The 140,775-nt window shown below is 47.3% G+C and overlaps 2 protein-coding genes across 2 annotated transcripts; both read right to left on the reverse strand.

Annotated features, from left to right (window-relative positions):
* Positions 1-67,890: 67,890 nt before the first annotated feature.
* LOC123097288 (LON peptidase N-terminal domain and RING finger protein 1) lies at positions 67,891-110,312 on the reverse strand. The gene is made up of 18 exons (XM_044518989.1): positions 109,983-110,312; positions 109,786-109,890; positions 107,279-107,361; positions 107,061-107,145; positions 106,865-106,951; positions 105,980-106,041; positions 105,677-105,867; positions 105,537-105,597; positions 105,242-105,419; positions 104,524-104,562; positions 104,394-104,455; positions 104,281-104,317; positions 72,411-72,460; positions 72,223-72,292; positions 71,568-71,643; positions 68,336-68,406; positions 68,191-68,259; positions 67,891-68,109 (listed from the first exon to the last, which is right to left on the reverse strand). Exons 1-18 carry the CDS (start codon positions 110,037-110,039, stop codon positions 68,050-68,052), a joined length of 1,443 nt encoding a protein of 480 aa, XP_044374924.1. The 5' UTR covers positions 110,040-110,312; the 3' UTR covers positions 67,891-68,049.
* LOC123097289 (uncharacterized) lies at positions 100,742-104,274 on the reverse strand. Its single transcript, XM_044518991.1, has one exon. The coding sequence runs from the start codon at positions 103,590-103,592 to the stop codon at positions 102,945-102,947; it is 648 nt and encodes a 215-aa protein (XP_044374926.1). The 5' UTR covers positions 103,593-104,274; the 3' UTR covers positions 100,742-102,944.
* Positions 110,313-140,775: the final 30,463 nt, after the last annotated feature.

The following is a 140,775-nucleotide window of genomic DNA, read 5'->3' on the forward strand; positions in this document are numbered from 1 at the left end:
TCTGGTATTCTCATCTATTCAGTACATGGTATGTTGTAATGATATCCACCTTACTATGCACTTGAAATGCGATTCTGCCCCAATCATGAATTCATCAAGTGATCAGGATACAACTACATCTTGGGCACTACAGCGGAACACCACCTCCGCCAGCTCATCTTGTGCGGGGGAGGAAGATGCTTGCACGCCCGTCCCACTCTTCGCCATTTAGGATGGAGGGAGCTCGTCTTCCGATGTCTTGTCACCGAGGATGGTGCGCTGCGGGCTGTAAAAGCAAGTGGTGCATCATAAGTCAAAAATGTGTTAATGAAAACATGCTACATAAAAGCATTGTAGTTAAGTTACCTCTTTGGCGGCGGCCTCCCACGGCGCCGCAGAGGCGCCACGTCTCCTCAGACTGGGAGGGCATGGCCTCGGCTGGGCTGACTTGCAGAGCCTTCCGAAGCCATCTGCGGACCCTAGGAGGGTCATCCTCCTCGATGTCCTCCCACCCCCTTTTCCTTTTAGGGGAAGGTGCTGCCCCCTCTACCGTGTCATCCTCCTCTTTCTCCTCTTCCAGATCATGGACAGAAAAGGCTTGAGTGTCCTTGGATTTAGCATCCGAAGGACCTCGGATCAGCAGGCCCTCCCTTTTCTTATTTGGCTCCTTCTCTTTAACCGGGACCAGAAATGGTTTCTCGACTAGTAAAGCTTCGAGCTGAGGAGTCCAAGCTTCTTTGGGCAATGGTGTTGGGCACTTCATTCTTTCTGCCTTGATACGCTAGGTCTGATTATGGGAGGGCAAACATAGTTTCTTTGTTAAGAGTCATGAGATATGGAAATAATAATGGACGGCTTGAAGAGCATCGTCCACATGCCGTCGAGGTCAACACGGAAGAAGTGGTGCATGGTTGCCTCATCCCGGGGCTTGTATAGCCACATCGGGCTGGCCCAAAGTTGAAGGGGAAGGTTGCGGCACTAGAACGTGACCTGGATCACGTCCACTAGCTTGATGTTGAGTGTGTCCACCGATTTGATCCTCTTCTAGAGCATCATCACTTCATCTGAGTTTCCCAGTCGAGGCACTTCTGGGTCCAGGAGACAAGCCTTGTCTGAGGCCCGACCGTGAAGGCGGGGATTGCTGTCTGGCTTCAGCGTGTAGCTCGATGATGTAGAACCACTCCCTCTTCCACACTTTGATTGTCTCCACAAAGGTGCCCTCTAGCCATGCCACCTTCTATAGTTTTCTTATCACGGCCCCGCCGCATTCCTCAAGTTGGGTGCCACTACTCTTCGGCTTAATGCCGAAGGTCTTCAGACATATGCCGAAGTGTGGCTTGATGCGAAGGAAAGCTTTGAAACGGTGATAAATGCCGCGATATGAAGAATGGAGTTCGGGGTTAGATGGTGAAAATCTAGCCCATAGAAGAACATCAGCCCCCTCACTAAGGGGTGGAGGTGATAGAGGCAAAGGTGTCCCGTCTTTCGATGAGATGATGAATATCGCTTTGATGGAAGTCGACTTTGACGATCCGACTACGAACGTGCGAGGACGTCGCGCCTTAGCAATCGCTAAACCAACTCCGAGAGGTTATCGACCACGCCGGAGCACGATCAACCTGACCACGAGGGTCTGTTTCCTGCGAGCAAACGAAGAACAGGCAAGAAACTGAGATTGCAATCTGGATATTGCGAATATAAGATGAAAGCTTTATTGATCAAGGTGGGGTTCTGTGACGCCTTTGTCTGGTCGCTGAACACAAACGAAGTACGCGAAGTTGCAGCTATGGCGAACTTTTAATCTAAACAAAACCCAAAGTCTAAACGATGCCCTAAGGGCTGTATATATGGAGGAAGAGGGGGGAATTTCGTGGCCCTTGAGGAAGGGGTCCGAAACCAACCCTATCTCTTGTTTCCCCACACATACGGACTCTAAAAACAGCCTATACTTATGTATTTCGAAATTACATGGGCCTGGCCCAATAATAAGGTGACGCAGCACCTAGAATAGCCTCTGGACGAAAGTTATGAAGTAGCATCTTGTATATTTCGTCCAAGGCTTCATGCACGCATTATGGTGGCTTCAACGTCCTGAAATCATCACTTTTAACTCCGTTCTTATTCCCCATGCGCATGCCATCATCTCCATGCTTGTTCTTGCTCCAATGTTCATCCTTCTCAAAGCTAGGCCCTTCATTTGTAAGCAAAACAAATGTATCCAATTTAGGCAGCATCATATTCTCATGAACATTAGAATCATTAGCAAGAAACGAAAGTACCTGGTAATTTAATTGGCGTGCGCGAGCTCTAGTAATTGGTCCAGTATGTATAGCAGCAGGGCCTGTGGGTGTAATAATTGTATTGATGTCCTCATCATCCTCCCCTTCTTGAAATGAAGTCGTCCTCGACGGAAGCTCATCTTCCTCACCCAAATAAGGCTTCAAATCTGCAATATTAAAAGTGGGACTAACCCCAAAATCTGCAGGCAGCTCAAGTTTATATGCATTATCATTTATTTTCTCTAACACCTTAAAAGGACCATCAGCACGTGGCATTAGCTTTGATTTGCGCAAATCAGGAAATCTATCCTTACGCAAATGTAACCAAACAAGATCTCCAGGTGCAAACACAACATGTTTTCTACCCTTATCTCCAGCAAGTTTATATTTAGCATTCATACGCTCAATGTTTTCCTTAGTTAACTCATGCATTTTTAAGATCAATTCAGCACGTTGTTTAGCATCAAAATTAACCTTCTCCGAAGATGGAAGAGGCAACAAATCAATAGGTGCACGAGGTAGGAAACCATACACAATTTCAAAAGGGCACATCTTAGTAGTAGAATGCAATGAACGATTATAAGCAAACTCAATATGAGGCAAGCAGTCTTCCCACATTTTCTTATTATTCTTCAAAACAGCCCTAAGCATAGTAGACAATGTTCTATTGACTACTTCAGTTTGTCCATCAGTTTGGGGGTGACAAGTAGTACTAAAAAGCAGTTTAGTCCCCAACTTAGCCCATAAACATCTCCAAAAGTGGCTAAGAAATTTAGTATCACGATCTGAAACAATAGTATTTGGCACACCATGCAAGCGAATAATTTCACGAAAGAACAAATCAGCAACATTAACAGCATCATCGCTTTTATGACATGGTATAAAGTGCGCCATTTTCGAGAATCTATCCACGACAACAAATATGCTATCCCTCCCCTTCTTTGTTCGAGGTAAACCTAAAACAAAGTCCATAGATATATCCTCCCAAGGAACACTAGGTACAGGCAAAGGCATATATAAACCATGAGGATTGAGTCGTGACTTAGCTTTTTGACATTTAGTGCAGCGAGCAACAAAACGCTCAACATCCCGTCTCATCTTTGGCCAAAAGAAATGTGTAGCAAGTACGTCCTCCGTCTTCTTCACGCCAAAGTGTCCCATTAATCCTCCTCCATGCGCCTCCTGCAACAACAAAATACGAAGAGAGCTAGCTGGAATGCATAGCTTGTTAGCACGGAACACAAATCCATCATTAACGACAAACTTGTTCCAGGTTCTTCCTTCTTTACAATTCTGCAATACATCTTTAAAATCAGCATCATGCACATATTGATCTTTGATGGTCTCCAAACCAAATATTTTGAAGTCAAGTTGTGAAAGCATAGTATAGCGACGAGACAATGCATCAGCAATAACATTTTCTTTACCCTTCTTGTGTTTAATGACATAAGGGAAAGTTTCAATGAATTCAACCCATTTAGCATGTCTACGATTCAGTTTAGCTTGACTTTTAATATGTTTCAAAGATTCATGATCAGAATGTATAACAAATTCTTTGGGCCATAAATAATGTTGCCATGTTTCTAAAGTCCGAACAAGAGCATATAGTTCTTTATCATAAGTAGAATAATTCAGACTAGGCCCACTCAATTTTTCAGAAAAGTATGCAACAGGTTTGCCATCTTGTAATAACACACCTCCTAATCCAATGCCACTAGCATCACATTCAAGCTCAAAAGTCTTATTAAAATCAGGAAGTTGGAGTAAAGGAGCATGTGTCAACTTATCTTTCAATACCGTGAAGGCTTCTTCCTGTGCGGTACCCCAAACAAAAGGCACATCCTTCTTTGTAAGCTCGTTGAGAGGTGCAGCAATGGTGCTAAAATCTCTCACAAAACGCCTATAGAAACCAGCGAGTCCAAGAAAACTCCGCACTTGTGTGACCGTTTTGGGCTGCGGCCAACTCTCAATAGCTTCAATCTTGGCTTTATCAACTTCAATTCCCTGTGGAGTAACAACATAGCCAAGAAAAGATACTCGGTCGGTGCAAAAGGTGCACTTCCCAAGGTTACCAAACAAACGTGCATCACGTAGAGCAATAAAAACAGCACGTAAATGTTCCAAATGTTCTTCCAAAGATTTGCTATAAATCAGTATATCATCAAAATAGACCACCACAAATCGTCCAATGAAAGCACGTAAAACTTCGTTCATTAGTCTCATGAAAGTACTAGGTGCATTAGTTAACCCAAAAGGCATGACTAACCACTCATATAAACCAAACTTAGTTTTAAATGCAGTTTTCCATTCATCTCCCAATTTCATACGAATTTGATGGTATCCACTACGCAAATCAACTTTGGAGAATATTGTAGAGCCACTCAATTCATCAAGCATATCATCGAGCCTAGGAATAGGATGACGATAACGAATAGTAATATTATTAATGCCTCTACAATCAACACACATACGCGACGTACCATCCTTTTTAGGCACGAGTATAATAGGAACAGCACAAGGACTAAGAGATTCGCGTATATAACCTTTGTCGAGCAGCTCCTGTACTTGACGCATAATCTCCTTCGTCTCCTCTGGATTGGTACGGTATGGTGCACGGTTGGGTAGCGATGCACCGGGAATTAAGTCAATTTGATGCTCAATCCCTCGAATAGGTGGTAATCCCGGTGGCACGTCTTGTGGGAAGACGTCAGCGAACTCCTGCAAAATGTGAGTGACAGCAGGGGGCAAAGAGGAAGGCACGTCCTCGAATGAAAATAATGCCTCTTTGCACACAAAAGCATAGCAAACAGATTTGCTGAAATCTAGTTCATCAATATCAGATTTTGTGGCAAGTAAACATGCACTTTTCAATTTAATTTCAGAAACAACACTAGATGGTTTATTATTAGGTTTCATTTGTTGCTCAAATTCCTTTGCCACAATCTGATTTTCACTCTTATTTTTCTCCTGTTTTGCTTTATTAGCTCTATTAATGTCATCTTTCAAAATGGAATCAGGAGTCATAGGAAGCAAAGTAATATTTTTATCCTTATGAACAAGAGTATACTGATTGTTTCTACCATGGTGTACAGAATTTTTATCAAATTGCCATGGTCTACCTAGTAATAAGGAACATGCTTGCATGGGTACCACATCACAATCAACATAATCAGCATATGTAGAGATACTAAAATGCACACGAACAGTACGTGTTACCTTAACCTTGCCGCTGTTGTTGAACCATTGGATGTAGTAAGGATGTGGATGTGGTCTTGTGGTGAGAGATAGCTTCTCCACCATCTCCATGCTAGCCAAGTTGTTACAGCTCCCTCCATCTATGATGACGCGAACAGAACGTTCCTTCACAACTCCCTTTGTATGGAACAAATTATGCCTCTGATTTTGCTCTGCTTGTGTGACCTGCACACTCAAAACACGTTGAGCAACTAAACATTCATACCTGTCAGCGTCTTCAGGAGCCATGTATTGCGTCTCATTTTCAGAATCATCTCCACCATGTTCTTCACGTGTAATAAGAGCCAAAGTCTCCTCATCATAGTCACTAGCGGACTCATACCCACCATCCTCAGTAGCAATCATGACACGCTGAGATTTGCATTCTCTCGCAAAATGTCCTCTTCCCTTACAACGTCGACAAATAATATCACTTGTGTGCCCTGTCGATGCCATGGAAGAAGAAGAGCTCTGTGCAGGCCCAGCAGGGGTGCTCTTGGCAGAGAGTGGTGGTTGTGCCTGCTTTCTTGTTTCACGGCTGGAGGTGGCACCTGATGGAGGTGATGGTGAAGTGGAAGTAGAAGATGCACGCGGTGTCCATGAGGAAGGTCGACCTGCAGAAAAGTTAGTTCGCGCCAATGGCTGTCGATCCTGCACTTCACGTTCAGCTTTACAAGCAAGATGGAATAAACGAGTGATATTATTATAATCCTTATACTCTAGAATGGTCTGAATCTCTTTATTTAATCCACCCATAAAACGTGCAAGCATAGCTTCATTCTCCTCAACAATACCACATCTAATCATGCCAGTTTGTAATTCCTGATAATATTCTTCTACAGAATTTTTCCCTTGTCTTAAACGCTGCAATTTTTGAAGTAATTCACGTTGATAATATGGTGGAACCCAACGAGTACGCATAGCAGTTTTCAAAGCAGCCCAAGTAGCTGGAACAGGATATAATCTACAATGTTCAGACCACCAAACACATGCAAAGCTAGTGAAAGCACAAACAGCAGCAGGAACACGTCTCTCCTCAGGATATTGTAAACATGTAAATCGTTGTTCAGTTTCTAACTCCCAAGTAAGATATATATCAGGAACATATCTACCCTCAAATGGTGGAATATTCAATTTCAGTTTAGGGAGATGGTCATGATCTCGTACCTGAGGTGGTGGTGCCGGCCTACCGTTGCGAATATATACCTGAGGTCGACCTGCTGGTGGTGGTGCTGGTGGCTGCACGTAGTTCTGATTTTGATCAACCTCATCCTCATAATCGCCCGCATAATCGTCATCCTCCTCAGCCGCCGCAGGAGCAGGAGCCAAAGAAGCATCAACAGTAGGGACAGCAGCACCCGAATTTTGACCAATCTCAATTGGAACGCGCTGTGCCCGTCCCACTTGATTTGGAAGGCGGCGTTGGAGATGTGGTTGTTGTTGTTGTAGAGGTGCGACATGTGCAGCCGGTGGTGGTTGGGGAAGACGCTTGAGTAATTCAGTAAACTTGTCATCCAGCTTTGTCTCAAACGACTTCTCCACGGCATCTATCTTCTCCATAGCCTCTTCAAATCTGTTTAGCACATCTCCCACCTGGCCACTCATCATTTGCTGAAATTTATCATGCAACTCCTTGTTCGTCATGTTCTCCCAATCAGTCTCATCGGCTTGTGAACCTGCCATGGTTAGCAGCAATAGAAACACAAAAGAATATGATCCTGCAGACTACTAGAAGTGGTGGGATGGTGGTGTGTCACAAAACCTTCAAGCGAATCTCAAATTCTTACCAGTTCTTACCCAGCAGCAGGTGGTGATCGGCAACCGTTGTAGTCAAAAACTCTTAAAGCTTGGATATAGCGATTACCAGGGAGAGTCAAACGCACGATGTAGACTTATGTGGAGCTGGGAAGGCTTATAATATGGTAGCAAAATGGTAAGCAATAATCAATTCAGAGATGCAAAGTTGAATAAACGCTCAACGACGGTACTGTGCTGGTCCTAGGCTAGACCGTGCTAGAGACGCGAGCCTAGAACACTAACAAAATCACGGCGCTGCACGTAAACAAGGGAAAAGCACACTCAGGGATTTTTTTTTTCGCTCTTTTTTTTTTTGCACTCTTTTTTTTTTTGCGCTCCTCTTTTCTTTTTTTTTTTGCGAAAAAAATCACTATAATGGCGAGTGTCTCAAAACTCTTCCCAGGTCAAACTGACAGGATGGGCACAAAATTTTTTGACTATTTTTTTTTCGGAAATCAGGGCAGCGACGACGAAAAAGTGCGACAAAAATCACTATGATGGCGAGTGTCTCAAAACACTACCCGGGGCCTTTTTTTTTCCGAGACCTACTCAGGCAAGGAAACACGAAACGGAAAATATATGGATCTCTAAAACAAACCGACTATGAAAAGAACTCGGATTGGTGGTGGATATATGGCGGTAGTATATGGCAGCGGTGGTGGTATATGGATACGGATTCAAAGCGGTGGCGGATAAGCAATGGTGGTAGATGGCAAGGCGATGATGATGGTGCGGCGGCGGCGTGACAACTTATGACCAGAACTCGAAACTCTAAAAGACTAGACTCTAAGACCAGCAACTTGACACGACGATGCAACCGCAAATTCAACAAAGCAAAAACCCTAAAAAGATTATGCAAAGGCTCAGATTGGTTCGGATATGAGGAACTAACCCTAATTTTTTTTGTGGCTTTTTCGTGGACTGTAGGTATGAAGAACAGACTCGATCTAAACTACGAAAAACTGTAAAATCTCACCGAGCAACCTGGAAATCTGATACCACTTGATAGAGGCAAAGGTGTCCCGTCTTTCGATGAGATGATGAATATCGCTTTGATGGAAGTCGACTTTGACGATCCGACTACGAATGTGCGAGGACGTCGCGCCTTAGCAATCGCTAAACCAACTCCGAGAGGTTATCGACCACGCCGGAGCACGATCAACCTGACCACGAGGGTCTGTTTCCTGCGAGCAAACGAAGAACAGGCAAGAAACTGAGATTGCAATCTGGATATTGCGAATATAAGATGAAAGCTTTATTGATCAAGGTGGGGTTCTGTGACGCCTTTTTCTGGTCGCTGAACACAAACGAAGTACGCGAAGTTGCAGCTATGGCAAACTTTTAATCTAAACAAAACCCAAAGTCTAAACGATGCCCTAAGGGCTGTATATATGGAGGAAGAGGGGGGAATTTCGTGGCCCTTGAGGAAGGGGTCCGAAACCAACCCTATCTCTTGTTTCCCCACACATACGGACTCTAAAAACAGCCTATACTTATGTATTTCGAAATTACATGGGCCTGGCCCAATAATAAGGTGACGCAGCACCTAGAATAGCCTCTGGACGAAAGTTATGAAGTAGCATCTTGCATATTTCGTCCAAGGCTTCATGCACGCATTATGGTGGCTTCAACGTCCTGAAATCATCACTTGTAACTCCGTTCTTATTCCCCATGCGCATGCCATCATCTCCATGCTTGTTCTTGCTCCAATGTTCATCCTTCTCAAAGCTAGGCCCTTCATTTGTAAGCAAAACAAATGTATCCAATTTAGGCAGCATCATATTCTCATGAACATTAGAATCATTAGCAAGAAACGAAAGTACCTGGTAATTTAATTGGCGTGCGCGAGCTCTAGTAATTGGTCCAGTATGTATAGCAGCAGGGCCTGTGGGTGTAATAATTGTATTGATGTCCTCATCAGGAGGGGAACCCTAGACCTCGGATGAGGTGGGGAACGAATACTACCCTCTCTGATAGAGGCGAGGGTGTCCCGATCTTTCGATGAGATGATAACTATCGATTTGGTGGAGACGACTTTGACGATCCGACTACAAACGTGCACGACGTTGCGCCTTATCAATCGCTAAACCAATCTCCTGAGGTTACTGACGATGCCGGAAGCACGATCAGCCTGACCACGAAGGTCTATTCCTGCAAGCAATCGAAGAACGAGCAAGAATATGATAATGCAATCTGAATATTGCGAATATATATGAAGTATTGATAGTGGTGGGGATCCGTAAGTGGTCTTGGTCTAGTCGTTGGACACAAACGAAGTACACGAAGTTGCAATGGCTAACTTTTAACTAAACAAATCCCAAGGAAAAAGCTACTAGATGGATCTACTTATATAGAGCAAGGGGTGGCGGCCAAGGAGGTGGGAGGACGTCCCAAGGCAGCCTAAAACCAACCCTAGGTCGTACAAGGCTCATGGGCCCAAGTGGAGGTGATGCAACACCTTTGGACTTGTAGTTTGACTCGGATTCTGGTGCAACGTCAGATTGTTTCGACCATAACTCAATGCTCCGGACGAATTTAAAGGTGAATCCAATTGTGTTGGAAAGATCACGAAATCTAGTTTCCAACAAAAAAAGAATCACCCAATTCGGAGTTCGTATGAAAAAGTTGTTGGCGTTTTGAGTCAGGTATGTCTGTGCAGTCCGAATCTGAATCCAGAACGTGAGAGACTTGGACTCTATCTTCTCTTGGGCCAAAAGTGACGTGAGAGAACTTTTTGAACAGCAAGTAAACATCTCTTTCTCCCTTATCTTCATATGTGGATTGCACAAATGTCTCATACACCTGCAATTAGACAAAACACAAAAGTGTGTGAAGTATTTTTGTTCTGTATAACATAAATAGATTATTGAATAGTTTGCACTAGAAATCACCTGACAAATATGCATATATGCAATATTTTTGGTCGTATCAAAGGTAGTCATGTCCTCATCATCCCCCCCTTCTTGAAAACAAAGCCGTCCTCGGCGTTGCTTAATCTGAAATGTGGCTAACAAAAGAGACAAGGTGTACATGTTGTATATGTATATGTCATCCATTTTTACTTTCCTTTGTGTTTGCACATATGGCACATGTATACATGAGTAACCTTCATAGTTGATAAAATCTAAAGCCAAAATATTATCACAAGAAGTAGAAGGCATGAAAATATTGCAACTCATTTTGCACATGTAAGCGAAGCTCTTATTCTTTTCAAAAGGTTGACAATGTTCATCATTAAACCATCCCAACATTGGTGAATAAACCTTACTTGCATCAAATTTACATGCTACAACATGCTTAAATAAGCAAACATGCAATAAGTCATTGGACACAGAATCATCACCAAGATTAGAGGTCATATCAAAATGATTAAACATTGGTTCTTTTGCATCAACAGTTAATTCATTGGGTTCACTCAAAATTGTTTGATCACATGGCAAAGTCAAATCATCAACGTAGTCCTCTAAAGTAGCTGGTGTGATCAAAGTAGTGGGTAGCTCACCGCATGGTGCACTTAAATTGACAAGACATTCATCATACTCATGTGGAGGTGGAAGATCAGTACATTTGTCATTACCTCTTATGATCAACTCAGATGATGTAGGCACTCTCGGTGATGATGTGTCACATGGTGGAGGTGATGTAGTCCTCACATCAATGGATGTGGTGGTCATAGTATGCCTAGTAGTTGAACGGACAACCGTATCAACTCTTGGAATATGCATCTCGCGCTTGTTCTCCTTGTGGGCAACACGTCGTTTTATTTCCTGTTCAGCTTTGCAAGCAAGATGAAACAAATGGTCCATAGGATAACACTCTTCATGAATTAGTATCTCCTGAATGCCACGATTTAATCCTCCCCAAAATCTATCCATAAAATCTTCTTCACTTTCTTCTAAAGAGGAATGCAGCAAGGTAGTTTGTAAAGTATCATAATATTTCGTTACGGTGTCACTACCTTGTTTTAAATGTTGCAACTTTGTAATCATGTCACGAGTATAATAAGCGGGAACGAATGTATGTCGCATGGCAAGTTTCAAATCATCCCAAGTAGTAGGTATATCATTAGGGTGTAACCGACAATATTCACTCCACCAAACTACAGCATAACCAGTGAAAGAACCAACCGCAACCTTAACTTTTTTACGTACATCAAAATTATTGGAAGCAAATATATTATTTAGGTCAAACTCCCATTCAATATATAAAGCAGGTCTAAAGCGGCCATTAAATGGTGGTATAGAAACATTAACCTGATCATGTGCATTTGGATGTTTGTGCACCTCTCGTGACGGTTGTGGTATTTGCATAGGTGATGGCACATCTCCCACGATCGACAAACCCCATGAATTGACTCTAGATCCTGTCATGATTAGTAGAAACAAGAAACAAAATTCAAGAATAATGTTCCTATGAACTACTAGGATGTGGTGGTAAAGCGCTCACAGTAAAGCAAATATCAATATCTTACAAGTTCTTACCAAGCAGCAGGTGGTGACAGGCAACCAGCGGTGTCAAATAACTCCAAAGATTGAGTAAAGCGATTGCCAGGGGAACGTACGTATACACGGTGTAGAAATATGTGGAGCTGGGTTGGCTATATATGGTAGCAAAATATTAGCAATAATCAATTCAGAGATGCAATGTTGAATAAACGCTCAACGACGGTACTGTGCTGGTCCTAGGCTAGACCGGAACAGAGACGCGAGCCTAGAACACTAATGAGGTCACGGCGTAGCACAACTAGCATCAATGAAGGATACTAAGTAGCTCTGGACAGCAAGATATAAGTGAAGATCACAACGGCAGTAAAGATAATGATGAAAAACAACTGCCAAGCAGGATATACAACAACTCTCTCCAACTTTCCTCTTGAAAAGTTTGTGCCAATTTTCTGATAATTTTTTTCAAAGAATTCTACTAACTCAAACTTTCCAATGCAAAAAGAATCACTCAATTCCGAGTTGATATGAGGAGTCAAAGAATTCTGAAACTGGCTTGAAAAACTGGAATAAGCTGTGTCCGCGAATTTCGGAGGGCAAAAAGACCTATTTAGAAGACGATTTTGAGGTATAAAATATTGAACTAGTCTCTGCAACTATTTAGATGCGGCTCGTCGCTAGCTCTCATTTGAGTACTCGCGGAGTCAAAACGGACTTCGTATGAGGAAGTTATGCCTGTTTTACTAAACAGTGCACAAAACAGATTCCAATCCGAATTCAACTACGAGATCGAGTCTAGATAGATCCGAATTTTGTTTTTTTCTTCTCTTTTTTTTCCTCACACTTTTTTTTCTTTCTCTTTTTTTTGACTTCTTTTTCTTTCTTTTTTCTCTCTTTTTTTTCTCTGTCTTTTTTTTCTCTCCCTCTTTCCAAGACAAACTAGATAAGATGCAGATTGGATCAAGCGAAGATGTGAACGACCTCAACTATGATTGTGACAATGAACTATGGGTAGCACGTGGTGGAATTTGATGGATGGTGTGGTGGACAGCAGAAGGGATAACGATGCAGCGGCGACGTGACTAATGTGAACAGAACTCGAAACTCTAAACGAACTAGACCCTAAGACCAGCAACTCGACACGACGATGCAACCGATAATTCAATAATGCAAGCAATGAATAGAAAATTGCAAAGGCTCAGACTGGCTTGGACAAAAGGATGAATAGATCTAACTTTTTTGTGGCTTTTTCTTGGACAATAGGTAAGAAAATAAATCTAATCTAGGAGAAACTGGAAATTCTCACCGAGCAACCTGAAAACTGATACCACTTGATAGAGGCGAGGGTGTCCCGATCTTTCGATGAGATGATAACTATCAATTTGGTGGAGACGACTTTGACGATCCGACTACAAACGTGCACGACGTTGCGCCTTATCAATCGCTAAACCAATCTCCTGAGGTTACTGACGATGCCGGAAGCACGATCAGCCTGACCACGAAGGTCTATTCCTGCAAGCAATCGAAGAACGAGCAAGAATATGATAATGCAATCTGAATATTGCGAATATATATGAAGTATTGATAGTGGTGGGGATCCGTAAGTGGTCTTGGTCTGGTCGTTGGACACAAACGAAGTACACGAAGTTGCAATGGCTAACTTTTAACTAAACAAATCCCAAGGAAAAAGCTACTAGATGGATCTACTTATATAGGAGCAAGGGGTGGCGGCCAAGGAGGTGGGAGGACGTCCCAAGGCAGCCTAAAACCAACCCTAGGTCGTACAAGGCTCATGGGCCCAAGTGGAGGTGATGCAACACCTTTGGACTTGTAGTTTGACTCGGATTCTGGTGCAACGTCAGATTGTTTCGACCATAACTCAATGCTCCGGACGAATTTAAAGGTGAATTCAATTGTGTTGGAAAGAGCACGAAATCTAGTTTCCAACAAAAAAAGAATCACCCAATTCGGAGTTCGTATGAAAAAGTTGTTGGCGTTTTGAGTCAGGTATGTCTGTGCAGTCCGAATCTGAATCCAGAACGTGAGAGACTTGGACTCTATCTTCTCTTGGGCCAAAAGTGACGTGAGAGAACTTTTTGAACAGCAAGTAAACATCTCTTTCTCCCTTATCTTCATATGTGGATTGCACAAATGTCTCATACACCTGCAATTAGACAAAACACAAAAGTGTGTGAAGTATTTTTGTTCTGTATAACATAAATAGATTATTGAATAGTTTGCACTAGAAATCACCTGACAAATATGCATATATGCAATATTTTTGGTCGTATCAAAGGTAGTCATGTCCTCATCACTCTCCCCTGGATTGAGAGTAGGGATGCACTAGCTGGGCTCCGGTGTCCGGCAGACAGCTCCGGCGGGTATGTAACCCACGGTCTGAAGCTCGTTGATGGTGCCCTCCATGACATTGGAGGCCACTCACTTGCCCTTCAACTCCGCGTCAGCCATCGCTAGAGAAAGGCAAGCACTTGGAGGAAATTGGAGGTTTGGGAACGGATCTGGGGCGCTAGAGATCTGGAGGCTATAAGCAATGGCGCAAGATGGAAGTGTGGGGGAAAGCAGGATTGCGACCCTTTGATTTTATAGGTCACTAAAATACCAAGAGTCTCCTTACTGCGTCGTATGAATCGCCACATTCCAAACTTCCGTGCCATTATGCGCGCATTGGGTGAAACAATTCACTGATGATATCTCCTAAAAAACGGAGCACGATCTCTACATTGATGAGACGTGCCAATGAGAAAGCTACCTCGGGCCGCAAGTCGAGTTACAATAACTGGCTCAGTTAGTGCTATAGGTTGTGTCGGTTCGGTAAAGTTGTTAGGCAAAAAACACTGTTCACACCTATGCGGTAAGCCATTGGGCTAAGCTATCTCAAGACTTCGGATGCCGAAGTATGACTTTTAAAACATGTGGTCGCTGGGCAATCCTGTTAAGGAGAACCCGAAAATTGCTTTGGATGGGAAAGATTTCGGATCTGAGTGAAAGCCAGCTAGAGAAAGAAATTGCTCGCCAAGCCAAAGACTTCAAGCCGAAAACATTGGTCCAAGGATGGAACTTTCGTCCTTGGCTCCAAAGACAAGTTCAGGGGCTACTGATGGTGTTCTGGACTAGGGGATACCAACCTATGTGACCCACAGTCCACGGGCCGAGCTTACGGCCCACCGATCTCCATAAGGCCGGCTGTTGGATCCAGACATGGTGGGTGCGGGCTGCGGGGGGCCTGGGCTGTGGGCGGTCGTCTTTGTGGTGGTGGTCCGCTGGCGGAGGTGGCGGCGCAGAGGTGTGGGTCTCGCCCTTCCTCTCCTCTGGTTTTGGTCGGGGGCTGGAAGCGGGCTGGGGCTGGTGGTGGTGGATGTGTGCCAGCCGGATGTGGCACTTTTTTCGACGGGCGGCGCGGGTCGGGCAGCAGCCTAGAGTGGCAGCTGCTCCGGCTGTGCATTGCGGCAGCGAGGTAGCTCAACCCTCTGGGCTTGGCGGCTTCCATTCGCTGAGCCGGCATCACGGCAGTTCGACGGGTCGGCTGCGGCCGGTTTTCTGGCGTCGGCTCATTTGTAGGCGGCCCGTTGCGACCTTCGGTACCTCTCCACGTCGTCTGTTCGCTACCGTCGTCGAAAGTGCGGCCCTTCCCCGGCTACGGTCTATCGCTCATTTCACACTCGGCAGCAGGACCGAGCCCGTCTCGCGCTCGGCAGCAGGACTGTCCTCGTCTCGTGCACGGCAGCAGGATCAACCTCGTCTCGCGCCTGGCAGCAGGACCGACCTCGTCTCGCACGCGGCAGCAGGATGAGTCGATGTAGGCGTTGGGGGCAGCCCAGGGGTGCGAAAGGCGGGTCCTTTCCGCCCACATCTTTGGTTGGGGTAGCGGTGGGTCTCGAGTGAGGTGGTGTCCATGTCTTGGATATTGGGGCGGCGGCCCTGGTGGTGGTTCTGTGGTGCTCTGGGGCAGAGCCCGTGGCTAGGTGATGCCCGGTGGCCATGGTCGTGTGGGCAGCGTGGTCGCCGGGGTGTGGCGTTTGGTGGCGGTGAGTGTTGGCCAGGGTGAAAACCTGTTCTATCTTCGTACAGACCGGCAGCAGTGAAGCTCGTTCCCTTCTTGAAGGCGCGTCGCGGCTTTCATTGCCCGTCGTGTTGCTCCAGGGAAAACTCTGATCCTCGGGTCGGGCGGTGGTGGCGCTCCGGTGTCGTTTCCTTCCTGAAGGCGCCGCCTTGGAGCCCATGATTCGTTCTATGTGGCTTCATCTCTTCGCGGTGGCGTGTTCACGGTTGAGGACCCCGGTTGCTGTTGTAGCACTAGGGTTGTTATTGTTGCGCTCAGCCCCTATGTATCCTACCTTGAGTGTGCGCGTGTGTAGTGTTGGTGGGTGTTTGTACCGGGTTGTTGAGGATCATTGCTTTATATATAAAGTGGGGTGAAAGCCTTTTTCGGTAAGGACTCCGGAAGCCACAAATCCTGGCGTGATCAAGATGGACACCGCTGAAGACTTGGCGTATACTTCAAGGACAACTCCAACTATCGGTGTGTTTATTCCTAGTTGGCAAACCGACCATATGTAACCCTAGATACCCCTAGTTAAGCCGGAGGGTTTAATCCGTAGGGACACAATGACAATTACCAGCCTTAGGGGTTAGAACACAACATACGATCTCGAGGTAGATCCACCTGTACTCGATACTCCATCATCAGTATATTCAAAGCAGTTCGTAGGGTTTTACCTCTTCGAGAGGGCTCGAACCTGGGTAAACATCGTCTTCCTTGTCTCCTACCACCCATCGTTCCTAAATCCACAGCTCGGGACCCCCTACCCGGGATCAGCCGGTTTTAGTACCGACAGAGTCTTGGACGTCATCTCCATATCGAAGGCATCGTCAGTTGCAATCATTGTCACCTCGTTCCGGCTGCTCCGGGGGAAGCCCTAAATCAGGATTCCCGAATCGGACGATGACGGAGCCTTCAGGATGATGTCTAGTATGCAACTTTATTCTTGTAGACTCATGTTGGGCCTCCAAGCGCAGAGTTTTGTAGGACAGTAGCAATTTTCCCTCAAGTGGATGACCTAAGGTTTACCAATCCGTGGGAGGCATAGGATGAAGATGGTCTCTCTCAAACAACCCTGCAACCAAATACAAGAAATCTCTTGTGTCCCCAACACACCCAATACAAGGGCAAATTGTATAGGTGCACTGGTTCGGCGAAGAGATGGTGATAAAAGTGTAATATGGATGGTAGAAATATATTTTTATAATCTGAATACATAAAAATAGCAAGGTAGCGAGCGATAAAAGTGAGCACAAACGATATTGCAATGCTTGAAAATGAGGCCTAGGGTCCATACTTTCGCTAGTGCAATCTCCCAACAATGCTAATATAATTGGATCATATAACTATCCCGCAACGTGCGATGAAGAATCACTCCAAAGTTCCTATCTAGCGGAGAACATAAGAAGAAATTGTTTGTAGGGTACGAAACCACCTCGAAGCTATTCTTTTTGATCGATCTATCCAAGAGTTCGTACTAAAATAACACCAAATAATTTCAGATTCATAATACACAATCCAACACAAAGAACCTCAAAGAGTGTCCCAAGATTTCTACCGAAGAAACAAAGACAAGAGCGTGCATCATCCCCTATGCGTAGATTACCCCAATGTCACCTCAGGAATCCGCGAGTTGAGTGCCAAAACATATATCAAGTGAATCAAAATAATACCCCATTGTCACCATGAGTATTCATATGCAAGACATATATCAAGTGCTCTCAAATCCATAAAAGTATTCAATCCGATAAAACGAAATCTCAAAGGTAAAACTCAATTCATCACAACAAGATAGAGAGGGGAAAACACCATATGATCCGACTATAATAACAAAGCCCGCGATACATCAAGATCATGACATCTCAAGAACATGAGAGAGAGAGAAAGAGAGATAGATAGAGAGAGAGATTAAACACATAGCTACTGGTACAAACCCTCAGCCCCAAGGGTGGACTACTCCCTCCTCTTCGTGGTGGCCGCCATGATGATGAAGATGGCCACCGGTGATGATTCCCCCCTCCGGCAGGGTGGCAGAACGGGGACTAGATTGGTTTCTCATGGCTACAGAGCCTTGCGGCGGCGGAACTTCTGATCTAGGGTAACCCCGAGGGTTTTGGAATATTTGGGAATTTATAGGGCGAAGAGGGGGTGCGGGAGGCCACCGAGGTGGGCACAACCCACCTGGGCACGCCTCGGCCCCCAGGCGTGTCCTGGTGGGCTGTGCCCCCCTTCGAGCACCCCCAGGTGCTTCTCTGGCCCACTGGATGTCTTCTGGTCCATAAAAAATGCACAAAAAGTTTCACGGTGTTTGGACTCCGTTTGATATTGATTTCCTGCGATGTAAAAAACAAGCAAAAAACAGCAACTGGCACTGGGCACTGGGTCAATAGGTTAGTCCAAAAGAATGATATAAAGTTGCTATAAAATGATTGTAAAACATCCAAGAATGATAATATAACAGCATGAATACTTCATAAATTATAGATACGTTGGAGACGTATCACAGGACCGTACTCCCTCTTGGGGGCATCATTTTGGAGAAGGTGTTGACTGGAGGGGAAAAAGGAGGAGTGGTGTTGCATCTACCGTAGTGACAACGACGAATCTCGGCAGCGTGGAGCAGTCGGGTCTCAGGGTTGGACACGGTTTGATGGACACACGCAAGTTGGTGGCGCTGTCTGGCATCGTGGTGACGTCGATGGCAGATGGGATTGGCAAGATCTATGCAATGATACTGATACGTCTCCATCGTATCTACTTTTCCAAACTCTTTGCCCTTGTTTTGGACTCTAATTTGCATGACTTGAATGGAACTAACCCAGACTGATGCTGCTTTCAGCAGAATTGTCATGGTGTTATTTTTGTGCAGAAATAGAAGTTCTCGGATTGACCTGAAAATTTACGGAGAATATTTTTGGAACATATAAAAAATACTGGGGCAAGAAATAACCAGAGGGGATCCACCCGGAGGCCACAAGCCTAGGGCGCCCCCTGGGGCGCGCCCAGAGGGCTTGTGGGCCCCCTGGACCACTTCCGACCTCAACTCCAACTCTATATAACCCTATTCGGGGAGAGAAAATCAGAGAGAAGGATTCATCATGTTTTACGATACGGAGCCACCGCTGCCTCCTGTTCTTCATCGGGAGGGCTGATCTGGAGTCCGTTCGGGGCTCCAGAGAGGGGATTCGTCGCCATCATCATCACCAACCTTCCTCCATCACCAATTTCATGATGCTCACCACCATGCATGAGTAATTCCATCCTAGGCTTGCTGGACAGTGATGGGTTGGATGAGATTTATCACGTAACCGAGTTATTTTTGTTAGGCTTTGATCCCTAGTATCCACTATGTTCTGAGATTGATGTTGTTATGACTTTGCTATGCTTAATGCTTGTCACTAGGGCCCGAGTGCCATGATTTCAGATCTAAACCTATTATGTTTTCATGAATATATGTGAGTTCTTGATCCTATCTTGCAAGTTGTGGACACCTATTATGAGTTATGATAAGCATACCCCAAGGTGACAATAATTGGGATTTTTTCTGGTGATTACCATAGTTTGAGGAGTTCATGTATTCACTAAGTGCTAATGCTTTGGTCAGGTTCTCCATTAAAAGGAGGCCTTAATATCCCTTAGTTTCCATTAGGACCCCACTGCCACGGGAGGGTAGGACAAAAGATGTCATGCAAGTTCTTTTCCATAAGCACGTATGACTATATACATAATACATGCCTACATTATATTGATGAATTGGACACAGAACTATAATGTAGGCATGTATTATGTATATAGTCATACATGCCTACATTATATTCATGCAAGTTCTGTGTCACCCTAGGTTATGACTGTTGCATGATGAATATCATCTGACACAATTATCATTGCTGATCCATTGCCTACGAGCTTTTCACATACTGATCTTTGCTAAGTTACTTTTGTTGCTACTGCTGTTACAATCACTACAAAACTGCTAATGTTACTTTTGCCACCGTCACCATTACTTCCATACTACTTTGCTGCTAAATACTTTGTTGCAGATATTAAGTCTTTCAGGTGTGGTTGAATTGACAACTCAGCCGCTAATACTCGTGAATATTCTTTGGCTCCCCTTGTGTCGAATCAATAAATTTGGGTTGAATCCTCTACCCTCGAAAACTGTTGCGATCCCCTATACTTGTGGATTATCAAGACCTTTTTCTGGCACCGTTGCCGGGGAGCATAGCTCTATTCTCTGAGTCACTTGGGATTTATATTTGTTGATCACTATGAGGAATTTGAAAGATACCAGAACCAAGATTTTTCCCTCTACTACGAGGGGAGGTAAGGAACGGCCATCTAGCTTTGCACTTGATTCACCTTCTGTTTTGCGTAAACTTGCAACGCCTACACCTGCTATTGATTCTGATATGTCACATGTCATTGATGATGCTACTTCTGCTATGCATGATGCTTATGATGCTACTACTACTTTGCTTGATAATAATGTGCCACTGGGTGAATTTCTTGATGAACAACTTGCTAGAGCTAAAAATATTGAGTATGTTGAAGATTATGATATTTCTGAAACTGTTGAAATTATTGAAACTGAACACTTTGAAACACTTGTTACTAGCTCTCCTAGATATGAATTGCCTTTTATGCCTGAGGGTTATGTTATGGATGGAAAGGTAGCTAGGGTCTTTCTTGCTTGTAAGGATAGAGATGATCTTAGGAGATTACTATGCAAATGGAAAGAAAAATCTTTGAATGCTAGAATGCAATATGATCCCAAGTTTTCTACTTCACCTATCTTTGTTACTGATAAGGATTATGAATTCTTTGTCGATCCTGAGTTAATTACTTTGGTTGAATCTGATCCTTTCCATGGTTATGAATCTGAAACTGTTGTGGCACATCTCACTAAATTGAATGATATAGCCACCCTATTTGCTCATGAGGAAAAAAATCACTATTACAATATTCTTAAGTTATTTCCTCTCTGATTAAAGGGTGATGATAAGTTATGGTTTAATTATCTTGCTCCTGGTTGTGTGCGTAGTCCCCAGGATATGATTTACAACTTCTCTGAAAAATATTTTCCTGCTCATAAGAAACAAGCTGCTTTACAGGAAATATTTAACTTTGTGCAAGTTGAAGAAGAGAGTCTCCCACAATCTTGGGAGAGGCTTCTCCAATTACTTAATGATTTGCCTAATCATCCTCTCAAGAAAAATGAAATACTTGATATCTTTTATAATGGACTAACTGATGCTTCTAGGGACCAGCTAGATAGTTGTGTTGGTTGTGTTTTCGGGGAACGAACTGTTGAACAAGCTGAAGTGCTATTGAATAATATATTGAGTAACGATAATGATTGGAATATTCTCGAACCACCTCCTAAGCCAACTCCGAAGAAGAGAGGTATTCTATTTCTCAGTCCTAAAGATATGCAAGAGGCAAAGAAATCCATGAAGGAAAAAGGTATTAAAGTTGAAGATGTTAAGAATTTACCACCTATTGAAGAAATACATGGTCTTGATAACCCGACACGGGTAGTAGAGGTAAATTCTCTCTATAGATTTGATGAAGGTGATATTGCTCGTAATAAGTCTGCTAGTCAATGCTTGGATGAATTTGATAACTTTATTGTTAAACAAGAAAAACTTTAGTGCATATGTTAGTAGACAATTGAAACGTAATGCTTATATGCTTGACTGCTTGGGTGACTATATGTGTAGAACTGTTAATGATCTCAAGATTGTTAGTAAACATGCTTCCATGGTAAAAACTCAAGTAGAACAAGTTTTCAAGTCACAAAATGATTTGTTGAATGAGTTGAATAATAAGGACAATGATAATGTTGTTAGAGTTATGACTAGAGGAGGTAAAATGACTCAGGAACCTTTGTATCCTAAGGGCCATCCTAGGAGAGTAGAACAAGACTCTTAGCGAATTAATACTGATGCACCTAGTCCTTCTAAAAAGAAAAAGAAAATGATAGGACTTTGCATGCTTCTAGTGAACCTGTTATAGACACACCTGAGAATCCAAATGATATTTCCATTTCTGATGTTGAAACACAATCTGGTGATGAACATGAACCTAGTGATAATGTTAATGATGATGTTCATGTTGATGCTCAACCTAGTAATGATAATGATGTGGAGATAGAACCTGTTGTTGATATTGATAACCCACAACCTAAGAATAAAAGATATGATAAGAGAGACTTCATTGCTAGAAAACATGGCAAAGAAAGAGAACCATGGGTTCAGAAACCAATATGATATTATTATTGTTGGGGACATGCATATCCCCGTTGAGGTAACCTAGTGTTATACGAAGATTCTCCGATTTCATGTCATTCGGAAGAAGTTTGTTAATAAGACTTGATCAACCTTGTTAATGGATTCCTTTTGATGGGCATGAGATGGATGAATCTAGTAAACACAACTTTCTGTACCCACTTTTTACTTTCTGTTATTAGAGTAAATAAAGCAAAAAATACTATTATTTGTCTGTTTTCTGAATTATCCGTGCAATAAAAAATGACCAAAAAATAATAGTTCTCCAAATGCCCTAAAAATTTAGTATGCTTTTTTATGGATTATTTAAGAATTTTTGGCACTGAAATCACATCAGGGGGTGCACCAGTGGGCCACAAGCCCACAGGGCGCGCCCATCCCCATAGGCGCGCCTACAAGGCTTGTGGGTGCCATATGGGCCCCCCTCATTTATTCCAGCACCCATCCACTTCATCTTCCTCTAGAAAAAATCCCACCATTGCTCAAACCCGTGTTCTTGCTCATTTTGCTGCCATTTTCGATCTCCTTGCTCGGAACTCCGTTTCTGAAACTGTTTCAAGGATTTGTTCATCGGTATGTGACTCCTCCAATGGTCCAATTAGTTTTTGTTCTAGTGTTTTATGTATTGCAAAATTTTGCTACTACGGTGACCTTGTTCTTGAGCTTGCATGTCAAATTTATATGGTCCAAAGTAGTTTTGTTGCATGATATAGCCTCTAGACACTTGTGGGAGTAGTTGCTATAAATCTTATTGAGTTTTGTTCACTTTTATTTTGAGTCACTAAAAATTTGAGAAATTTTCAGAGAAAAGAAAAACCATGAGGAGGTTGTTAAGGGGTTCTTCAAGCTGGAATTCAGAGCGAAATGAGAATGAGGAGAAGAAGAAGCCCAAGTACAACCTTCCTCCTGCCGCGGAGGTTCGGCCGTGTGAGTGACCAAGTGATGTATTCTTGTGGGAGGCCGAAATTTATAATGATTTCTGTCGTGGACTTAACACGGCAGATGTCCTAGTGAAAGGACTTAGGTGTCAAGCCATCGCAACTAGGTTAGCTTAAAGGGTTTAATCGGTACAAAGGACACAGAGAGTTTATACTGGTTCGGCCCCTCGCAACAAGGTAAAGACTTACTCCAGTTTGGGGTTGTATTGCTTGGGTTTCGATTACCAGGGAGCGAATACGCTTGACCTAGTTCTTGACTTGTTGTTTCTTGAGTTAACCCCGCCTGGTCACCCCTTTATATACACAGGTTGATGCCCGGCGGCTTACAGAGTCCCGGCCGGCTCATACACAACGTGTCCGGCTCAGTGACTAACTAAGCTTGCCTTACAATACAAGTTACACATATGGTGGTTCATCCTCTCGGGCCTCAAGTCGCCTCTGGGCCTTGGGCCTTCAACAGGTTTCTTTCATGACCCGCCATCTTCACTTATTAACTCGCAAGTGGTATAACCCGGCTCTCCTGGGCGGGTTATGCCCAATAGTTATATCCCCAACATTAGGCCCAGGTTGATTTGAACGTGTTCACATCAATCTTCATCTTCTTGACTTAGCAAACTCTTCCATTATCAACTCATAGTAACATGACATGACGTCACCTCACAAAACTTTGGTAACCCGCCATGACATCATCATGCATTAACTTCACATAGATCCTAGTATATCTCAACGGATCTTTGCTTTAGTGGATATCCCGAAAATCGAGGCGTTCACATAGCCTCATAACCATTTTTTGGCCTCCTCGATTCCCATGCACGTCATCTGATCATTACCTTATAAATAGGGAGGGGGTCCTGGTCTTCACTTTTTCCCCCTCACCTCGTCGTCTTGGTCTTCCTCCTCGCGACCCCTCTGCAGATCCAAGCTCAGCCGTTGTCGACCTCCGTCTGCCGCATCAACTAAGTCCGCTGCATCAGCCTGACTAGACCAAAGAACGCCAGCGCGCCACCGCGATCCATCAGCACCTGTAAGTACTCCTTCTCCCATCTATTAGATCTCCATTAGGGTTTGTCCAGTTCATCAGAGTTCTTCCATGTTCTTCATTGTTCCTTCATAACACCCCTAGTTTGATCATAAAACACTGCGGAAGTTGTGCGGAAGTAGTTTAACACTCCTTTTCAATCACAGAACACATTTTTCCGTCACAGAAATCCCGCAAGCACACAAGTTCCTTCACTGTCGCAACCCTAGGTTTAGAATTTATTTTCTTTTCCAGACAGCGTCAGATCCCAAACTTACTGAACCAATCTGTAGAATCTGTTTGTCCACCTCTTAGCAAAAATTTCTCTGATGGGTCTGAAGTACCATAACTGCCATGGCGGCTTATATCACAAACCATGACCCGCCATGCGACATTATACCAGCAAACCTAGTCAAATTTTTGCTTTGCTCCAGATCTGTAACCATTAGCCCTTCATGGTGGTTTAAATGATAACTTGTAACCCGCCAGGTACCTGCCGGTTTAACTCCAAACTGCTTTTTAAATCACCAACTCAATGTTGACATAATCAGCTACACCTTACCGGTTTAATCACGTCTTAAATCATCTTGTTTAGTCCATGCACCCCAATCATGACCAAGACAGTAACGTCGTGCGATTGGGTCCCGTCTATCGTCACAGAAGAAATGCTTCAGGTATATGTCAAAATCGGCTTCTTACCAGCGAAAAATGTCATTCACTGGCGTGTTCCAAACCCAAATGAAGTCAGACCTCAGCCGCAGGATAATGAAATTATTGTTTTTACTGATCACATGAACCAGGGTTTCTCACCGCCCGTGTCAAAATTCTTTCGTGACGTTCTGCATTTCTTTCAACTTCATCCTCAAGACATCGGACCCAATTCCGTCTCCAATATCTGCAATTTCCATGTCTTCTGCGAAGTATATCTTCAAGAGGAACCTAGTGTCGAACTCTTTAGAGAGTATTTTTATTTGAACTGCCGGAATGAGTTCACTGATGGACCCAGCCTAGAACTTGGGGGTCTCAATTCAGCGACGAAGAGACGCCATTTTCCCTTCTGCTGTGCTTCCAAGTCATCCTAAAGAATGGAATCAAACTTGGTTCTATTGCCAAGATACATCCCCAGCTGAAGAAAATCCCTGCCCGTGTTATCGCGACCACCGGCTCAGCGCAAAGCACCCTCTTCTAGACCAGCTTACTACCGCTGAATGAGCCAAGTATATGCCTACCTTTTCAAAGGTTAGAGCTTTTGTGGCCAATGGATTGAGTGGTGTCGACCTGGTCCGCTGCAGGGTGGCTTGGAGGATTATACCTTTGAGCCGCTGGTCCGGATTAATGTGCACATATACTTGTGATGCCAAAGATCCACTGCGCCACTGCCCAGCACGCTTGTCTGATAAAGCGATCAATGAGATGACCAAACCCTTCTAGGGGAAAGCTTGGAAAGCTGCAGCAAAGTGGGGCTGAACCCCTTTTGCAAACTTAACCCGCCACCTGAGGTAAGTTCCTCAATTCTCTTATTTTGCCTCACCGTTTATATGATCTGCATATCTCTTACCTTCATATGACTTACACAGGCAACATCCACCTTTTGGAACAAGAAGTATGACGAGAAGGCGGCCAAGAAAGCCAGGGCTAAGACTAAAGCCCTTAAGAAGAATAAGAAGAAATTAACCTCTTCAAAACTTTTAAACTTGGAGGAGGAGGATGAGTCGGAGGTAGATCTTGATTCCCTTGGCTCTTTTTTCAATTATCTTATTGATACTGATTACCATCAGGATGACGCGGAAACCAGCCAGGCGGGTGATGAAGAGGTAACCATTATTTCCTCCGACTCAGAGCCTTTGCCAAGACAGAAAATTCGACAAGTAACCCGGAAAGTGAAGTTTTCTCACCCCTTAGCTTACTTGGATCCCAACTTTATTTTGAAGCAACAACAGCATGAGAACCGGCGCAGAACTCGGACTAGTGGAGGCGGAGAGCTATCCACCGGGTTACCCAACACACCAGCCCCACGCAAGCGCCGGATAGAGGTGCCTCAAAATTCAAACTCTTTCTATCCAAAGGCGGGTCTTATTCGCCAACCACTTAATCTTTCCGACTCCAATTATGAGGGGACTTCTCATTCTTCCTCTGGCGATTCATCTCAAACCCAGTTGCCGGCTTTCAAGACTGCCCCTGGGTAATGATTTTATTTCTGCTACTTGCACATTTCTATACATATACTGACCCCGTCAATTCTCTTGCAGTGGAATAGCAAAGCCTAGCAAGAAGGCGAAAACAAACAAACCGGTTGAAGACCCCAAAACTCATGAACCAGAGAAGCCAGCACCAGTATCTGAAGCCTCCGTGCAACACCTGGAGGAGCTTGCTGATGACGCGCCACCAAAGAATCCTGACGCCTCCATTGATCATACAATTATCGATCCTTTGGGTGCTAAACCGCCAAGCCCAATCAAGCCTTTAGAACCAAATACTAAAGAAGTTCTGATCACCGGCACTGGTTTCCAAGAACCGGGGAATCCCACTGCCTTGGTGAAACACTCTGTCAAAGAAGAATTGATTGAGAAACGCAAAGTCAAGTTTGACATGGCCAATTATTCTCATCTCAACATCAGTGAAGTACTCTCCGGCTACCTCAGTCAAGTGCACAGTAGCCGTGATCTTGAGATTGATATGGTCAAACAAATGCATCAGAAATATGAGGTATAAAATTTTGATTCACCTACTTAAGATATATATTCCTTCAGCTCCCAAGTCTACTGAATATGATAGAACTGAATATGTTGTAGACTTTTTGATAGCCTTAGATATGTATCAAAGTCAAAACCAGTAGCCCCCAAGGGCCGGCGTAAACTTATCAAGTTAAGCCGAGGCTTCAGATAGTAGTGATCAATTTTACCTATAGCCCCCCAAGGTCCGGTTTAATCAACATGAATAAGCTGGGACTTATCACCGTTACAGTGAATAAAATCTCACCTTATAACCCTCACAGGTCGAGTTATCTTTGAAAAAATGAACCGGATTTATCTGTCACTGCTTCATAAAAGAAACTTTCTGTGCCCATTAGCCCCCAAGTGCCAAGTGCTATTGCTTGCAAAGGGCTTGGGACTTTTTCTGAATTTGTACTGTGACATAACTGTTGATAATCATTTAACCTTTTAGTTACAAGAAGCCTCAACTCAATTTCAATCTCAATTGGCTGATGTAAAAAAACGACTTGAACTGCAAGAAGCTGAGACCCGGAAGGATGACTCCAAGTTCAAATTTAGCTTGGATGAAGCAGAGAAGCTTAAAACTGGGTTTAACACTGAGAAAGCCGCCTGGGCCGAAGAGAAAACTGCCCTAATACAAAGAGCCAAAAAAGTTGAAGCTTCTTCGCAAGAGGTCACCACAGAACTTACCGGCTTAAAGCATCATATGACACAGATGACCTCTGCCATTTTTGGTAAGTAAGACTTAAATATTGTAATGAATTTCCACACTCCACTTTATAAGCCGCCTAGTAACTTAACCACATTACGTTATACAGGCCCCAGGAACAGCAATCTTAGTCAAGAGATGCTGATAAAGCTCAAGGCGGTTTACAAGCTGGTGGAACAATTATATACTTGTGCTCAGCGCACAATAGCCACCATCTCACCAACCAATCAAGCACCATCCCTTCTCAGTGATGTTTTAAGCAAACTTTCTGTCATGCCCACAAGAATTAAAGAAATCAAGCGGTCGGCTGCGAGAGCCGGTGCCATTACGGCTTTAAGCCGGGCTAAGGCATGGCAGGCAGAATTAGACCCGGCCGAGCTAGCTCCTGGCTGCCCCAGTTTCAAAGAGGACGGGTCTCCCTTTGATAAGAAGGATTTTGCTGCTTGTGTGAAAGAGATGCATCCGCTGGCGAGTCAACTCATCGAAGAAACAGACTTATCAAGATATTAGGCGGCTTATACAGCAGACAATCAGAAACTACCAATGTCCGCTTATAAAATTGTGGATCTTATCCCTCCAATCCGTAAGCATACTTCTGATCCTGAAATTGATCCGTCTGAACTTATCGATGATGAAGCTGAATTTCAAGCCTTGACTGGCATCAATTGGTCATCACCTAACTTCTAAACGATGGAGGAAGAAGAAGAACCGGCGCAGGATGACCCGGAAGCCTCAACCCGCCAAGACCAGGAAAATTGATCCGTTGGACGGCTCATAATCTGCATCATCAGACGTCGCCTAAAAACACTTAATCATTTAGGCTCGCGGAGCCATGTAATAGATTAGTAAAACAATGATCGGTCGTGCCATCATGCATGTTTTATCCTCTGGAAAACTGATGGTACTTGTTCTTTTGTCGTGAAAGATTATGGAAAGTAGATCATGTTATCTCATAATGCATCTGCACACATGGAAGAAAAAAATGCCTTGTAGACCAATAGCATATTGATGCTATAAATATGTAAGTCTGCAAGCCGGAAGCTCTATATTCTGTTTTTCAAAAATTTCAATTTTATCCCATAAGCGGGCTCTCATGTGACATAAATCCGTTGTTTTAACCTTAACCAGTTTAGGGTATTATTGAAAAGAGTAACTGGCAAGAGTACAAATGGGCCACATGGTGGAGAGACTGCGAGAACGGGTGACTTTATCCTAGCTCTCTGTAAGGCGGCTCTCACGTGACAAAGGCCGCCGTTTTAACCTTGACAAGTTCAGGGTCTTATTAAAAGAGTAACTGTCAAAAGTTCAACAGGTCACCTAGCGGAGCAGCATCAAGCAAACAAGCAGGTTTAACTCAATGTTCGGCTTGGAAACTGGATCACATGGGTGTGAACATCTATGCTCGGGGAGCAGGAAGCCCCCATGTGACCAATAAGGTGGCCGGAGGCCGGATCAAGATGGGTGAGCGAGCTATGTTCATTGAACAGGAAGCCCCCAAATATCCAATAAGGTGGCCGGAGGCCAGATCAAGATAGGTGAGTGAGCTATGTTCATTGAACAGGAAGCCCCCAAATGTCCAATAAGGTGTCCGGAGGCCGGATCAAGATGGGTGAGCGAGCTATGTTCATTGAACGGGAAGCCCCCAAATGTCCAATAAGGTGGCCGGAGGCCGGATCAAGATGGGTGAGTGAGCTATGTTCATTGAACAGGAAGCCCCCAAATGTCCAATAAGGTGGCCGGAGGCCAGATCAAGATGGGTGAGCGAGCTATGTTCATTGAACAGGAAGCCCCCAATGTCCAATAAGGTGGCCGGAGGCCGGATCTAGATGGGTGAGCGAGCTATGTTCATTGAACAGGAAGCCCCCAAATGTCCAATAAGGTGGCCGGAGGCCGGATCAAGATGGGTGAGCGAACAGGAAGCCCCAAAATGTCCAATAAGGTGGCCGGAGGCCGGATCAAGATGGGTGAGCGAGCTATGTTCATTGAATAGGAAGCCCCCAAATGTCTAATAAGGTGGCCGGAGGCTGGATCAAGATGGGTGTGCGAGCTATGTTCATTGAACAGGAAGCCCCCAAATGTCCAATGAATCGACTTGAGAACCGGATCTCATGGGTGTGAACAGCTATGCTCGATGAGCAGGATGCCCCCATGAGACGAGTAAATCAGGGAACAAATACTCAATTTTGCTGGAAACTGAAACGACAGAGGCCCCGAATTCTCAGGGGTGCCGGCTTTATTAAACTGAATCGTAATATATACATTGGTCTAAGTATGTACAATACTAGAACTGGAAGCTCAAGTGTAATATGGCCGCAGATGAGCGATATTCCACGGTCGGCGGGTCTCCTCCTCCGACTTGCGGGAGTCCTTGTGTTCTCGAACATCAATGAGGTAATATGACCTGTTGTTCAAATTTTTGCTGACCACAAAGGGCCCTTCCCAAGGAGGGGACAACTTGTGCATATCTGTTTGATCCTGGATGAGCCGGGCACCAAGTCGCCCTCTTGAAAGGTTCGAGTTTTAACCCGGCGGCTGTGATACCGACGTAAATCTTGTTGATAAATCGCCGAACGAGCCACTGCAAGGTCACGCTCCTCATCCAAAAGGTCCAGAGCATCTTGTTGTGCCTTTTCATTATCAGCTTCAACATAAGCCGCCACACGGGGCGAGTCGTGTCGGATGTCACTAGGGAGAACCACCTCAGCGCCGTAAACCATGAAAAAAGGTGTATAGCCCGTGGATCTGTTGGGGTAGTATTAATACTCCAAAGCACTGAAGGCAACTCCTCAAACCAACAACCTGGCGTCCGCTTCAGAGGGACCATAAGCCGGGGTTTTATGCCTCTCAAGATTTCTTGATTGGCTCTTTCAGCTTGACCATTAGACTGGGGGTGAGCCACTGATAAAACGTCAAGCCGGATGTGCTCTCGTTGACAGAATTCCTTCATAGCGCCTTTAGACATATTCGTGCCATTGTCAGTTATAATGTTGTGTGGGTAACCAAAACGGAAAATCACCTTTTTGATGAATTGAACCGCCGTTGCCGCGTCACACTTACTGACCGGCTCTGCCTCCACCCACTTTGTAAACTTATCAACTGCCACCAAGAGGTGAGTCTTTTTGTCCTTAGACCTTTTAAGAGGCCCAACCATATCCAGCCCCCAAACCACAAATGGCCAAGTAATTCGAATCATCCTCAATTCTTGAGCCGGCACATGAGCTCGTTTTGAAAATTTCTGACAACCATCACACTTGCTAACCAGATCTTCTGCATCAGCGTGAGCCGTCAACCAGTAAAACCCATGACGAAACCTTTAGCCAGCAAAGACTTTGAGCTGGCATGATGACCACAATCTCCTTCATGAATCTCCCATAGGATTTCACGGCCCTCATCAGGGGAAACACACCGCTGGAACACTCCTGTGACGTTGCATCGGTGTAACTCTCCATTGACAATGGTCATTGACTTGGACCACCGGGTTATTTGCCTGGCTAAAGTTTCATCCTTAGGCAATTCTCCCCGGGTCATATAAGCCAAATAAGGAACTGTCCAATCTGGGGTGGCATGAAGAGCCGCCACCAATTATGCCTCCGGGTCAGGGATTGCAAGATCAAAGCACCTGACCCGGCTTAAATTCATCTCCTTAGCCGCGCGTAGACCATGAAGCAAGGCTTCATACTTAGCTGCATTGGTAGTGCAACGGAACATTAATCGTAGCACGTAACAAAATTTATCACCATGCGGGGAAGTCAAAATAACTCCAGCCCCCGAGCCCTCAAGCTGCCGAGACCCATCAAAATGGATTGTCCAGTAAGTGTTGCGCGGCTTATCCTCAGGCATCTACAACTCTGTCCAGTCGTTGACGAAATCCACAAGGGCTTGAGATTTGATAGCTTTCCTTGGGGTATATTTCAACCCATGAGGTCCCAGTTCGATGGCCCACTTGGCCACTCGTCCTGTGGCCTCTCTGTTTTGAATTATATCACCTAAAGGGGCTGAGCTAACCACACTAATAGGATGACCAAGAAAATACTGCTTCAATTTGCGACTGGCCATAAACACCCCATATACTAGCTTTTGCCAATGCGGATATCTTTGCTTTGACTCAATCAGAACTTCACTGCCATAATAAACCGGCCTTTGAACCAGATATTCCTTACCAGGCTCCTTCCATTCCACCACGACTGCAACGCTGACGGCTCTGATGTTTGCCGCTACATACAAGAGCAATGGTTCCTTCTCAATGGGAGCTGCGAGAACCGGCAGCTCAACAAGCTGCTTTTTAAGTGCCTCGAACGCCTCGTTGGCAACATCACTCCAAACAAAATGATCTGCCTTCTTCATCATCTGATACAGAGGAATAGCCTTCTCTCCCAGGTTTGTTGAAAAGGTTTCTTGCATCGTACTCCGGAGGTAGGCGACTCTGGTGCCTACTTCTCATGATGGCATTTGAGGCGTTTTGATCCAAGGTAAGCCGGAAAGACTCTGCATGAATCCGTTGTGCTTCAGCATCCAAAGCAGCTCGCTCCGTGGCCATCCTAGCATTTTCAGCCGCCAGCTCTTCCTTGGCTTGAGCTATCTCCTCTCGCAGTTTCGCGACGTCCACCTTATGCTGCGCTTGAGTCTCTGGGGTCACCTCCACCCCCACCAGAGCTGCTAAGGCGTCCAGGAGCTCAGACAAAACCTGAGTCGGCGAGCGCGCGGAACCGCTTGCCTTGGCTGTTGCCTCGGTCGTTGAACCGGAAGTCATCGCCGCAGCAGTTGAGGAACGGAGAGCCGGTTGGGTGCCGACCATGAAGATCACAGCCCTACTTGGCGGCTCATAAGGGTCCAGAATACTGTTGCCATCGGAATAGCCCCCAAGACCGCCGTCTTGCAGCTGATACATTGAGCCAGTCTCACCGGTCGAAGACTCATCATCATAGTAGATGGTCTTCTCTCCTTCAGATATAGATCCTTCCTCAAGTTTCGCCCCATGGATGAAACCCACAAAGGCGTGCTTCATAGCAGTTTGAACCTTGGTGGGTCGTGCACGCGGAGCCGTCTCGATGATGTCGGTGCAGGTGTCTGGCTCAGACCCGGTACCCGTACTCAATTGAGTCGGACTCGGGGCCCCAGCCTGCATCGTCGATGTAGAGCTTGCCGTGACGACTCTTGGTCATCCGGCCCACAGCGTATCCCTTGATCCATGTGAAGTTTCCCTTCAAGAACTCAAAAACACCGTGCGCTGGCCCCACGGTGGGTGCCAACTGTCGCGGACTTAACACGTCAGATGTCATAGCGAAAGGACTTAGGTGTGGAGCCATCGCAACTAGGTTAGCTTAAAGGGGTTAATCAGAACAAAGGACACAGAGAGTTTATACTGGTTCGGCCCCTGGCGGCGAGGTAAAGGCTGACTCCGGTTTGGGGTTGTATTGCTTGGGTTTCGATTACCAGGGAGCGAATACGCTTGACCTAGTTCTCGACTTGTTGTCTCTTGAGTTAACCCGCCGCCGAGTCACCCCTTTATATACACAGGTTGATGCCCGGCGGCTTACAGAGTCCCGGTCGGCTCATACACAACGTGTCCGGCTCGATGACTAACTAAGCTTGCCTTACAATACAAGTTACACATATGGCGGTTCATCCTCTCGGGCCTCAAGTCGCCTCTGGGCCTTGGGCCTTCAACAGGCTTCTTTCATGACCCGCCATCTTCACTTATTAACTCGCTAGTGGTATAACCCGGCTCTCCTGGGCGGGTTATGCCCAATAGTTATATCCCCAACAATTTCTATTACTTGGCAGAGAATGCCGGCATCACCGCCTTCCTCCAAGATAAGTGTGAACAATACCTCTTACTCACAAATACCTTCATGCAAAATTTCCACTTTCACTATAGGAAGGATCCTCCCATGGTAGAATTTCACTTGTATGATGTGCCCAAGCGAATGACACTGTATGATTTTTGCAATGTTTGCAAATTACCTTATGAGGGCAGCGTTAGTAAACCACGTCCTAGAGACGTGGAGGACTTTATTGCTGAAACTACCGTAGGGGAAGAGAGAGGGGTGTCAGAAGCGAGAGTGGCTAGCTTACATTTTCCTATTTTACGCTATTATTCATTATTTGCTGGGAGATGTTTCATTGGTCGTGGGGAGAGTGGAGGCCTTAGTGCCCCTGACCTTGCTATTTTGCACCATGCTCTATATTGTGATAGAACTTTTAGTTTGGGTGCCATTGTTGCTCGGCGGTTAAACACAAATCGCACGAAGGGTCCTATCTTTGGAGGCATCTATGCCTCCCGCCTTGCTAGACATTTTGAGATACCCATTAGGCATGAGGAGGAGGAGGGAGATGTTGTTACCCACTAAATTTTTGAACTGTAATAGTATGGTAGCACATGATTTTATTAAGAAAGACGATGACAAACGACTCCTCTACAACCTAGTATTTAGTCAGGGTACTTGTGAGACTATTGCTCTGCCTGCACCTTCTTTGTTCGATATTTATTCAGGCAGGTACACTATTATGCCCGAGGACATCTACAAATTTTGGGGTCTTTCACAACCCCCAGCACCTGAGCCAGAACCAGTTCCTGATCCATATCAGGAGCTTGTTTTCAGTGGGAGCCACAGGAGCTCGCCAACCAGTGGAACCCTCAGGACCCGCCGGAGTATCGAGGAGAGGATTATTTCGAGCCGTGGCCCTAGACCAACTTAGCCAAAAGCCTAAGCTTGGGGGAGTAAGTATTTCTCACCGACACTACATTCATGTTCACACACTTATTTCAGTTGTCGTTGTTCATACTTTTCCATTGTATTATCCATGTTAGTTTATTTTTCTTGCTTTCTTCTTGTGTGAAAAACTTTGAGAAAATCCAAAAAAATAGTCCTTGCTTCTTTTTAGTTCCTCTTTTCAGTTTAGTAGTAGTATTAAAAAACCCAAAAAGATTTCTCGTTCTTCTTTTGCTTGTTGGGAGCTTTCCCGTGTAAATAGTTTTTCTCGTTCTTGTTTTACTTCCTTCAGAAAAACAAAAACTCAAAATGATATTTTAGTGTGTTTCTTTGAAATTCTTTTTTCCTTTATTTGGGTCGTAAGGAGAAGACCACAATGAAAATGTTGAGTGGCTCTCATATGCATTATTGTTGATCTAACAAATAGCCCATATTACCTTGTCTTCTTCTTTGAATAAATGTTTACAGATTCCAGCTTAGTCCAATGCACATGCACTCTTATTATTATCCACAACGTTCGGTCATGCAAGTGAAAGGCAATAATGATGATATTTGATGAAAAGATTGAGATGGAGAAAAGCTGGTACGTACTCGACCTATTTTGTTTTTGTAAATATGATTAGCTCATCGTTCTTGATTCAGCCCATTATGAATGAAACATGTTTGCAATGACAATTAGAGATTATAGTTACTCATGCCATGCTTAATTAGCTAAGAGTTGATAATGGTTTATCTTGCGTGCCAACATGCTTTTAAAATGGTTATGATGTATATGATAGGATGGTATCCTCCTTTGAATGATTTAAGTGACTTGACTTGGCACATGTTCACACATGTAGTTGAATCAAAATCAACATAGCCTCCGGGATATTTATGTTCATGGTGATTTATATCCTACCACTACAGGAATCAACTACTTTGCCGTTTGCCACAGCGGACGGCAAAGGCCTTTGCCGTCTGCCGCGGACGGAAAAAGGCTCCGGCAAAGTAGGCTACGGTAAAGAGCTTCTTTGCCGTCTGCTTTCTGAAGCGGACGGCAAAGGGGCCTTTGCCATCAGCGGCTGACGGCAAAGAAAGCCGACGGCAATAAATGTTCTGTTAGTCCGTTAGGCGGCTAACGGCAGCCTTTGCCATCCGCCGAATGACGTCAGCTGGACGTCACTGCGGGACAAGCCTTTGCCGTCTGCCACTATAGGCAAAGCCTTTGCCGTCCGCCGTTGCGTGGCTTCTTTGCCGTCTGCGGCAGATGGCAAAGGCGCCTTTGCCATCAGCGGCTGACGGCAAAGGTGCCTCTTTTTCTGTTTTTTTATCCAGCAATTTTCACAGCAAATATATGACATATATATATATATATATCACAAGGCTATTTAACAGCAAACATATGACATATCCAGCACATAAGTTTCATCGTGCATGCATATATAGTTCCATCCATTCATACATAGCAAGTTGCACATACACATTGTTCCATCCATACATATTACAATGCAAAGTTTCATCAAGATAGCAAGTTCCATCATAGCAAGCTAGAAGAATACTAGAGGAGAATGAAAGAAAAAACAAGCACTCCATCATAGCAGGCTAGCTTCCGTGAAGTGAATGAAATCTGCAAAAAGGCAAATAAGAAAGTTAGGAAAAGGTGACGAGAAGAAGAAGTATATGCCATTTATGAGCTAACTTAGGTGAAATGGATCATTTATGAGCTAACTTAGTTGAAATGGATCGTTTATGAGCTAACCTAGGTGAAATAGATCATTTATGAGCTAACTTAGGTATAATGCATCATTTTAGAGCTAACCTAGGTAAGATGGGTCATTTTGGAGCTAACCTAGGTGAAATGGATCGTTTTTAGCTAAGTTAGGTGAAATGGATCGTTTATGAGCAAACCTAGGTGAAATAGATCGTTTATGAGCTAACTTTGGTAAAATGCATCATTTTAGAGCTAACCTAGGTGTGATGGGTCATTTTGGAGCTAAACTAGGTAAAATGGATCGTTTGTGAGCTAACCTAGGTGAAATGGATCATTTATGAGCTAATCTAGGTAAAATGGGTCATTTTAGAGCTAACTTGGGTAAAATGCATCATTTTGGAGCTAACCTAGGTAAGATGGGTCATTTTGAAGCTAACCTAGGTAAAATGGGTCATTTTAGAGCTAACATAGGTAAAATGGATCATTTTGGAGTTAGTCTAGGTAAAATGGGCCATTTTAGAGCTAACTTGGGTAAAATGGATCATTTATGAGCTAACTAAGGTATAATGGGTCATTTTAGAGCTAACTTAGGTAAAATGGATTGTTTATGAGCTAACTAAGCTAATTATGCCATTTTTGACATAAGTAAGCTAAGTACATGTCATAATTGAGCAAACCTAGTTAACTAAGCATACTAGAGCTAACTTAGGTCATTTTGGAGGAAACAAAGCTAAGTATAGATCGTTTTAGAGCTAACTTAGGTAAAATGGATGGTTTTGGAGGTCAGTAAGCTTATTAGGTCATTTTGGAGGAAAAGAAGCTAACTCTAGGTCATTGTGGTAAGCATATTGGAGGAAATAAGGCTAAGTCTAGGTCTTTATGCATTTGTTAAGCAAAACACTAGAAGAAACTTACCAACGCCCATCATCTTTCAACACCTGCCATGACAAAGAGTAAACGAAATTAGTACAACATAAAAAAAAATACCGACATGAATAATAATATGTATATCACTTAAGTGTATCATCATCTAAGTACAACATAAAAAAATTGAATACCTGACACTACTAATAATCTCAATCACTATCATCAATAAATGCATAATCATCATCATCACTATAATCAATGACGGGCTCATAGGGTTCAATGGCATCAACATGTGGAAGGCCACCTTGACGTAATCGGTCAAGCATTGACAGGTCATCCGCAGCAGTAACCTCTTCTTGTTCCGCTCTTCTTGTTCCTCCTCTGGGTTGATGTCGGATTCACTGTCACTGTCTACTTCAATGTTTTGGGGTGAAGTATAGCGGTTCTTGAAACGCTTTTTGGAAAGACGGGTCTCTTGGAAGAATTCTCCTTCATATGTGTCTGGGTTAATGTGAGGTTCATAATCCTCTTCCTTTGGGGGAGATAGTCTAGCACGTGGCGGCACTTCATAAACGACATCCCAACCTTTCAGATTTGGATTAGTTTGGCAGGCCCACGGTAGATAGAATACTTGGGTCGCCTATTGAGTCGTAATATAGACATCAGGAACATCTAAATGGGTGCTTTGTTTGATTTCAACTAGCCCTATATGTTCATGAGTCCTTCTATTCTCCTTCGGCTGAAACCAATAACATTTGAAGAGTACGACATCCGGTGGGTTGTCACCATACAATAGAAGTTCATAAATTGCTTCAACTCTCCCATAATACTCGGTACCTCCTTCGCCGATAGCACATACACAACAATTTGTAAACTTTCGGTCGGCCATAGGTACGAAAGCGATACCCGTTGATGTCGTATTTGTCAAATGAATGGACCTTATAGTCAAAACCATTAGCGACTTGTCTCAATTCGGCGTCCATAGACTCTGAATTAGCCTACAAGTTTAATACGAAGGATTGTTGCATTAGGCAGAAATTAGCGAATGAAATGAAATGGTCTAATAGAAATTACGGTTTGTTTGAACCAAGAGATGAAACCGGGATAGCCGCCTCCTTGCTTTGCGAGAAGCTCATACTCTTCGACGAAATCCTTTTGGATCACCGCTCCATATGAGAATATGGCGACGTATCGACTGTATGAAATATCCAGGAATAAGAGCAGTTCAAAGGAAATAGAAGTTGCGAAACAATGTACCGAGAACTTACTCGATGTACGGCCACACTTCTGTCAGGTTGTTGAAGATATACAACGTAATGGTCCGCCATTCTTCGTTATCCAAAGATACTGGTTTCGAACCACTAGCTGGTGCGAGATTCCCTTTGAATAGGCTGAGGTTGGATCCACCCTTTTGAGGTTCGTCAGCATTGTACCGAGGCTTCGGATTATGCAAATGACGATTTTTGGCTTCGTAGTGTGCTGTCACGAAGTTTGCCGCCTCCTCAGTGATGAATGCCTCAGCCATCGATGCTTCAATTATACGTTTATTTTTACATTTTTGTCGAAGCGTCTTCTGCATCCTCTCAGTTGGGTAGCACCAATGATTTTGCACGGGCCCCCCCAATCTTGCCTCGGTCGGGAGATGCAAAATCAAATGCTGCATTGGATTAAAGAAGCCCGGTGGAAATATCTTCTCTAACTTGCAGATCAACTCCGGCGCCAACTCTTCCATTTCTTCTAGCACGCCAGGCGATAGTTCTTTCGCACAAAGAACACAGAAGAAATAGCTGAGTTCTGCCAGTACTAGCCATTCATCCTCAGGGATGAAGCCACGCAACATCACCGGCATTACCCGCTCAATCCATATGTGCCAATCATGACTCTTGAGACCAAATATCTTCAATTTATCAAGACTCGCTCCCCTCTTTAGATTCGCTGCATACCCATCGGGGAACATCAACTGCATTTTCACCCACAAGATAATTTCCCTCATAGCTGGCCTTCCAAGATTGAACCATGCCTTTGGCTTCGTCCAGTTCTGCTTTCCTTTCGGTTCTTTCATGTTTTGTAACGGCCTATCACATAGCGCCTCCAGATCGACTCTAGCCTTAGTATTATCCTTTGACTTCCCATCTATGTCGAACAATGTACCAAAAAGTGCCTCGGCGATATTCTTCTCAGTGTGCATCACGTCGATGTTGTGTGGGCAAAGGAGGTCTTTGAAGTAAGGCAGATCCCATAAGCATGTCTTGTGAGTCCAGGCGTGCTTAGAATTATACCCCTTGAAGTACCCTGGACGCTCTGGATCTGGCTCGAGAGCATTTAACTGATCCAGGGTCTGTTGGCCTGTCAACGCAGGTGGTGCAGAGTTTTTGACAACTCTACCTCTGATGAAGTTCTTCTTGTCTTTCCTGAACTTATGGCGAGGATCCAGGAACTGTCTATGCATGTCGAAGCAAGAAAACTTGCGACCGGCCTGAAGCCAACGAAACTCAAGAGCTCCCTTGCATGTGGGGCACGGGAACCTTCCATGCACACACCAGCCAACGAATAGCGCATACGCCGGCAAGTCATGCGTCGAGTACATGTACCAGACACGCATTATGAAGTTCCGTTTGCTATAGGCGTCGTATGTCTTGAACCCATTATCCCAGGCTTCTTGCAATTAGTCCTTAAGCGGCTGCATGTACACATTCATATTTCCCCCCGGATAGTTGGGCCCTGGAATTATCAACGTCAGGAAAATGTTCTTTCTTTGCATAATCTGTCCGGGGGGGAGATTGAGTGGAAAGACAAATATAGGCCAACAACTGTATTGGGTTGCCGTCAGACCAAACACACTGAACCCATCCGTGCTGACGCCGACTCGAGGATGCCTCGGATCTGCCGCTTTGTCAACATGTAATTCATCAAACTTCTTCCACGCAACACCATCCGATGTGTGTACCATCATCAGATTCCCATCTGCATCTAGTTCGGTTCTTTTGCCCGTTTTGTGCCATGTCATCTGTCTGGCCGTCTCTTCAACCATGAAAAGACATTGAAGTCTTGGTACGATTGGCATATACCGAAGAACACTAACGGGGATTTTGGTCTGCGTCTTCTCACCCATACCGTTGTCTACCACAACATACCTGGAAGACTTGCAAATGGGACAATAGTTCAAGTCCGCATATTCAAGCCTAAATAAGGCACATCCTTTCTCACAGGCATGTATCTTCTCATAGGGCATCTTCAGTGCACGGAGGATTTTGTCCGACTGGTACAGGTTTGCAGGCATTACATGGCCTTTGGGTAGAAAGCGTCCAAATACTGTCATAATTGCGTCGTAGCATTCTCTGCCCAAGTTGAACTGAGCCTTCAGAGCCATTACTTGTGAGATGGCATCCAACTGACAAAGCTCAGTGTGCTCGTGGAGCGGACGTTTTGAAGACTCCAACATTTCATTGAAGGCCTTTGCAGATTCCTCCATCTCCTCGTCCGAATCCCGAGCATCATCCAAGTCTTGCACCATGTTTTCCATCCCGGTACCATGCTCGTCGGTGCGACGACGATCCACCTCAGCTCGGTCACGTTGGGCAGACTCACCATGAAATGTCCACACCGTATAATCGGGCGTAAAACCACTCTTCTGCAGGTGTTTGCCCATTTCAGCCTCTGTCCTCTTTTCCCAATTGTCCGCACCGGAAACAGGGGCACCAGGTTTTCCTCTGGCCATTTGCAAATGCGGCTTGCACAAACGCCTTGGTTTTTGTGAACCATTCAGTGCTCCATTTGTTCTGACCAGTGTGACCGGTGTACATCCACGCACGATCACTCATCTTGACTTTCAGAGCTACTGGACACACAACAAATATATATATATATATATAATTCACCATGTATATATTCATCAGTTGATCTAGTTTGTCAATTTTATTACGTCCATGCAACCTACACTCTAATAGGTAATGATAGGTCCTAATCCCACCAGAGTATGTGTAGATTGGGTTCCTTTTCCCATGCTATGCTCCGGATCCGACACAAAATTTCGGCTGCACCTCCCCGCCGTTTTCCTGATACACGTCTCTGCAATAAACAGAGAGGATGTGTACCCGGAGAACAACAGGGGAGACACTGACGAAATTTATGCGTCGGATCCGGAGCAAAGCATATGGGAAAACGAACCCAATCTACACATACTCGGGCTGTCCATGGATAGCGTTGGACAATTCGGAAGAATCACGGTTATAAATATGCAAATGCATGCATATTTATAGATGTAACCCTTTCGAACGGGAGACGCATAGTGGTTACGCATACTGATGATTGACACCTATAGCTAGCAAGTTTCATCGGCACGAAGACCGGAATAGAGCACATGAAGGGGGGAGGAGGAGATGTCATTTGTGCTCACCAACGAACGCAGGGGCGGAGCTCGTCGAACGCACGGGGAGGTCGTCAAACACCACACCCTCGCAGCGACGAAACAACTGCACATTTGAATCCACCCGATAAACACAAATATGTATGATGTTTTGCATAACAAAATCGAAAAATATACGACCTAACTCATAATTCACAAATATATGACCCCGCCGGCCTCTGGAAGGCCAAAGAGCACCTTCTACATATTCTTCTTTTCTTCTTCTTCTTCTTCTTCTTCTTCTTCTTCTTCTTCTTCTTCTTCTCCCCTCCTCTTCTTCTCCTACACTTTCTTCTTCTTCTTCTTCTCCCCTCCTCTTCTTCTCCTACACTTTCTTCTTCTTCTTCTCCCCTCCTCTTCTTCTCCTACACTTTCTTCTTCTTCTTCTCCTACACTTTCTTCTTCTTCTTCTCCCTCCTCTTCTTCTTCTTCTTCTTCTTCTTCTTCTTCTTCTTCTTCTTCTTCTTCTTCTTCTTCTTCTTCTTCTTCTTCTTCTTCTTCTTATTCTTCCCCTTCTGCATATTCTTCTTTTCTTCTTCTTCTTTTTTCATATTTTTTCTACTTCTTTTAATTATATGACTAATTATCTAAAACCCATGCACTAAATCTAACATTAACACATATATATCTAGCACTAAACCTAACACTAACAATTAAACAGCAAAAGAAAAAATAAAAAAATAAAATAACTCACCGGACCCGACGGGGGCCGAGGCCTCGCAACGGAAGGGTGGCGGTGGCGACGGGGGCCGCAGGGTTCCGGCCGGGGCGGTGGAGCTCATCATGGGGGAGGGGTGGTGTAGCTCATCAGGGGGAAGGGCGGTGAGCGGCGGCCCCGAGCCGGCAGGGAGGCGGGGGCGATGGAGCCGCGGTGGCGGGTGGCGGGGGCGGCGGCGACGCCGGGGTGGTGGGGCGACGGCACGGGGTGGGGGCGGCGGCGGGTGGCGGGGCGGCGGGTGGTGGGGGTGACGGCGGGTGGCGGGGCGGCTGGGGGGCGGCGGCAGGTGGTGGGGGCGGCTGGTGGGGGTGGCGGCGGGTGGCGGGGGCGGCGGCGGGTGGCGGGGCGGCGGCAGGTGGTGGGGGCGGCGGCGTTGGCGGCGGCGTGGTGGCTCGGGTCGAGGAGAGAGGAGAGAAACAGAGAGATGGATCCAGGGCGGGGTGGGTCTCGCCGTTAGTTAGGTTAGTTTTTTGCCGTCCGCCAAACCTTTGTCGTCAGGTTTTTTTTCTCTTTGTCGTCCGCTAGCTGACGGCAAAGAGGGGGGGCCGTTAAGTTTTTTTAATCAGCTCGTTAGTGGGGACCACCACTCTCTTTGCCGTCTGCTAGCTGGCGGCAAAGATTCTTTGCCGTCCGCTAGCTGACGGCAAAGAGTAGGCTGATGGCAAAGACCGTTCTTTGCCATCAGCCAGTTCATTGTCGTCCGTTTTCTGTAAGCGGACAGCAAAGACCTTCTTTGCCGTCAGCCAGTAGACGGCAAAGACTTGGCTGACGGCAAATTAGCTAATTCCAGTAGTGTACTCATGCTTGCACTCAATGTTGGTTAATCTCAATGCATGTTTATGACCGTTGTCGCTCTCTTGGTCGCTCCTCAATCTTTCGCTAGCCTTCACTTGTACTAAGCGGGAGTACTGCTTGTGCATCCACTTCCTTAAACCCAAAGTTGTTCCATATGAGTCCACCATACCTACCTATATGTGGTATTTACTTGCCGTTCCAAGTAAATTTGCATGTGCCAAACTCTAAACCTTCAAATAATAATCTGTTTGGTATGCCCGAATCGCTCATGTAGTGACTGGGGGCTATCAGTATCTTCCATGCTAGGTGGGCTATTCTCACGATGAGTGTTTATTCACTTGTCATTCACAAGAAAGTGACTGGTAATCGGGATGCCCAGTTCCATGCTCGAAATCAAATCAAAATATAATCTTAAAACAAAACTCCCCCAGGACTGTTGTTGGTATGGACGGTCCCCGTGGATGCGGCCAGCCGTGGAGTGTGATTGTTGTTGGAGGGGGAGTAAAAACTTTACCATCCTGTTTGGGAACCGCCTATAATGTATCTAGCATGGAAGATAGTGAGATCTCTTGGTTGTTATGTTGACAATGAAAGCATACCGCTCAAAATTATATTCATCTTTGTTTTAAAAGCTCCGAGCTCTCGCACCTCTGCAAATCCATGCTTCCTCTGCGAAGGGCCTATCTATTTAATTTTATTGTTTAGTCATCATCCTCTTATAAAAAGCACCAGTTAGAGAGCACCATTGTCATTTGTATGTTTTGTTATTAATTGATGTTGAGTATGAGTGTGACTGGATCTCTTTTGCCAAGAATTATAATGTCTAGTCAGTCCTTGATCTTCAGGGGTGCTCTGCATTTATGTATTGCGGTCTCGGAAAGGGCTAGCGAGATACCATTTTGCCATATCATATCATGATTGTTTTGAAAAAGTGTTGTCATCCGAGATTTATTATTATTGCTCGCTAGTTGATTATGCCATTGATATGAGTAAATGTGAGACCTAAATGTTATTGTGAATATGGTTAGTTCATAATCTTTGCTGAAAACCTGAATATTGGCTAGACATATTTGCAACAGCAGAGTTTGTTAAAGTTTTTCTTTGTCACTTTTAGTTTATCAACTGAATTGCTTGAGGACAAGCAATAGGTTGAGCTTGGGGGAGTTGATACGTCTCCATCGTATCTACTTTTCCAAACTCTTTTGCCCTTGTTTTGGACTCTAATTTGCATGATTTGAATAGAACTAACCCGGATTGACATTGTTTTCTTGCCATGGTGTTATTTTTGTGCAGAAATAAAAGTTCTCGGATTGACCTGAAAATTTACGGAGAATATTTTTGGAATATATAAAAATACCCGCGCAAGAATTAACCAGAGGGGGTCCACCCAGAGGCCACAACCCTGGCCCTCCCGGGGTGCGCCTAGAGGGCTTGTGGGCCCGCTGGACCTCCTCCGACCTCAACTCCAACTCTATATAACCCTATTCGGAGAGGAAAACAATCAGAGAGAAGGATTCATCGCGTTTTACGATACGGAGCCGCCACCGCCTCCTGTACTTCATCGGGAGGGCTGATCTGGAGTCTGTTCGGGGCTCCGGAGAGGGGGATTCGTCGCCATCATCAAGCTTCCCCCATCACCAATTTCATGATGCTCACCGCCGTGCATGAGTAATTCCATCGTAGGCTTGCTGGATGGTGATGGGTTGGATGAGATTTATTGTCACATCCCTAGCTTCTCGTATTGCACTAGGCTAGCTTCATGTGTGCATCATGTTTGAATTTTGCAGAAACTTGAAATGGGGATGACAGAACCCCCAGCACCCCCCTGAAACCAACTAGGGTTTACTAAAATTGGTTTCAATGAACCCAAAATGCCCTTCACAAAATGTTCATCATTTCTGGATTGGGCTAAAACCCCTGGCAAAAATGGTGCACACTTTTCTAGGACATTCTGGATTTTTGAATTAAATCATAAGTATTTGAATTTGGACATTTAAATTCTATAAAATATTTTAAATGTCCAAATAATCTTGAAAGCATTTGAGGGCTGTTGGAAATAGTTTCAAAAGTGCCCACAATTATTTTCAGGATCTTACAAAATGAATTAGTATTTTTACTAATTCAAAACAGAGAAATAAAATAGAAAACAGAAACAATTAAGTAAGAGAGAGAGAGAGAAGGCCACTGGGCCCCTCACCTGGACTTACCTGGCGCCCCACCACGGCCCAGGAGCTGGCCCAGCCCACCAGAGCCGCCACCGTCTCCCACCTCGCGCCAGAAGGACGCTAGAGGGACGCCGGGCGTGTGGTCGCCGCGCGCGAGGCCACCTCCTGCTTCCGCCGCTTCTGGACGCCTCCACGAGTGCCACGGCACCTCCCCGACCCCCTCTCACTTCTCCCTCGCTCTCTGGACCCCTCCTCCTCCTCTGCTCTCCCTTCCTCTCGTCACCGAACGCACCTGAGAGCGCCGCTCGCCGTAGCCATGACCACCGGCCACCCCTTGTCCCGTGATCGTGCCCAGCAGCTCCGCAATCGAGCACCACATCCCCAAGCCGAAGGAAACGAGCCGGAGGACTTTGCTTCGTCGCCAACGTCCTCGTCTTCACCGCTGGCGCCCGGAGATCGTCTCTGTCGATTCGTCGGTTTCCGTCCGTCCCCGAGGCCGCTGACCCTCTCTACCGCATCGCTGTGAGCTCCTGCTCCTCCCCCCTTTCTCCCCCCCCCCGTTCTCGCCCGTTAGCCGCCCCCCCCCCCCCGCGAAACCGAGCTCCGGCCATCGCCATGGCCAGCGAGCCCCGCGCTCCCGAGCTCCTCCGCTCGCCCCAGTAGCACCCGCCTGCTAACCATGCTCTCAGGAGCCGAACGCACGCACCAGCTCCTCCCGTGCCCCGCAGCGTCGTCCTCACCGACGCCGAACTCCGGCCGCCGCCTTGCTCGCCGTCGGCGCTGCTCCCGGCCACCCCGCTGCCTCCCGTCCGGTCCTTTGGATGCGGACGAGCAAGAGCTACTCCCCGGTGCCCTTAGCTCACCAAACCACCACCCGTAGCTCAAATCCGAGCCGAGCCGCCGTCGTTTTGGTCGCCGCCGGCAAGGCTCCGGCGACCGATGACGTGGCACCGTCATTAGCGCCTAACTAACCCCCCTAGAGTCACTGACGGTGGGCCCCGCCGAGCTAATTATTTTTAGTTAGGATTTAATAAGCCACATAATTAGCACTGTTACACTGACAGATAGGTCCCACCAGTCAGATTTGACTTTGGTCAATGCTGACGTCACCCTGACGTAGTGCTGACGCAGTAATTTAATTACTGGAATTATTCTTATACAGGAAATTCCAGAAAATACTACAAACTTCAAAAATTCATAGAAATTCAACCATAACTCCAAATGAAACAAATTATATATGAAAAATGATCAGAAAAATCCAATCTATCCATCTGTACTGTTTTCATGCATGTTAGAACAACTTATGGCTGCTGTTTAGGCCAAGTCATATAAATGGCATTTAAACCCTCACATATGGAGTTTGAATTTGAACCTAGGGTTCAAACCAACTCCATTTAACATGTTGCTAGTTGCATTAGCTTAAATCACAGCATATTGACATGTCATGATCATGCATCATATTGTGCATTGCATTGATTGTATTTCTTCTCTGTTGCCGGTATTAGTCCCCTCTCGGTAGACGATGTTCCGGCGTTGTGATCGTTGACACTAATGAAGACTCAATGCTATCTTCAGAAGTGCCAGGCAAGCAAACCCCCTTGTTCATTCCGATACAATCCCACTCTCTCGCTCCTGCTCTCTTTTACTGCATTAGGACAACAACGATTCATCTGTTACTTGCTGCGGTAGTTGAACCCCTTATCCTCTGCATGACCTGTCATTGCCACAGTAAATAGATGAAACCCACTAGCATGAGTAGGAGTTGTTTGAGCCCTGATGTGCCTACTCATTCATGCTTGTTTGTCATGCCTGCTATTGCTTAGAGTTGTGTCAGGTCTGATTCATCGGGAATGAATTGGAATGTGGTGAACATGTCCTACTGTTGAGAGCTAAGTGTGTGAACACGATTTGGTAAAGGTAGCGGTGAGAGGCCATGTAGGAGTACATGGTGGGTTGTCTCATTGCAGCCGTCCTCAGGAACTGAGTTCTGTGTTTGTGATCCATGAACAGTTACTACCACGCATTGGAATGCTTAAGTGCCCCTCTCGACTTATTAATCAACCTGATCTCTGTCCAGGAGTTGCAACTAGTTTCTGGTGTTTGTAGGTAGTGTTAGTAGTCTACCAAGTGGCACCCGGTACAGGTGGGCTTGGGACAGACTAGGCACACGTGGCCTGGTGTACCGAGTGGCACCCGGATGGTGGGCTCGGGAACCCTGCACACATCGTTTGGGGCCGTGAGCGACACCCCGGCCGGATCTCCTTGCGGATGGAACCCGAATAGGCGATAAACCTGGACGAGAGACTTGTGTGGTTAGTCAGGTCGTGGCCGACTCCCTCGCCAGGCTTCCGCTTGAAGGTTGCCGAGGTACACGACGTGTACATGGTGGTAAGTGGCGAGAGCGTGTGTGACGAAGTACACCCCTGCAGGGTTAATATGATCTATTCGAATAGCCGTGTCCGCGGTAAAGGACTTCTGGGTTGCCTGTACAGTTCATAGACAAGTGAAAGTGGATACTCTAAAATGCGCAAGATAAGCGTGAGTGCTATGGATGGCGTTCTCGTAGGGAGACGGGAGCGGATCCATAGTGGTGTATTGATATGGTGAATATGTGGACTCGTGTGCGCCACCTCAAAAGAGTTACTTGCAGTCGTAGTTCAGGATAGCCACCGAGTCAAAGCTGGCTTGCTGCAGTTAAACTCCACCACCCCCTTTGTTGATACCGATGCATATGTAGATAGTTCTGATGTAAGTCTTGCTGGGTACATTTGTACTCACGTTTGCTTATTTTATGTTTTGCAGAGAGACGTCAGTCTCGCTAGTAGTTCCGTGTGGACTTCGACGTTTAGCTTGATACCTCAGCTACGATCTTGTGCCCTCGGCAGGATCTGGTAGATAGTCAGGCTTCTCAGCCTTTTTCATTTGTAGATGTCTGTACTCAGACATGTTAAGCTTCCGCATGTGCTTTGACTTGTATGCTCTGAATGTTGGGTCATGAGACCCATGTTTGTAATATCTGGCTCTTCGGAGCCTAATGAATAAATACTCTGAGTCGTAGAGTCTTGTTGTGATGCCATGTTGTATTTGCACATATCGAGCATATTGTGTGTATGATTGAAATGCTTGGTATGTGTGGGATCCGACAATCTAGTTGTCTATCCTTAGCAGCCTCTCTTATGGGGAAATGTAGTCTAGTGCCTCCTTGAGCCATAGTAGTCCGCTACAGCCCGGTTCACCGGAGTCCTGCTAGCCCAGCACTACTGCTCTGGACACTTGACTGGCCGGCATGTGTTTCATTCGTTCCTGTGTCTGTCCCTTCGGGGAAATGTCACGCGGTGACATCCGGAGTCCTGCCTAGCCTGCTACAGCCCGGGTTCCCGGAGTCCTGTTAGCCCAGTGCTACAGCCCGGATTCGCACGCTGCTGACCGACACGTTCGATGTTGATTCATGTATGCCTGTCCCCATACGTTAGTGCCGCTTTGGGTTCACGACTAGCCATGTCGGCCCGGGTTCTCTGTCATATGGATGCTAGCGACATTGTCATATACGTGAGCCAAAAGGCGCAAACGGTCCCGGGCCATGGTAAGGCGACACCCGTGGGAGTACCGTGCGTGAGGCCGCAAAGTGATATGAGGTGTTACAGGCTAGATCGGTGTGACTTGGAATCGGGGTCCCGACAGCTTTGGTATCAGAGCCTGACTGCCTGTAGGATTACCAAGCCAAACTGGTTGAAGTTGAGTCTAGAAATGCTTTAGTTATATAAGGGAATTGATTGTGGAAGGGAACGTAAGGCTCTTTTTACTCCTTTACCTTATGCCTTCTGATCTAAGTCAACCTCTTCTTTTCTACGGGGATTAAGAACTAGGCTTCTCATCTTTCTATCAGGATCACGTGTTACTAATCCGTAGACTCGTAGGATTGTTGGTCTGAAGCCTCAGTTCAGTTTCTACTACTTCCTTATGTTGTCAGTTGAACCAGAACCTTGATATTATGATGTTGTTGAGTGGTTATGCCACCATTTTGCAGGATGTCTCAAATATTTTTGAGCATTTACAGCCGTTATGCTGTCCGAGTCATCCCAGGTTTCTAAATAGTCTGATGCATTTGCAAATCCCTTCTTTCTGTTCCCGATGTTTCTTTGGGCCAGTTTAACCACACTAATCGGTGCGTTGAGGCACTCTATTGTCTCGGTATATATGTTGGAGCTATTATTATGACCCTAGGTGTCTTAGAGGATCACCTAGTAATCTAGCCATGTTTTGTGTTCCTAGTGTGATGATTCTGGCCATTATTCTCGAAAGCATCCCGTGATGCCATTTAGTTAGTAGGCATTCTATTCCTGGGTTCTTGGACCCGAGATTCATCCTACTTACCTCATGTTGATAGTGTTTGCTCGTTCCTTTAGGTATTAGTAACCTTTGCATAGTCCTCGAGGTCCGTGGTATTTCATTCTTCCAATACCATGAACCATCATGGCAGAAGTTCTTTGAACCAAAAGATCACAACCAGAGTGCTCTTGAGGAGTACTCCATTCTATATTGTGAATCTTCCAGTCCTACCTTTCTGCATGGATTATCTGGAAGAAATATGTTGAACTTGTTTGACATACTAAATTTATGCATCCGCAACTCAGAAAACCATATGTTCCTTTGAGTTGTCTCTCTTTAGTTGTATTCTGACCTCTGTCTATCAATTGATAGTCAGGACTAGTTGTGCGTCTGTGTTACCGATGCCTATTATTCTTGTGGTCCGTCAAGCCATTCTATTCCGGAATGACTAGGAGAAACAAACTCCAGTACCTCGTCCATCTCTGGGATTGGGTCAAAGTAGTTGTTTTCCGCAGATCAAATGCCTAACCAGCTTTTGTTCTGTTCTACCTACGAGTATTACCCTCTTTATGTCAGGAATCTCATGAGGATTGCACCAACCCTTATGAATTCTTGTTGCAGTGATATTTCTGGCCATCGTTATTCATTCCTCGGTCTCCGTGTTATTGCAACCGGAATACTGACAAGTGAATCGTGGTGTGTGAAATCTATACTCCTAGCAACTCCATTGCTTGGTAGTTAAAGGACAATAATTTCATCCTTAGCGTGTTGGTTATTGAATCACCATCCTGAGGTTGATCGTGCTACCTAGTCCTTATTTCCGGTGCACTCCTCGATCAATGAGTTAGGATTGTGTCAATCCATCACTCTCTTGGTCATATCGTCTTGCCCTGAAAAGCAAGATTGTTCTCGAGCTTAGCAACATATCGGTGGTACGTGATTTCCGAATATCTTCTCAGAAGTATCCCCAGGTTGTCACCTGACCGCTATGTTGAGCTCGTGATCAAATGGATTTCCTATAAACCACTCTTTCTCCAAGAATCTGTGTTGGGTGCCTTGAGCTAGTTGGTTAAGCTAAACAACAACTTGGAGAGTTGGAAGATAAAAGCTTGCCTGACTTAGTTCTTCCCAAAGGATATCTCTTGTGTGTGTTTGCTGTAGAAAGATGATTTCTTCATCGATTGGTCCCTGTGATCAGTTGTTGGACCTGTTGTCGTATCAAGACTTTGATTTGAACATGGGCTATCGTCAAATCAAATCAGAACCAACGATGTTTGTAATGTTGACTTACTCGTGGTTGATTCCTCGAGCATACACCATTATATCTTTTGGGTCTGACCAATGCTATTCCCGTGTTTACTTAATTTTGGAACTCCATCTATATGGAAGCCTGGATGGATTGTTGCTGAGCCCATTGACAACATTTTCATCTTGTCCATGATTTTGTTGAGCATTAAGCTAGTGTTGGAAACTTTGTAAGCGTTGCCCTCGTGTCCCGTTCATGAGGTATATGTTTGGATGAAAGAAGATACTTCCTCTAATTCACGTGCACTTGATGTAAGTTGCCGCCGTGAATTCGATAAAGTTTGTTTTTGCTTCCTCTGGAATCATCCCAAGTCAGTTATGCATGTGTGAAGTATTCTATGGTCTGTTAGACTGATCATCTTCGTTCCATATGAATTCCGTAGCACACCAAGCCACTGATTGATTTATTCAAGGAAAAGAAGTTCCTTCTTAAGAGCAAGACTTATACAAGGACTTCAATATCCAGATGATGGTTCCCCACCTGAACTCGGTAGTGTTTTATTATAAGACTACTACCTGGCCATGCTTGTCCGGGACAACGTGTTCACAAGTTGTAGCAGAACCAACTCATGTTTTGGAGCTTACTATCGTAGCTCATCTCCCGAGAATCTCGCAACGCCATCTCGTCGGTTTGTGTTGCAAACTTTCCTTTTCCGGACATGCTGTCTGAAATATCCTGTTACCAACCAGATCTGAATCTCAGGCAGATATGATGGTTGGAACATCTCCCAATAGCTATAATATTGGTCTCTCGGTAACCGGTAGAGTGGATGTCGTGGCCAACACACCCAACCGGAAGACCTATTATTATAGTATCTTGATTGAGGAAGTTGGCCACTTCTCCATGAGGATTTCATAAGATTCTACTTCCGTAGATATTCCTTATGGACTCTTGTGCTCCCGAAGTCCGACCTTTTACTTGATGTTCTACGTACCAAACCATTTTAATAAATGGGTTGCACTAGCACATCAAGGAGAACATTAGAAGCGGAGTGCTAAATGTCTCTTGGTCGATCATCCAGATTCTGTTTCCTTAGCCTCGCTAAGGGGAAGTCTGAGAAGGTGTTATCTTCCTTTGTACCCGCATTGTCCATCACTATTCATCATGGTAGTAAGATATGATGCCAGGATCCTCGGCACGGATATTGGTAAAACTTGATGAATATGGAAATGCTCAAGTTCTTGAGAGCACGCGCAAGCATTAGGTGTCATCGTCGGCACTAACTGGGATTGGCCCCAATTTCCTCGGTTATGTTATAACCTTTCCAATAGTGGAATCACTCTCTACTGTTGGGTTTCTCCCCAGTTACTAGAATCATTCCCATCATTTGCATTCTGTTCCCAGCTTGCACCGCCATTGTGCCATCCTTCGTACTCCGCCAAACGATTGTTGTGTTCTGCCTTGGGCTGGTATAAAGAGTTTCAATGATCTTTGAATCAAAAGTAATTCTTTTTGCCACTTAAGGGGATATTCTGCGAGTCATCTTCCCTAATATGTCTCGTTATGGAATCATGGAAATTTTCCTCCCTACTTTGAAACCCTCGTCAAATTGTTTCTTCCGTCCCTCCTATTGCATGTTTTGCCTCTCAGCTCGAGAGGTGTTCTATGCCTCATTCCGTGAGTTGATCGTCAGTTGCTCGATCCTCGAGAAGATCGATTCTTCTAGAGTTTCCATTTCTTCTCGTGGTCGTGTTGAGTGGAGTTCTCAAGCAAGATGTCAAGATCAAGATGATGCAACGAATCAACATCTTCGAGAAGGGAAAGTGAAGATTGTGTTAGCTTGTGTCCCTCTGTCTTCTTACCTCATGACTTGAATCTCGGGACGAGATTCTTGTTTAGTGGGGGCGAGTTGTCACATCCCTAGCTTCTCGTATTGCACTAGGCTAGCTTCATGTGTGCATCATGTTTGAATTTTGCAGAAACTTGAAATGGGGATGACAGAACCCCCAGCACCCCCCCTGAAACCAACTAGGGTTTACTAAAATTGGTTTCAATGAACCCAAAATGCCCTTCACAAAATGTTCATCATTTCTGGATTGGGCTAAAACCCCTGGCAAAAATGGTGCACACTTTTCTAGGACATTCTGGATTTTTGAATTAAATCATAAGTATTTGAATTTGGACATTTAAATTCTATAAAATATTTTAAATGTCCAAATAATCTTGAAAGCATTTGAGGGCTGTTGGAAATAGTTTCAAAAGTGCCCACAATTATTTTCAGGATCTTACAAAATGAATTAGTATTTTTACTAATTCAAAACAGAGAAATAAAATAGAAAACAGAAACAATTAAGTAAGAGAGAGAGAGAGAAGGCCACTGGGCCCCTCACCTGGACTTACCTGGCGCCCCACCACGGCCCAGGAGCTGGCCCAGCCCACCAGAGCCGCCACCGTCTCCCACCTCGCGCCAGAAGGACGCCAGAGGGACGCCGGGCGTGTGGTCGCCGCGCGCGAGGCCACCTCCTGCTTCCGCCGCTTCTGGACGCCTCCACGAGTGCCACGGCACCTCCCCGACCCCCTCTCACTTCTCCCTCGCTCTCTGGACCCCTCCTCCTCCTCTGCTCTCCCTTCCTCTCGTCCCCGAACGCACCTGAGAGCGCCGCTCGCCGTAGCCATGACCACCGGCCACCCCTTGTCCCGTGATCGTGCCCAGCAGCTCCGCAATCGAGCACCACATCCCCAAGCCGAAGGAAACGAGCCGGAGGACTTTGCTTCGTCGCCAACGTCCTCGTCTTCACCGCTGGCGCCCGGAGATCGTCTCTGTCGATTCGTCGGTTTCCGTCCGTCCCCGAGGCCGCTGACCCTCTCTACCGCATCGCTGTGAGCTCCTGCTCCTCCCCCTTTCTCACCCCCTCCGTTCTCGCCCGTTAGCCGCCGCCCCCGCGAAACCGAGCTCCGGCCATCGCCATGGCCAGCGAGCCCCGCGCTCCCGAGCTCCTCCGCTCGCCCCAGTAGCACCCGCCTGCTAACCATGCTCTCAGGAGCCGAACGCACGCACCAGCTCCTTCTCCCGTGCACCGCAGCGTCGTCCTCACCGACGCCGAACTCCGGCCGCCGCCTTGCTCGCCGCCGGCGCTGCTCCCGGCCACCCCGCTGCCTCCCGTCCGGTCCTTTGGATGCGGACGAGCAAGAGCTACTCCCCGGTGCCCTTAGCTCACCAAACCACCACCCGTAGCTCAAATCCGAGCCGAGCCGCCGTCGTTTTGGTCGCCGCCGGCAAGGCTCCGGCGACCGATGACGTGGCACCGTCATTAGCGCCTAACTAACCCCCCTAGAGTCACTGACGGTGGGCCCCGCCGAGCTAATTATTTTTAGTTAGGATTTAATAAGCCACATAATTAGCACTGTTACACTGACAGATAGGTCCCACCAGTCAGATTTGACTTTGGTCAATGCTGACGTCACCCTGACGTAGTGCTGACGCAGTAATTTAATTACTGGAATTATTCTTATACAGGAAATTCCAGAAAATACTACAAACTTCAAAAATTCATAGAAATTCAACCATAACTCCAAATGAAACAAATTATATATGAAAAATGATCAGAAAAATCCAATCTATCCATCTGTACTGTTTTCATGCATGTTAGAACAACTTATGGCTGCTGTTTAGGCCAAGTCATATAAATGGCATTTAAACCCTCACATATGGAGTTTGAATTTGAACCTAGGGTTCAAACCAACTCCATTTAACATGTTGCTAGTTGCATTAGCTTAAAACACAGCATATTGACATGTCATGATCATGCATCATATTGTGCATTGCATTGATTGTATTTCTTCTCTGTTGCCGGTATTAGTCCCCTCTCGGTAGACGATGTTCCGGCGTTGTGATCGTTGACACTAATGAAGACTCAATGCTATCTTCAGAAGTGCCAGGCAAGCAAAACCCCCTTGTTCATTCCGATACAATCCCACTCTCTCGCTCCTGCTCTCTTTTACTGCATTAGGACAACAACGATTCATCTGTTACTTGCTGCGGTAGTTGAACCCCTTATCCTCTGCATGACCTGTCATTGCCACAGTAAATAGATGAAACCCACTAGCATGAGTAGGAGTTGTTTGAGCCCTGATGTGCCTACTCATTCATGCTTGTTTGTCATGCCTGCTATTGCTTAGAGTTGTGTCAGGTCTGATTCATCGGAATGAATTGAAATGTGGTGAACATGTCCTACTGTTGAGAGCTAAGTGTGTGAACACGATTTGGTAAAGGTAGCGGTGAGAGGCCATGTAGGAGTACATGGTGGGTTGTCTCATTGCAGCCGTCCTCAGGAACTGAGTTCTGTGTTTGTGATCCATGAACAGTTACTACCACGCATTGGAATGCTTAAGTGCCCCTCTCGACTTATTAATCAACCTGATCTCTGTCCAAGAGTTGCAACTAGTTTCTGGTGTTTGTAGGTAGTGTTAGTAGTCTACCAAGTGGCACCTGGTACAGGTGGGCTTGGGACAGACTAGGCACACGTGGCCTGGTGTACCGAGTGGCACCCGGATGGTGGGCTCGGGAACCCTGCACACATCGTTTGGGGCCGTGAGCGACACCCCGGCCGGATCTCCTTGCGGATGGAACCCGAATAGGCGATAAACCTGGACGAGAGACTTGTGTGGTTAGTCAGGTCGTGGCCGACTCCCTCGCCAGGCTTCCGCTTGAAGGTTGCCGAGGTACACGACGTGTACATGGTGGTAAGTGGCGAGAGCGTGTGTGACGAAGTACACCCCTGCAGGGTTAATATGATCTATTCGAATAGCCGTGTCCGCGGTAAAGTACTTCTGGGTTGCCTGTACAGTTCATAGACAAGTGAAAGTGGATACTCTAAAATGCGCAAGATAAGCGTGAGTGCTATGGATGGCGTTCTCGTAGGGAGACGGGAGCGAATCCATAGTGGTGTATTGATATGGTGAATATGTGGACTCGTGTGCGCCACCTCAAAAGAGTTACTTGCAGTCGTAGTTCAGGATAGCCACCGAGTCAAAGCTGGCTTGCTGCAGTTAAACTCCACCACCCCCTTTGTTGATACCGATGCATATGTCGTTAGTTCTGATGTAAGTCTTGCTGGGTACATTTGTACTCACGTTTGCTTATTTTATGTTTTGCAGAGAGACGTCAGTCTCGCTAGTAGTTCCGTGTGGACTTCGACGTTTAGCTTGATACCTCAGCTACGATCTTGTGCCCTCGGCAGGATCTGGTAGATAGTCAGGCTTCTCAGCCTTTTTCATTTGTAGATGTCTGTACTCAGACATGTAAGCTTCCGCATGTGCTTTGACTTGTATGCTCTGAATGTTGGGTCATGAGACCCATGTTTGTAATATCTGGCTCTTCGGAGCCTAATGAATAAATACTCTGAGTCGTAGAGTCTTGTTGTGATGCCATGTTGTATTTGCACATATCGAGCATATTGTGTGTATGATTGAAATGCTTGGTATGTGTGGGATCCGACAATCTAGTTGTCTATCCTTAGCAGCCTCTCTTATGGGGAAATGTAGTCTAGTGCCTCCTTGAGCCATAGTAGTCCGCTACAGCCCGGTTCACCGGAGTCCTGCTAGCCCAGCACTACTGCTCTGGACACTTGACTGGCCGGCATGTGTTTCATTCGTTCCTGTGTCTGTCCCTTCGGGGAAATGTCACGCGGTGACATCCGGAGTCCTGCCTAGCCTGCTACAGCCCGGTTCCCGGAGTCCTGTTAGCCCAGTGCTACAGCCCGGATTCGCACGCTGCTGACCGACATGTTCGATGTTGATTCATGTATGCCTGTCCCCATACGTTAGTGCCACTTTGGGTTCACGACTAGCCATGTCGGCCCGGGTTCTCGGTCATATGGATGCTAGCGACACTATCATATACGTGAGCCAAAAGACGCAAACGGTCCCGGGCCATGGTAAGGCGACACCCGTGGGAGTACCGTGCGTGAGGCCGCAAAGTGATATGAGGTGTTACAGGCTAGATCGGTGTGACTTGGAATCGGGGTCCCGACATTTATCATGTAATCGAGTTAGTTTTGTTAGGGTTTGATCCCTAGTATCCACTATGTTCTGAGATTGATGTTGTTATGACTTTGCTATGCTTAATGCTTGTCACTAGGGCCCGAGTGCCATGATTTCATATCTAAACCTATTATGTTTTCATGAATATATGTGAGTTCTTGATCTTATCTTGCAAGTTGTAGACACCTATTATGAGTTATGATCCGCATACCCCAAGGTGATAATAATTGGATTCTTTCCGGTGATTACCATAGTTTGAGGAGTTCATGCATTCACTACGTGCTAATGCTTTGGTCCGGTTCTCTATTAAAAGGAGGCCTTAATATCCCTTAGTTTCCATTAGGACCCCGCTGCCACGGGAGGGTAGGACAAAAGATGTCACGCAAGTTCTTTTCCATAAGCATGTATGACTATATATGTAATACATGCCTACATTATATTGATAAATTGGAGCTAGTTCAATGTCACCCTAGGTTATGACTGTTACATGATGAATATCATCCGACACAGTTATCATTGCCGATCCATTGCCTACGAGCTTTTCACATATTGATCTTTGCTAAGTTAGTTTCGTTGCTACTGTTGTTACAATCACTACAAAACTGCTACTATTACTTTTGCCATCGTTATCGCTACTTCCATACTACTTTGCTACTAAATACTTTGCTGCAGATATTAAGCCCTTCAGTATAAGATGTTCTGATAATTATTTATGATCATACTCCATCCATTCACAAATATAAGATGTTCTAGTAATTTTTTTCTAAATTGAATGTATATAGACACGTTTTAGTGGTTTGTTCACTCATTTCAATCCGTATGTCGTCCATATTGAAATATCCAAAACACCTTGTGTCACTACTAGGAAAGGGCTTATAGGTGAACCCAACTGAGTGGCGGCGAGGCGTGGCACCCATCACAGTTATTTTAAAACTAGCAATGGCAGGTGATAAAAAATGCTCGCCAGTGCTATACAAGTAACAGTGGCGAGCTCGATCGAGAACCCGCCACAGCTATACGATTTCTAATTCCTTCATAGCTGACAAACAGCTGTGGCGGGCGTAGTACATGCCCGCCATCGGTCCATTGCATAGTTGTGGCGGGTTCGACTAAGCGCCCGCCATAACTATATTTCGGTACCCACGCGCCAAACTGTTTCAATTTTTTTAGTGCGTAGTGGCAGGCTTTGGCAGTCACCGTCACAGCTACATTTGGTCACGTTGCCGCCTACTACACATATATAGTGGTGGCGGGCATTGCTCGGCGCCCGTCACTACTATACATGACCTTATCCACCGCATCCCCCCACCCGCAGCCAGTTAGTCATTCGAAACGCAAACATCTCTTTCTCTACGCTGTCTTGCCCTCGCCGGCGTCATGGCGTCGTTCGGCGCCACCCAGCGAGGTCGCGGTCCACCGCCTTGAACGGCGTCAAGGACTTAATCTTCTTTGTTGCCCACGCCGTCCGTCCCCGCCTCCAAGTTCGTCGGCATCGCCGAGCAACGCTACCTCGAACTACTTCCTTGTGACCGTCGCCCGCGCCTTCCTCCGCATCCAACATCGTCTTCGTCTTCATCGAACTCGCCGTCCACCGACGCCTCCGCCATCGACCTCGGCCTCGTCCAGCCTGCCATCCGACTTCGGCCAGGTAAGCACACCTCCCTTCTCTCTGTTAATGGTGATTTTAGTTGTTCCCATTATTGTATTTGTAGATCTGCAACATTTTATTAGTGTAATTAAAATCTGTTGTATGATGTAACATTGAATCTTCGTAAGTAGATGTCTTAAATTTGAACGCAAGTGCTAGACAAAATGTACTACATATGGATGAACATATAGTACAACATTTTATTAGTATAGTTAAAATTTGATGTATGATGTACCATTGAATCTCCAATAAGTAGATTTCTTAAATTTAAATGTGTGTGCTAGACAAAATGTATTACATATGGATGAACATATAGTACAATATTATTTTCATGATGCAGGTATTCATAGTGAGTGCCAATGTTTTTGCGAAGCGTGGTTTAAGTTTAAGTTGCTTAATTTCGAGTACTTAATATGTCCAATTTCTATCAAAGGTCATGTCATTTTTTCCGTATTACTTTTTTATGGATGAGCTACTTTTTTTTGAAAAACAAACATCAACTTTATTAATTAGAGATAATGGCTACATAGTCTATAAGAAAAGATACAATATTTTCCATGGGCTCCTCAAACCAATCCCTAGCCATGGAACATTTTGCCATTCTAGCAAGCTCATGGGCAACTTTATTCGCTTCTCTATTACAATGCTCAAAACTAGTAAGAGGAAAATCACAAGCCATAAGAAAGCAATCCTCAAAAATTGCAGCCACCGCTCCAGCAGAATGACCTCCATTCTTCATTGTGTCAATGACTTCTAAGTTGTCAGATTGATTATGAGACGATTACACCCCGCCTTTTGAGCCAGCAATAATCCAAACCTAAGTGCTAACGCCTCCGATGTCACAGCATCCGCACACCACTCAATCTTGCAGTTTCCACCTACAATGAAAGTTCCTTTATCATCCCTGATAACATCACCTGTCGTGCCCCTTAGCTGATCCTGGTCAAAAGAGGCATCCACATTCAATTTAACAAAACCTCTGGGGGGCTTCGTCCATCCTTCATCCTTCCTCTTTGCCTTCGGTGAGTAGGCATTTACATAATTTGCTGTTATAGCCCGAATCCCAATCGATGTTTGGAAAGCCTCTTGCGATTTTCCCTCATGAACTAGCTTCCTTCTATTCTACCATAAATACCACACGGTTATAGCAATCAGCTCCCGTGCATTTTGGGAAACCAGAGTAGGTAATTGATCATCAGGCATAAGGAGTAATGCTTCCAGTACTGCCTCTCCCGCTCGGTCCGCAACACAATTTTTTTTAATCACTTTATATAGCCCCAAAATTTTCCACACTTCTTTAGCCTTTTGGCACAGAAACAACACATGTTTAGTATCCTCTGGCCCATTTGGACATGTTGGGCAAACGGGCGAAGTTTTAATGTGTCTATTCGCCAGCGTAACACGGCACGGTAGAGTCCCATGATTATGGATGAGCTACTTATGAAGACATGTAAATGTTTTATCTAAATGTCAACTTGTTTAATGCGATTTAGATGAAGAAGCCGAGACGCCTCGTTAGGACTCCTACACCCATAGATGAAATTTCTACCGCCGTAGACATCGTCACGAGGGTGGCTCAGTACACGGAGATCGTGCTCGCCTATGTCGAGAGTGCTCGAGCGGCCATCAAGAGCGCTCAAGCATATTCCAAGAGCGCTAGAGCAGCCATTGAGAGCGCTAGAGCGGCCGTTGAGAGTGCACAAGCAGCCGCCGAGAGTGCGCGAGTAGCCGTCGAAGGTGTGAGGACCACTCAAACCGACATCACGAAGATAATGGAAGGCGAGGATAGCTCATGATGGAGCTGAAGTTTTACTTCTGAACAACTAGTGCACTGCCTTCATGTGTCTATATGATTGATGCATGTGAACTTAATTCTAAGTTGTTATGATGGAGCTAAACTTTTGCTTCCGAACTACTAGTGAACTGCAACTTGGTCATTTGTATCGTCTATGATGCTATGAAGATTGTGACTTGACTTTGCTCTATGTGATTGGATAAGTATGAAACTGACTTGTTAACTTGTTTATTTATCTTCGTAGATGAAGTGGAACTGGTATGTGGTGTACACCGGGAGGAATCCAAGAGTATATGATTCATGGGAGATATGTAAGGAACAAGTGGACGGTTACAAGAACAACTGCTATAAAGGATATAAGACTAAAAAAGAAGTTGATGATCATTATGCCAACTACGTCCACAAAGAGAAAATCAACTATGAAGTATGCAAGATCGTGTGGACAAGTAGACGAGTAAAGAATTTAATTATCTTTATCCAGTTCATTGTCATTATGGTGTTGTTGTTGTCATGAGTTCTTATATGTATGTGTACTAATGATGCGATGTGAGTTGTTGTACTCTAATGCGTACATCTATTTGTATGAAGTTTAGATTATTGTTATGTTAAATGTAAGGTGTATGATCACTTATGTTATTTGTATGTTGTAATGTGTATTGGCTGTTGTTTGTTGGCAATTGGCAGTTGCGGCAGGTGCCCTAGAATGCCCGCCACAACTAACAATATAAGCAGCGGCGGGAAACATAGCTCGCCCGCCACTGCAAAGACTCTACCAATGGCGGACGCGTGCACATCACTGATGCCATTATAGTAATGCCATTATAGTAGTGGTGGAAGGTCAATGGCGAACGCCCCTAGGAGCCTAACCCACCACTGCTGGACTTTTTGCGCTCGCAAATGCTAGGCATTCCTGCAGTGTGTTTGTGAACGGATTAAGCATCAAATTACATGGCTCCCAATAAGGACCTAAAATGTCCAGTGATAATTTTCACAGATGGCAAGTGGGTGCTCTATTCATGACTAGCTGCTTGTCTTTTTTGTCTTGAGAAGATGGACAAATTAGGCGTTGTGCACTTTTTCAAGGATACGTCAAAGGTTCGAGATCATAGATAGAAAGCAGATAGTTTTACAACTTAGCCACGCCTAGCTTAGCCAATGTTTGACATACGAATAACTCACTAATAGCCCACTCATCTACTCTAATCGGAAGCGATCCCGCCTCGCGCAACAGTCCTGTCATCCTCCAGTCTTGATCTTCTAAATCGATCTTCTTGAGAAGTTCACTCGTGGAAGGAGTCGCTCCATTAAACACAACATCATTCATGTGCTTCCACAACATCCACGCAACCAGCGCAAATCAAGGTTCATGTCTCCTTCCTGAGCTTTGGTTGTGGATCTATGGAGGTCAACCATTCCATCATACTGGCATCCACACTTTGGTAGCCATGCTGGTTTGTCCCCGTGGTCGAGGATGGTGAGCCACACTTGCCTAGCAAAGACGTGACAAAGCAGGATGTGGTTGATTGTTTCCGATGCTTGATCACCGAATGGACAAGCCGAAGGATGCGGTAGCTGTCGTCGCACAAGCCTGTCTGAACCTTATCTCTTCCCCTCGCTACAGTACCGTGAGGCGATTTCGGGGGCGAATCTCCGATCCCCGCCGGCGTTCGTGCTTGGTCGGCGGATGGATCTGATGGCTCCCCTAGAGGCGTTGCGCGCCGGCGATTAGCGGCCTCTGGGAGGTGATCTCCGTCTGGGATTGCACATAGCCTGCAATCTCTCTCTTTGCTCCCCCACCTTTCCCTGTTCTTTCTCTCGCTGGTTGGCGCCGCCGGCTGGATTTCTAGTTGGCCGTGGTTCGGGGTGATTACGGGGCAATCCTTGCATTGCTGCCCACCCTTGGCTATTGTTGACTAGGATCTATCGGCGTGCTCATGGCGGAGACTACAGGGGAGAAGGGGATGAGCGGTAAGGCGGCCACCCGTTTGACCCCGTGCAGCGGCGGCGCCCCGTCAGGGTCGCTGCTTCCCAGCTCGGGTAAGGCGGCGGCGGCCTCCGATCCAGTGCGGGAGACGGGTGGCTCCGGCTCCGCTGCACCTGTAGAAGACCTGTTGGAACGCTTGCGGCTGACTGCAGTCGAGGCGCAACCGGTGTTGCTGGACGATGAAGACGACGCCGATCTGGTCGACCCCGATTGTGCGTTGGTGGGGAAGGTACTTTCCCCTGGCGTTCTTCATATTCAGACGATCTCGTCCGCGATGAAGCCAGCTTGGGGCAATCCGAAAGGACTGCTATTCCACCCTGCGGGGGACAATCTGTTCGTTGCAGAATTTGGTACAAGAGAGGACCGTGTGCGTGTGATGGAAAACTCACCATGGGTGGTCGGCAAGCACGCCGTCCTGCTCAGGAATTACAATGCGGACATCCAGCCGATGCAGGTTAATTTTGACCGGCTGACCATATGGGCCAGGATTATGGCATTCCCACCAAGGCTGATGAACTCAAAGTTGGGCACGGAGGTTGCCAAGCCAATCGGAACAATTCTCCGGGTGGAAGCTGACTCAGGAGGGCGCTGCTGGGGAGCCTTTATGCGTGTCAGAGCAGAAATTGCGGTGCAGGAACCTTTGGTGCGCTATGTGACGGTGACCTCAGCTAAGCTCAAGACCACTGAAACTTATTCCGTGATGTATGAGCGCCTCCCTCTCTATTGCTTTTCCTGTGGGCTTCTCGGACACTCCTCAATCTTGTGCCCTACCCCGGCGGAACGCGATGCTAATGACGATTTGCCCTATGCGGCGAAGAAACTATGCGCTATCGTTGACCAGCTACGAAGGTCAAACGGCACAAAGTCAGGCAATGCCTCGTCGTCTGCTGACTATGATTCCCAACCCCCTAGTCACAAGGTTCCTTCTGGGGGCTCCCGGTCATCTGCTGCTGGAAGTAGGGCGCCGAACTTCGGCATGGCTGCTGCTGGAGATGTGGATGGGGAGGTTTCCTCCCCCATCAAAGGTGGTCGGATGACCAGCCAGGGCAGGGACGCTCCAATCGCAGACGCGGAAGAGGTCGTTCTGCTGGCACTGGAAAAGAACGGTTTCCTGCTCAGAAATCCAAGAATGGGATGAGTGGGCAGAAAAGAAAAAAGGCAAAGGACCAGGCTACTACTTCTACGGTAGATGAGCAACTTCCTAATGCAGGGAATGCCCTTGCTCTGGTGGTCTCGGCCAATGCAAGCGATGGGAATCTTGATACTGAGGAGTACCAAGGAAATGACCCCAACAAGAAACTGAGAACAACACTCTCTCGATCGGCGGATCCGGCGGCGGCTGCGGAGCAGCCCCGCCAGACATAATGAGTATCCTATGCTGGAACTGTCGCGGCTTGGGGTCGGACGCGACAGTGGGCGAGCTTCGCTGGTTAGTGAAGACTTATCGACCCTCGATCCTCTTCTTGTCGGAGACCAAGATGGTGGATCGTAAAGCAAAGAACTTTATGTGGTCTCTGGGCTACTCCGGTTCTTTCGCTGTTAGCTCCGAAGGCCTTAGTGGAGGCTTGGCCCTTTTCTGGTCCTCGCCACATTCAGTTTTGCTGAAGGGTTTTAACTCGCACTGCATTGATGTGACAGTGTCATCGGATGATCTGGCTCCCTGGCGAGTGACCTTTGTTTATGGGGAACCAAAGCGTGAGCTTCGTCATGAATTTTGGAGCTTGATAAGAAGGTTGTCCCAGTCGTGGGGCCCATGGATTTGCTGTGGCAATTTCAACGAGGCTCTCTGCCATGATGAGCACTTTGGGGCTCGTGACCGATCGGATGCCCAGATGGAGCTTTTCCGAAATTGTCTTGATGACTGCGGGCTGGTGGACCTTGGTTTTTCTGGTCCAAAGTTCACCTGGACTAATCGGCAGGACGCACAATGCAATGTGCGGGTCAGACTTGACCGCGCTGTGGCTAACGGTGACTTTATCGCCATGTTCGAGTTCTATCATGTGGAAAACATAATTACTACCACTTCTGACCATTATGCGGTGGCCATCTCCCTCGACTCCCAGCAAATGATGGGTGATCGGCCCCCTGTACAACACAATTTTCGCTACAAAGCTATGTGGCGTCGTGCCGAGGGCTACATTGGGGTAGTGGAGAATGCTTGGAAAGCCCATGCCACTGGAACTCGCTCGCTGCATGAAACATGGTCAGTTTTGAACCATGTGTCGGGTGCTCTGAAGGAATGGAGCAAGGAGGCCTTTGGTTCCGTCTGACGTGAGATCCAGAGAACCGAAAGGAGACTCAAGTCTCTGCGCATGTCACCCGTAAATGCTGCTGGGCTGAAGGAGGAACGCGAGCTAGAATGCCAGCTATGTGAATTGTTTGAGCGTGAGGAAATCATGGCACGACAACGGTCTCGGATCGATTGGCTCTGTGCGGGAGACCGCAATACGGAGTTCTTCCACGCCCGGGCCTCTGCACGACGGCGCACCAACCGTATCAAGGCTCTTGTGCGGGAGGACGGCTCCAAGTGTGTTTCTCAGGACGGGTTGAAAGAGATGGTACATGATTTTTACGAGGATCTCTTCTCTGCTGGAGGACTGCACCTCTATGGATAGGGTGTTGGATGCTATCCCGAGGAAGGTGGATGACAACATGAATGCTGAGCTGTGCAAACCATATAGTAATGAGGAGATCAGGGTAGCTCTCTTCCAAATGGGACCTACGAAGGCTCCTGGGCCAGATGGATTGCCGGCCATGTTCTATCAAACTCACTGGGATCTGATCCAGCATGATATTTGCGATGCAATTCGCTCTTTCCTGAGTGGCGAGGCTTTACCCGAAGGGCTTTGCGACTCAATCATTGTCTTAATCCCAAAGGTTCAAAATGCCCAACACCTCTCTAAATTTCGCCCCATTAGCCTGTGCAATGTCTTGTACAAACTTGCATCTAAAGTTCTCGCTAATAGACTGAAGGTTTTTCTGAATGATATTGTCTCGGAGTTTCAGAGTGCTTTCGTGCCGGGCCGCTTGATCACGGACAGCGTGCTTGTTGCCTATGAATGCTTGCACACTGTTCGGAAACAACATTCCAAGAGGCCTTTCTTTGCTCTCAAAGTGGATATGATGAAGGCGTATGACCGCATCGAATGGGCATACCTCCATGGGTGTCTTCAGAAGTTGGGTTTTGCTCTTGCTTGGATACAAACTGTGATGCGCTGCGTTACCTCGGCAAGATATGCAGTGAAGGTGAATGGTGAAATCACTTCTGCCGTGGTGCCGTCCAGGGGGCTCCGCCAAGGAGATCCCATAAGCCAATACCTGTTCTTGCTGTGTACGGAAGGTTTGTCTGGATTACTGCAAACGAGGGAGAGCCTTGGCGAGCTACAAGGGATTCGAAATGGTATACAAGGCCCTCCTATATCTCACTTGCTTTTTGCAAATGACAGCATCTTCTTCGCACGCAGTGATAACAGAAGTGTTGAGGCTCTGAATTCTGCTCTCCATCAATATTGTGAGGCCTCTGGGCAGAGGATCAACTTGCTAAAGTCTTCGATCTTCTTTGGGAAGCACTGCCCTGATGGTGTCAAGGGAACTGTAAAGGGGTGCCTTGGGGTAGACAATGAAATTCTCCACGACTCTTATCTCGGTACGCCCACTGAGATTGGTCATGCAGCCACCAACTCCTTCGTTTTCTTACCAGGCCAGGTTTGGAAGAGGATTAATGGCTGCAATGATAGGCCGATGTCGCGGGCTGGAAAGGAAATTCTTCTGAAATCTGTGGCACAGGCCATCCCTAACTATGTGATGAGTTGCTTCCAATTGCCTGTCTCCATTTGTGAGCAAATGAAGACCTACATCGCCAACCACTGGTGGGGTGTCGAAGACGGCCGTCAAAAAATGCATTGGCGTTCTTGGGCGTGGCTTTCTACCCCAAAGTTCCTCGGCGGAATGGGCTTCCGCGACTTGGTACTTTTCAATCAGGCGATGCTTGCGCGTCAGTGTTGGCGTCTCCTGACCTAACCCGACTCTTTGTGTGCGAGGGTCTTAAAGGGACGCTACTTCCCTGATGGGGATTTTTGGACCGCCACCAAGCCAAGATCATCTTCCTTCACCTCGCGAAGTTTGCTTTTTGGGCGTCAGCTGATTCAGAAGGGAGCTCGGTGGGGTGTAGGAAATGGCACCCGGATCAAAGTTATGGAAGACAACTGGATTCCAGGTTTCCCTCCTGGAACTTTCAACTCGATTCTCCCTATTCCGGCTGAAACTTCAGTTCAGTTCTTGTTGGCCGAGTCATTGGTGACCTGGGACGAAAACCTTGTGCGAAGCTTCTTTGCTGATCCTATTGCGGAACAAATTCTGCAAGTTCCCATAAGTCGGTTTGGGGGAGATGACTTCCTGTCGTGGCCTCATGACAAGCTTGGCACCTACTCGGTCAAGTCTGGCTATAATCTTACTCGTAGTGTGAACTTCTTCTCCTCTACAAGTGAAAAGGGCAAGGGTCTGGCCTCCAATATTCAGGTGCAAGAAAAGGAGTGGAAGGCCCTTTGGTCAGTCAATTGTCCAAACAAAATGAAGATCGTTTTGTGGCGTTTCATGCATAATTGTTTGCCTACAGGTTTCCAGCTGGTGAGGCGTCACATTCCAGCTGATGATGGCTGTTTTTTCTGCAACCGGACGGAGCGTGTGGAGCATCTCCTCCTGCTATGTCCCTTCGCCCGTTCCGTTTGGAAAGGGGTTAAAGAGGAGTTCAGTGTTAGGCTGTGTAGAAAGGACATGGTTAATGGCCGTCAATGGATGTTCGATTTCCTGGCTCATGCTTCGAAGCTCCAAGCTACTGTTGTGGCTATCACTCTATGGCATATCTGGGAAGCTAGAAATGAGGTACGTAATAATGGTACCGATGTGCATCCTGTTAGAACTGCTTTAAAAGTTCGTGCCTATGTCCGTATGGTGTTGCAGCATTGTTCTAAGCCTAAACCTAGTCCCAGGCGTGAGTCTTCTTCTTCAACTCTTATTTGGACTCCGCCACCTACTGGTGTGGTGGCTGTGAATGTTGATGCGGCGCTGTTTCCTTCTATCCGACGGATGGGCATGGGCTTTGTGGCTAGGAATCATCTTGGGAAGTGCATGTTTGCGGGCAATGAGCAGCTTCAAGGCTTTCTGAACCGGAGTTGGCTGAGGCGCTTGCCATCCGACGTGCTCTTGAGGTTTGTCGATCTGAAGGCTGTTTGTCAATTGTTTTGGCATCTGACTGCCTCTCCATGGTGAACAAAATCAAGTCTACGACTCAAGATCGATCAAGAGTGGGCACTGTTGTCTCGGACATCAAGTCTCTTGCGTCTGGGTTTACTCGATGTTCTTTCTTACATGTCAGGCGTGGTATGAATGTAGCGGCACACAAACTAGCTCGTAGTTGTGAGCATTCTGTTAATCTTTTTTATCTTGGTGTGGTTCCGGATTGTATCAGGGACGATCTTTGCTGTGATGTTCAGTAATCAATGAAGTACTGTATGCCATCCAACACCTCTCCCTAGCCGCCCGCAACGCAAACTTGCTGGTCGCCGGCACTCTCGACCGGCAGATTTGCATGGCTCCATTGGCCTCCTCTCTCTCCCAATCATGCCGGGAAGCATCTGTTTGTCTTCAATACCGTACAGGAGCTGAATGTGTTAGGTTCTGTCTACGAGATGCAAGAACTCGCTTAGTGCTTGAGGGCACCTGCTAGGCGACACGTCTTGCCACCATCCATCAACAATGGCTTGTTTCACTGTTCTCTCCCATGCCCTATTCTTAACTGCCGCTAATAAGTTTGGCAGGAGGTCTTGGATTCGCTCTTTCCACAACCACCAATATGTCCAAAACAGTGCCACCTCTCCATTTCCTAGCGTGCACTTGGTCGCCGCATTGTAGACCTGCAGGCGTTGTGCACTACATCCCTGAATCTTTTGAGAACTTTTGAAGCATCATTTCATACTGGACCCAACGCCCCTACAGGAATACGAGTGTTCCGCCAAACATCGAATGGTTTCACAATAATAAGAACAAGTACAAGAATTATATAGTTTTTTCTGCAGGTAAGAGAATATAAGAACATATATAAAGATCATAAGAATTTCACAAGCATCAGAATATGTGATAAAAGAATATTACAAATGAACATTGTTAGTCAATGGTTGTGAGCCAAATATAAATCCGTTACTGTAGACGGCAACCTTGTTCTGCATTGCCCAGCAATCTAAGGCTAAGAGATATTCTCTGCAGGGGCAAAAAATAGTGCAACATTAAAACATGATATCTCCCGTAAGGTTCCAATGCAAATTTAGCCTTGAAGCTAACCTCCCGAGTATCACAGAGGCGTAATAGTTCTAGTTTATCCGATGGCCTCAAATTAATCAAGTTGACAAGCTGCAGAAAAGACATAAGTACATGGCACCAAAGATATTATATCCTTCACCTAAGAATCTGCAGGAACAAGGCTTACCCAAAAACTGAACTTCTCAGGGTCCTGTGGTGCAGGAATGCTCTCAAGATCAAAGTGTCTTGCCCGGCCCACTGCATTCGGTAAAACAGGTGAAAGTAGAACACTGTGGGCATCGGTTGAGCACCAAACAACAAACACAGCTTTCTTTTTTCGCGAATACTCAAGTTGCGTATCTTTGCATTGATAGAAGAAGAGTTTACAGCAAGAGGTTACAACCACACGCAAGCCATGTACGCTAGAGGCATGATCGCGGGCGGTGGAGCAGACAGAACAAGGGGCTGCTCATCCCCAAAAACGCAAAAAGTCTAACTCTCGGGAATGATGTTGCTAATCCCTGCGGCGCCGGCCTTGGCCCATAGGCGCGCCTCGTCTTTGATGGCTGTGGTCAGGTGGGAGAGGGATGGCCGATCGTGGTCGAAGACACAACCGTTGCGGTGTTTCCAAATCTCCCAAGCAGTGAGGATGATGATGGAGGCAAGGCCTTTGCGAGCGGGGGTGGACGCATGGTTTATAGAGGTTGCCTACCAAGCTTGGAAGGGGGTGTTGCCATCGGGAAGGCTAGTAGGAGCTCGTGCCCAGGCCAGGATCTCGTGCCAAATCTGCCTGGAGAAGGAGCAGCCCGCAAGGAGGTGCTGCATGGTCTCGGGCTCTTGGTCGCAAAGGGCGCACATGTTGTCGTCAGAGAGGCCGTGTCGGAGTAGGCGGTCCATTGTCCAGCAGCGCTCTTGCATCGCGAGCCACATGAAGAACTTGATGCGAAGAGGTGCCCATGGCTTCCACGTGAGTTTCCAGTGATCGTCACCGCAGGACCCGTAGAAAAGGGCCTGGTAGCAGGAGCTGGCCGAGTAGAGGCCAGAGGCCATCCATCTCCAAGCAAGGGTGTCGGGGGTGGCCGAGAGCTCGACATGCCGGATCTGCCGCCAAAGGTCAACGTACTGTAGCAGGGCCGCTGGGCCCAGTGCTCCCCTGATGTCTTGAACCCAGGACCTAAGATGCATGGCCTCGCTAACGGTGCGAGATTTTCGTTGGCGTCGAGGCACAAGCGAGTGCACGAGGGGGGCGATCTCAGCCACCGATCTCCCATCGATCCAGTGGTCGCTCTAGAATTTGCAGCTGGCGCCGTTGCCAATGCGCCAGGTGGTGGACGCCCTGAAGATGGCGGTGACGTCGACCTCGTGCGGGATATGAAGGCGGCTCCAGGGTCTGGAGGGATCTGTGCGTTGCAACCAAAGCCATCTCGTACGAAGAGCGATTCCGGCGCGGTATAGATCGCGGATGCCTAGCCCACCGAGGGAGATGGGTCTGCAAACTTTTTGCCAGTTAACGAGGCACTTTCCGCCGGTCGCGTCCTTGTTGCCGGCCGAAAGGAAGCTCCGGATGATCCGATTGACCCGTTTGAGGATCGACTTGTTGAACGCGATGGCGATGAGGAAGTGTGTTGGGATCACGCAAAGGACATGGCGGACCAAGGCAAGCCTGTCACCTTTCGAGAGAAGGGAAGCGCGCCAAGTGGAAAGCTTCTTCTCGAGCTTGTGGACGACTGGAAGAAGGCTCGAGGTTGGTGGCTTGCGGATGGAGAACGGCAGCCCAAGGTATTGGATAGGGAAATGCTTGATCGGACATTGCATCTCAGCCCTGATCGTGTCAATGTGGTCATCACTGCATTGGATTGGTGTTGCGGAGCATTTGTCGAAGTTGGTGCGGAGCCCCGAGGCCACCCCAAACAACCGAAGGAGCTCGTGCACGGTGGCAATGTCGTGACTGTCGGGGTGGCAGAAAATGACGACGTCATCCGCGTAGAGTGAAATGCTCGAGGCCACGTGGCGTGTCGTGAGGCGCTGAAGGAGGCCAGTGTCGACCGCCTGGAGGAGGAGCGAGTTCAAGACATCAATGACAATGGTGAACAGCATGGGGGAGATGGGGTCTCCCTGTCTGAGGCCGCAAGCGTGGTCGATAGGAGGGCCAGGGTGGCCGTTGGTCATGACCCGTGTCGACGCGGTGGAGAGAAGGATTGAGATCCAGTCACGCCAACGGTGGCCGAAGTCGAGGTGCTGCAGGACCTGAAGCAGGAAGGGCCACGAGACGGAATCGAAGGCTCGGGCGATGTCGAGCTTAAGTAGCATGCGGGGGGTCTTGAGGTTATGGAGGAGGCGCGTAGTTTGTTGGACGAGAAGAAAGTTGTGGTGGATGCACCGTCCAGCAATGAACGCGCTTTGGTTCGTGGAGATCATCGAGCTAAGCCTTGGAGCGAGACGCAAGGCTAGTACTTTGGCGAAAAGCTTGGAAATCAGGTGGATGAGACTTATGGGCCGGTAGTCCGAGAGGGAGGCGGCATCTGGTCTCTTGGGGAGCATCGTGAGGAGGGCCTCGTTGAGCTTTTGGAAGCCGCGCCCGTTCAAGGTGTAGAGCTTGTCGAAGGCGTCACAAATATCCTGCTTGATGATGTCCCAGCAAGCGCGTAGGAACTCGGAGGTGAAGCCATCGGGGCCAGGTGCCTTTCCCGTTGGAAGGCTCTTCACGGCTCGCCAAATTTCGTCCTCAGAGAAAGGGGCCTCGAGGTCCAGGAGGTCGAAGGAATTGACGTGGAAGCTGGTCAGATCCAATGTGAATACTGACAGTGGTGGACGCACCTTAAGTCATGGGTCTATAAAAGCCCAGTCTTATTTGTAAGACCCCAAAATAAAGTAGAATCCCGAAAGATTTAGAAATATTTGAAGTTTAAGACAATAGACTATAAATATATGTATACATTGTCAGGATCCCGATGGATCTGACAAGGAGAGATCGGCAAGAACTCGGAATTCAACAAGATTCAGTAGAACAGTGATAAATTGCAGGTCAAAGAAGATAAAATGCTGGAATTTTAAGAACTGAGATAAAGAAATAAATGCATGATAAAATTTGGGTTTTGATTTCTTAGCTGAACAATGATACAAGGATAGCCTTATAAAGAATCTGGCCGGTACAAGATAACATCCCATGAGAAATGATGATAATGCCCCTAGATAATAAATCCTTAATACACCGTTATCCTAATACCCTGACATATATGCATAAGGTACTACGGGTTCCAAAGCCTAGCTTCACGACCTATGCATACTTGGTCTTATGGTTTGCCTAGCGTGCCTGAGAGTGAAATGCATCATACCCAGTTCCCATGGTACTTGAACTTTGTTCATCAGAATCACTAAATTGAAAAGGATATTCATGCAATGTATTCAAAATATCATACCAGGCCTTATGGTTTCTCTGGTACGCCTAATGTACGCCCTAGCCAGTTCTGAAGCCTCATTGGCCCTTTCAATTAGCTGCAAAGAATTAGATCAAATATACAACTCAATACAATTGTTGAGGTAGAATTATCTGTTTACCATTGCATTGTGGTTAAACATGCTATTTATTTTCCATTGAAGTGGAGATGATGGCATGATGCACGCAGAACAATAACCACAAACACAGAGAAAAGAAACCACAAACAAGGCATTAATTTCTTAATGGAACAACCAATTGCCACACAATGTACAAAAAATAAAATTCAGATGCCAAACCACTTTCCACAGTAAAATTATACTGGAAAAATTCGCATGCATGAATTATACTGGAAAAAAGTAATGTACGCCACTTTCCACAGTACTTGTAGCTTTTTGCAGTATTATGTATTTGTCACAAAACCACTTACTAAGAGCAGTTATCAGCTCTTGTGTAAGTAGATATGTGTATAAAGTTTGAGATGTGCTGGCAAAGAAATATCTATTTCCATATAGTTGTTTTCCTTTTACTTCTTTTGGTTTTAGAAGATAGAATGACATATTCCACCACAGTTGAAACTTCTTCAAGCACTTCTGGTAACAAAAGGAGATAAATTTGATAAGGTAATTAGTTTTTACATCTCTTCTCTCTTGTGATCCTTCTGGTAAAGAAACATCTTGGAACCATTCAATTTCAGCAACACGGTACCTACAATAAAAAACAACAAAAGTAAGAAATTGTCGAAAAGGGCTGGAACAAGACAACAGGTTCTTCCAGATAAATTATGCATCACATAAACATAGTATATAGAGCATTCTGGACTCACCCATCTTCATCCCAGGATCGCAAGATACGAAACCGTCGTGAACCTTCCACCTATGAACAAAAGAATTATTTACCCTCTGATAATAGCTTCAATTTTAAAATTTAATTGTTTTTGACAAGTCAATAAGAAAAGAGGCCAAACCCTCAAACTGATCAATATTGAGAAAAGTCCACATTACAACCCTAAACTAACCACTCGGTTCAGAGAGAAGTCCACATTACAACCTCGAATTAACCACGCTGTTTAATTTGTAACTCTGAACTTCGAAACCAAACCGGTGGACCAATACCCCAAACTTACCCTCTCTCTCTCTCTCTCTCTCTCTCTCTCTCTCTAGCTCCCGCATACAGCAGCAGCTGCCTCAGCCACCGGCGCTACGCCCGCCACCGTCAGCCACCGGCGACCTACAAACAGCAGCACTGCAGCTCTGCCGGCATCCCACTTGTCCCCATGCCCGAGTCCGAGCCCCTCACCACCACAGCCATAGCGGGCTTCCTGCAGATTCCTCCTGCAAAAAATAAGGACGCTGAGCATGGCGAGATAAGTCGGGCATGGCCGAGCATGGCATAGTCATCAGCAATGCGTGCACAAGGCCACGCGCCTGTGCTGAAGGACGCCATGCTCACCCTCAAGGATAACACAGGACAATGAGTCCAGGCCGAAGGCGGCGTTGCGGGCGCGCTTGCTGGAGGAGCAGAAAAGGCCCCGTGACTCCGCACGGACCAGCGGCAAGACGGCAACTAGAAGCGGAGCGAAAGCCCGTTGAAGCACGAAGAGCGGCGGCGGTTGTGCTGGCAACACGGAGCCTGAAGTGTCGTGGTACGGTTCGGGCCGGTCATATACGCGTCATGAGCGATAGGAGGTTACTGGCGGGCTTGACCACGGGAGCTGCAGAGCACAGGAGGAAGAGGTGCAGAGGCATGCATCCAACGCACCCGGCGCCTCGTAAGTTCGCCAGGATCTCCCTTAACAAGGCGCAAGGCCACGCCTTTTCCCCTCAATCAATTTGACCACAGGAGCTCACTTTGCTCGCCTCCAACCACGGTCGCCCTATCCAATTTTCTTCGGCCCAATCTTCGTCCGTACTGAGCAATTCCCTGCACCCCTGTTCGACTCCGTGCACCCAGGCCCCTCCTCTAACCTCCGTGGATCACCTATGGCCTTAATTTTGCAAGAAGAATCCACGGGGGCTCCAATTTTACGACCAGCGCACGCTTGCCAGAGCCGGTGCGGGTCATCGTGTCGCGCACCATCGAGATGGAGGCAGCGAAGATAGTCCTGTCCTGTGTGATGGTGGTGCCCATCACCGGCAACCACCCGTCCGTCTCCACCAACGAGGTCACCAAGGTGCTCCTAGATTCCTTCAAGCTCGTCGACACGCAACTTCACCGTCGACGTGCACCATCCCAAGGATTTCTTGATCCTCTTCAGCTTGCAGGACACCAAGGACCGCCTTGCCGGTGACCACTTCATACACTCACCCCGCTTCTCCCTGTCGATGCATCCATGGTGCAAGTTCGCCCACACCGGCTCCGACGAGTTTGAGTGCCACGTCGAGCTCGAACTCCGCGGAATCCTGGCCCAAACCTGGCACCTGTCGATCGCCGAGCACATCCTTGGGCAGAGCTGCTGGATCGAACACCTAAACCCACAAACCAGCTCCTACGCCGACCTCGCCATGTCCCGGCTGTCGAGGCGCACGCATGACCCCCGCTGGCATTCATCGCGCCGCCATCCTCGAGGTTGACGAACAGGTCCCTGCGCGCCTGAGTTCCGACACACCGACCATCCGGATGCTGGCCTACCCCATCAGGATCGCACTCGCTCGCGCCGCCATGATCAGGGATCCCCCACCCGCCGTGCTATCGGGTGTGGGCCCCGACGGAGACAGAGGCGCCGGCGGCGACCATGACCCGGCTCATGGCCGTCGCCCAGGGCCCGCACGCTGCCACGGGCACAAGCGCAGACGTACGGACGCGCATCCCTCCGGTTGCGTCGATGGCATGGTGATGGACGACCTGGCATGGCGTGCTGGCGGCCGCAACGCTCGTACAGACGGGGTGACCATATCCGCATCCGCACCGCCCACCGCCGAGAGGCACGCACATGCAGATTCTTCGGACGCTTGGAATCCTTGGAACCAACCAGGAAATCACCGCGGCAAAGATGAAGGCCTAGGATGACGTGTTCGCCGCACCTATACCGCTAACGGTCCTCACAACAATTGCCGCATTGGTTGATCGAGAGATCCCAGCATGCATGGCGTCGCTAGTGACCACCGCGGCGTGTGTCGAGTCGCCTGCGGGACTTAGGTCGCAGCCGATACCGTCTGCATGGATCACGGCCATAAAATATGGATATGGAACATGTGCAGCCTCAATGCACGGGCACAGCGCCATGCCATTCGAGCATTGCTAGACACCACAGGGACCTCGATTGTTTGCTTGCAAGAAACGAAAATGGCATTGATCTGTTCGTCGGTTGTCCTCGACACGCTTGGTGCAGAATTCGATGACTACACGTATCTTCCGGCACAGGGCACGCCGGGTGGCATACTTCTTGCGTGGAAGAGCAGGGACGTGACTATCACGAACCCATTGTTCACCACTAACGTTCTCACTGCTAAGATCTCCATGATCGCAGGCACGCCCTGGTGGCTAACTGTGGTCTACGGGCCACAAGACGACGCCGGCAAGATGGCTTTCTTACAGGAGCTCCACGATGTCAGGGCTAACTGCCCCAGGCCTTGGATGTTATGTGGTGGTTTTAACCTCATCCTCCGCGACGAGGACAAGAACATGGACAACCTCAACCGGCGCATGATGGGCAAGTTTCGCTGTCTAACTAACGATCTAGCGCTCCAGGAGATCTACCTCACCGGCCGGCGCTACACATGGTCAAACGAGCAGTCACCGTCGGCGTTGGTGCATCTCGACCGCGTGCTATGCACCTCGGACTGAGACGATGCACACGGCGAGTGCCACCTCCGATGATTCGCGTCTGTCGTGTCGGATCACTCCCCACTTCTGCCGGACTGCTCGCCAATGCCCAAGGCCCACCAATGATTTCACTTCCAGGAATACTGGCTGCGCTTCGAGGGAGACCACGAAACTGTGACTGCGGCCTGGGCATCCACTTACGACGCCGACCCTTTCCGCCGCTTGGAGCTCCAAATCAGTCGGGAACATTCAGGCCAAGATGGCTATCTCCCGCGAGCTAGCCTTGCGCTTTAACAAAGCCCCGGAGGACCGCACTCTCTCGCCCCCGAAGGACTGGTTACGCAAGCAGCTCAAAGTTTCACCTCAGCCTCGCGTCCATGGAGCGAACGATCACCCGATAGCGCTCCCGCATAGCCAATCTCTGGGACGGCGACGCTAACACAGCCTTCTTCCACCGGCAGTGCTCCTTCCGTCCGCAGAAGAACCGCGTCTTCAATCTCACCGCCAATGGCATGGTGTTCACGGAGCATGCCAAGATGGCTCAAGCGGCTTTCTCCCACTTTGACGCTCTGCTTGGCATAGCCGCAGAACGCGATCACACGCTTGACATGCGCAGCTCAAGTGCGACCTCACCGACCTTGACGCACCATTCAGCGTCGAGGATATCTGAGAAGCCGGCAATCGCCTCCCAGTATGCAAGGCGCCTGGGCCCGACGGGTTCACGGCTAATTTCTGCGCGTGTGTTGGGGCATCGTCAGGCAGGACTTCCTAGATGTGTTCCAGTAGCTCTTTAACCGGCGAGGCAGGGGGTTTTGCAAATTAAACCAAGCCCTCCTGGCTTTGCTACCGAGGCCGCTGATGCACACGAGCTGCGCGACTTCCGTCCGATCTGCCTCATTCACCTTGTGGCCAAGATCTTCGCCAAAGTCCTATCGATCCACCTCGCCCCCAAGTTGGATTGCCTTGTCAGCCGCAATCAAAACATATTCATCACGGGACGGAGCCTCCACGACAACTATGTCCTCGTGAGGCAATCGCTCAAGACGTTGCACTAGTTGGGAGCCCCGAGAGTGATGCTCAAGCTTTCTAGCCTAATTTTGTGTGTTTTTGTCCAATTTCAAAAAACCCCACAAGAAATAGCCATACCAAAAAATTTGTGATTTGTTGGTTTGATGATGTTTTGTTGAATTTGATCTGTGGATTTGTTGTGTTGCAAGTGGATCTATCTATTCCCCACCTCCCCACCACGAAATCCACCTAAAATCCCACAATTTTTCTTTCTCTCCACCATTTTCGTGTTCATCCCGAGCCCTATCCCGAGCAAGTTGACCTGCCCGGATCAGCCGGATCCTCTCCCGGATCTTCCGGCTTCCACTAACAGAACTGAATTTTTTGACAGAAATTTCAGCCACCGCCCACACTTCCGCATTACCACCTCTTCCACATACCACCACCGCTTTCCACAATCACCATCTCTTATCCGCTACCACCTCCGATTTTGACACGTTTGTTTTGAGAATTTGAGTTGCGGTTTCCGTTTCCTAACATGTTCGGCTACTTAGGGACGGTTCGACACCGACATCACCGCCGCTCATCTTCGCCACGGATCCGTCATCGACAACAACCGCTTTACCTTCGTGACACCATCAACCGTGAGCAAGGACGGTAACCTCGACGACATCTTCGGATACTCTCCCTTCCCATTGCATTGTTAACCCCGAGCCCATTTTTGCGTCACTTTCCTATCGAGACTAGCCATTTGAGTATTGCCGGGCAACGTTACTTGTGCACTTTAGTGATAATCGATCTGCACCTTCCATTGCGTGCATATATCATCGTATTGTTAGGAATAAGCAACTTGTATTCCCATGAGGCCATAGGCCGATATATATACATGTACAGGTGTGGAACATATGCAGGAAACCCCTTATACAACGGGATAAATACAAAGGGGTACATGACTTATATTATAACTCTAACACCCCCCTCAAACTCATGGTGGATGAACAACACTGAGTTTGGAGAGATAAAAGCCATGTTGTGCTCTAGTCTGGGCCTTCGTCAGGAAATCTGCCAACTGTAACTCGGAAGGCACATACTGAAGAGCAATAACCTGATCCTGCACAGCAGCGCGCACATAGAAAGCATCAACACCAATATGCTTGGTGAGCTCATGCTTCACAGGATCGCGCGCAATGCTAATAGCACCTGTACTGTCAGATAAGAGCAGAGTCGGTGTAGTGACAGAAACACCAAAATCCTGAAGTAACCACCGTAACCAAGTCACCTCTGCCGTCAAAAGAGCCATGGCTCGCAACTCAGCCTCAGCACTCGAACGGGAAACTGCAATCTGTTTCTTCGTCTTCCAGGCAATGAGAGAACCGCCAAGAAAAACACAGTAAGCAGAAAGTGAACGGCGATCAGAAGGATCACTAGCCCACGTAGCATCCGAATAGGCCTGAAGCTGTAAAGAACTGGAGCTAGGAAAGAATAGACGGTGAGAGATCGTGCCCCGAAGATATCGGAGAACACGAAGGAGATGACTATAGTGAACCGATGTGGGAGCAGAGACAAACTGACTCAGAATATGAACCGGATAAGAGATGTCCGGACGAGTGACAGCTAGATAGACAAGACTGCCAACGAGATGACGATAACGCGTCGGGTCAGGGAGAGGATCACCATCAGTAGCACGGAGGTGAACATTGAGCTCCATAGGAGTCTCAACAATGCGCTCGTCAGTAAGAGCAGCACGAGCAAGAAGATCCTGGATATACTTTTCCTGGGATATAAAAAAGCCATCAGAGGTAGAAGAGACTTCAATCCCAAGAAAGTAGCGAAGAGGTCCAAGATCAGACATAAGAAACTGCTCACTAAGACGGGCCTTTACAAAGGCAATATACTCGGGGTCATCCCCAGTGATGATCATGTCATCAACATAGAGAAGAAGAGTCCGACCACGAGGAGAAAGGTGAATAAACAATGCTGGATCATGAGCACTTGCTGAAAAACCAGCAGTAGTGACCACAGAGGCAAAACGCTCAAACCAGGCGCGAGGGGCTTGCTTAAGGCCATAGAGAGAGCGACGAAGACGACATACCATGCCATCAGGAACAGAATACCCAGGTGGTGGCTGCATGTACACCTCCTCACGCAGCTCACCATTAAGAAAGGCATTCTTAACATCAAGCTGAGATATAGACCAGTGGCGTGCAGAGGCAACGGCAAGAAGTGTACGAATAGTGGTCATATGGGCCACAGGAGCAAAAGTCTCGTCATAATCACGACCATGCTCCTGCTGAAAACCACGAGCCACAAGACGAGCTTTGTGACGCTCAAGAGAACCATCGGAGCGAGTCTTAACCTTGTAGACCCACTTACAAGTGATGGGACGGACTCCGGGAGGAAGAGAAACAAGATCCCAGGTACCAGTGCGTTCAAGAGCAGCAATCTCCTCTGCCATCGCAAACTGCCATTCAGGATGAACAACAGCCTGACGGTAAGAAGTCGGCTCAAGAACAGCAGCACCAGCGGTGGGAAATCCAAAGCGATCAACAGGCGGACGAGGACGAGAACGCAAGCCATAAGTAGGCTGAGAGGAAGAGGACGACTCATCCAATGAAGCATCCACAGGTCGTGAACGACGAGTGTAATGCTGAGGAAAAGATGGAACAATAGAAGGAGGAATCGCCAAGGTAGAATCGGGGGGTGGCGACGAAGAAGTCACCGGAGATGAAGGTGTAGAATCCGGTGACATGCTAGGCGAGGAGACCGGAGAAGATGGTGGCTGCAAATCGACGAGGGTGGAGAAGCAGAGGGAGTGGAACGAATAGGCACAGGCGCGACGGGGGTGATAGGTGAGTCAGGAAAAGTGAGGAAAGAGATATCCTCCACTGAAAAAATCGAGGAAGATGGGCGTGGGTAGAAAGGACGAGACTCATCAAAAGTCACGTCTCGAGAGATACGCATCCGACGACCGATAGGATCCCAACAACGATAGCCCTTATGCTCATCACTGTAGCCTAAGAAGACACACTCAACAGACTGAGCGGTCAGTTTGGTGCGTTCGCGAGGGGCAAGAAGAACATAGCAAACACAACCAAACAAGCGAAGCATCGAATAATCGGGAGAACGGTCAAAAAGACGCTCAAAAGGAACACCACCCTGCAAAGCAGCGGACGGCTGAAGGTTGATGAGATAGGCGGAAGTGGAGATAGCCTCGGCCCAAAAATGAGGCGGAAGAGAGGCGGCGATCATCATCGCACGAGCCGTCTCAAGAAGGTGACGATGCTTGCGCTCAGACACGCCATTCTGAGCATGAGCACCAGGACAAGAGAACTGGGCAAGAGTACCCTGCTCAGCAAGGACACCACGCAACATCTTAGAGATATACTCGCCAGCGGAGTCAGCACGAAAAACACGAATGGGTGAAGAGAACTGAGTATGAACCATGGCAGCAAAACGCTTATAAATAGACAACACCTCACTACGAGAAGTCATGAAATAAAGCCATGTGTAACGAGAGAAATCATCTATGAAAATAATATAGTATTTATGACCACCTTTCGAAGCGAAAGGAGCCGGACCCCATACATCAGAATGGACTAAATCGAAAGGACGCTTAGACACTGACTCACTATGTGAATATGGTAACTGAATCTGCTTGCCAAGACGACAACCCTGACACTCTAAAGAGACATCTCCTGAGACAGACCCCAGAAGACCTCGACGAACTAAAGACGATAACCGAGAACCACACAGATGACCAAGTCGATGATGCCACTGCTTGAAGGAACCAGTAACAGAGGCGACAGAAGCGGAGGGACTGGCGATGGTGGTGGCAGCGGAAGGAACATGAAGCCAGTCCAACTCCCAAAGACCCTGAGAATCACGGCGGCGAGGGCCAGCCCCAACCAGAGTGTGCGTGCGACGGTCCTGGACAGAACAAGAGTCAACATCAAGGATGACACGACAACCAGAATCAGTAAGTTGACCAGCAGAAAACAGATTCATGGTAAGTCGAGGAACATGAGCAACATCAGGAACAGAATAAGAAGGAGTGGAAAGATGGCCTCTACTAGCAACAGAAAGTGGAGTACCATCAGCAGTGAAGACATGAACAGGAGAATCCAGCGATCGAAGAGAGGACAAAGCGGAAGAATGAGAAGATATATGAAAAGAAGCTCCAGAGTCCAAAACCCATGGGGATGTACCTGACTGTGTAGAGGGCGGTTGCTCAGTGCGGGAAGCATCAGTCACAGAACCAGCAGTACCCGTCGAGGAAGAACCTGAAGCCGCGAGCAGACGCTTAAGTCTCAGAATATCCTACTCAGTCAAAGCAATGGCTGAAGCTGTCGAGGGAGATGACGAAGTCCCTGAGGAGGATGATCGCGCCTTGCGCAGGTGTTTCCGCTTTGTGTAGCACTGGGACTCAATATGACCATCATTGTTGCAGTAGTCGGCGACCTGAGCCTCCAGAAGGAGTGGGCAAGAGCGGCGGAGCACTCGAGCGAGAATGGGGCGGTGCAGCAGGTGGAGTGGAAGAAGCCCGAGTAGCGAGCACAGAGGGAACCTCCAGCAAACCAGCACCACGTAAGCGAGTCTCCTCAGCACGAATCTCTGAAAGCGCCTCCATGAGAGAAATACGGCCACGAGCAAACAACTGAGCACGCCGGGGCTCAAACTCCTTACGGAGCCGAGACAGGAACTCGTAGACGCGATGAAACTCCAAATTGGCCTGGACAGCCTGGCAGCAGGGGCAAGTACGACAACCAGCACTGCGGAGAGAATCAAGCTGGCGCCAGATAGCAGAACTCTGTGCATAAAAGTCATCAACAGTAGAGTCACCCTGCTGAAGAGCATGCTCCTGACGAACCACAGAAAGGTATAAGGCATCACCAGAGGGCTCATAGCGCTGACGAAGACAGGTCCACATCTGAAAGACAGTAGGAAGACCCAGAAACTCAGAAGCAAACTGAGGCAGAACACTAGCAGTGAGAACAGCTGCAGCACGAGCATCATCATCAAGCCACTGGGTGTAAACAGACAAAGCACCATGATACGTCTGAAGAGCCTCCTCATAAGCCAAAACCCTCTCATCATAAGCACGATCAGCAGTCTCATCAGCAAGCTTAGCCGCATCCTTGGCGGCCTGAGTAGCGTCCGTAGGAAGAACCAGTGGAGTCGGCGGAGTAGGGGCCACCGGAGGGACCGGACGTGGCGGACAGCAGACCTCGCCAGAAAGAACACCCCAGAGACGAATGCCACGCATGTGAATGCGCATGAAGCCAGCGAACTCGGTGTAGTTGGTACCATCGAAGATCACCGGACAGCGAGGGACAGCAACATAGCCCGATGCAGCAGACATTTTTTTTTAGCAAAGATCCGAAATCAGGAGAAAGCCGGACGAGGACGGCGGCTGGGAGCGGGATCTGGCACGGGATCCCGGACGAGAGGAGGCAGGGGAGGACGGGAGGTGGGTTGCGTGCCAGCGCTTCGGAACGAGGAGAGCAGCGCGGAGCGAGGAGATAGGCCTCGAAGGCGAGCTCCTCCACAAGGAGCGCAGGCGGCGGCCAGGCCTCGCACGCGACTAGGCGGCAGCTCCAGCAGGGGCCGCGCCGGACGGCAGGGGTGGAGGGAGCCTTCGAGCGGGCGGGAACCTGCGAGCGACGGCGGCTTCGAGCGGCTTCGAGCGAGAGGGAGTCTTCGAGCGGGAGGGCTTCGGCGGCTTCAGGCTTCGAGCGAGAGGAAGACGAGCCGGACTCGATCGAGACGGATCAATAGCACGAGTTGCAGCGTGCAAAAAAATTGATCTAGCTCTAATACCATGTTAGGAATAAGCAACTTGTATTCCCATGAGGCCATAGGCCGAGATATATACATGTACAAGTGTGGAACATATGCAGGAAACCCCTTATACAACGGGATAAATACAAAGGGGTACATGACTTATATTATAACTCTAACACGTATCATCTCTTGTGTTATCAATTGTTCCCGCATATACATCATTGCTACCTTGGTTCGAAAATTTCGCACAAGTGGCCAAAGGAAACTACCAAAAGAGAGAACTTTTAAGCTAAGAGAAAACAAAGAGCTTGTAAGCAATAGCCATAGCATCGCCACATTGCATATCAAATTGTCATATTCGATCATCTTGGATCATCGTGAGAGAATCACCGGGAGCCATACATACATAGCATACTTGGGATAGAAAGTAGATATGTTTTGTCTCTTATAGGTTGTGCACAAGTTTCGTATCCGCCTATTGAGCAATCGTGCGTCTCTCTAGAGTTGTGCAACAAGAGCATTTTCCGTGGATTCCACATTTTGAGCTCGTTCCTTGGTTGCACAACCCCATTTCTCTATCCGTGTGTGTGTTTCCGTGTGCCACATATTGCTTTGGTCTACTTGATTCACTTGCGAATTTGTGAATCTCTTTCAACATTATTGAATTTTGCCAACAATTGCATAAATTTTGTGCCACCATCCTCACCTAGCTACTCCAAAAGCTTTACTTGTGTAGGTGTGAGAATTGAGATCCGGTACCAATTGTGCTACTTCCATAATACTACATTGGGTGATCTTTGATCCATCTTCCACATTGGATAAGGTATATTTGGTCTAGTTCTTTGATTTCGTCCACTCACATATTTGCTTGAGATGATGGATAGGTCAAGTACTTCTACCAACCCACTCTTCATCGAGTAAGAAGAGGAGCCCAACAACTACATCACCAAGAATCAACTATTCTGCGTACATAGAGCTTTGCACCAAGCGAATGAAGCATTGGGCGACCGCATCGACCAACTCACCACCGACTTGCAATAATCCGAGCAACGCACAAGGGACTACCTTGACGACAAGCTATCATCGCAAATGGACGAGTTCCATGCTTTGATGGTCAACCGTTCTTCTACAACTTCGTCATCAAGACGGCGCCATTCAAGTCGACACTTTCCGGATTCTTCCTCGGAGTCTTCCATGAGCTCGTCTGCATCGTCACCAAGACCATGAAGATCATCAAGCTCCACAAAACCCGTTTCATGGCAATGGTTTACAAGACCGCCTTCGGAAACGTGAACGACATCGTCGTCAAGCAAATGATCCCATGGATCAAGAGCAAGCTCCAATACGCCAAGATCACCAAGTAAACCAAGATGGCGACGCACTTCAATAAGAGCAACAAAGCCGTGACGAACAAGCCTCGAAGCCCAACGTGCTCTAAATGAAGTGATAATTGGAGAGAACAATTGCTTGTATTGATCAATCAGGGTTACAGCGTTTATATATTACATGTACTGAACCGACTTGGGTTGGGGCTTTGACTATCCTACTCCAACACGCTGGCTATTCTAGTCCAATTCGGAAACATATCGCTAATACACCCCCCCCCCCCCGCGCAGTGTCAACGTCGGGTGTCACGATGTTGAGACTGGAGCGTATGTCGGTGAAGGGTGCAGTTGAAAGACCCTTGGTGAATATATCTGCAAATTGGGCACTTGTCGGAACATCGAGAACACGAACTTCACCAAGAGCAACCTTCTCACGAACGAAGTGGATGTCAATCTCAATATGCTTCGTGCGACGATGATGGACAGGATTGGACGCCATGTAGACTGCAGATATGTTGTCACAATAGACAATAGTAGCACGCTCAATCGGTCGATTTAGCTCAGCGAGAAGCTGGCAAAGCCAAATAGATTCGGCCACTGCATGGGTAACGGACCTGTACTCCGCTTCGGCCGATGATCTGGAAACTGTAACCTGCCTTTTGGACGACCATGAAACAAGATTATCACCCAAATAAACACAATAGCCGGATGTAGATCTTCGAGTATCAGGACAACCTGCCCAGTCCGCATCAGAATAAGCTGTCAAACTTGTAGGAGAAGAAGAGTTGATAAGTAAGCCATGGTCAAGAGTGCCTTTGAGATACCGTAGTATTCTTTTGACATGATTGAAGTGAGGAAGACGAGGATCATGCATGTATAAACATGCCTGTTGGACGGAGTAAGATATGTCGGGACGGGTAAGAGTAGCATATTGTAGTGCGCCAGTGAGACTACGATAGAGACTAGGATCTGGAACAGGATCGCCATCAGCCGATAATTTGGTTCCAATGTCGGCGGGCGGGCGTGAGGGCTGACAGTCACACATGCCAGCACGAGTTAATAAATCAAGGATATATTATCGCTGAGAAAGAAAAAGAGTATTAGTAGAACGAGAGACGGCAATGCCAAGAAAATGATGTAGGGTTCCCAGATCAGTCATAGAGAATTCACGGTTAAGCAATGAGATGATGTGGTGTAAGAATCAGAGGATGCGGTGAGAACAATATCATCAACATAAAGCAAAAGATAGGCTGTCCGTTCGGGGGAGCGAAAAATGAATAAAGAAGAATCAGATTTAGAGGATGTAAAACCAAGAGTGTGAATAAAGGTTGCAAACCGATGAAACCATGCCCGGGGTGCTTGTTTTAGACCATATAAGGATTTGTGAAGTAGACAAACAAGATCCGTAGAAGAAGGTTGCTCAAAACCTGAGGGTTGCTGACAGTAGACAGTTTCGTTGAGAGTACCATGAAGAAATGCGTTTTTAACGTCAAGCTGGTGAATTGGCCAGGAAGAGGAAACAGCAAGACTGAGGACAACACGAATAGTACTTGGTTTGACAACAGGAGAGAATGTCTCATCAAAATCAACTCCATGTTGTTGAGAAAAGCCTCGGCAGACCCAACGAGCCTTGTAACGCGCAAGTGTACCATCAGCATGAAACTTGTGCCGAAAAACCCATTTACCAGAGACTACATTAGCATTAGCAGGTTTAGGAACGAGAGTCCAGGTGTGATTTTGAGTAAGCGCATCAAACTCATCGCGCATAGCAGCAAGCCAGAGAGGATCAAGAAGAGCGCGCTTATATGATGTGGGGATAGGAGAAATAGTCGGTGTGGCGGTTAGGTTGAGTTTACGCACTGGAACATGAAAGCCGCGCTTGCCTCGAGTGCGCATGACGTGGTCATTTTGAGGGATTGGAACAGAAACTGCATGAGGAGGAATAGGAAGATCGAGTGGCGGTGAAGAACTAGAGGCCGGTGGAATCAGTGTGCTCCAATGAGTGAGGCTCGGTAGATGAAGATGGAGTTAACAAGACTGGAGGAGATACTGGGGAAGACGTGGGACTCGGGTCAATGGGTCTTTGGTCCATGGGAGGCGGAGAGACGTGCTCGGAAGAGGATGGAGAACTATGAGCTACAGGAGTATGTAAAAGAGGACTGGGCACATGAATAGATACAGGCGAGGAAGGAGTAGGCGGCGCGGTAGAGGAGGAGGTAGCAGCATAGGGGAAAACATGCTCGTCGAATTTTACATGGCGGGAAATTATGACACGTCCAGAAGAGGGATCATAGCAGCGAGAACCCTTGTGATCATCAGAAGGTCCAAGATAAACACATGGCAAGGAGCGAGGTTCGAGTTTGTGTAAGGTGGTGGCGGTGGTGTTTGGAAAGCATAAGCATCCGAAGACACGAAGGGAAGAATAGTCAGGATGGTCGAGAAAAAGAGATTGAAAAGGTGTGTAAAGAGGACACGTTTTGGTGGGTCGAATGTTTAAGAGGAAGGTGGCAGTACGGAGCGCTTCCGCCCAGAAGCGAGGAAGCGAGGCTTGAATGAGTAAGGTATGAAGAATGTCGTTAATGGATCCAAGAGATCGTTCGGCTTTCCCATTTTGGGGAGAGGTGTATGGGCAAGAGAAACAAAGAAGCGTGTCAATAGAGAGAAAGAAGGTGCGATTGCAAACATTATCGAACTCACGACCATTGTCACATTGTATAAAACGAATGGGAAGGCCGAAGTGGACAAGAGCATATTGGCGAAAATTGAGGAAGATAGTGTGAGCATCCGACTTGGCACGTAGAGGAAACGTCCAGATATAATGGGAATAATCATCAAGAATAACAAGATAATATTTAAAACCAGAAACACTAGGTACATGAGATGTCCATAGATCGGAATGTAATAACTCAAAAGGGAAAGAACTAGCTGTAGTAGACGTGCTAAAGGGTAAGCGAACATGTTTGCCGCATTGACATGCCTTACAAAGTTTAGAGTCGTGAGACGAGCTAGAGCTAGAAATACAGAATTCTTGAAGTAGGGATGATAGTGTATTTTTATTGGGATGACCCAGTCGGCCATGCCAAATATCAACAGAGGCGTGTAGGGCATGTGGAGTGGAAGAAGGCGCGCCTTGAAGAGGATAGAGATCACCCGAACTATTGTAGCGAGCGAGAAGCGTCACGGTGGTCAGATCCTTCACAGATAAGCCAAAATGGTCAAATTCCACAGAAACATAATTGTCAATAGTGAACTGTCGAACAGAGATGAGATTTTTAATCAAGGATGGAGCAACAAGAATATTGCTGAGGACAAAATATGTATTAGAATTTGGAATATAAGAGTGACCAGTGCATGTGATGGGGATAGAAGAGCCATCACCAACGATAATGGAAGAAAATTCCGAAGGAGAGCAGGATGACAGCAAATTCATATTTGAAGATATATGCGATGATGCACCTGAATCGAAAATCCAATCTGTACCTTCGTTGTTTAGCGTGAAGTTGTTCACGGCGGCAATGAATGCCGCTTGGTCCCAGCTTGGCGGCGAGGACGGAGTCGACGGTGCGGGGGTAGCCGACTGTGCCGATATGTACGGTAGGGCTAGAGGATCACCGTACGTGTAGGGTGTGGGAGTCGATGGAGCCGTGTAGCCATACGGAAGGCTGGGGTAGACGAGCGCCAGCGCAGGAGCGCCGTACATCAGCGAAGTAGAGTAGACTGGTGCTGGTGCAGGAGCGCCGTACATTGGCGGAGTGGTTGCAGTGTAGACTTGCGAAGGTGGCCGAGCTCCGAGCAGGCCGGGTGATGCGGAGCATCCGACGATCATCCCCATGTACACTCGAGCCTACGCCATTGGACCTAAGGTGAACCCGCTCCTAAATGCTTCTCCTTTCCATTCATGTGAGACATGGTTGCTACCTAATGCAAGGACACTACACATGCCTAGGTACCAAGGAGACCCTCTCGGAGATGCTCGGAAAGATGGACAAGTCCCCAAGTACAAGGATGAAGGAGCACGACGAGAGGAACCGGAGAAAGTCTACAGGCCCCGGACATCCGGCCCCTGAAGATGTCAACAACAGCAGCAGCCCAGCAACCGAAGTGCTACAGGGCCCGGACATCCGGCCCCTCCCGCAAGCCCGGACATCCGGCACCAGCCCGGAAATCCGGCGCCCATCACAGAACGTCCAGAAGCTGGATCTCGCCTGCCCGGACATCCGGCCCAGCGCCCGGACATCCGGCGTCTCGGGAAAGCCCGGACATCCGGCCCGTCGCCCGGACATCCGGCCCCTCCTGCCTGCGTGCAGTGTATCCAGGCCGAAAGCCCATGTACCCCTTCGCCCCTTAGACTATATATACTCCCCCTCCACCTACGTTTTAGGGTTAGCAAAGGATTAGCTCATATGTGAGATAGAGCTTTGCTCATCCATTACGGATCTACTCCACGAGAGAGACCGCGGCCCCTCTATGGAGAATATCCACCTTGGATTCAAGACCTCCTCACGGAGAAGACCCCCATCAAGACCTCCTTACGGAGAAGAACCGGTTACCTTTGTATCGTCCTTTGTTGGATTTGGATCTTGTATCTTCCCTTTGTGTTCATTGATCTAGCGCATGTGTGATCTATTCTTGTTGGTTGAGTGATTCTCTCGTGTTTTCCCTCGTGTTCCCCTTCGTGTCCTTCGAGTTCCTCTTTGGGATCCGCTCCTTTCGTGAAAGATCGGCCACCTAGGGTTCCGCCCTACATCATCTTGGTATCATGAGCCACGTTGATCACGAATTTGGAGCCTCCCCGTTGTGTTTTCTAGCCTAGTTTTGTTGATTTCTTCCCCAATTTCGAAAATCCCCACAAAAAATAGCCCCAAATTTTTTTTGTGATTTGTTGGTGTGATGATGTTTTGTTGGATTTGATCCATGGATTTGCTTTGTTACTAGTGGATCTAGCTTTCCCCCAATTTTCCCCACTTTCCATCCACGAAATCTCCGCAATTTTGCCCCCGAAATCATCAATTTCCGCCCACAAAATCGAGTTCCTCGAGTTCATCCTCGGATTTGGAGCCCGGACATCCGGCCCGTAGCCCCGGACATCTGGCTCCTGGAGCGCAATTTCGCGCGCGGTTCTGGACATCAGGTCCCGGAAATCCGGCCGGAGCCCCGAATGTCCGGCCCCTGGGATTTCAGCCTTCCCGTTTCACCGTTTTGACCGTAACTTTCACATCCGGAGTCCGATTTTCGCGTTCTTTGGCTCGTTGAGTAGCTATTGACATCCTCTATCCCTCTAGATAGGTCCCATCACCATTTGACTCCATCGAATTTTTGGCACTTTGGCATCTTTGCCTAGGGCTTCCACCATAACTTCCGCATAACCACCACTGACTTCCGCAACCTAACCAATTTTGTTCCCCTTTGCATTTGAGGTTGTTTGAGTTGTGATTCAAGTCTCCTAAGGTGTTTCGGCTACTTAGGGACGGTTGCTTCTTCATCAACCACCACCATAACTTCCGCATAGGCTTACCCACAATACACTTCCGCCGACCCAACTTAACCCAATTTTGCTTGTGTTGTGAGTTGTGTCTCCTAAGGTGTTTCGGCTACTTAGGGACCGTGCTTCCAACTCCGACATCGTGTATAGTTCACCACCTTACCCTCCACTTCCGCATTGTGTCTCAAAACCCATCATTGCATTTCCGCAATCCCATGGAGTTTCCGCAAAACCACCACTGCATTCCCGCTACCACCATTTGACATTTGAGATTTTGAGTTCGCGGTTTTTCCGTTTCCTAAGGTGTTTCGGCTACTTAGGGACGAGTCTCCATCATCTTGGTATCTACATCAAGAATACCGCTACTCATCATCGCCTCGGACGGTAACCTCCATATCATCTTGGTATCGTGGTATCCCTCCATTGTATATTCCCTTGCACATTGCATTGTTAACCCCTAGCCCATTTTGCGTCACTTGCCTATCGAGACTAGCCATTTGAGTATTGCCGGCAACGTTACTTGTGCACATTAGTGATCTATACCTTCCATTGCATACATACCATATCATATTGGTATCATATCATCCCTTGTGTCACAAGATTGTTCCCGCATATACACAATTGCTATCTTGGTTTGTGCATTTCGCAAAGTGGCCATACACAAAAAAAAAAAGAAATAAAGCTTTTAAGCAAAAAGAGAGAGCAAAGAAGCTTGTAAGCAATAGCCATAGCATCTTACCACATTGCATATAAGATTTTCATATCCGATCATCTTGGATCAAACACCGGGAACCATACATACATAGCATACTTGGGATAGAAGTTGATACATTTTGCATCTTATAGGTTGTGCACAAGTGTCGTATCCACATATTGAGCAATCGTGCTAGCGTCTCTCTTGAGTTGTGCAACACGAGCGTTTTCCGTGGATTTCACATTTTGTGCTCACTCCTTGGTTGCACGACCCCATTTATCTATCCGTGTGTGTGTTTCCGTGTGCCATTCATTGCTATTGGTCTACTTGTTTCACTTGCGAATTTGTGAATCTCTTTCAACATTATTGACTTTTGCTAACATTTTGCATCAAATTTTTTGTGCCACTATCCTCACCGAGCTCCACCATAAGCCTTACTTGTGTAGGTGTGAGAAACCGACAAGAATTTGTACCAATTGTGCTATTTCCTTGTTACACTATTGAGTGATCATTGATCCATCTTCAACATCGGTCAAGGTACATTTGGTATCGTTTTTCTCTTTCTCCCACTCATATTTGCTCCTCTTTCTCCCACTCATATTTGCTCGAGTCTTGTGATGGATAGGCAAGGCATTTCATCTCCGGTCTTCGACAACAACGACGGCGCGAACAACTACATCACCAAAATGTCCATCTTCGGACTACAACACGAAATGCAAGGTGCACAATCTACCTTGCGAGAGCGCCTCGACAACCTCGCCATCGACATACACCACTCCGAAGCAAGGAAAAGGGACTACATCGACACCAAGTTGGGCGAGCTAAAGGATCAACTACGAAACATGGTGGCCGACTACAAGTCTTCTTCCCCTTCATCATCCTCAAGGCGGCGGCGAGCAAGTCGATCATCTTCGGAGCGCCCACGCGATGCAAGCGCAAGTCGTCCACGTCCACATATACATGGCGACCACCATCACATTCGTGATAAACATCATCATGAAGGGCAAGTCACCTCCAAGCATCTTGTGCACGACGACGAACGACATCTACTACGAGCTCAAGTGCGAAAACGACACCATCATCATAAAGATGCTCCACAAGCGCAAACGTACAAGTCCCAACAAGCCCTACTTCACGCCAAGTCCAAACTTCATGAGCATAAGAGAAGACCGCGAGACGAGCACCAAGACGAAGCTACGGCTATAACAACCACTTCGGCATCTTCGCCAAGTGCTATGAAGGCATCTTCGCCTTTGGACGTACGGCATCTTCGCCTACTTCCCATGAGTTCGCCTACATCGACATTTTCAACAACAAGGCGACCACCTACGAGCGAGGGCAACACTTCCATCTTCGGAAGCCCCTCAAGGAAGATGTCCGAGCATGGAAAATTCCCTTCGGTCATGGAGACGAGCTACGAGGTGCCACATCATATGGGCCTCCAACAACAAGACGGCGACAAGAAGGTCGAGCAAGGGCCATCCCCTTCGACCACGGCCACGAGCATGAACCTCTTCAACAACACGAAGACGGCGCCCATATTGGACTCATACTCCGAGTCAAGCTACGAGACCGCACATGAGACCTTATCTTTGGTCTTGGAGGAGAGTGATGATGTGCCATCTTCGGCCTTCATCCACGGCTACGACTACGACATGATTGAGCATGGAGACATTTGCACCAACATCTCTCCGACACCCACATATCATGCCCAATTGCCATGTGAGGAGAGCCACCAACCCATGAGTGAGATGAGTGGCTCCAGCATATGTGACATTGAGTGCATTTCCTATGAGAGGATGAGTGTGACCACCACTAGCCCCACACTTGAGAGCATACCACACATCCTATGTGAGGTTGAGAGCCATTTGAGTGACTCCACCAACCATATGAGTGAGAGCATCTTACCGGGAGTGAGTGAGCCACAACACTTAGTGAGTGAGGTAGTTGACACGGCATGTGAGGCCACTTTGATTTCTAACAACTTAACCTCTACTCCAAGTGTGTTTTCCTTGGTGCTAGGTCTCCTACATGACGACATGCCTATCCTCGACGAGTCCATACCTCCAATGGAGACGACAATGGCCATGATGGACGATGATGCACCCCCCACATGGTTCCATCAAGATGAAGATGACCACGGCTTGGTCTTCGACACCTCACCTACAACACATGAACGATGCTCCAAAGGTAACATAGGTGATGGTGCTTCTCTTGTCCCACTAGTGGACTATCTTACCAATGATTGCTTGCATGATGTTGACACACCTATTGCCATGCTTCATGCTAGTGCAACTTCTTCATGTCATGACTTATCAATTTATGATGAATATGATGATGAGCATGTTGAGTTGCCTAGTTGTGATGCTATGCTTCATAGGATATCATGTGAAAATTCTATTGGTCACTTCATGTTTGACAATCCATTGAACTTATCATATGCTATGAGTGAGATCTCCCATATTGCTTCATTTCAATCTCAACATAGTAACTATGCATGCCCCATTAAAATAAATCCCATTTGCACTTATGGCATAGATGACGAGATGATGGTCATTGGCTTTTGTTTTTCATGTGATGATATTGCCATGCTTCCTTTACATGATTTGCGCAATTCATCTACTATGCCATGCCATGATTACATTGTTCCAAATATGCTTTGTTTTGGATGTTGTCAATATTCTCCATGTGATGTTTCTACTAATGCTCATGAGGAGACCCCCATAGTTTCCTCATACATATTAGGAGATTTTGATGCATTCCATACTTTCCATGATTCCCATAATTGCTTGCACCATATGCATTCCATGAATAACAATGCTCTACATATTTCTCATGATGCATTACACAATTTGAGTCTCCATTATGCTATACATAATAACAAACCTATCATGATGGATGACATGTTTCTATATCACGCATCTCATTTATTTGAGCATTGGCTATTTTGTGCTAATCAACACTTGCAGTGCGCATCATTATGGATGATGTGTACATATACCACGCACACACAATTTTCCCTTTGTCTTTGTTTTGTGTAGGTACTCACGTATACTCGTCAACCTCTCAATCCCAAGAGTTGACGAAACGAGCTCTTGAGAGCAACGACGATTTGGGGTCCCGTGGATTGTCCTTCCCACCATTCCCTTCGCGCAACGACTTCGCGCATTCCTTTTACTTGGCTCTCACACGGCTTTGGGCTATATATCACTTGTTACGTTATGCCCATTTTCCCGTGTTCACTTTGCATGCTATGCCTCTTTCTATGATTTTGCCATGCAATTGTGACCCTTGCTTGCATCTACCCATGATTCACCATTATGCTACTCCTATGTGTATTTGCATGTTTGGTGGAGATTCTTGTTGCTATTGCCATGTTTATCATGTGCCTCATGCTATTGATGCTATTTTGCTCATATCTTGCTTTCATGCTTGTGATATGTTATGTGCATTATTCATGACCATTATTTGCACACATGACATGCTTGCCATGATTCCTCCTAGTACGTTGCATCTTCACACTACTAGCTTGCTCGAGTTGATCACTATGATTGATTGCTTTGTCGCATCACCCATGTTCCATTATTACTCGCTTTCTTGGGTTGATGACATATATGCTCATGCCTCTCACATGATATATCTTGATCATTGTCTCTTGTCTCCATTAGTTGCACCTTTCATATGCCATTATATTGAGTGCACCCATGCTATGCTTATCTATCTTGGAGACTTGGGCATATTACTTGTGAAGCATGCTTGTTTGTTTGAGCCTAATGCCTTTGGTTGTTATCGCATCTTATGCCTCCATGCTATGAAATACTCCCTTGTCCTTTCTTATGATAAGAATGATGAGAACACTTGTTGGGTATCTCACCACTTGAATGATAGGTTTTGCATTTACGCTAACCTCATTTGTTTTTCCGAGTGTTTGTCATGTTCTTTCATTTTGAAGGATTCAAAAGGAGGTACCATCACGAGACATATTGGTTATGTGAAGGCATACAAGATGTGCAACTCCATCATCCTTGAGAAACTCCTAAAGGTGACCTCCTTCCCTTTGAGCCATTCTCATATATGCATATTGGACGGGTCATTCTTTCATTGTTGTTTCCTTCTTATTGTCTACATGATACATCTATTGGATGAAGGACCGACATTGGAGATCGACTCTATGGGCCTTCACATTGAGGAGCGCTCGGACTTATTGGATGCACCTTCGAACCTCCACTCATGCCACGACATCGAGCATTGGTACATCAACACTCCTTTGACACATTGCACCCCCACCTTCATGTTTGTTGATTGTGCTCATACATGTCATGCTCGATGGACATATCATAGTCACCACAAGTTTGCACCCTATGCATGGATTAACTCACATTATGCTTGTCTTGTTGCATCTATTTCCATGTCATCCATGATACATGAGCTTGTGCATTTCCTTAGCAAATTTGTTGTGATCTTTCTTGTTGGCATATTCATACATAATGATCACATTGCCTACCATCAATTGCATGATAACATAATCATATTGAGCATCCATTGCCATATTCATGCTATTGATAAACCGTCTCACTATGACATTATTTTGCAGCGTGGTTGCATTGATCACATTCACACCACATTTGTGTGCACAATGAATGCTTTTGCTCCCATGAATGCTTTACATCTCATTCCATATCATCTTGCTAAGCTTCATGTGCTTTGTCGTGAACAATCTTGCCTCACGGACTCATTCTTACATGATGGACACTTTGTGTGCGCTAACCATTGTATTTCCGAGTGTCGTTTGTGTTTGCTCTTTTTGTATGAATACCACTCCGGAGACACCTTGGAGTACTTGGATTGCGCCATGTCTTCCACTTCGTCCAACTACAAGTCCGTCCACGCCAATCGTTTCCATGGTGATGAGGTTTTCGATCCGAGGTCGGATCTTTCCCAAGGGAGGGGAGATGATGCGGAGCATCCGACGATCATCCCCTTGTACACTCGAGCCTACGCCATTGGACCTAAGATGAACCCGCTCCTAAATGCTTCTCCTTTCCATTCATGTGAGACATGGTTGCTACCTAATGCAAGGACACTACACATGCCTAGGTACCAAGGAGACCCTCGCGGAGATGCTCGGAATGATGGACAAGTCCCCAAGTACAAGGATGAAGGAGCACGACGAGAGAAACCGGAGAAAGTCTACAGGCCCCGGACATCCGGCCCTGGCCCAGACATCCGGCCCCTGAAGATGTCAACAACAGCAGCAGCCCAGCAACCGAAGTGCTACAGGGCCCGGACATCCGGCCAGGCCCCGGACATCCGGCCCCTCCCGCAAGCCCGGACATCCGACACCAGCCCGGAAATCCGGCGCCCATCACAGAACGTCCAGAAGCTGGATCTCGCCAGCCCGGACATCCGGCCCAGCGCCCGGACATCCGGCGTCTCGGGAAAGCCCGGACATCCAGCCCATCGCCCGAACATCCGGCCCCTCCTGCCTGCGTGCAGTGTATCCGGGCCGAAAGCCCATGTACCCCTTCGCCCCTTAGACTATATATACTCCCCCTCCACCTATGTTTTAGGGTTAGCAAAGGATTAGCTCATATGTGAGATAGAGCTTTGCTCATCCATTACGGATCTACTCCACGAGAGAGACCGCGGCCCCTCTACGGAGAAGATCCACCTTGGATTCAAGACCTCATGGAGAAGACCCCCATCAAGACCTCCTTACGGAGAAGAACCGGTTACCTTTGTATCGTCCTTTGTTGGATTTGGATCTTGTATCTTACCTTTGTGTTCATCGATCTAGCGCATGTGTGATCTATTCTTGTTGGTTGAGTGATTCTCTCGTGTTTTCCCTCGTGTTCCCCCTCGTGTCCTTCGAGTTCCTCTTTGGGATCCGCTCCTTTCGTGAAAGATCGGCCACCTAGGGTTCCGCCCTACATCACCGGGGGACCCTGTCGATAGGCGAAGACCAGGACTCCAGGTGCTGGTATAAGCAGGAGGAGCACCGTAGGGAGACGGGGCCGTCCATGGCATGGGCCAGGCTTGAACGAGACCGGTCCAAGGATCATGAGATGGGCGCCATGTTGATGGAGCACTAGGCACGGCCGGAAGAGGCGCTGGTGTTGATGTAGAGGAGCTGCCTGGCGACGCAGGAGTGACGCCCCGAGGTTGCGGCGGCCGATACACCGGGTTCTTGCCGCGATAATTAGGGCTTGGACGCCAGCCTTGAGGAGGTTGCGCAGATGCCGGAGGCGCAGTAGTGGTGACGGGAGTAGAGGGCCTTGCGCTTGTGTGGAAGACTTGGTGCGGACGAGCGGCCTTGCGGGCTTGTGTGAGAGATTCAAGCTGCAGCATAGAGCGAACCTCAGCAAAAGAAGGATGAGGACGCATCATGGGGATGAAGGCGACTTGCTTCTCGAATTGATCTCCAAGGCCAACGAGCAGAGCATTGATAGGGTGCGAACCTCCACATGATCGCCAAGCTCCCAAAGCTCATCACCGATGGCCTTGATCCGTTGGCAGAAGATAGTGACCGGTGAGTCCCCTTGGGCGATGGTGCGGAGCTCCGTGTGAAGTGCGTTGGTCCGGGCGTCGCTGTTATCTTGAAAGAGCTGACGAAGAGAGGCACATAGCTCGGCTGCAGTGGCACCGTCGTTGGAGACGAGATTGAACAGCTCTGTCGAGATGCGGGTGTATATCCATTGGATAATTGCTAGATCGTCTTGGACCCAACGTGGATTTGCCGGCTGCGGACGTAGACTCGATGTGATGCCGAAGACCGCATCTGCCGAGATGAATATGGAAAAGATGTCGCCAATGATAATAGTTATGCAAAGCTAGATCAAGGCAAATAGGGATGAAAGGAGAAACATCAGCAATGGAGTCAGCAAGGGAGATCGGAGCTGCTTGCATTGGATGTTGGAAGGTGGAGCTGGAGGTAGTAAGAGTCAGAGCACCGGTGGCGCGAGCATCGGCAACGGTGAAGAGAGGCCGCGACGGAAACGGTGGAGGTTTTGACGGCGGAGCCATGGTGAGGTGCGGAAAACCTAAACGTCTGATACCATGATGAAAGTGCAACTATCCCTGGGTGGTTTTGGTAATTCCTAACAACATATAGCTCATTGAGCTAATGCTATTTTAAGATAAATATTTCAGGAAAGCTCAATGATTGGCATGGCATGGATTAGAAAGTGGACCCCTCAAAATGCTAAGGACAAAAGATTGGCTCAAGCTCAAAGCACAAGACTCTACATTTTACTTTTAGTGATCCAAGATCACATTGAGTCCATAGGAAAAGTCAATACTATTAAAAGGGGGTGAGGTGTTGCTTAATGGGTTACTCGCTCAAAATGCTTCGTGATATGCTCCAAAAACCCTCGTAAGGGCCCCCCGGCCTCGCAAGGAGAACGACATCAAGGCCTCCCGAGGGGCAGCTCTCCGAGCCTGCCTCCCGAGGAGCGGAGGTTTCTATGCAGGTACCCAGCCTCACGAGGCTCTCCATGACGTAAGCCATGACGACCAAGGCCAAGCGGGCGCCAGCAGGCGCAGAGGAGGACAGTTTCCTTTTCGGTGCTAAGGGAGCAAGGCCAGGCGCAAGTTCCCGAGGAAGGCCCGAAAGCTTTCCATTCTGGTGCAATGAGATCAAGACCACGAGCTCGACGGGACGAATGTCATCACCAAGCCCACCGCTGCATCATGGCCAGAAGCTTTGCAGGTGAAGACCACCTTTCGTCAGGATAAGATGTACTACTTGTCCCCTTTCAAAATGGGCCATTGTGGGATCCCTTCCCGCCTAAATTATGAGGGAGATGACCAAGGCCACTATAAATATAGGCTAGCCTCCACCGTAGAGAGGGATCGGATCCATTCCACCTCCACTACCCGAGCCCTCGCGAAGCCGCTCATCCACTGTACTAGTTCATCCTCAGCCTCCTCGTGAGGCCAATCCACCACAAAGCAGGAGTAGGGTTTTACACCGCAAGGTGGCCCGAACCTGGGTAAACTGCCATCTTCATCTTCCCCGCTCGCACGAACTCGACGAGGCTAGGCCGTGGGGTGGTGAGCTTGAGGTTAGAGTTGGTGGAGATCTTCGCACACGCCCCAGAGTTCAAACCTTCTTGGGTTTACGGAGCCCTGAATACGACAAAAGGAAAGGAGTACGTGCTACGACCCATGTCGCCAAGCCAAGTGATCACCGACAAGCAAGCATCCACCTATCATGGAGAGAATAGTGAGAGAGTGAGCCACCAAAGAGAGTGAGCGCCACAAGCCAAAATTGAGTGCCTCCACGATAAGTGACAGGAAAAACTTAGTGCTTTTAGCCACCAAAAGAGATATGAGAGTTGTGTGTGAGCGCCCATCGAGTGTTCTTCACTGTCCTAGTGTGCAAAGATGAAGCAGCAAGAACTAACACCTCTCACCATCTACCTCTAGTGTTGTCTAATCTATTGCAAGAGTTCAAGGACGTGTTTCCCGATGAGCTACCTCCCGGATTACCTCCACTTCGTGACATCGAACACCGCATCGACCTCATCCCCGGTGCACCCCTACCGAACAGGCACCATACCGCGTCAACCCCAAAGAAATACAAAAACAAGTACAACGCCTCATTGACAATGGGCATGTATGTGAGAGCTTAAGTCCTTGTGCCGTTCCGGTTATTCTTGTGCCTAAGAGGGATGGTAGTTTTCGCATGTGTTCTGATTGCCGTCCAATAAATGCTATCACCGTTCGCTATAGGCATCCCATTCCACGCCTTAATGATATGCTAGATGAGCTTAGCGGAGCCACCATTTTCTCAAAAATTGATCTTAAAAGTGGCTATTACCAAATTCGCATTCAAGAGGGTGATGAATGAAAAACCACTTTCAAAACCAAGTTTGGCTTGTATGAGTGGCTAGTCATGCCTATGGGCTTATCTGAAGCACCTAGCACTTTCATGTGTGTTATGCATTATGTTCTTCGCAAATACATTGGCATATTTGTTGTGGTCTACTTTGATGATATACTTGTGTTCAGTGAATCTCTAGAAGATCATGTCACCTATCTTAGGGCCGTTTTGCAAACTCTTGGAAACGAACGACTTTATGCTAATATGGAGAAATGCACATTCGGTGTTGACAAGCTTGTTTTCTTGGGTTTTGTTGTGTCTTCTAAGGGTGATCATGTCGATGAAGCTAAAATTGATGCTATTAAAACTAGGCCACAACCAACAAACTTGCAACAAGTGCGTAGCTTCCTTGGCCTAGCCGGTTTCTATTATAGATTCGTTAAGGACATTAGCACTATTGCATCACCATTACATGCTTTGAGCAAGAAGAATGCACCCTTTGTTTGGGACCCTCTCAAGCTACCGCATTTGAGGAGCTTAAGAACTTGCTTACACATGATCCATTACTTGCTTTACCTAATTTTGATAAAACTTTTAAAGTGCATTGCGACGCTAGAGGTAATGGCATGGGTGGTGTGTTGATGCAAGAAAAGCGACCCATTGGTGAAAAACTTTCCGGAGCACAACTTAACTACCCCATATATGAAGTTGTATGCTTTGGTGAGTCTTGCATGCTTGGGAGCATTATCTTCATCCTCGTCAATTTGTCATCCAAATGGAGCAAGAGAGGATTAAATACCTTTAAGGTCAAACAAAATTGAATAAGCGACATGCCAAATGGAGTGAGTTCATTGTGTCATTTCCTTATGTTACCAAGTATATCAAGGGTAAGAAAAATGTTGTGGCGGACGCTCTTTCCCGCAAATGCATGCTTGTAACTCAACTTGAATTGAATGTCATAGGATTCTAGCACATCAAAGACTTATATGCACATGATGCTTCATTTGCCATTCCTTTTGCAAAATGTCTAACACATCACACTTGGGAGCGATATTATATCAAGGATGATTATCTTATGAGAGCTAACAAACTCAGTATCCCTGAGTCTTCTTTTCGTTTGTTGCTTTTGCAAGAGGCTCACGGCAGAGTACTTATGGGACACTTTGGACGCGGCAAGACATTCGCTTCGCTCTCCAAGAACTACTTTTGGCCCAAGATGTTTCGCGACGTCTCCCGCTACACCAACCGATGCTCTACATGTCGCAAAACTAAGTTCAAAGTTCAATCTCATGGTCTCTATATGTCACTTCCTATTCCGTATCACCCATGGGAAGATATTAGTATGAACTTTGTGCTTGGTTTGCCTAGAACTCAAAATGGAAAAGATTCGGTATTTGTTATTGTGGACCGTTTCTCTAAAATGGCACACTTTATTCCATGCAACAAGATAGACGATGCTTCACATGTTGCAAATCTCTTTTGTAGGGAAATCTTGCGTCTGCATGGAGTGCCCAAGATTATAGTGTCGGACCGCGACGTCAAGTTCCTTAGCTACTTTTGGAAGACCCTATGCGCCAAGCTCGAAATCAAGCTACTCTTCTCTTCAGCATACCATCCACAAACCGACAGCCAAAAGGAGGTCACCAATCAGACGCTATCTTCACTTCTTCGAGTCTTGATCAAGAAAAACGTCAAGAAGTGGGAGGAATGCTTGCACATCGCCGAGTACGCCTACAATCGAGCAAGACATTCTACTACCGGCAAGTCCCCCTTCGAGGTCGTTTATGGATTTAATCCATTGTCCCCATTGGACATTCTACCACTACCTCTACAAGAGCGCATCAACATGGCGCAAGCTATCTCAAGAAAGTGCATAATGATACAAGGCAAACGATCGAGCGCCAAGTACAATGACTCGTGACAAAGCTCAACATCAACAAACAACCCATGATAGTCAACATTGGAGATATTGTGTGGCTACACCTCCGCAAGGACCGCTTCCCCGACGAACGCAAGTCCAAGCTACTAGCTCGAGCCGACGGACCCTTCAAAGTGCTAGCACAATACAACAACAACGCCTACAAGATCGACATCCCACGCGAAGTATAACATGAGTGACATCTTCAACGTCACGGACCTATCTCCCTTCCATGGTGATGAGGCTTTCGATCTGAGGTCGGATCTTTCCCGCGGGGGGGGGGGGGGGGGGGTGCGGAGCATCCCCATGGACCTACCTTCGTCTCCCCAAGTGCCAAGTGGACCGATGACACATGCACGTGCAAGAGCTCTCGAGACCGAGGTGACATCTCTCCTCTTGCAATTCCCTTTCGAAACACACGAGACATGGCTACTACCTCAAACAGAGACACTTTGCATACTCAGGTACCAAGGAACTAGCAATGGACAAGCTAAAGAGCAAGGCCGAACGAAGGGAGAAGAGGAACGTGAAGACGGAGAAGAAAACGAGCAAGTCAGCAGCTACCCGGATGATCCTGACCAAGTCCCGGACGATCCGGCTACCGCGCACCAAGACTACTGCAGCCTCCTCGACGAAGCCGGATCGTCCGGACCAGCTCCGGATCATCCGGATGGAGCCGGACATCTGGACCAGGACCTGGACGACCGGACCAGCCGCTGCCTCCACGACACATCCGAACGATCCGGACGGTCACCCGGATCATCCGGACCTTGCCTGCGGGCATGACTTGGGCCGAAGCCCATGTAACTCCACCTACCCCTAGACTATATATACTCCAACTCTGCCCATGTTTTAGGGTTAGCATTGTGATAGCTCAACATTGAGATTGAGCCTTGCTCATCCACTTATCCCTACTCCTTTGGAGACCGAGACCTCCTAAAGGAGAAGATCCCCTAAGTGGATTCAAGACCCCTCTTGAGGGAAGATCCCCCTAGTGGATTCAAGACCTCTTACCTCACGGATTGGGATGAACTAGCTACCATGTATCCTCCCTTGTTGACTTTGGATCTTGTATCTCCCCTTTGTGTATGTGGATTTAGCACATGTGTGATTGGATCTCGTTGATTTGAGTGTTTTCCTCTCTTGTGTTCATCATGTTCTTCGGGAAATCCCCTCCATTTCGTGAAAGATCGGCCATTAGGGTTCCACCCTACAGCACAACACCTGGGCTCGTGACATCCACGGCACCCTTGCATCAACGAGATCGGGCAGTACCTGCAATTATGGCAGATCATGCAGAGCATCGAGCTCTCCGACGCCCCTGACAGGCTGATATGGAAGTTGTCCGCGAATGGCACCTACTCGGCGCAGTCATGCTATACGGCAACGTTCCACGGATCGATGACCTGCTACTCTTGGAAGCTAGTTTGGAAGAGTTGCGTGCCATGGCCATGGGTCAAGTTCTTCCACGGGTTAGCCAACCAGGACCGCTGTTGAACTGCTGGCTCGCCACAGCCTGCAACACCACCCGCGCTGCTTACTTTGTGATCAAGCACCGGAAACGCTTCGCCACCTGCTGGATGATTTGCCCCCTCGCCCGACAGGCCTGGCACGAGGTTCTGGCCTGGCTGCGCATCTCGGCCCCAACACCCAACCAGAAGCCTACTCTTATGGACAGGTGGCTGCACGCCAAGGGGAACACGCCGCCGATCCTTCACAAGGCTCTGAAATCCGTCGCGCTGCTTGTGCCTTGGATGATCTGTAAGCATAGAAATAGCTGCTTCTTTGACAACGAAAGACCCTCCCTTCATACGCTAGTCGATAGGTTCAAGGACGACGCTCACTCTTGGGCACAAGCCGGGGCGACTGGCCTTAGGATAGTGTTACCACAAACCTGGGATGTGCACTGATCTTGATGTAATCCGCGCTTCCTCGGACACTTGTAACTGAACTCCTACCTTTTTCAATGCAAAGAAACGCAAAGGTCCTTTGCGTTTTCTCGAGAAAAGAGTGTTGCGCGATCTGGAGAATACCAAGACTGCAATTGTTCATCTTGAAGGCAAATGAGAGGCTGATCCGTTGGATCTGGCACTTGAACTGCATGAACTGAAGACCATTTGTGCTTAATAGTTCTATGCTCGAAGCACCCGGGTTCTTCACGCACAAAAAACGGATGCACAACCACAGTAGCATACGGAGTAGGAGATAACCATTCTGCCAATTTATTCCACGCCCTTGGTTGGCGGTCCTGTGGCCTCCACACATATCCAGAATCACCATAGATGCAGTCGTGAGTTATGCCATGGAACATGGCAGCGTTGTTCACAGCAATCTGCACTCAAATAGGGGGCAGCCATTGTTGTTGCTCAATGTAGGATGGACGCATGCGCTCATCGTGGTCAAGGCTTCCTGTCGAATAGGTGGTGCTTCTCGGGGCAGCAATGCCGATGGTGTCGATGACGTCATAGTGGTCCGCCTCGCTGGTCACTGGGGAAACCAACCGGGGAAAGGCATCGTTGGTAGTGAGAAGAGGCATCACCCAATCGCTCTTATGGGCGAGGGATTATGCCGAGCACTTGGTTGGCGGAGGTGCAGTAAGGTTGCTGGAGACGAAGAGGATGATGTTGTAGTCCAACTCGCTCGCTGCTAGAGGAAAGGTGTTGAAGTAGGGCAATGGTGAGTCATCTAGTTCCTGCACGCTGGCCCTAGGGTCGACATCGGTTGTGGTCGCCACCGGAGGGACGACCTTGGCGGTAGAGGATGCACCGGTGCTGATTGAGGGTGTCGCCTGCGCAGTTGTGGGTTGCTCGACCTCCCGAAGGATGAGATCGACCCTGAGCTCAGAGTGGATGGTGGTGGCGGTGTCGTGGACCTCGTCGACACTGGCGACAACGTCGATCTGGGTCGAGCACTCCATCATACAGGTGAAGGGCGCTATCTCGATACAGATTGGGGATGCGTCGTGGGCGACCGCAAGGACCTCTCGGGCATGGGTGGTGGCGGAGAAGGCGTCAGGAACAACCATAGGGATGGTGGTGCCGATGGAGAGACCGCCATCGGAGGCCATGACGGCCGAGCACGTCAATGGCGGAGGCAGAGCTCCTGGAGTGAGCAAGGTCGCTCGCAGCTCAAACTGCTTGTCCCAGGCGTCGTAGTGTGCTTTCGTCTCCGCACAAAGCTTGTCCAGGTAAGCTTTTACTTCCAGATGCATGGTGGTGGATAGAATTGTGTGCTAGAAAAAAAATTGGGCAGAAATTTGTGTGAATTTGGGGACGAATTGGAGATGAATCGGAAGGCTGGAGGGAGGCTCTGATACCACGATGTTAGGATCCCAACTCACAATTCACTAATCTCACATAACTACAGAGGAATTCAGTTCGGATACAGGTCTTGAGGAAAAAGAAAGGCGAACAGGGGAGGGAGCCGGAGGTAGAAGAAGATAGAGCCATCGTGCCGAATCGCCAGATCCAAGACCGGATAATCTCCTGCTACTCGTCGTGCTGGTATTTGTACTTGGCCCTGTTCAGCAGGGTGCACATCTTCAGGTCCGGCCCATGTACAAGTGGCTTGGTGGGCTTGCTGCCTTGGCTGCCATGGTAGCGCTTCTTGTCGACGCTGCTGCTGATGTGGCTGCCATGGCAGCACTTCTGGAAGATCTAGCCTTGGTAGTATTTTGGGTCGCTGACAGCTAAGTTTTTACATGCAACACCACCAGCTGAGTTGTTGCTGGATAGCAGGTCAACCTGACCAGGCATGGGCAAGTTCTAAAATGCTTCGGTTGTGGCACTATTTGTATTTTGGTGGTTCTTTCTAGGTAGTCAATGTGTGTAATATAAACCTTGAAAAGAAAGGCGTGCACACAAATGGTTGGTAATCTTGCAAACAGAGCATGAATTTACCTCTAGATAAAAACGTCCATCTGGAAGTGGCTCGCACCTACACATTTATGAAGACAGGTGAGACCGGAAGTGTTGGCAGAATTTTGACAAAAAATGAAGAAAACTGGACTCACTCAAGAATTTCCACCTCACAACCACAGTCAGCTATAGTTCCCGTCGCAGAATCAATAGCAACCTGGATTATATAATCAGTCAATGAATGAACTCTTTAGGCAAGCATAATATCTCAGATTTGAAACTGACCATTCCCATCCGATGATTCCCTTCCATTATTCTCCTTACCTGTTTCCAATGGGGAAAACAAGGCTGTGAATATATTGATAAAACATATCCTAGCAGTGTTTTAAAACATAGCAAATAAGCTAAGTTACAACTCAATGGAGGTTGTGGAATCACAGGAATGATTGTGTGTTTAATAGGGCAGCATGATGTAGCCGCCTTATAGCTTCTGCTTTTTTGGTCGAGGTCGTTAATAGTCAGTGGCGTGCTTGTAATTTACTCATTAAGTGGTGTGTGGGTGGGGTTCGGGGTTGTATTTTGACTTTTGACTTTTTAGTGCAATGATACGGCAGCTCTCCTGCGTATTCGAGAAAACATCTCAATGCAAATGGATGGATAGCAATATGGTCAACTATGTAAACAAAGAAGAAATACCCATCTGGAATTTTGTACAGATTTGATACCAGAAGGTGACGGATAGAAAGATATTTTTTATTTCTGTTTTATTTACATTAAGAGTTTACAATAAGGATTTAGGGAAAATATATGTTCTGATTATTCAACCTACAATTTTGTACAGCAAGCTTTCTGGGAAAATATGATGAATCTTACTTAGCTACACCTGCAAGCTACATATCAACTTGCAACCATGCAGTAAGATATGTTGATTAAATCAGAAGGTGCATAGCTGTAAACAAATGCATCTTACAAACAAAAAAAACTAAATTGGCAATAGTTGTACCATCAGCCTGTAGCGAGGTTCAAATATGTTCAGTGCCATCTTTTGGCATGGTAATACGACATCCATAACAAAGAGAGGCATCAAATCAATGCCTGCATATGTCATATTTTCATGTTCTGACCTCCTCTCAGCATATTCTTCAGGGAAATTTTTCTGAATTATGTTGCTCAATGTTACGCTGAGGCATTGAAACATGACTAACATCAGAGAAATCAAGGGAAAAATGAATGCCTAAAGGGAAACGAAACTTCAGTTCAAATGAATAAATCTAATTTTGTAAGACAACAAAAAGTACCTTATAGGATAAGTTCTTGGACCAATAAAAAGAACTGTCCGACACATGGGGCACTTATTGCCTATTGAAAGTAGCACATGATGTGAAGCTCAAACTAACAAAAGCAGCTAATCAAGTATATTAATATTTGCTGAGCTCACCGTGATCCATTGCCTGATGTAAACAAGAGCGACAGAACGTGTGCCCACATGGAGTGGTAACTGGTTCAAACAATAGTTTAAAACACAATGTGCACTCAAAATCATCAGTCCTATCTAGCCTTGGGCATCTTGCTCTGGCTGCAGCATTTGTACTTCTATCCAGATCACTGAGGCAGGTTTGCAGGATATGGCTATACATGTAGCAAACAAGTATTACAAAATGTGCAAGAGGATCAGTATCACCTTCGAATATCTGCTACCTATTCAGTGAATATGAATATCACCATGGATCAACAATCGTACCTGAGGGGATCAACTTGAAGACCAGCCAGAAGGGACTCACGTGCCTCCTGATATCGCTCCAGCTGCATATGCAAGGAAACACGATCCAAGGGTTACCCCAACAGATGATAATAAGGGAGGACTGATAAAAGTTGTTGAATTTATGTCTTAAGGACTCTCAGATCAGCTATTGTCCTCTTAAAGGTAGCCTGTCCATAATAAAGTGATAAAGCAACATGACATTACAGAAGCATATTTCTGGTAAGAATACTGAACTTCTTTCTGCTTGGACAAAATTAGAACTTATATATTGTAAGTCTTGACAATATGAAAAATAACTGTATTACAAAGCATATAATTACAATGCAAATCTGTAGAACAAAATATCATAGAAACAGATATGTAGGAGATAATTGCACCAATGGTGCGAGAATAGTGTGCTCTGTCTTCTCTGCTTTTGCAAATTCCCACCAGTACTTTGTAATTTGGCAGACTGCGGCATGTACAATGTTCTTCCAAATTTTGGTGCGTAATTACCACCTTATATTTTTGGATCAGGTGGACAGATCTTAAACTCAACTCATGTGAAAGAAAATGAAAATAAGGAGCAGAAATAAATAATTTTGAAGTACTGGTGGTGGTGGGAGTCTGCAAGAGCGCAAAACTAGAGGTATAATCAATGGAACAGTTTAAATGAGTAAGATACAGTGTGAGGCTAAATAACCAAAACGTCAACCAAGTCAACCAAAGTTCTCCTGCAAATCCCAATAAACTATCCTAGATGGTGAAAAGCTACAGCTAAATTGAATTATACTATCCAGGCGTAAGCATTGGGTGTTGTCCCCATGAAATAATGCTGAAGCTAAGATATATAAAAAGAACAAAAGTAAAGTTTCAGGGTGTTACCAGAATAAGTGCGTATGCCTTGAGAAGATATGGCCTAGGAGAATTACCGTGGGTAGTTACTACCTTCTCTGCATCCTTCAGAGCTAACTGCAGCAAAATTTACTTACAAAATAATAAGAATTAATGATCCATACATTCACTTATTTTCAAATCTGAATTTCACATTGGTGAGAAAGACCTTTTTAGCTACTCATACCTCTGCATGTGTTGTAGGATCAAGGCCATTCAATGGCTGGTACTCTGAGTCGGCTGCTGATCTCTCCCTCAGAACTTGACTTATCCTGCCATAAAAGCAGCCACGAAAGGGTCATGAATACAGACCAAATATTTCAATATGGATTTCTGAGCAGTAGCATAACTGCTTACCTATATTGCATAAGAATGGCATTAATATAACATTGTGAAGGAACTTACAAACAGAAAGCAGAACTTCGATTGCTAAGGATAATCGGATCTCCTGATCTCAAATTGTGAGCTTTAGAATAAAATGAAATAGCCTGAAACAGAACCATATCAAGCATCATAAACAATGAAGTCAACAGATCGAGTAATCAAGTTTGTGCAAGTGAATGTGGAATGGTGGTGGGGATTGGCCGAGGATCGGTAAGTCTGATACCAAGTTGTCACGGTCCTAGGCCGATGAACGTGAAAGGGTTGGGGGTACAGCTCCAAGGAGGGAGGCTTGGCCGGCCATGGTGCCAGGGATGACAGGGAGGGAAGGTTGGGGACGGGGATTAGATCTTTACTAGTTTATTCTCATTTGTTCCATAATCCTTATAGGGTACATGGTGTCCCTTTTATAGGGAAGATTCGACTTGAAGCCAAAGAATAGAATCTCAACTTTCCTAACAAACCATGTCTCTGTCTTCCTAACTGAACCATATCTTTCGTAACTAAATAGATAAAAAAGGGTAGCCCGGTGCATGTAGCTCCCGCTTGAGCAGGGTCAGGGGAAGGGTACGACCATTTTGGGTCTATTGTACGCAGCCTTTCCCTACATTTCTGTAAGAGGCTGTTTCCAGGACTTGAACCCGTGACCTCATGGTCACAAGGCAGCAGCTTTACAACTGCGCCAAGGCTCCCCTTCTTTCGTAACTAAATAGATATCCTTACTAATTATCTCTAATGAAACAAGGGATGAGATACGCACGTCTCACAATGAATATCTCAGAAAAGTAAAGGATATAAATGACAAGAAAAATGACTGCCAGCGCTAAGATAAATAAAACTAGATGTCATTTTAACATTTGAGCCAGGTAAGGAGGTAACATTATTCGAATATTGAGAACTAAGCACTAGCTCAGTGGCTAGAGCCCACGGTGGTGGTCTCACCCACCCGTGTTTGAGTCCGCGTAAAATGCATTCCGCTGGGGTGTTATCCAGAGGTATTTCTGCACAGAGGTCTCATATCCTATCTAACTAACGGGCAGTTAGCAAGGGATTCTTCCCCCTTTAGCCAACGTTTCAATATTGTTCAAATATTTATGCAGTGATGCAACAATAGTCGAAACCTTTACTGGGTTTTGTCCATAGTTACAGAAAGTTATCATAGTCGAATGAGGCAGTGCCCTACCAGCTCCATGACAACAAGAATGTCCAAAATAGAAGGACTAGAACATGTAAAACCGCAAACATCTAATGTCCCAAAGAGACAAGCCTCATTAGTTACTAAATCAACCATTCCTGTAATTAAGAAGCATCATAAACTGATGTGAGCCATTGGGAATGGCTCGACGGCCCTGTTTTGGGAGGATTGCTGGATTAATGGGCAGTCGGTCCGCGAGCTCGCACCCCTGCTCTACCAGTGCATCCCCAAATGGCGACGTAAAGAGAGAACGGTGGCGGAAGGGCTCGCCGGGTCCTCGGTCTTCACGAGATCGGCCAATACCTACTGCTTTGGCAGATCGTGCACTGCACGATCCTCTCGAACGAGCCAGACTGGCTGCTCTGGAAGTGGACGGCCAACGGCATCTACTCGGCGCAGTCATGTTATGCGGCCACTTTCCGGGGATCTACGCAGTGCCCCTCCTGGAAGTTGGTTTGGAAAAGCTGGGCACCACCACGGGTAAAATTCTTCCACTGGTTGGCCAACCAAGATCGCTGCTGGATGGCAGAAAGGCTTGCGCGGCTCAGACTGCAGCATCATCCCAGATGTCTCCTTTGCGACCAGGCCAAGGAAACAATCCAACACCTGCTCCTGGCCTGTCCCTTTGCTCGACAAACTTGGCATACCATCCTGGACTGGTTGCGCATGCCGATCCAGGCACCAGATCAGGAACCCACTGTCATGGAATGGTGGCTGCGCGCGAAGGAACATATGCCGCTGACGCATCGAAAGGCCCTCGATTCCATCGCCTTGCTCGTTCCCTGGATGATATGGAAGCACAGGAATGCATGTGTCTTCGACAATGCGATGCCCTCCATCGATTCGCTAGTTGATAGGATCAAAGACGAGGCCCGATGTTGGGCAAAGGCAGGAGCCCAGGGGCTTAGGGTTGTTCTGCCCACATCCTGGGATGTCCATTGATCGGGCTCATGACATTGTAAAACTCACCTCCTAGGAGGATTGTTCTCTCGTCCATCTTTCCAACGAAATGAAACGCAAGCGTTTTCTCGAAAAATTGACTAACTAACATGAACACAGTATTTCCTTTCCGGTGCTGGTACAAAAGATATATCAGCATGCCGCACTAAATTTTCTGTTCGCATCACACCATTCACCAATTCAGGCACTCGTGCATCAACATACAAAACTAAGCCGCCCGTAGCCCTGTTACATCTTACATGCACTTGCCCTAGTCAGTCCCAATCCAGTTCCCATCCTCTCCCGATAACTGAAGCTGCTGCCGTCAAACCATCGGACACCGTCGGGTGCAATCGGGCTACATAGGACGAACAGAGTGGGCAAGTTAGTGGATTACCTCGTCGAAGCGGCGCTCCCGGAAGGCGCGGGCGCCACACTGTGCGAGGTCGAACACCTCCCGGTGCTTGTCCGGTGGCATCTCCATCTTGTCATCCCTCTCCAACTGCGCGGCACAACGAGAAGGGAAATCCAGTTCAAATTCAATCAAGTAAAAAGGAAAACCTTCTCCCTTCAAGGGAAGCGAATCAGACGCACCGATGGGAAATCCTCGACTACGAGCGCGGCGGAGAAGGAGGCGCTCGGCGTTACCATTTGGAAATCGCGGTGGGAGTAGGGATTGTATTGGGGAATGGGGGTTTGGCGAGCAAGGGGATTGGAGTTTGGACTTTGGGAAGGTGGTGGTGGTGGGGGAGGATGCTGCGTTCGTGCGCCGATGCCCAGTGGTTTTTGCGCGGCCACGGCCACGAAGACGTGTCCCAGTATTGTTTGCTAAGAGCATCTCCAGCCGTTGCGTTCCTAGGAGGCATTTCTTTCGTCACTTGGGGGCTGCCAGCAAAAAAAATTGACTGGGAGCGGAAAAATTTCCACTCGTTGCGCCCCAGAGCGCGCCCGCGCCCACGGCCATCTTGTGCTTGTCGCCGCGCTCTGCCTGTAACCCATTGGAGTCGCCAACAGAAGCAGCAACGGCCGCCGCGATTCCGTCGCAGTGCGGCAGCGCCTTCGTCGGCCATCCGCCCGGAGGCGACAGCGCAAGGGAGCGGGCCGGAGAGGAGCGCGAACACGCGCTCCGGCAGTAGGCAGCTCGCCGCCCTTGGACTGCAGCCGCGGGGCAACGAAGAAAGGCGAGCCAGTAGGCGAGGAGGCCAAGCCGGCGCAGCTCGTCGTCCTCGCGGATTCGGCAGAGCCGCTAGAGTCGTCCGCGGAAGGCTTGAGCAGCGGGTCGGAGACGTCGCAGGCGGCGAAGGCCTTGGCGGTGACCTGGACGGCGCTGTCCTGGCTGGGCGGGTAGAGGAAGAAGAGGGCGTCGCCGAGCTTGACGGGGACGGACTTGGCCCACCGCACGTACACGTCCGGCTTGGTGGACGGCGGGATCCCCCACGCGTCCAGCCCGCCCACCTTGTACTGCGCCGCCAAGCAGCCGGACAAGGAGGACATGGAGACGCACAGCAGCAGCAGCAGCGCCAGAGCCGCTACAGTCGCCGTCGGCGTGCCCATCGTCCTCTGCTTGCTTCTCACACTCTGCCCAAGCTCAAGCTCGGGTTGGAATTGGATGCTACTCTGCTCTGCTAGGGGCTTTGTACCGGATTGGGTGTGGCTAGATGCGGAGGAGGAGCTCAGCAGCACAGGTCGACAGCGGCCGTGGAGGCCGCGACGGCGACGCCCGCGGCGCGGAGGACGGGCGCGGAAGGTGGTGGCCTCCTCGGCCGCCGCCTCGGCGTCGGGCACGAGCAGGTCTCCGGCGTCGACGAGGCTGAGGCGTGCCAAGCGGCGGGGACGGGAGCGGTGGAGTTCGGTGCCCGTGTGTGTGGAGGGAAAGAGAGAGGAGGGAGCATGTGGGTGGGCCAGCGCCCACAAAAGTGAGTTAACAGGAGAGAGATGCTGGCTGGTGGGCCAGCGCCCACAAAAAGGCGAGATTAGGCCTCTAGGAGCCCCCGGTGCGCTGGGTGTGGCATGGGGTCGCCGGCGCGAATTTTTGCTTTTACCGGCAAAAAATAACGAGTTGGGGCCCGAGTGGGGCAGTTTTTGCCCGCAGGCGCCCAAAAAATGACTTGGGGAGGCTTCTTGGGGGGACTAGTGGAGATACTCTAAGGCCTTGTTCGGCACTGATGTTTTTACACCCCCAACGGGCCCTCAATTCCCCAATAATCCCACCCCATAATTTCCTGCGTTTGGTACAAGACTGTGGCTGGCAGAGCAGCAACAATATTCTGATAAGATGATGGTGATAGATCCATGGGATCATGTAGGCCAGGATTTCGGCAGCAGTGGTAAGAGGGGATGGGGTTTTACCTTCTCCCGCGCTCGTGGAGCCAGAGCTGGAAGCCATGGCGATGGTGGCGATGGTGACAACAGAGAGAGAGCGAGGTGGTGGCAGTGGTGCTTCCCGTCACTTCGAGGCTAACCTAGACCAGTAGGTTGTGTTGGTGGGGTGTGCGGCGGTGCGACGAACCTCGTAGTGCGTGCCCCGGCCCCACCTCTTTATATAGCCCGCGTGACAGGGGGCCGTCAACCATAAATGGGTTGAGCGTCCCCGATCAGGACGCGGATCTAAGGGTCCGGTGGGCCGTTGGGCCCACTCGGGAGGAGATCAACCTAACATTGTCCCCCTTAATCTCAACTTTACTTTTAATCATATACTCTTTACTTTACTCGTTTCATCACAGATCAATACATAGAACATGTTTCATCGTCACAGCTCAATTGCCGATAAAATCAGACAGCTACAACATACCCCTCTGTTTTGAAAAAAAAATTTGTTCCTTTTGGGCCTCTCATGATCCAGGAGTCATAGGCTTTCCCTTAAACCCATGCCGGCTATGTGTTCCTTGAACACATTGGGTGGTAAGCCTTTCGTGAGCGGATCTGCAAGCATATCCCCTTATATGCTCGAGACTTATAGTGTGATCCTGGATTTTATCTTTCACAACATAATACATTATCTCTATTGTTTTGGCAGCATTACTCGACTTGTTGTTCTGAGCATAGAATACTGCGGGCCGGTTGTCACAGTACATCTTTAGTGGTTTGTGAATGCAATCTAACACTTTCAAGTCAGGTATAAATTTCTTTAACCATATCGCCTGCCTCGTGGCCTCATAATATGCTATAAATTCTACATACATCGTGGGCGATGCAACTATTAACTGTTTGGAGCTTCTCCGCGAAATAGCCCCTCCAGCGAGAGTGAACATGTATCCTAACGTGGATTTTCTATCATCTCTGTCCCCCGCAAAATCTGTGTCTGAACACCCTCTTATCTCTAGGGAATCAGATCTTCTGTATGTTAGCATGAGGTCCTTCGTGCCTTGCGCATAACACAAAGCTTTCTTTACCATCTTCCAATGCTCTATGCCTGGATTGTCTTGATATCTACCGAGTACCCCGGTAATAAAAGCTAAATCAGGGCGAGTGCACACTTGTGCATCTGTAAGCTTCCAACAGCCGAAGCATATGGTACTGCTTTCATTTGATCGATCTCATACTGGTTCTTGGGACATTGGAATTTTCAGAACTGTCGCCCTTGACTATAGGAGCAGGTGTGGCTTTACTCGCATGCATATTATACTTTTTAAGAACCTTTTCTAAATAGGCCTTCTGCGATAATCCTAAAACTCCATTTTTCCTATCTCAGTGAATTTTTATGCCCAAAACATATGATGCTTCACCAATATCTGTTATATCAAAATTTGAGGACAATAACTTCTTTGTTTCTTGTAGCAGACTAACATCACTGCTAGCAAGCAAGATATCATCCATATACAAGATTAGGAAAATATATTTTCCATTTTAAAACTTTGCATAAATGCAGTTGTCCTCAATATTCTTTTTAAATCCAAAACTTGTAATTGTTTCATTAAACTTTAGATACCACTGTCTAGAGGCTTGTCTTAATCCATAAATGGATTTCATCAGGCGGCATCCCATATCTTCCTTACCTTCCATGATAAAACCCTTGGGTTGTTTCATGTAAACTTTTTCTTTTAAATCCTCATTCAGAAATTTCGTCTTTACATCCATTTGATGTAACTCTAAATCAAAATGTGCAGCTAATGCCATTATGATTCTGGAGGAATCCTTACATGAGACTGGGGAAAATCTCATTGTAATCTATCCCTTCTCTTTGTGTAAATCATTTTGCCACAAGTCATCCTTTATACTTTTCTACATTCCCTTTAGAGACATACTTAGTTTTGTAGACCCATTTACAACCTACTATTTTTCCTTAGGAATATTCTCTAAGTCCCAAACATCTTTGGAACTCATTGATTTCATCTTGTCTTCCATTGCCTTCACCCACTTTTATGAGTGAGGGCTTCTCATGGCTTCTTCATATGAAGTGGGATCTTTTTTCGTATGAACTATTTATGTGTTATAAACTTTATAATCAGTAGAAATAGCTGACTTTTGTGTCTTTTAAATCTTCTAAGGGCCTCAACATCTGGTACATCTTCTAAAAGTGGTTGGTGCTCCCCCCTTTCATGCTCAACAACGGGTTCAGTCGGCTCCTGACAGACAGGTTCCGGATCTTCTCCCATAGTTGTCATGGGTGGAGTTACAACAGGTGCTTGCACCGCAACCTCAGGCATTGTCGGTGCAGGCACAACAGGTAGTGATAAAAACGGCTCCTGAATCATCGGATTAGGTGCATGCACCCGCTTCTCCTCAAAATCAATTTTCCGAGCTACCATGCCCCCCCCTCATCATTTCGTCCTCTAGGAAGACTGCATGTCTTGTTTTTACAAACTTTGTGTATCTGTCTGAACAGTAGAAACCAAAACCTTTTGATCTATCAAGATAGCCAATGAAGTGGCAACGGACTGTTTTGGGATCTAACTTTGCAATATTTGGATTAAACACTTTTGCCTCAGCTGGGCTCCCCCAGACTCTCAAGTGCTATGGAGAGGGTACTCTTCCTGTCCATGGCTCGTACGGTGTTTGGGGCACCGACTTGCTTGGTACTCTATTGAGAATGTGAATGGCAGTTTAAAGCGCCTCCATCCATAATCCCAATGGCAAGGTGGAATAAATCATCATATTGCGCACCATATCCATAAGTGTATGGTTACGCCTTTCAGCTACTCCATTTTTCTAAGGCTCGCCCGGCATTATATCTGGCCATGGGCCGGGCCGAGCCGGGCTTGGGCCGGGCCTGAAAAAGCCCACGGCAGAAAACTGAGGCCCAGGCCCTACCATCGGGCCTACTTTTCAAGCCCAAGCCCGACCCATCTGGTAAAAAGCCCTGAAAAGCCCTTAGGGCTTAGGGCCGTGGGCCGGGCCTCTTCCTTAAAATGCCAATATGCCAAGCCCAAGCCCGTCCAGGCCCTGCTGGTGGGCTCAAAACTCAGGCCCAAGCCTGGCCCATGGGCAAGCCCATCGGGCCTAGGCCCTGGATTTTAGGGCTGGGCCTGGGTGGGCCGACAGGGTCGGGCCTGAGATGGCCAGGACTACCCGGCATTGAATACTGGGCAACTATGCCAGTCTCCTGTAAGAATTTTGCAAAAGGTCCAGGTACTTGGCCATATGGAGTGTGCCGACCGTAGTACCCCGCCCCCACCACCACCACCACGGTCAGACCTGACTTTTATTCTTTTATTATGCTGTTTTCAACTCCAACTTTGAATATTTTAAATTTATCCAATGCTTCAGATCTTTCTTTGATGGGATAAATATAACCATACATCATTTGTGAATGTTATAAACGAGTCATAGCCATCCACACTTTTCACCGGAAATGGTCAACAAATGTTAGTGTGAATTATTTCTAGTGTTCATGTGCTACGATTTGCACCCTTTTTGATTTGTTTTACATACTTTCCCTTAATGCAATCTATGCACTGCTCTATGTCTGAGAAATCTAGTGGAGGAAGAATTTCATTTTTAACTAGTCTTTCTATTCTCCCCCTCGAAATATGGCCCAAGCGATAGTGCCATAATTTCGATGCATCATGAGTTATCTTTCTTTTTTTGTACTTTATTCGACGCGGAAACATGCTCATTCACATTACACACAGAATACACTTTTTCACGCAGTGATAATAAATAGAGCTCATTGTGAAGTAACGCATCACCCACATAAGCATTATTAAACCATATGGCACGCTTGTCATGTCCAAAATAACATTTATAATGATCTTTGTCCAAACACGAAACACTAATTAAGTTTCTATGACATGAAGGGACATATAAAACATCTCTAAGCAGAAGCGTGAATCCATTAGCTAACTCTAGGGAGATGTCGCCGACAGATTCAATTTCTGCTTGAACTCCATTTGCGACTTCAATGCATCTTTCGTTTCTTTGCATAGTCCGCATCGAATGGAATCCCTGCAATGAATTTGCATCATGAACGGTTGCACCTGAGTCAATCCACCAAGTGTTGGGAAACATAGCATGCAATTTCAAAAAAATTCCTACGCTCACGCAAGATCTATCTAGGAGATGCATAGCAACAAGAGGGGGAGAGTGTGTCCACGTACCCTCATAGACTGAAAGCGGAAGCATTTGACAACGCGGTTGATGTAGTCGAACTTCTTCCTGTTCCGACCGATCAAGCACCGAACGTACGACACCTCCGAGTTCTGCACATGTTCAGCTCGATGACGTCCCTCGAACTCTTGATCCAGAAAAGTGTCGAGGGAGAGTTCCGTCAGCACGACGGCATGGTGACGGTGATGGTAAAGTGATCCGCACAGGGCTTCACCTAAGCACTACGAAGATATGACCGGAGGCGTAGACTGTGGAGGAGGGCGCCGTACACTGCTAACAATTGTTGGTGTGTGTTCTAGCGGTCCCCCGCCCACATATATATATATAGGTTGGAGTGTAGAAGAGGCAGCCAAGGGGGCGCCCCAAGTAGGAGGAATCCTACTTGGGCGCCTCCCCAATTCGGCCTCCCCCCTTCCATAAGTTCCGGAGGGGGAAGGAAGGAGGAGGGAGGAGGGAAGGAAGGGGGAGGCCGAATCCCTCCCCTTCCTTCTCTCTTCCCCTCTTTCCTTCTTCTCCTATTTCAGCCTATATGGGGGCGCACCAGCCCCTTAGGGGCTAGTCTGTCCACTCTTGGCCCATTAGGCCCATATAGTTGCCGGGGGGTGCCCGAAACCCCTTCCGGTGACCCGATATGTACCCGGTACCCCCAGAACACTTCCGGTGTCCCAATATCATCGTCCTATATATGAATCTTTACCCTCGACCATTTTGAGACTCCTCGTCATGTCCGTGATCTCATCCGGGACTCCGAACAACATTCGGTCACCAAATCACATAACTCATATAATACAAAATCGTCATTGAACGTTGAGCGTGCAGACCCTACGGGTTCGAGAACTATGTAGACATGACCGAGACACCTCTTCGGTCAATAACCAACAGCGGAACCTGGATGCTCATATTGGTTCCCACATATTCTACGAAGATCTTTATCGGTCGTACCGTAATGACAACATACGTTATTCCCTTTGTCATCGGTATGTTACTTGCCCGAGATTCGATCGTCGGTATCTTCATACCTAGTTCAATCTCGTTACCGGCAAGTCTCTTTACTCGTTGTGTAATACATCATCCCGCAACTAACTCATTAGCCACATTGCTTGCAAGGCTTATTATGATGTGTATTACCGAGAGGGCCCAGAGATACCTCTCCGATACTCGGAGTGACAAATCCTAATCTCGATCTATGCCAACCCAACAAACACCTTCGGAGATACCTGTAGAGCATCTTTATAATCACCCAGTTACGTTGTGACGTTTGATAGCACACAAGGCATTCCTCCGGTATCCGGGAGTTGCATAATCTCATAGTCGAAGGAATATGTATTCGACATGAAGAAAGCAATAGCAATAAAACTGAACGGTCATTATGCTAAGCTAACGGATGGGTCTTGTCCATCACATCATTCTCCTAATGATGTGATCTCGTTCATCAAAGGACAACACATGTCTATGGTTAGGAAACTTAACCAACTTTGATTAACGAGCTAGTCTAGTAGAGGATTGCTAGGGACATGGTGTTTTGTCTATTCTATGTATCCACACATGTATTAAGTTTTCGGTTAATACAATTCTAGCATGAATAATAAACATTTATCATGATATTAGGAAATATAAAATAACAACTTTATTATTGCCTCTAGGGCATATTTCCTTCACCAAGTAGATTTCAAAAACTGTGTATACAAGGATACATTTACAAAGGAAACAATGTCGTTACCTGACTTGCCTCTCTTTGCCATTATGGACTTCAGCCAAACAGGGCAATCTTTCTTGTAGTGCCCGGTATGCTTACAATGGAGACATGTGTCTTTGTCCACTGGAAAAGACTTGTGCTGATGCTGATGGTGCGTGGGAGCTTTTCCATGTGGCTTTGAAGGGGAACCTTTGCCACTTTGATTGTAGTTCTTTTTCTTATTATCCTTCACATAGTTCAGAGAACCACCATAGGAGGTTTTAAGTCTTTCATCTTCTTGCACATGTAAAATAGGGTCTAGTTTGCATATATTGTATTTATACGTGTACACGTATGTAATCTGATCATCTATATATAGTGAGACGTGAGGCGGATGTAACCCCCACGCAAAACCCTAAACTCACCTCTTTAACTTGGTATCAGTTAGCCAACCGGGCCGCCGCGAACCCTACGCCGCCGCCCCGATCCATCCGCTGCCGCGCGCCGTCTCGTTCCGCGCCGCCGCCGCCGCGAATTCGCTTCTCCACCGCCGTGCACCGCCCTCCTCCGCGCCACCGCGATGTCGTCCGCTACCCTATCACTCTCCAACAACGTCGGCGCCATCACCTCGCCCGCGGCTGCCACGGTTCCCGCCGCACTCGCCGTTACGACGATCTCCGTCCGCCTTGGCCGCCACAACTTCATGCTGTGGGGGGCATCGCCGGCACCGTCCTCGCCGGCGCCAACCTCCATGGCTACCTGGACGGCACCACGGCGGCACCCGACAAGACCATCACCGTGGGCACCGGCGATGCCGCGACGACCGCCGCTAATCCGGCGTACCATGATTGGTGGACTCACGACCAGAAGGTCAAGGGCCTTCTCCTCACCTCCATGGAGGAGGATATCGCTTGTCAGCTCATTAGCTATGAGATGGCGCAGGCGGTATGGACGGCCGTTGGTGCCATGTACGGCGCGCAGAGCCGCCCCAACATTTGTCACATCCGGCGTCAACTCCAGACGCCGAGGAAGGAGGAGATGTCCGCGGCTGAGTACATGCACAAGATGAAGGCCCTCCCCGACACCATGGCCGCCGTCGGCTCTCCGATCCATGATGATGAGCTCATTGATCACATCCTCACAGGACTCGGCTTCGCCTACAACCCCATCGCGCCTCCCTGGGTGTGAGTAACGCACCTATGCCCTACTCCAGCTTCTTCTCGCCCGTTTTGTCGTTCGAAGCGTTGCAGGCTCAGCAGAGTGCGGCGGAGGGGTGGACTCCCTCTGCCAACGCCGTGACCCGCTCGGGCTCCTACGGCAATGGCGGACATGCACCCTACTCGGAGCCCTACCCCTCCTAGGGTGGGGGTCGCCCGGCCGATGGGAATGGCCCGCCCGGGCAAGGCCGTCAAGGCAACAACGGCGGCCCCAACGGCGGCCGCGACCGCAACCCCAGCTACGCCGTCAACGGTCGGCAAGGTGGCGGGGGTAACGACATCAACAACGGCGGTGGTGGCCGTCGCAACAATCGCTGGCGCCCTAGGTGTCAAATTTGCAAAAACCGGGGTCATGAGGCCGATGATTGCCGCAAGCGCTATGACCAGGACCACAACACTCGCTCCGCCAACTCAGCCTCCACCAACACCGTCGACTATCCTTGGGTACTGGATACCGGGGCTACGGATCACCTGACGAGTGGTCTTGAACGTCTCCAGGTTCACGAGCGCTATGATGGCAAGGACCAGGTTCAGGTGGCCAATGGTGCAGGTTTGTCTATTTAACGCATTGGTCATTCCCGTTTACCCGGTTCATCCCTAAAACTGCGCAACATCCTTCATGTTCCACCCATCACAGAGCATCTTCTTTCTGTCTATCGCATTTTTGTGATAATGACGTGTTTGTTGAGTTTCACCTTCGTCTTTTCTTTGTTAAGGACAAAGCAGCCAGGCGCGTCATTCTTCAAGGTAGCAATCAGGGGGGGTCTACCCGATTCCCTTTGCTCGTGCATCGTCCTCGTCATCTCGCCATGCTTCATCCAGTGTCCGAGTTTGGTCATCGCAATGGCATCAGCGTCTAGGTCATCCTACAATTAATGTGGTCACCTCCATTGTTCGGAGCCATGATCTTCCGTGTTCTAGCTCAAATAATTCACCATTAGTGTGTGATGCATGTCAGCGTGCTAAGAGTCATCAACTACCGTATTCTACGTCTTATCATGTCACTATTGTACCTCTTGAATTAATACACTCAGATGTTTGGGGTCCCGCTATTGCGTCTTCGAGGGGGGGGGTACAAGTATTATGTTAGTTTTGTTGATGACTACACGCGTTTCACTTGGATTTACACTACAAAAAAAAGACACATCCGTGACATTTTGGGCCGAACGAAAAAAAATTCTGTCATACATATGACACTTCTATGACGATAATTGTGACAAAACCCGGTATCATCATAGATGTGGTGGGCTCCTACTTCTATGACAAAAAATCATGACAGAAAATGGGCTTTTCGTCCTGGGCGGGCCGGAGACGCAGCTGCATGACATTCTTTGGGCCGTCCATGACGGAAAAACCCGTGGTAGAAGCGAGGGTGAGAAAAATTTCGGGGAGTTCCCTGTTACGGTGGGAGGTCGGGGGCCGAGCGATGCGCATTTCTCTTGTACACGTACGCGTGTGTGTGTGCGAGGCCTTGGCTCTAACTGAACCCGAGCGAGGCGTTGGGCTCTAACTGAACCCGAGTGATTGCACTATAGGCTACGCGTTACTGAACCCGAGCGATCGAATGATGGTTGTTAACTGAACCCGATCGAGCGATTCCTTCGCTACTGCTGCTAACTGAAGCCGATCGATGCTGCCTCTGGATGAACAGTGAGCGTTGCTGGGGGGGTTTGGATGAACAGTTCCCAGTGGGGGTGGATGAACAGGACCCCGTGGTGTTGCCTCTGGATGAACAGGAGCCCGATCGATCGAGCCGGTTGGGGCTGGATGAACAGGACCCCGTGGAGGGCAGGATGAACAGGACCACCCCGTGGAGGGCAGAATGAACAGTAGACGGTGGAGGGCTGGATGAACAATAGCCCGTGGAGGGGTGGTTGAACAGGAGCCCGTGGAGAGGGCTGGTTGAACAGTAGCCGGTGGAGTAGCGCGTGGTGGAGGCTGGATGAACAGGAGCCCGTGGATGAACAGTCGCAGGTGGAGGCTGGAGGAGGTCGACGGTGGATGAACAGTAGCCCATGGAGGCGGGAGGGGGTCGACGGTGGAGATGAACAGTGTCCCGTGGAGTCCCGTTTTGCGGTACGCCACACCCCTCCCGATGAACAGGACCCCCGTTTCGACCGTAGCGCTCCAACACAAGTCCGTTTCCTCCGTTTTGCAGTACGCCACACCCCTCCTGATCAACAGGACCCCCGTTTCGACCGTAGGAGGTCCGTTTCCTCCGTTTTGCGGTACGCCAGACCCCTCCCGATGAACAGGATCCCGTTTCAAATGTGGCCAGTCGAACACAAGGACGTTTCCTCCGTTCTGCGGTACGCCATGCCTCGTTTCCATCGGCTGTTCCGTCCAAGCCCTCCCAATGAACACGACGACGCATTCCGTTTCGACCCAGCCGGTTGGCTCCCCATGAACACGACGACGACGCTGTTTCTCCGTTCCGACCCAGTCATGTACACGAGCCGTGGCCGTACGTATGCGCGAGTAGGCGTTCGAGACCCTGCCCGTATGTACGTACGTGGCCGTATTTTCTTTCTTGCACACTGGCCGCTGTACGTACGTGTACATGCTACATGCGCGCCTCTACTACGACACGTGCACGCCTCTACATCGACCAGTATGTACGTACACGTTCGTGACCAGAATGACAATGCTACGTACGCTTCGACCAGGTGGGTCCCGACTGTCAGGCACTTCCTTGCCTGCAAAGATGTAGCTGGTGGGTCCGAGCAGTCAGGGGGGCGAATCATTTTTTTTTGCCCGGACGCACTTCCTTGCGTGTGAAAATGTAGCTGGTGGGTCCCAGCAGTCAGGGGGAAACGTTTTTTTCGTGAAATAAAATGGCCCGTCTGGTGGGTCCCAGCTGTCAGGTGGAGGAATCATTATTTTCCGCGTAATAAGGAGGCACTTCCTTGCTGCGGCCGTGGACCCAACTGTCAGCCTCTCCACGTACAGTCCACGTCCGATGGAAGTCGTTCCTTGACCATGTTGACCACGCCGCGCCGAGAGCACCAGGGCGGTGGACGACGGCGAGGCCTAGGAAGGGGACGACGCGGAGCCGGGGAAGACGCGGCAGTGGAAGCCCGCGCGGAGAGGAGTACGAGGGTTCACTAGTTCGGCTGCGGTGTGAGGCTGCCGTCGCCGCAGGGCCTGGCCAGTGGTGGGAATAGTAGGGGGCGGTGAGGCCTCCGCGGCAGCACAACCGGCCACGGGAGGCAGGAGCATGCGGCACGACCGGCGCTGCTTTGGGCGGCTGGAGCAAGAAGACCAGAGGTTGAAGAAGCACTACGGCCGTTGGATGGACATCGTACGGTCACTGGAGCTAGAATCGTTCATATTGACTAAAGTTGACAAAGGCCCCCATCCCAGTCAACTTAGTAGGCCCACAAGTCAGCCTCCCACCATGGTGGGTCCCAGCTAGCAGGGGGTATTTATTTTTTTGTGCGTAATAAGGAGGCACTTCCTTGCGTGCGAAGATATAGGTGGTGGGTCCGAGCTGTCAGCGGCGGTAACGTTTTTTTCGTGAAATATAGAGGCCCTTTCGGTGGGTCCCTAATGTCAGGTGGAGGAATCATTATTTTGCGCGTAATAAGGAGGCATTTCCTTGCGTGCGGCCGTGGACCCAGCCGTCTGCCTCTCCACGTACAGTCCACTTCACATGCATGTCGGTCGTTGACCACGTTGACCAGGCCGCGCCGAGAGCACCAGGGCGGTGGACGACGGTGAGGCCTAGGAAGGGAACGACATGGAGGCAAGGAAGACTCAGCAGTTGTTTCCCATGCGAAGGGGAGTACGAGTGTACGAGGGTTTACTGGTTCGTCTGCCATCGCCGGAGAATAACAGCAGGTGTGGGTGAGTAGAGGGATGGCTAGGCCAGCGATGGGAGTGCGGTGGGGCGGTGAGGCCTGCGCGGTAGCAGAGCCGGCCGCGGGGAGGAGGGAGCAGGCAGTCCCGCCGACGCTTGTTTGAGCGGCTGGAGCAGGAAGAGCAGAGATTGAAGAAGCACGACGGCCGTTGGATGGCCATCTAACAGTCACTGCTTGTGCGTCAACCTTTTTTTAGGAAAGCCTCAAATCTGTGGAAAACAGCATGCATCCCATCTACCATTATTTCTAATAATTTACAGCCCATTTGCTAATTATTAAGGTTTTTTTGGAGCCCATATTCTTTTTGTTAGCATTAGAACCCATATTGTGGCCACGGTTAAAAAATTATACGAAATTGTGCATATTTCGGTGCGGTCCGAACTGTTTTTAATCCCGAAATTTCGACTCACATTCAAACTGATTTTAAAAATAAATGTATATCAATATAAAATCCAACAAATTCTCCACGCATAAAAATTAATGTAATTTAAAATCTCAAAATGAAAAAAAAGATATTTGAAACTAATTGCCGGTTTGATGTGTTTTAAAAATGTACAACCCATTTCTCATTACTGATGGGCCATTTTCTCGGCCAGCCGAATGAAAGCTCTCCTCGTCTTGAAAGATTTGCAGCCCAACAGGCCTGACAAAGCGACTTACTTGGCAAATCACAAAAAAACTGGGCTGTGGCCGTGGACCCAGCTGTCAGCCTCTCCACGTACAGTACTCTTCCGATGGAAATTGTTCCTTGACCACGTCGACCACGCCGTGCGGAGAGCACCACGGCGGTGGACGACGGCGAGGCCTAGGAAGGGGATGACGCGGAGCCGGGGAAGACGCGGCAGTGGAAGCCCGCGCGGAGAGGAGTACGAGGGTTCACTAGTTCGGCTGCGGTGTGAGGCTGCCGTCGCCGCAGGGCCTGGCCGGCGGTGGGAATAGTAGGGGGCGGTGAGGCCTCCGCGGCAGCACAGCCAGCCACGGGAGGCAGGAGCATGCGGCACGACCGGCGCTGCTTTGGGCGGCTGGAGCAAGAAGACCAGAGGTTGAAGAAGCACTACGACCGTTGGATGGACATCGTACGGTCACTGGAGCTAGAATCGTTCATATTGACTAAAGTTGACAAAGGCCCCCATCCCAGTCAACTTAGTAGGCCCACAAGTCAGCCTCCCACCATGGTGGGTCCCAGCTAGCAGGGGGGTATTCATTTTTTTGTGCGTAATAAGGAGGCACTTCCTTGCGTGCGAAGATATAGCTGGTGGGTCCGAGCTGTCAGCGGCGGTAACGTTTTTTTCGCGAAATATAGAGGCCCTTTCGGTGGGTCCCTAATGTCAGGTGGAGGAATCATTATTTTGCGCGTAATAAGGAGGCATTTCCTTGCGTGCGGCCGTGGACCCAGCCGTCTGCCTCTCCACGTACAGTCCACTTCACATGCATGTCGGTCGTTGACCACGTTGACCAGGCCGCGCCGAGAGCACCAGGGCGGTGGACGACGGCGAGGCCTAGGAAGGGAACGACATGGAGGCAAGGAAGACTCAGCAGTTGTTTCCCATGCGAAGGGGAGTACGAGTGTACGAGGGTTTACTGGTTCGTCTGCCATCGCCGGAGAATAACAGCAGGTGTGGGTGAGTAGAGGGATGGCTAGGCCAGCGATGGGAGTGCGGTGGGGCGGTGAGGCCTGCGCGGCAGCAGAGCCGGCCGCGGGGAGGAGGGAGCAGGCAGTCCCGCCGACGCTTGTTTGAGCGGCTGGAGCAGGAAGAGCAGAGATTGAAGAAGCACGACGGCCGTTGGATGGCCATCCAACAGTCACTGCTTGTGCGTCAACCTTTTTTTAGGAAAGCCTCAAATCTGTGGAAAACAGTATACATCCCATCTGCCATTATTTCTAATAATTTACAGCCCATTTGCTAATTATTAAGGTTTTTTTTGGAGCCCATATTATTTTTGTTAGCATTACAGCCCATATTGTGGCCACGGTTAAAAAATTATATGAAATTTTGCATATTTCGGTGCGGTCCAAACTATTTTTAATCCCGAAATTTTGACTCACATTCAAACTGATTTTAAAAATAAATGTATATCAATATAAAATCCAACAAATTCTCCACGCATAAAAATTAATGTAATTTAAAATCTCAAAATGAAAAAAAAGATATTTGAAACTAATTGCCGGTTTGATGTGGTTTAAAAATGTACAGCCCATTTCTCATTACTGATGGGCCATTTTCTCGGCCAGCCGAATGAAAGCTCTCCTCGTCTTGAAAGATTTGCAGCCCAACAGGCCTAACAAAGCGACTTACTTGGCAAATCACAAAAAAATTTGGGCTGTGGCCATGGACCCAGCTGTCAGCCTCTCCACTTACGGTAGTCTTCCGATGGAAGTCGTTCCTTGACCACGCCGCGCGGAGAGCACCACGGTGGTGGACGATGGCAAGGCCTAGGAAGGGGACGACGCAGAGCCGAGGAAGACGCGACAGTGGAAGCCCGCGCGGAGAGGAGTACTAGGGTTCACTTGTTCGGCTGCGGTGTGAGGCTGCCGTCGCCGCAGGGCCTGGCCAGCAGTGGGAATAGTAGGGGGCGGTGAGGCCTCTGCGGCAGCACAGCCGGCCACGGGAGGCAGGAGCATGCGGCACGACCGGCGCTGCTTTGGGCGGCTGGAGCAAGAAGACCAGAGGTTGAAGAAGCCCTACGACCGTTGGATGGACATCGTACGGTCACTGGAGCTAGAATCGTTCATATTGACTAAGTTGACAAAGCCCTTCGTCCCCGTCAACTTAGTAGGCCCACAAGTCAGCCTCCCACCAAGGTGGGTCCCAGCTAGCCGGGGGAGTATTCATTTTTTTGTGCGTAATAAGGAGGCACTTCCGGTGGGTCCGAGCTGACAGCGGGGGGAACGTTTTTTTCGCGAAATACGGTGGCCCGTCAGGTGGGTCCCAGCAGTCAGGGGGCAAACGTTTTTTCGCAAAATACGGTGGCCCGTCCAGTGGGTCCCTGCGGTCAGTTGGAGGAATCATTATTTTCCGTGTAATAAGGAGGCACTTACTTGCTGCGGCCGTGGACCCAGCTGAGACTCTCCACGTACAGTATACTTCCGATGGAAGTCGTTCCTTGACCACGTTGACCTCGCCGCGTTCAGTTGCATGCATGCGTCCATGGGCGTGGTGCGTCCCCACTGTCAGCCTCTCACGTACAATCATCTTCTGATGACTCTCGGTTGTTGACCACGTTGACCACACCGTGCCGAGCGCACCCAGATTGGAACGACCCGGAGATGGGGAAGACGGGGCAGTGGAGTCGCAGATGGAGAGGAGTGGGAAACTTCACTGGTTCGGGTGCGCGGCAGCACAACCGCGGTGCCGCCCACGGGATACAGGAGCAAGAACAGAGGTTGAAGAAGGATCACGGCTGTTGGATTAACATCCAATGGTCCAGCTGCTAGAATCATTTTTGATTAAGTTGACAAAGCCATGCGTACACGTCCGCTTAGTAGGCCCACAAGTAAGTCACCAAATCTGATGGGTCCCAGCTATCAACGGGATGAATAATTTTTTTCGCAAAACAAGGAGGCACTTCCTTCCGTGCGAAGATACAGCCGGTGGGTCCCAGCTGTCAGGTGGAGGAAACATTTTTTTCAGCTTAATAAGGAGGAACTTTCCTTGCGTGCGACCATGGACCTCGTGGGTCCCAGCCGTCAGGCTCTCCACGTACAGTCCTCTTCCGATGACTCTCGTTTGTTGACCACGCCGCACCGAACGCAGCGAGGCGGTGGACGACGGCGAGGCCCCGGACGGGAACGACTCGGAGATGGGAAAACGCGGCAGTGGAGTCGCAGATTGAGAGGAGGAGAAGGGTTATAACTGGTTCTGTTGCGGCGTGGGGCTGTAGTCTGTGGAGAATAACAGGAGGGTCGAGGGTGGAGGGATAGCCTGGCCGGCGGTGGGGTAGCGCTTCGCAGCGATGCATGCTAAGCAGAGCCGCTAGCCGCCGGAGGCCGGACCAGGCGGTCCCGGCGACGCTGGAGGAAGAAGACGAGAGATTGAAGGTGCATGCCGGCCGTTGGATATAAATCCAATGGCTGTGGATGACACAATCATTTGTTGACCAAGTTGACAACGCCCTGCGTAGGCTTCGACCTATTGGCCCACATGTCAGCCTGCAAAAATGTGGCATATATTTAACCCATGTTTTCTAGAATGTACAGTCCATTTGCTGGGCTGGGTGAACAAATAATTTCGCGTCAATCAGGCCCATTTATATTTTCTAAGAAAACCCAGCCCATTTGCACTTCCTTGAAATACACGTATTAGGTGGGCTCGTTATATATATAATGTTATGTTAGAAGGAGCAATTAATATCAAAGAATAAACCGGAGAGGCACATTATATATATATATAATTAAGAAATTAGCGAGTTATTGCTCAAAATAAAAATGAGCGCGTTATTATTAAATTGGTCCTTAAAATCTTCGCAAGCTTTTGTACGCAATCACCAGGATTTTCCTTGCCTGTGAGTCAAAAACAACCAGGATTTTCCTTGCCAACTTCCGTTAAACATTTACTTTTATAAGTTAATAACACGTGGGATGTTTTTATAATGTATATATAAGTCTCTATAAAATATACGATAATAGTAATAATATAAATATATATATAATGTGGTTAGAAGGGAAAACATAAATTGGACACAGCATTACTTTTATAAGAGACCTGCGTTTTATACCCCACAGTAGGCATACTAACAAGTTCACACACAAATACAACAGAAAAGGTAAACATTCATATCAAACTCAGGTTCACAGGACACGTTCATATTCATAGCCAACATTCACTATCAACAACTCAAAAGATTCATATATACACAAGCTCAGCATATCTATGCATCCAAATGATTGATAGATCACACGACAATATTCATACATAATTCACAAAAAGATTCAGATATACACATGTTCAGTATGTTTATGCATCCAAATGATTGAGATCACAGCCAATATGATCCATGGACGAACTTTAATTACCTAGGGTACAGACTGGTAAATGGTGTTCAATCGGAGGTACTTCTTGCTAAAATTAGTTCTTGTACGAGTAAACTTTCGAGTACATAAGAGGCAGCACAGACAATCTGAACTTTGCTTGTAGGTTTATCCTCAAATAGTGGCCTCGTGCCGAGGGAGGTTTGAGCAACTTGGCCACTACTTTCATCCAACTAGTTTACTGGCTCATCTTGGTCCTGTATCTCGCCAAAATCCTACATTGCAGACGAGAAAGGAGGCGGCTGAGAAAATGAACCACCCAAATTTTTTGTGCAGTTCAACTGAAATGGAGCATCCTTGGCGTGCAAACTGATTAAGTGCCAGATGAATATACGCGTCAACCAACTTGTCTGGAATCTTTAGGCTCCATGCCATATAGTTCGCTACCATATGTGCCGATAACCAAAAGGCACAAGTTGGGACCAAAGACTGGACTGCGTTTTTCTGGGCTATGCACCAAGCAATATTTTTGGCGTTCACTCTCCTAATACTTGGAGTTTGACAATTGGTTGACGCCGGTTGATACTCGAATGAATATAGGCACTTCTTGTTAACATCAATGCTTGTCTGAGTGAACTTTGGAGTACATAGCAGCAACATAAGTACCTGTCCATCTGATCATTTTGTGCAGTTCTACTGAAATCACCCGATGTAATGATTTGCCTGCGAGTTCAGGCTCCAAATTACTCCTTTATGAAATCGGCAAACAGTAGCACAATACCAAATTACCAATACATATGACATGCACAATAATCAGGATAAAGACCAGTACCAACCTGTGTGAGGTAGCATATCAATTACTATTTCCTTTGACTGGAAGCCGAGATAATCCAAGCGACTGACAGCAAAGGAAGAAAGCAAGCGGAGATTAGTGACTGACAGGAAAGGACGGAAGCTGTCGAGGCAATGAAGCACCCAAAGTTTTTGTGCAGTTCCACCAAAATCAAGCATCCCTGTTGGCACATATATTGAGAGAGTGAGATTACTGTAATAGTGGGACTAGTTGATGAAACATACACTAACAAATAGAAGCACCCTCATTATCTTAATGGGTAAAGTTAGCAACATAGTAGTCTTGCTTAAAGAGAGGTATTAGTTTATTTAATCAGTGTCAATTAGCTCAAGTCAACACTCAAAGCATTGCCATTTATCATAGGTTGCAAAACTTTAACGTGCAAAGATAAAGGAGTTTCTCATGACAGTAGCACGATACAAATAGAGATGACAGCAAACTAATATGGATGAAGGCCTTAGGCCCGTACCAACCTGAGAAAAAAAGCTTATTCATGTAGTCCCATAAGAGATGACAAAGCACTCACTGGAATCACACAATAGTATATATTTTTGTGCACTTCAAATGTATGGTTGAAATCACTCTTGTTTATCAGTGCTGAGATTATATCGAAAGATTATCAAGAACTTCCAGCAGAGTTAAAGCACTGGCTGGGATACAGTTCATTGTATTGTCTTGTGTAGTTCCACTAAAATGTATGATTGGCACAACATGATCCCTGTTTGCACAAGTAGGAACAAGGTGAAACCTTCATTAGCTTAGTGAGAAAGGATAGGAAGACATTAGCATATTACTCAAACAGTAGCATCAAATTCATGATGGACAATACGCAAAACATTGCCTCATTGAACCAATGGCAATAAATTGACATGCAAAACAATAGCACTATTATGTCATGACACTAATAATATTCCCTCCCTGCTCCACCACATGATTCACCTCCATAGACAAACATACACACGTATATGATTCAACATAGGGTCCTACTAAAGATTTGTTTAACTCCAACAGGAAAATTAGGCAGTAATAAATTAGTGGTACTTAAGTACTCCTAATTAATTAAGTGAGACAACAGAAGTGGAAGGGCTCCCTGGAGGATCGTCTCACATGTAAGGTAGTCGTTGCCGGAGCCCTTGAATGGCCTCGCTGAGGCCTCTGGCTTCAGCAAGATCACCTTGGCACTGTTTATTCTTCTTCCTCTTCATGCTCTGTTTATCTTTCTCCTCACCAGTTGGTGAAACCAAATACATGATTGGCCTTCTAATTCAGAATTGGTTTTGTCAGTGAGGGAGTACAAGTGTACTAGTAAAAAACAGCATTATTTTCTCATGGCAGTCGGAAAATAGAGATGAACACATGCATTAAATATCATTCTTACCTAAAGGAAGGTTATGGCGCCAAAATGGATGATGAGGATTGGAACACAGATCTCCCTTTGTGCAGTTCCACCAAAATGAACCAACTGTTCCATTCTGACATTCCAGTTAAACAGCACAAAAGTCACTTCTTTTAAGAAGAGTTTTGTGCAGTGCACCAAAAGGTCACAACAGCAACTAGGTGAATTGGATATCCCTGTTTGCACAAAAAGGCATAGAGGAAACAGTCAGAGTCTCAAACAATTACAGGCAAAAACATTTGGCTAAACTTGTCATGGCTTATAACAGTGGCATGGCTTCATTTTTACCAGGGACATTAGATTAAGAACAGCTAAGGCTGCGTTCGGTTCACAGGTTTGGTGCAGGATTTTCGTAGGAACACAATTCCTACGGTTCGAAACACGGGAAAGGTGAATAGTGTTTCATAGGAAAGCTGGTCTGGTAGTACTGATTCCATAGGATTAGAAACATCCACGCGCTGCTCATTTTTTGGGCGGAAGCCCGAGGTAGGCGCTCGCTGCCATGCGTTAGACAGGTTGCTGTGCTGTGTTGCCGGAATAAAAAAAATCAACCTATGTGTGGTACATGAGGTGAGGACAAGAGTAGTCACTGTGCAGCTGAATAAACAAATAGCATCTCATACTGCCAAGCATGCTACTCTAAAAAAACAAATCTGTACATTTCGTAGTCCATCCGAACACATTCTCTTGAGAGTTTCCTCCGGTTTGCTGTTCCATAGTTTTATACCTACATTCCTTTCCTATTCCTATATTTTCATCAAGACCTATGTTTTCTGCCCCTTTATTCCGAACGGAGCCTAAATATTTGGTATAAGGGCATGGGACAGTGGGTGCACCAGCAATCCAGCACCATGTACGTAAATAGGGGCATAAAGTGGTGATTCATAGTTTGTTGCCCCGAGAAACAAACATCCAAGAAACATATCTGGGTTGGTCCCATTTTTGTTCACTCTAGCCACCTACTCCTATGTGTGGATAGCAAATCTAGTCCTGGTCATACCACTGTGTATAGCGTTACCCCTATATTTCCCTTTTCGACCAAGAGACCGGTTGGATGACCAGTCTGTACTACTTTCACTCCCTTTCCTTCCTGTTTGTACCAAGTCCGATGTACTCCCTCCGTTCGGAATTACTTGTCGCAGAAATGGATGTATCTAGATGTATTTTAGTTCTAGATACATCCATTTCCGAGACAAGTAATTCTGAACGGAGGGAGTACATACTAAATTCCCCCACCCCCACTTTATTTCTTGTTTGAACCAAGTACTCCCTTTGTCCGGAATTACTTGTCATCAAACTGGATGTGTCTTGAACTAAAATACATCTAGATACATCCATTTCAATGACAAGTATTTTCGGACGGAGGGAGTACAAGATTCGACTCCATGAAGTAGCTTTACCTCTAACAATAGAAGAAAAAATATGTGACGTTGGACCATCCGATCGAGAGGGGCTGAGAGGTAGAAAATGATGCACATGCAGCGACGTAGTGAGCTGGGGAAGTAGAGCTAAGGCGGTTTCGAACGAAGATATACCTGAAGGTCGTCGGGATGTGGATAGGTGGGCGGGAGGAGGCCGGATCCACCCACAAGCAACGACGAAGGGATCGGAGGACCTCCCGCGCCGGCGCTCGGCCAGAGATAATGGTGCGGCCGGCAGTGGGTCTCCTCCCTCGCTGTCGACGATGGCCTAAATGCTGCCCCTCCTCCCCTTCACCGGCGGAGGGGGATACGTCCGGATCTGTAACCAGCGGTGAGGATAGAAAGCCAGTGTTTTTTGAAGGGAGAAAGACAGTGTTACTACCCCTATCTTGTTTAGATCTGTAGAGGATGAGAGTGTGTGAATAGAGCAACCCTAGCAAGCAAACACGGAGGCTCCGGCCTATATATATGTAGTGGGGTAGTTTTCCTTTTTCACTCCATCAAAACAATCATTTAAAATTGTGTACTACTACATGCCAGGTCGCGGTTTTTTTAGTTGTTGATTGTTTTTTGAGATAGCTACCCGCTTGTTCCAAGTGGTGTTACGGTGTGCCAGGTCGCACTTTGTATCGTTCAAGTCGTACTACAAGTCCCTCCATTAAATGAACAACCAACCCCTCGTAAAAATTGTGAACAAGCCCACGACTAAAATTAGCGGAAACGTGGGTTGCCCCAACATGCATTATTATTTATATTTTCTACTCCCTCCGTTCCTAAATATAAGTCTTTTTTATAAGCCACACCTAAGAAAAGACACAAAAATTGTGGCAAGATTCCCTTAGGCAAGCCAAAGTGTGTCTAACAATTTGACCAACTCAGGTTAGGCAAGTGTGGCAAGTGTGGGAAAAATAATGTGGCAACATAAGACAAACATAGTCACAATCCAAACAGCCCCGTAATTTTTTGTGACATGCATGAAAATTTGGTTAGTTAAATTTATAGTCAAAATTTGGCAAGGTGCATCAAATCAACACATGCAAGTATCAAAAGGAAAGTCACGGCATGCATGCATGCGTTGTACTCCCTCCGTTTCCAAATATAAGTCTTTTTAGAGATTGCAACAAGTGACTACATACAAAGCAGAATATGTCTACTCCTACATACGAAGTAGCCCATTTTAAATGTGTAAAAAGACTTATATCGAGTGCAGTGCTTTGATGTGTCGCGTCAACTCGTACAAGACCGAGAAATTTGATTACTACAACGCCCTCTCCCTCGCGGACTGAGCTCCGGTGCCTTAACTGCACCTGCCTTTGGCTGCATGACAGGAGGGCCAACCACCTGTTGGGCCCACCTGTCATAGACACAAAGGCAGGAGCAGTAAGTAGAAGCTTTCGCTACACGCTATCCCTCCCGCACGAGGTGGACGGACATGCAGCAGTGGATTCAATACTGTAGAAGTAGGAGTAACATCATTGTTCGTCTTCTCGAAGAGGCGAAGAGCCAAGCGCAACCCGAACGTGGCAGTTGCGAACGCTCGCGTGGTGCGGTTCCTTGGAGTACTAGCCAGGCTCTTGCATGAGACAAAATTGCTATTTTTTAACAATTAAACTCCATTATCCATTGGTTGATACTCATTCTGCATAGGTCCACGCGCTTAGCACCGTTTCCTCCTGGGGTCACCAATGTTTATTTGCTAATTAATAGCATTGCATGCAATGAACTAGCCATTGCAAGTCATTAAAAGCATGCACACCTCTCATCTCTTATTGTTTGATATGTCAAGAAACAAGAAACAAGGTAGAAGTTAATGCACCGCGCCTAAGTGTTTTGGGACTATTTGGTTTTCGTAAGATGACTTACACACCTAGACGGAGGGAGTAGTATAGCCCTGTAAACCGGAAAGGAGTATTTGCCTTTCTAGAGATTTCAACAAGTGACTAGACTACACCGTGTGCAGTACTCCCTCCCTTCCGGTTTACAGGGCTCAAATCTCAAATCTCATGAACCAAGGCATTTGGCGATTGGAGGAATGTATCTCGTACTTTACAAAACTACCCTAATTAAACTCATGCATTAATTACGTAGTTCTCTCGTTTTCCTCTCCGCCTTGGTCGCGGTGCACAATATTGAGCACTCCTATGTGACTAGCCGCTCTATCTACATGCCGGACATTTCAAAGCATCCGGGCCCGCGTGCCATCCACCAAATCACAGCGAGGTGCTACAGTCGAGACTCACCTGTCACCCCGGTGTGGCCGTCATGACCCATCATATCACAAAACCCACACCTTTACCAGCAGTGGTAAGGTGGCCTCCAAGTTGGACTGGACGAAGCAACCATCATTTCACTGGAACGCTCGTTCAAGCCCTTTCTTCCCTTTCTTGAAGAAAACCTCACTCCAGGCTACTCACTTCTGCCATTTTTCTTCTGTACCGATGAAGGAAAGGTGGGCGAATCAGTTATGCTGCTATATTTTCATTCCAAGAATCTTCTTTTTGCGAAGCACCGACCGATTCTCACATCCTATTCTTTTCCCGTTTTCATTGCGGTTGTGGTTTCCTTTCGATTGCTTTTTGTTTGTCAGTTCATTGATGGATCCTGGAGCACTAGGCAAAGAGTTGCCGGCGGACAACCCACTGGAGACAGCGATGTCCAGGAAGCGAGCACCGACCAACGAGTTGACCATGTTGGCGGGCCAACCCATGGAGACGAAGAACTCCAAGAAACAAGCACTGGCCAAAGAGTTGAGGACGTTGGCGGACGAACTCCTCAAAGAAAGTTGGAAGAACAGCAAGGGCCCCACCGTGCCTAGCCCAGGAACTCTGATTGCCACCTATGTGAGGCTCAAGACCGAGTTTGAGGAGATAGTCGCCGTTGACAAGCAGTATTCCCCTGGCAAGGTGATGGCCCCCATCGAGGACGAGGAGATGGCCCCCGGAGGGATGAGATCCCCCGGTGAGCTGCACAAGGTAAAATATAATGACTTATTACCATAGTTGTGGTTTTTGATTATTTGCAATGTGCTTGCTAATATGTTAGGGTTGTTGTGACGCCCCCGATTTGACCGTACACTAATCATGCACGCAAATGTGTACGATCAAGATCAGGGACTCACGGGAAGATATCACAACACAACTCTAAAACATAAATAAGTCATACAAGCATCATAATACAAGCCAGGGGCCTCGAGGGCTCGAATACAAGTGCTCGATCATAGATGAGTCAGCGGAAGCACAACATCTGAGTACAGACATAAGTTAAACAAGTTTGCCTTAAGAAGGCTAGCACAAACTGGGATACAGATCGAATGAGGTGCAGGCCTCCTACCTGGGATCCTCCTAACTACTCCTGGTCGTCGTCAGCGGGCTGCACGTAGTAGTAGGCACCTTCAGTGTCGTAGGTGTCGTCGTCGACGGTGGCGTCTGGCTCCTGGACTCCAGCATCTGGTTGCGACAACCAGATAGAAAGGAAAGGGGGAAAAGAGGGAGAGAAGCAACCATGAGTACTCATCCAAAGTACTCGCAAGCAAGGAGCTACACTACATATGCATGGGTATATGTGTAAAGGGGCATATCGGTGGACTGAACTACAGAATGCCAGAATAAGAGGGGGGTAGCTAGTCCTGTCGAAGACTACGCTTCTGGCCATCTCCATCTTGCAGCATGTAGAAGAGAGTAGATTGAAGTCCTCCAAGTGATGAGGACATGACTACCTTGGATACGACCAAAAATATTGCATACATGCATATTTGTCAGGTGATTTCTAGTGCAAACTATTCAATAATCTATTTATGTTATCCAGAACAAAAAATACTTCACACACTTTTGTGTTTTGTCTAATTGCAGGTGTATGGGACATTTGTACAATCCACATATGAAGATAAGGCAAAAGGAGAAGTTTAGGTTCTGTTCAAAAAGTCCTCTCACGTCACTTTTGGGCCAAGAGAAGATAGAGTCCAAGTCTCTCACGTTCTGGATTCAGATTCGGACTGCACAGACATACCTGACTCAAAACGCCAACAACTTTTTCATACGGACTCCGAATTGGGTGATTCTTTTTTTGTTGGAAACTAGATTTCGTGCTCTTTCCAACCCAATTGGATTCACCTTTAAATTCGTCCGGAGCATTGAGTTATGGTCGAAACAATCCGATGTTGCACCAGAATCCGAGTCAAACTACAAGTCCAAAGGTGTTGCATCACCTCCACTTGGGCCCATGAGCCTTGTACGACCTAGGGTTGGTTTTAGGCTGCCTTGGGACGTCCTCCCACCTCCTTGGCCGCCACCTCTTGCTCCTATATAAGTAGATCCATCTACTAGCTTTTTCCTTGGAATTTGTTTAGTTAAAAGTTAGCCATTGCAACTTCGTGTACTTCGTTTGTGTCCAACGACCAGACCAAGACCGCTTACGGATTCCCACCATTATCAATACTTCATATATATTCGCAATATTCAGATTGCTTTATCATATTCTTGCTCGTTCTTCGATTGCTTGCAGGAATAGACCTTCGTGGTCAGGCTGATCGTGCTTCCGGCATCGTCAGTAACCTCAGGAGATTGGTTTAGCGATTGCTAAGGCGCAACGTCGTGCATGTTTGTAGTCGGATCGTCAAAGTCGACTCCACCAAATCGATAGTTATCATCTCATCGAAAGATCGGGACACCTTTGCCCCTATCAAGTGGTATCAGTTTTCAGGTTGCTCGGTGAGAATTTCCAGTTTCCCCTAGATTAGATTTATTTTCTTACCTATTGTCCAAGAAAAAGCCACAAAAAAGTTAGATCTATTCATCTTTTTGTCCAAGCCAGTCTGAGCCTTTGCAATTTTCTATTCATTGTTTGCATTATTGAATTATCGGTTGCATCGTCGTGTCGAGTTGCTGGTCTTAGGGTCTAGTTCGTTTAGAGTTTCGAGTTCTGTTCACATTAGTCACGTCGCCGCTGCATCGTTATCCCTTCTGCTGTCCACCACACCATCCATCAAATTCCACCACGTGCTACCCATAGTTCATTGTCACAATCATAGTTGAGGTCGTTCACATCTTCGCTTGATCCAATCTGCATCTTATCTAGTTTGTCTTGGAAAGAGGGAGAGAAAAAAAAGACAGAGAAAAAAAAGAGAGAAAAAAAAGAGAAAGAAAAAAAAGTGTGAGGAAAAAAAAGAGAGAAGAAAAAAACAAAATTCGGATCTATCTAGACTCAATCTCGTAGTTGAATTCGGATTGGAATCTGTTTTGTGCACTGTTTAGTAAAACAGGCATACCTTCCTCATACGAAGTCCGTTTTGACTCCGCGAGTACTCAAATGAAAGCTAGCGACGAGCCGCATCTAAATAGTTGCAGAGACTAGTTCAATATTTGACACCTCAAAATCGTCTTCTAAATAGGTCTTTTTGCCCTCCGAAGTTCGCGGACACAGCTTATTCTAGTTTTTCAAGCCAGTTTCAGAATTCTTTCACTCCTCATATCAACTCGGAATTGAGTGATTCTTTTTGCATTGGAAAGCTTGAGTTAGTAGCATTCTTTGAAAAAAATTATCAGAAAATTGGCACAAACTTTTCAAGAGGAAAGTTGGAGAGAGTTGTTGTATATCCTGCTTGGCAGTTGTTTTTCATCATTATCTTTACTGCCGTTGTGATCTTCACTTATATCTTGCTGTCCAGAGCTACTTAGTATCCTTCATTGATGCTAGCTGTGCTACGCCGTGACCTCATTAGTGTTCTAGGCTCGCGTCTCTAGTCCGGTCTAGCCTAGGACCAGCACAGTACCGTCGTTGAGCGTTTATTCAACATTGCATCTCTGAATTGATTATTGCTAATATTTTGCTACCATATATAGCCAACCCAGCTCCACATATTTCTACACCGTGTATACGTACGTTCCCCTGGCAATCGCTTTACTCAATCTTTGGAGTTATTTGACACCGCTAGTTGCCTGTCACCACCTGCTGCTTGGTAAGAACTTGTAAGATATTGATATTTGCTTTACTGTGAGCGCTTTACCACCACATCCTAGTAGTTCATAGGAACATTATTCTTGAATTTTGTTTCTTGTTTCTACTAATCATGACAGGATCTAGAGTCAATTCATGGGGTTTGTCGATTGTGGGAGATGTGCCATCACCTATGCAAATACCACAACCGTCACGAGAGGTTTACAAACATCCAAATGCACATGATCAGGTTAATGTTTCTATACCACCATTTAATGGCCGTTTTAGACCTGCTTTATATATTGAATGGGAGTTTGACCTAAATAATATATTTGCTTCCAATAATTTTGATGTACGTAAAAAAGTTAAGGTTGCGGTTGGTTCTTTCACTGGTTATGCTGTAGTTTGGTGGAGTGAATATTGTCGGTTACACCCTAATGATATACCTACTACTTGGGATGATTTGAAACTTGCCATGCGACATACATTCGTTCCCGCTTATTATACTCGTGACATGATTACAAAGTTGCAACATTTAAAACAAGGTAGTGACACCGTAACGAAATATTATGATACTTTACAAACTACCTTGCTGCATTCCTCTTTAGAAGAAAGTGAAGAAGATTTTATGGATAGATTTTGGGGAGGATTAAATCGTGACATTCAGGAGATACTAATACATGAAGAGTGTTATCCTATGGACCATTTGTTTCATCTTGCTTGCAAAGCTGAACAGGAAATAAAACGACGTGTTGCGCACAAGGAGAACAAGCGCGAAATGCACATTCCAAGAGTTGATACGGTTGTCCCTTCAACTACTAAGCATACTATGACAACCACATCCGTTGTTGTGAGGACTACATCACCTCCACCATGTGACACATCATCACCGAGAGTGCCTACCTCATCTGAGTTGATCATAAGAGGTAATGACAAAGGTACTAATCTTCCACTTCCACATGAGTATGATGAATGTCTTGTCAATTTAAGTGCACCATGCGGTGAGCTACCCACTACTTTGATCACACCAGCTACCTTAGAGGACTATGTTGATGGTTTGACTTTGCCATGTGATCAAACAATTTTGAGTGAGCCCATTGAATTAACTATCGATGCAAAAGAATCAAGTGAATCAGGGAATAAATCAGATTTGGATCAAATATGTTTGAAAATAATTGTGCCAATGTTTAATCATTTTGATATGACCTCTAATCTTGGTGATGGTTCATCAATGTTGGGATGGTTTAATGATGAATATTGTCAATCTTTTCATATGAATAAGAGCTTCACTTATATGTGCAAACTGAGTTGCAATACTTTCATGCCTTCTACTTCTTGTGATAATATTTTGGCTTTATATTTTATTAACTATGAAAGTTACTCATGTATACATGTGTCATATGTGCAAAATCCACGGGAAGTAAAAATGGATGACATATACATATACAACATGTACACCTTGTCTCTTTTGTTAGCCACATTTCAGATTAAGCAACGCCGAGGACGGCTTTGTTTTCAAGAAGGGGAGGATGATGAGGACATGACTACCTTGGATACGACCAAAAATATTGCATACATGCATATTTGTCAGGTGATTTCTAGTGCAAACTATTCAATAATCTATTTATGTTATCCAGAACAAAAAATACTTCACACACTTTTGTGTTTTGTCTAATTGCAGGTGTATGGGACATTTGTACAATCCACATATGAAGATAAGGCAAAAGGAGAAGTTTAGGTTCTGTTCAAAAAGTCCTCTCACGTCACTTTTGGGCCAAGAGAAGATAGAGTCCAAGTCTCTCACGTTCTGGATTCAGATTCGGACTGCACAGACATACCTGACTCAAAACGCCAACAACTTTTTCATACGGACTCCGAATTGGGTGATTCTTTTTTTGTTGGAAACTAGATTTCGTGCTCTTTCCAACCCAATTGGATTCACCTTTAAATTCGTCCGGAGCATTGAGTTATGGTCGAAACAATCCGATGTTGCACCAGAATCCGAGTCAAACTACAAGTCCAAAGGTGTTGCATCACCTCCACTTGGGCCCATGAGCCTTGTACGACCTAGGGTTGGTTTTAGGCTGCCTTGGGACGTCCTCCCACCTCCTTGGCCGCCACCCCTTGCTCCTATATAAGTAGATCCATCTACTAGCTTTTTCCTTGGAATTTGTTTAGTTAAAAGTTAGCCATTGCAACTTCGTGTACTTCGTTTGTGTCCAACGACCAGACCAAGACCGCTTACGGATTCCCACCATTATCAATACTTCATATATATTCGCAATATTCAGATTGCTTTATCATATTCTTGCTCGTTCTTCGATTGCTTGCAGGAATAGACCTTCGTGGTCAGGCTGATCGTGCTTCCGGCATCGTCAGTAACCTCAGGAGATTGGTTTAGCGATTGCTAAGGCGCAACGTCGTGCATGTTTGTAGTCGGATCGTCAAAGTCGACGTCGTGCATGTTTGTAGTCGGATCGTCAAAGTCGACTCCACCAAATCGATAGTTATCATCTCATCGAAAGATCGGGACACCTTTGCCCCTATCACCAAGTAGCATCGCATAGCATAATCCTACCCGGCGATCCCCTCCTCGTCGCCCTGTTAGAGAGCGATCACCGGGTTGTATCTGGCACTTGGAAGGGTGTATTTTATTCAGTATCTGGTTCTAGTTGTCATAAGGTCAAGGTACAACTCCGGGTCGTCCTTTTACCGAGGGACACGGCTATTCGAATAGATAAACTTCCCTGCAGGGGTGCACCACATAACCCAACACGCTCGATCCCATTTGGCCGAACACACTTTTCTGGGTCATGCCCGGCCTCGGAAGATCAACACGTCGCAGCCCCACCTAGGCTCAACAGAGAGGTCAACACGCCGGTCTAAATCCTATGCGCGCAGGGGTCTGGGCCCATCGCCCATTGCACACCTGCACGTTGCGAGGGCGGCCGGAAGCAGACCTAGCCTAGTGGCGTTCCAGTCCAATCCGGCGCGCGCCGCTCCGTCGCTGACGTCAAAAAGAGCTTCGGTTGATACCACGACGCCGAGTGCCCATAACTGTTCCCGCGTAGCTGGTTAGTGCGTATAGACCAAATGGCCAGACTCAGATCAAATACCAAGAACTTGTTAAGCGTGTTATGTCGAAGTAAACGTGGACGCCGTCCAGGGCCAGGCCCACCTCTCGCCTAGGTGGTCTCAACCTGCCCTGTCGCTCCGCCACAAAGATCCACTTGCGGGTACTCCTACGAGCCGACCCGACTTTAGTCATCACATGTGTCATGTATATAGTATATAAGTATATACCCGTGATCACCGCCCAGGTGATCACGGCCCGATAGTATAGCACAGCAGACGGACAAGAATGTAGGGCCACTGATGGAAAACTAGCATCCTATACTAAGCATGTAGGATCACAGGTAAAGGTAACAACAGTAGTAGCAAGGATAGGCTATGCATCAGGATAGGATATCGGAAAGCAGTAACATGCTACACTACTCTAATGCAAGTAGTATAGAGAAG

This window comes from Triticum aestivum, chromosome 4D (genome assembly GCF_018294505.1).
Source record: "Triticum aestivum cultivar Chinese Spring chromosome 4D, IWGSC CS RefSeq v2.1, whole genome shotgun sequence".
Classification (NCBI taxonomy): Eukaryota; Viridiplantae; Streptophyta; class Magnoliopsida; order Poales; family Poaceae; genus Triticum; species Triticum aestivum.

Bases quoted from the DNA above. Each gene is read 5' to 3' on its own strand.
- LOC123097289 (XM_044518991.1), bottom strand. From the start codon at position 103,592: ATGCATCTGGAAGTAAAAGCTTACCTGGACAAGCTTTGTGCGGAGACG.
- LOC123097288 (XM_044518989.1), bottom strand. From the start codon at position 110,039: ATGGTAACGCCGAGCGCCTCCTTCTCCGCCGCGCTCGTAGTCGAGGAT. The intron at 71,644-72,222 runs GTAAAAACTAAT...AATTCTTTGCAG, and splicing joins GATCACAAGAGAGAAGAGAT to CTAATTGAAAGGGCCAATGA. The intron at 68,407-71,567 runs GTATGATATTTT...TACCGAATGCAG, and splicing joins CAGAGAAACCATAAGGCCTG to TGGGCCGGGCAAGACACTTT.